The sequence below is a fragment of the Muscardinus avellanarius genome (genome assembly GCF_963383645.1).
Source record: "Muscardinus avellanarius genome assembly, chromosome: X".
NCBI classification, from domain to species: domain Eukaryota; kingdom Metazoa; phylum Chordata; class Mammalia; order Rodentia; family Gliridae; genus Muscardinus; species Muscardinus avellanarius.
This window is the reverse complement of record NC_137792.1, coordinates 103,483,857-103,598,799: the sequence shown is the minus strand read 5'-3', so window position 1 is coordinate 103,598,799 and position 114,943 is coordinate 103,483,857. Positions and strand designations below refer to the sequence as shown.

Sequence of the window (114,943 nt, the reverse complement as noted above, 5' to 3'; positions counted from 1 at the left end):
AAACAGGGGTGAGGTCACAAAGGCTCTGTGACTTTTTAAGTAGTCATTATCAACTACATCATCAGCGACCTGCAGCAATACCTCTCTGGGGATGTATCTATAGCCAGCCAGATAATGGGGCAAAGTACAACTACCTACTTCCTGGTTGCCATGGGAGAACACCAACATCCAATAGGAAAGCCCTAGAATTGGAACATAAGTGGGCAATAATTGAGTTGGTAACTTGGATATAGAGCAGGACAAGTGAGCTTTACAGCAATAACTTGTGTCTCATATGTTGGCTAATGTTGCTGAGCTCCATGTACAAAATCAAAAATCCCATAGGATCACTAGTTCAGAATATATTTTGGGATAACAGCTTTCACCTGGCTTTCTTGCCTCCAGACTCTTTCCCTTCTAGTTTCTCTTTTGGCTTACACTAATTTTTAACTTAGAGTTATTCCTTATCACTAGTTATTCATCAAGTATCAAACATTTGCTATGTGCTAAGTACTATTCTAGGTACTGGGGTATAATAGTGAATAGAACAGAGAAAAACAACTGCCCTCATGTAGCTAGCATTCTAACGGGGTGAGAGTACAATTGTCTCATTCACTGATAATATTTTATGACCCCAATACTTTTTTATGGGGGTCTTGGGATGGAACCCAGGGGCATTCTACCTCCAAGATATACCCCCAACCCTAATTTTTATTCTTTATTTTAAAACAGGGTCTCACTGAGTTGCAGAGGGCCTCACTAAATAGTAGCTGAGGCTGTTCACGAACGATACTCCTGTCTCAGCCTTCCAAATGCTGGGATTATAAGCATGTGTCACCACACCCGGCCCCCAATACTTTCTTCTTCCAGGATTTATCACTCATTTCAAGGCTTTCCTACTCCTATGGAGGTCCTTTTGATTCATGGCTCATGCAACCTTTGGCAACTCACTGTGCCTCAGTTTCTTTTGAAATGGCATCAACTTGTCTTAAAGAGGGAATGTTATGAGGAATGACTGATGTTGGTGGGGGTAAACATGTTAGAAAGCTCTGAAAATTCATTTACTAAGTAAATACTCATTGAGTATCTACTATATGCCAGGTCCATTCTAGACTTTTGAGATATAGGAGTAAACAAAAAGTCCCTGCCTTTATGGTTCTCGCAAACGAGAGGGGAAAATCAATAAAAAATGACAAAATATTCACAATCTATCAAATGGTATTGATAGATATGAAGAGAAAAGGTTAGGAAATTAGAGAATATAGGCGTGGTGGTGATTTTATTTTAAGGTGCTCAGGTAAGAATTCTCTGATTGTTACAATTTAATCAGAGCTGTGACACATATGAGGAAGTGTACATGTAGGAAGAACATTCTAGGTAGTGGGAATAGCAAATGTAAAGGCAATTGAGCTGGTCAATATTACTTGAACAGAAAGAAAAGGGATAGAAGATGCAGTCAGAGAGGTGCTGGGCTTAGATCATATGTAGGACTTCATAAAGTCATAATGAAAGGTTTGGCTTTTACTTTGAGATAGGGAGCCACAGAAGGCTTTTAAAATTCATTTATTTATTTATCTGTGGTACTGGGGACTCCCAGATCAATTTTTTTCTTCTTTATTTTTAAACAGGGTCTCACTAAGTTCCAGAGGGTCTAAGTAGCTGAGGTTGGCCATCCTCCTGTCTCAGTCTCCCAAGTACTGGATTGTATGCTTTCTCTCATATGTGGAAGCCAGACAGGAAATAGGAAAGGAAAGGTACTTAAGATAAATGAAGAGAGTTCTAGTAATATAGCAGAAGGGGATTGGGGGTGTGAGGTGGGGAGGGGTAAAAGAAGTGAAATGGGAAACAGTCCAGATAATGTTATATCCATATATGAAGGTATCACTACCCATCTCACTAACATGTCCTGGAAGGAGAGGGAGTGCAGAGGGAAATATACCAAGTGCTATGTGCATATATGTTAGAATCGCTTTGACTCTCACTATGATGTATAATTACAATGCACTACTAAAAGTCTACAAAATAATAGATTCTATGGGGACAAGGCCAAAATAATGGAGACCAGTGAGGAGATGGTGGCAACAATCCAGGCAAAAGATTAGAGGCTTGTGCCAAATACAGGAGTGATAAATGGTTAGATTTAGAGAATGTTTCAAAGGATGCACTTATATGAATTGATGAGTCGGCTGTGAGATATGTGAGAAAAGGGATATCTGTAAGGCTTTGGGCCTGAAAAATCATGCTATGGTTTGAATATTTGTTTTCTCTCCAAAATTAAATGTTGAATTTTATTCCCCATTTCAACAGTATTAAGAGGTGGGAGCCAGGCGTGGTGGCACATGCTTGTAATCCCAGCATTCGGAAGGCCGAGACTCAGTGAGACCCTGTTTCAAAATAAAGAATAAAAAATAGGGTTGGGGTGGAGCCTGGAGATAGAATTTCCCTGGGTTACACCCCAGTATGAAAAAAAAAATTGGTGGGATTTTTAGGAGCTAAATAGGCCATGAGGGCCCCACACTCATGGATGGAATTACAGTCTTAAGAATGCTTAAGGCCTAACTAGTTAGGCTCTTTTTGTTCTTCCATTATTTCACCATGAGGACTCAGCACTCAAAACACCATCTTGGAAGCAGAAAGAGTGATTCTCACTAGACATGGAATCTGCTGGCATCTCTTTGATCTTGGACTTCTAGCTTCCATAACTATGACAAATAAATTTCTGTTCTTTAAAAATTGCCTAGTGTTTTAGTCTGGTTTTCTCATCACTGTGACCAAAATACCTGCCAAGTACAACTTAGAGGAAGGAAGGTTTGTTGGCTCACTGTTTTAGAGGTTTCAAAGTTTTCTTCAATGGTTGTCCAGCTCTAGGACAGAAGCTGCTCCACAGCAGGGGTTCAGGACATGGTGGAGGAAGAAACTACTCTCACCTCATGGTAACCAAGAAGAAGAAAGAGAGAGAAGGGGGCTACGAACACAGCCCCAGTGATCCACTCTACCAGCCATGTACCACCTTTGAACCCGTTTGAACTAACATATGATATTCTCTGGGGGACATTTTCTATCCTAACTATAACATCCAGTGTTGGGTATTTTGTTAGAGAAGAACAAACAAACTAAAAAAACTGGAAGGAGAGAGTTTCTATTTCCTAAGATGATAAATACCATGCAAATAGCAGATTTGAGGATGCAGGTAGAAATAAAAAGTTCTGTGTTGAACATGTTAAATTTGAGATACCTTTAACATGTCTAAATAAACATGCCAATAGGCTGTTGGATATTATATAGATTTAAACTTCAGAGGAAAGATTAGGACTAGAGAAAATTGGGGGCTTACATAAATATTTAGAGCCATGGGACTGGATAACAGTACTCAATGATAAATGTATATAAAGGATGAACGTCTAAGCCCTGGCAGCATTCCAACATGTAGAGATATGTAAGGTGAGGGGAAAGAGCAAAGGGATTGAGAAACAGAGGTCAGAGAAGTAGGAGAAAGTATTGCCCCAAAGCCAAGTGAAGAAAATGTATCAAAGGGAATGGAGTGATCAAAAACTTTGGAGAAGAAACAAAGAGGTCTGAAGATTGGCAAATGGATCGTTTTCAGTGAGAATATCAGTAATATTGAAGAAAGTAGTTTGGTCAAATGGTGGAGGTAAATCCCAATTAGAGTGGTTTCAAGAGATAATAGGAGGAGAGAAAAAGAAGTGGGAACAGAGAACGATTTGAATAACTCTTTTGAAGAGTTTTGCTGTGAAGTGCAACAGAAAAATAAGAGTATGGAAGGCGGAAGGCCAGGGATGTGGAGCAAGAAAGAACTGTGGTAAAACTGGAAATATTTTAGCATGTTTTTATGCTAATGAAAATGATATGGCATATTGGAAATATTTTGTAATAAAGGAAAGGGACAACTGAGCAGGTGAAGGAGGATGGTACTGAATGGACATGTGGAAGGGTTGCCTTAGGAAGGCTCAGGAACAATTCACTACTTGAAGTCAGATTATGTGTTCACACGCAGGACAGAAAGCAGACATGGTTGTAGGGAGATGTGGAAGTTCCTTCTGATTGATTTTATTTTGTCAGTGAATTAGAAAGTAGCATAATCATCTGAGAGAGAGGCTAACAGAAATGTGAAATTATTGGATTGAGGAAGGGAATGTAAAAAAACAATATTCATTGTACCATTTGTCCCGTTACTGGCCAGTCATATGCATTACTTCTTTGAATACTCACAAGAACTTTATAAGAATGGTTTAAAGAAAATCAAGGCATAGAGAGATTGTATAATTTGTCCAGGGGCATGCATCACTCAGAAATAGCATAGCCAAAATTTCAACCTTGTCTGGCTACAGAGTTCACACACTTTTTTCACTACTCTAAAAGGCACAGAAACAAAATTTTAACTCTGAACAATTGGTTGAATGGTGGTAAGGATTGGGAAAACTGGAGAAAGAAAAAATGGCAGAGGCAGAAGAATGAAGTGGGTAGCTGGCAGGTGTGAAACACGAAGGCATTGGATAACAATGCCTTTAATAAACTAGCAGGAACAGTAAGTGAAACTCTCAGGGAGCAGTTGGGAGTTGGATCTTAAGAGAAAGATCACATGACTTGAAATGTAGAGTTTAGAGTCCCTTTCCAGGGGTAAGAATTTAACTTGTAAAAGAAATCAAGATTACCAAGGGGAAGAAAATAAAAGGAGAATGAGGATAGAAGCTAGATAAATGTTTTAAAAAGGACTAAGAAAGGCTGACAGGAGTGCAGGCAGTGAGCAGCTTTATAGCAAAGGGCAAGAGAAGAAAGAATATCTAAAAGGAAACCAAATCAATGTCAAATGATGCACAAAAATCTGAGAATAAGCACTCAGAAGAGCTTGATTGATTTTGTTACAGATATTGAGAGTGATAAAAAGAACCAACCCTGTCCAGGTGCAGTGGCATACACCTGTAATCCTAGTACTTGGGAGGCTGAGACAGGATGATTCTAAGTCTGAGGCCAGCCTCAGCAATTTAATAAGACCCTCAGCAACTTAGCAAGACCCTATTTCAAACTAAAAAGGGATGGCGGTGTATTTCTGAGGTAGAATGACCCTGGGTTTAATTTCTAGTAACATAACAAAACAAAAAAGAGAGCCAAATAATGGGGTGGCTAGGAAGGAGCAAGTTTATTATGAGTAAGTAGAGATAATGATAAGTAGATGATTCTTTTGAGATGCTGGCATGTTCAAAGAAAAATAAAACGAGGAAAAGGATTTTAGGCTAGAGAAGAAGGGAGTGTGTGTGTGTGTGTGTGTGTGTGTGTGTGTGTGTGTGTGTGTTTGGTGGTACTGGGGTTTCTGGAAGCCCTTTTACCTCCGGGCTACACTCCCAGACCTATTTTATACTTCTTTTTTATTTGGAAACAGGGTCTCTTAATACAGCACGGCTGGCTTCAAACCTGCGCGATCCTCCTGTCTATGCCTCCCAAGAGTGGGATTACAAGCATGCGCCACCATGCCCGGCGAATGTGTATTTTAACTAGCAAGGGTATGGATACTCAAAGAAGAAAGAAATCACTTTGTAAGGAATGTGAGATTGCAAACAATAACACTGTGATAGTAGAGCTAGAACTAACCCTTGAGATAGTGGCCAATTCTCTTGTAATCTTGGTCAAATTAAGACCCATCGAGGTGATATGATTTTCCCAGTGGCACAGGGCAGGTTAGTGTCATTCCTGAAAAAACTAAAATCAAGATATTTCAACTCCCAGACTACTCTATTTGCTGTTAGGAATCTGATTCAGAGCACACCTCTGAGGGCCAACACTAATCTACACGTCATCTAATAGCCACTCCAGTGGGCACTTGTTCCTCTTCCCACATCTTGTAATGGTAAAAGTTATGAGTCTATTGTTGTAGTCCAGATCCTAACTAGATTGATGGAAGTAGAAATGAAGAAGAGGATGGAGAAAAGTATATGCCTTCCCATAATTCAAAAATATTATACATAGCCTGGTGTGGTGGCGCACGCTTTTAATCCCCGCGCTTGGGAGGCAGAGACAGTAGGATCACGCAGTTTCGAAGCCAGCCTTGCTGGCTTAAGAGACCCTGTTTCCAAATAAAAATATAAAATAAGTCTGGGAGTGTAGCCCAGAAGTAGAAGGGTTCCATCCCCAGTACTATATATATATATATATATATATATATATATATATATATATAATTTACAATGACTTGCCCAGGGTCTCATAGAAAATACTTCTGAGATCCAGCTGCCAGCATGCAACAGATTGTGTTATCTCTATATGACGCTGGCATTGTAACATTACAATAGTGGAGTGACATCGGTGTTCAGAGCCCTTAATGTATCAAGGAGTATGGGAAGAAAAGTCCCAGTACTCGAGTCTGGGTCTTAAAAACTGGGCCAAACCCGGATAAGTAACTTCCTAAAGAAAAGGGCATTTGCCAGAAAACAAGATGGCGGCGATGGTTACAGACCAAGTGTCGCGATAGTACCGTTCGGGAGGATCAGGTGACGAGAGTTTGAGCCAGAACTGTGAGGGCGGGGGTAGGAGCCGTTGGGCCGGGAGGCGGCGGAGCGTTGGAGCGGCAGCGGCTGCAACCCGAGTAGCGCTGAGGGAGTCGGCTGGCGCGAACTACTGTCATGGACCATATCACGGTGCCCAAGGTAAGAAGAGTTAGGCGAGTTAGGCGAGGCTCTGAGCCGTGGACACTCTTTCTCTAGGTGTTCGGCTGGGAGCTCAGGCACACCCCCTCAGCCTTCTTAGGGTGCTCTTTGACGCCCCCTTCCCGCACCCGGACCCGTGTTCTGCTTCTCAGTTCACACCCCCTTTCAACCATCCTGAGACCTTCTCCTGGTGACCCACCTGAAGGGCGGCGGGGTTGGAAGGGGTGGTCTATGTCACGTTCTCACCCCGCACCCAGTACATGCTGGCGGGTCCTTTCCTGCTCTGGCCCTCAAACCCCTGCTCTCCCCGCACGCCAGCCGGTACCACTTTCCAGCTTTACTCCAGCTTTCTATACTAGCCACACTGGTTGCCTTTCGGGAATACCCCTCCTGGCATCGCCTCCTAGAGAGTTACTTGCTTTATCCAGCGTTTTCCGACCCTCTTTTGGCTCCCCCTGCCCATAACCTGCCTGATCGGCTGCTCACACCCCCACCCCTCGCTGTCCACAAGCGTGTGTGTGCGGGTTGGGAGGCTGCAGCATCTCTCTAGCCCTAAGCCAGGCAATGGGAACTGAAGGGGAGTGGATCGGGGTGGACCTGGCTGTCCTCAGTCAAGAGGAGAAGAAACCCAAGAGGTGGCATTACCAGACCAGTTGGCACCTGTTTACAGCCAGCCCGCAATTAGAGCTGCTTCTGCTCCTTTTTCTCTCATCTTTCCGAACTCTACTGCCTCCCTCCGCAACACTAAGCTCTTTTAAATCCCAAGTTCACCTCCCTTCTGACAGTTTTCTTTTATCTGGGGCAAAGGGACAGTGAAGAGTTCACAACTAGTCTGTGGTTAATTTTTCTATTGATTGAAACAGACATGGCCCAGGCTAACTGAAGTTCACGTAAATGTCCAACAGGTTGTAATGGGAAAAGTATGGATTTTGAAGCCAGGAGACTATAGTAGTGCTTCTACTTTAAACGCTGATGATTTTGTACAAATTATTTAACTGTCTCCAGGAGAGCTTTGAGTTTCCTCATCTACTAAACAAAGAATGAAACGACTTGCTCACTTCACAGAATGGTTGTGTGAATTAAATAAAATGATGCTTGGGAAAGCTATTTGCTACAAATAGGGTTCTTACCACTTGTTGGTTTCAAATCTTGATGCTGCTGGATGGGCAGAGCAAGAACTCCAGCATCCAAACCTCCTGACTGCCTCTTCTTCGGGGCCTTTCTCTGTGGAAGATAACCACATTCTTTGCACCAGCACAGCCTTACCATTTTTTCTTCCTTACCATTTTCTCTTCCTTTCCAGGTCATATTATTTACACTAGGCTCCCTGGCATGGTATGGACCTTCTGCTATCCAGACTCCTCCTTCTTTCAACCCATCTAAGCCTGGGCCACTCGGCCAGTTCAAAATAAGTTCACCTGAGCAATCTTTTTTTTTTTTTTTTTTAACCTGGGAGAGAGGAAAAGGCTGTCTTTCCCTGAGTGTTAAAACACTAAAATCCACCTGTTGGTGATGTTAAAGCCATAAACTAGGTTGGCTGTGTGGTGACTGGGAAGGGAGACAAACCATTACGTCACCCTTCAAAAAATAATAATAGGTGACATATATTGAGTATTTTACTATGTGGCTGGCACTATGTCAAATGTTTTACATGAAATAGATTTTCAATCCTTAAAAAAACCTTAGAAAGATACTGTTCTTATTCTTATATTACAGATAAGGAAACAGACCCATAGAACTGGAGTGACTTGCCTAATAAAGATAGAAGTGTTTAGTTTCAGGTTGGTGTGGAGATGGGATTCACATTCAAGAAAACTTTAACTAGCATCATGTCCAGAACCCAGTTGTATTGAATTGATGGTGTTGTGTATTCTTGAATTATGAATAAAAGACTAAATGAATACTTAGTTAATTAAACATAATTGATATTTCCTTTTTGAGTACCCAGAGGTGGTATGTTGACATCAGTCTGTTTTTTTCTCTAAGATTCTAGAAAGGATTAGAGTTACATTAATGGCTAGGGATTAAAATGTCCTCCCTCTTGTTAACTGTTTCCACAAAAGGAAGAACCATCTGTCTTGTCCATCTCAGGCCAATGAGACAACTATGAATTTGTCAGCCATTAGTTTGGCATGTTAAGTGTAAAACTGACTTATTTTTGGCTCTTGCTTGAGACATTTTCTCTTCTCAGTCAGACTTTTAAAAAATACACTAAGTGCCATATGTTGATATATGTACACACACATAATATATATATATATATGTAAAATTTTATAGATTGTAAGTTTGTTGTTCAGTGAATGTCTACAGACTGGATATACCCACTAAACTAGCACCTAGATCAATAAACACATGCATATTTCGAGTAATGACCCCATCCAAAAATAACCACTATCTTGATTTCTGAAGGGATGCATTAGTTTGCCATTTTTTATAATTAGTTTAAATGGATTCATAGACTATATACTTTCTTTTCTGACTTTTGCCTAAGATTGTTTTAGAGATTTGTCCATATTATTCACTGAAGTTATAGACCAATTTCATTGCTGTACTGTTTTGTTAATGTGCTGCATGTGATTCATCTATCTTATCTGTTGATAGACAATTTTCAGATCTTGCTATTAAGAATGGAATCTTCTTTTTATTAATATAATTGTGCTTTTTCCCATGCATAGTGGTATACACCTGCAATCCCAGTACTTGGAAGGATGAAGGATCACAGGTTTTTAGCACAGGCTCAGCAACTTAGTGATAACCCCAACAACTCAACAAGACCCTACTTCAAAATTAAAATAAAGGAAAATGGAGGTAGAATGCCTCTAGGTTCAGTCCCTAGTACAAAAAAAGATAAAATATTTATGCATTTTTATTGAGATATACATATGAGTGGAATATCTGGGTCATAGAATATGCATAGGTTCAGCTAGATACTACTGATTTATACTCCCACCAAGTGTGAAAAAGAAAATGTATTTTTAAGTTGTAACTTAGCCGGGCGTGATGGCGCACGTTTGTAATCCCCGCGCTTGGGAGGCGGAGACAGGAGGATCGCGCTGGTTCGGAGCCAGCCTCGCTGGCTTAAGAGACTCTGTTTCCACATAAAAATGTTAAAAAATAAGTCTGGGAGTGTAGCCCGTGGGAGTGTATACCGGAGGTAGAAGGGCATCCAGGAACCCCAGTACCACCAAAAAAAAAAGTTGTAACTTAGAATTTAATGATCATTGTTGAAGCAACCTCAGGCCTACCCTAAAGTTCAGTGACATTCTTGTCTGAATCAAAATTTATTCTTTGTACATTTTCCTACTCCCATTAATTCTGTGTCAAGTAGCACCTAGGATTCTTAGCTATCTCTCTTTTCTGCAATGGAACCCTAAGATTTATTCAGTTAACGTAGAGCTTAAAAAGAAATTTACTATGATTAAGTGTGTATGCTTTGGAGCCACACACCTCTCAGTATCTCACAGGTTCTTCATCTGTAAATATTATCTATCTTACAGGGTTGTTATAAAAATTTTTTTGCAGTATTGGGGATGGAACCAAGGGGTATTATACCTTCGAGCTACACTCCCAGCCTCATTTTTTATTCTTTTATTTTTGAAACAGGGTCTCACTGAGTTGTGAAGGGCCTCCCTAAGTAGCTGAGGCTGTCCATGAACTGCGATCCTCAGGTCTCCGCCTCCCGTTGTTATAATGTTTAAATGAGTTAATAATTGTAAAAGTGCTTAGAACAGTGCCTGGCACATGGTAGATGCTTAATTTAGCTATTAATTATTGTCATTATCATTATTGTTACTATTTTCAAAATACACTGAGTTGTTAAGGATACACAGCTGGCTTAAATATAGCATCTGCCCTCTCAGCTCTCTTAGTCATGTGAGGTGATGAGATGCCAACCATAAGATCTAAGAAAGTGAGAACTTTCATGAGAGGGACAAATGAAATGCTATTGAAATTTAAAGGCATATAAAGTCCAGTTCAAAAGTCCAGTTCAGGTGTGAAGAGTGTGAAAGGAAGAAAGCTTTATGGAGGGAATGGGGATGGCACTTAAGGGAATCTAAATGAGAGGTGAGATTTGACTCTTCAAAGATGGGGGAGGTGAGAAGGACTTCCTTCCAAGAGAACTGCTAGGGCATAAACTCAGAACTCAGGGTAGGTAACTCATTAAGGCAAGGAAGTGAGAGGTACTTAGAAAGGAATTGAGTTGGAGGCATAGGGTTTTTTTTAGTTTGTATAGGACTTGTAGTGTTATGCTAAGGAATTTGAACTTTTTTCTGTAAGTAAGAAAGAGCAGCTAAACCTTTGTAGTTCAGAAGTGTAAAAATTAGAAAGGAATTTTTAAAGGCTTAACTAATTGAAAAATGGGAATGAGGTCTCTTTGGCATGATGGAAATGTTATAAAATTATATTGTGATCTTGTACAACTGTAAATTTACTAAATGTCATTAAATTATATACATAGATAGTGTATTTTAAGATATGTAAATTATACTTCAGTAGAGCTGAAAATACACAAAAATATGTAAAGATCATCTGATAGTCTAAGACCCTCATTTCACAATGTGAAAGCTGAGGCGCAGAGAACTGAAGTTTCTTGTCTAAGGTCAAACAATTAGCTAGTAGCAGAGGAGCATTGTCTTTTAGTTGTATGCATGGCTAGTTCAGACTATAAAAGGTGTGGAGTCAATCATTAGAAACAATAGTCAAAATAATTAGAATGCTGGATGGGTACAGACTGCTATTCTGGATAATCATTTAAAAAGTAATAACACTTTGTAATACCTTACAAAGTGCTTACCTAGTCTCGAGATTACAGTTAAAACCTTCCTAAAGGCAGATCACTTTTGGCTTGACTTCTAGGTGGCAAAGACTGATTTAATGTTCAGTCATATCAACTAAATTAGCTCTTCTTCTTAACATAATTGCTCTCTTCTCTTTTTCGTTGCTTTGATTTTCTATTCAATAACCTAATTGTAGACCTAACTTTTATTACGAAGCACCTCAAATTCATTTAGGAAAGAGAGAAGTCAAAATAAATAAAGATAAATCTAGGTAAAGTCATGTTTTTCATTTTCAAGGAAATGGGATTTCTAGAGATAAGAATTATGCTCTCCTTTCAGTCCTTCAAAGTCTAAATCCATTTGAATTTACTTTAATCCTTTTAGTCTAGGAAGTGATGTAATGTAGAAAAAGAATGAATGGACAGAGCTGGATTTGAATTCAAGATATATTTTTAATTTGACGTTCTTGGGAAAATCACATAAACACACTGAGTCTCATTTTTCTCATTTGTAAAATGAGGATAATATCTATCTCTTGGGACTGTGATAAACATTAACATAAGGTATTATGAGAGACTGACACATATTAAGTGCTCAATAACTATATATTCATTTCTCTTTTCATCAGAGCCAAAGAGTATAAGAGTCTTTAGTGTACAATTCTCCTGGGAAGTCTCAAAGTTCAGCCTGTCTCAGAGGGATATCTGCCCCAACATCCAGAAAGGCTCTTCGTAATGCATTGCAAGAAGAGAAGTTACCTAGGAAGCTTGCAGTGGCAGTGCTCTAAGCATTTTGTTCACTATTTTATAAGCATTAGAATAGTTTTTCTTACCACCAAAACTTCATTTGAAGCCAGGTGTGGTGGTGAATGTAATCTCAGCATTTGGGAGGTTGAGGCAGGAGGATCACAGGTTCGCCGCCAGCATCAGCTACTTAGTGAGCCCCTTTTTAAGAAATAAAGAATAAAAAATGGGGTTGTGTGTGTAGCTCAGAGTTAGAATGCCCCTGAGTTCCATTCTCAGGACCACAAAAAATAAAAAAAGAAAAAAGAAAAAGAAAAGAAAAGAAAAAAACCCTCCTTTGACTTTACTTTGTACTGTGGAAACTCCCAGCTACACAGTTACTTTTAGAAACCACTGGGATTTGTTTTAGAGTTATGTGGTTTAGATATCTTTTATGGTTTTGTGGTATAATGCTTAAGTGCTTTAGAAAGATATTTTGATAAGTTCTAAAGACATTTTTATTGTTTGAGACATCAATATTGGGCAGGGAATCAGGAGATCTGAGTTCTGACCCCAGGTTTGATACTGACATACTGTGTGACCTTAGACTTGGTTTTTTTTTTTTTTTTTCCTTTTCTGGGCTTCACTTTGCTTGTTGGTAAAATACCAATAAAATCTAAATTTTACAGCTTTATTAAATGGTAGATGTTATTTTAAGTGCTTCACATAAATACTACATATTTATATGCTCATTTAATCCTCACAACAATACTATTATCATCCTTATTTTAAGAATTTTTGCTCTACTACTGACCCATATCCCCGGCCCTATCCTCATTTTAAAAATTAAAGATATCACTCATAAGGCTTAAGCAACTTGCCAGGAGCCAAATTAGGCAGTCAGTGACTTGAAAGTATATGCTCTTAACCCCTATACTATACTGCTTTAATAAAATGAGCCAATTAGATTGTACCAGGATTTCCTAAACTATGTTCCTAAGGAACACTAGTCCTATAAAATAATTTACTCAGAAAATAAGAAATTTTCTAAGGTAAAATATGTTGATACCACAAACATGGTAGAGATTCATAATAGATATTCACCTAATTTTTTAGGGGGGATTTAGGATTGAATTTAGGAGCATTATAACTCTGAGCTACATCTCCAGGCTTTTTTGAAACAGGGTTTCACTAAGTTACAGGGGCTGGTCTTGCACCTTTGATCCTCCTGTCTCAGCCCTCCAAGTACTGAGATCATAGGCATGTGACACTGCTCCCAGCTAAAACTTTTTTTATTTTTGTGGTACTGTGGAAATGAACCCAGAGTTTCATACATACTAGGTAAGCATTCTACCACTGAGCTACATGCCCAACCTGAATGTTCATCTATTAAAGGGTCTGAGAAGCCCAGCACAAAAGAAACCTATCTGTATATATTTTTCCTAGTTCTTATTTACCTCAACCACAAGTTTCATTGAGTTGTATGTTTGTGTGTACACATCTTGTAGAACTAGGATTCATATAACATGTTTTGAAAAATGCTAGTGTCAGCCGAGAAAGTTTATTCTAACTTTTGCACTTAATAATGATAGATCTGGAGACTTTGAGGTGCAGAATTCCTTTCCAAGTTTCAAATTTGCTTTAATTGGTGTGGTCTCAAAAGTAACATTTGGGAGGCACAAGTTCAAGGCTAGTCAGGATTGCATTTTAACACTTGCTTAAAATGACCTTGTCCAAATTAACACAAAATACTTGCCTTCTTCCTTTGCCTTTCTTTTCTCCTTCCTGTTATATATTTTCTCTTATATTAAAAGAGACTTAAATTATAGGTGCTTGACATGAAATCAAGACAAAGACTTTTTAACATATGCAAGGCTCAGCAGTTGTTTCTATGACAAATGCTCTCTGCTGTTTGAGGCAATAATGCTAAGGGTAGGGCTTGCTTTGGACATGTGTGCAGCTGATGAATATCATTACACTATTGAAACTCCAGAGCCATATGTCCCATCTTTTATTTATTTTTGCAGTGTATCTGAGTTATTACCAATAATTGTCACAAATCACGATAAACAATGGATTCAGAGACCTCCAGCATATACCTGATTTCCTCTCTTGCTTCCTAGAAAATAAATGAAAAAATATAGTTTATGGTCCATAGATTTTCAAGAGCAAAGAGCATATAAATGTTAGAGTGCTCTGGATACAGCATAGGAGTGCAAAACTAACAATTGGATGGCCTGCCTGGGAATGTGTGTGTGTGTGTGTGTGTGTGTGTGTGTGTGTGTGTGTCCATAGTACCCAGTGGTGGTCAGCCTCAGTTCTCACCCTTTTTCCTTTCCATCTCATCTCTCTCATTCTCTTTACTCTTCTCATTATCTTCCTTTCTTTTCTTTTCCCCTTTTTTCTTTCCCCTTCACTTCTTCTCCCTTAGTTCTCCTTTCTTTCTCCTCCTCTCTTATCTTTTCCTTCTCTTTCTACTCTAATCTCTGTCTTTTGTTCTTCATCTCTCTCCACATGAATATGATAGGATCCTGGTTTCGACTGGCTAGAAGCACACCATATAGAGGGACCCTCTTAACCCCCTATCTCAGTACCAGAGGGGGCTTGATACTAATGAGTAGATGGAGAGGAGGGTCTGAATAATTGCAGCTCTCCTAGAAGGCACTACTGAATAACAGGTATAGGTTCCCTGCTCTATGGGAAGTTTAGCCTAGATATCAACCATTTCTCCCTTTGAGCCTTCCTCAACAAGTGACTTCCAAGTGATGCACAGCACCTTTTGTACTTGGACAGTGTAGCCTATTGGTAGATAGTACACAGTCTTAGCAGTAACTCCTGAGTGGCCAATTTCCCCCTTGTTGAGAATCTCCTATCATACAGGACTGTACAGAGATCTCTAGAACAGGCAGGAAAGAGGTAAATATGCTTTCTCATTTCAATGCCTACTCTGCCCCTTGCTCATTTTTCTCTGAAGTGCAATTTTTCCCCTTAAGTGGGAGAGTGAGCCCCTATCCAGTTGACACTGACTTTTTCCTTTTCTTTTCTTTTTTGTGGTACTGAGGATGGAACCCGGGGGCATTCTACCTCCAAGCTACACCGCCAGCCCTATTTTTTATTTTGTATTTTGAAACAAGGTCTCACTGAGTTGTAAAGGGCCTCACTAAGTATCTGAGTCTGTCCGCGAACCGTGATCTTCCTTTCTCAGCCTCCCAAATGATGGGATTACAAGCGTGCGCCACCATGTCTGGCTTCCACTGATTTGTTTTATTAGCCTAATCACAGTATTTTTTTGTAGTGAAGACAAGCCTCCTTTTCCTTTTTATTTTCAATTGTCTGAACTCAGCATGCTTTTACCAAACTACTCCCATTAGAGTCATATGTCTTTCTTGCATTATGATAAGCACAGTGAATTTGTTAATCAGCTTGTTATTGTGACAAATATCTGAGAATAACAGGAAAAATGCAGCTTATAGTTTCAGAATTTTAGTCAGTGGTCAGCTGGCCCCATTGCTTTGAGCCTGAGGTGAGGCAGAACATCATGGCAGAAGAGCATGGCAGAGGCAAAGCTCTTTAACTCATGGCAGCTGGGAAGCAGAGAGAGGGAGATGAAGGGACCAGGGACAAGTTACAATACAAGGTAATTCCCTCAGTGATCTACTTCCTCCAACCATGCCACACTTGCCTATAATTCCCACCAACTCCCAATGGTACATTCAAATTATCACTTCATCAACTGGATTAATACACTGATGAGGTGAGAGCCCTCATGAATCAGTAATCTCCCGAAAACCCTAACTCTGAATATTGCTGGCATTGAGGACCAAACCTTCAACACATGAAACTTTAGGGAACATTCTAGATGAAAACCATAATAACCTCTCTGTAGTTTTCCCATCAGGAAGGGAAATGTTTTGCATCCATATTTCCTTTGCAGTCCTTCCTTTATAATTAGCTGCTTATTGCTTTCTTCCCCTTCCTTCTTTTTTTTTTTGTGGGTCTGGGGATGGAACTCAGAGGCATTTGACCTCTGAGTTACACCCCTTGCCCAATTTTTTATTCTTTATTTTGAAACAGGGTCTCACTGAGTTGCGGGGGGCCTCACTAAGTAGCCGAGGCTGTCAGCGAACTGTGATCCTCCGGTCTCAGCCTCCCAAATGCTGGGATTACAAGCATGAGCCACCATGCCCAGCGTTCCCCTTCCTTTTTTTATGGAAACCAACCTTTAGCCATTTTCAATGTTGTCAAAAGATAAAACAACAAATATATATCTAATTGGGTTTTTCATGAATAGGATAGCCTCCATTCTACAAAATAGAATGAGAGTTCCCAGTGAGCAATAGATGAGCAGTGGATTTGTATGATAGGAACAAGGAAATGGAACAAAAGGAAAAACACTGATCGTTTAACATCATTTTACTTCAGTTTGCTTTCTTGGAAGGGTTGAAAAAGAGAGGAATTCCTAGCTGTACAAGAAAATAAAACTTCTATTTCTTGGGATTGTAAAACAGTCTTAATAATTATTTTGTAGGACAGATTCCTAGGAGAAAGTGATCAAAAGAGATTTTTTTCTCTCAAGCTAAACTGCACTGAGTTTTAGTAAGTATTAAAATGAAATATACCATGTAAAGCTAGATATTTGGTGCAAAGTAACATCTCTATTTTGTTATTTTAGTTGTTATTCTTGTATTAGGTATGAACCTTGGAGACTAGCTTTGGTATATAAGAGGCTAAATTTGTGTTTCTCTTAAGTCTGTGATTCTCAGTCTTGGTTTGCATACTAGAGTCACCTGAAGAACTTTGTCAAACTCTCAAGATAGAGATCCTGTACATCAGAAACCGTAGTTGTGGGGACCAAGCATAGGGTCATTATTTTAAACTGACATGTAGTAATTGCATATATTTATGTGTATATTATAATAGTTTGATATATGCATATAATATATAATTAATAAATCATTAGCAGTTCATCAGAAAGTTCCCCAGTTGCTTCAGCTAAGCATGAGAGCTATTGCTCTAAAGCTGCATTTTTTAAAATGATTCCAGATTCTATGGATTTTTCTATATCTAGTTTTTCTCATTTCATCTGCAAATTTTATTTAAATGATATTTGAATTAATTTGGTAGTTCCCAAAGATGATTATACATTAAATTTGTCTTTAGTACATTCTGTTTTGTGTGTGTGTGTGTGTGTGTGTGTGTGTGTGTGTGTGTGGTACTGAGGATGGAATCCCGAAGCATTCTACCTCTGAGCTATATCCTCAGCCCTATTTTTTAGTCTTAATTTTGAAACAGGGTCTCACTGAGTTGAAAAGGGCCTCACTAAGTAGTAGCTGAGGCTCTCTGCGAACCTGGATATTCCTGTCTCAGCCTCCCAAATGCTGCGATTACAAGCATGCACCACCATGCCTGGCTGTCTTTAGTATATTCAAATGCCTCACCTCCAACCAATTAAATCAATCTTTGGGGATGGAATCTCAAATCAATCAGTCTTCCTTCCTCCCTCCCTCCCTCCCTTTCTTTCTCTTTCTTTCTTTCTTTCTTTCTTTCTTTCTTTCTTTCTTTCTTTCTTTCTTTCTTTGCAGTACTAGGGATGAAACCCTGGGACATTCTACATCTGAGCTACATCTCCAGCCCTACTTTTTATTCTTTATTTTGAAAAAGGGTCTCACTAAGTTGCAGAGGGTTTCACTAAATTGTGGAGGGCTTCACGCAGTAGCTGAGGCTGGCCACAAACCTGCAATCATTTTTTAAAGCTACCCTGACATATAGTCCAGGGAAGACCTCTGGTTTACCTAAAAGGAGATGGGTGGTTGTAAGGTTAAGCCACTGCAAAATTCAGTTGCTATGTCTGTAACAATTCATTAGTGAAAATTCTGGGTTACACTATTCTGTAATAATCACCTCTTGTAGTTTACAAAATACAGTCAAGATATATATGCATTTGATGTTTGCAATAACCTTATGTGGCAGGCATAATTTCTCCATTTTACTGGCACCAAGTGGTGACATGAGTTCCCTAAGGTGGTATCCCATTGTCAGAGATGGGATTTACACTCAGTCCCACTATGTCAATATTACCATGCACATAGTCATAGAAAAAATATAGTATGAGTACATATTCTCTTTTAGTCTTTCAACCAGAATAAGTAGCCACCCAATTTGCATAAAATTTTTGATTCCACACGCTATTTCTATATTGATTCATTTCTCAACTACCATTGACAATCTGTCTCCTCCAGGGCTCAGAACAGGAAGAACATCGAAAAATAGATTTCAGACTCAGCCCTTCCATTAACTACTTGTGTGACTTTAGATAATTCACCATCTCTTTGGATCTAGTGATATAATCTTACAATTTTTCATCTTAATCTTGTTGATGTGATAGTTTACTTTAATTGATTTTCAAAAGTTGAACCAGCCTTGCACACCTGTAAAAAATCCTACTTGATCTTTGTGTATAATTTTATACATTATTGATTTGCTAAGTGTTACGAGTTGAATTGCATTCATATGTTGAAGTCCTAAGTCCACTTCTTCACAATATAACTTCACTTAGATAGTACTTAGAGAAGTAATCAAGTAAAAGTGGTTAGGTGGGCCTTAACCCAATATTACTGTGGGTGCACTTATTCAAAAGGAAGTTTGGACACATACATGCATACAGGGAAAATGATGTGAGAAGATATAAGAAGGTGTCTACCTCCAAGCCAAGGAAGAGAGGGCTAGAGCACATCCTTTCTTCACAGCCCTCTGAAGGAACTAATCCCGCTTATACTTTGGTTTGGGGCTTGTAGTGGCAGAACTGTGAAATAATAAATTTCTGGTGTTTAAGCCACACAGTTTCTAGTACTTTGCTATGGTAGCTCTAGAAAATGAATGCACTGATAGTTTTTTGAAACTTTTTTATCCATGTTCATGATAAATGTTGGTCTGTGGATTTTTTTTCTGGTTTTAGAAATGGGGTAATGCTGGATTTATATAATAGGGTGCATTTCTTCTGTTTCTCAGAAGAGATTATAGAGAATCACTATAATTTCTTCCTTAAATATTTGGTAGAATTTTCCAGGGAACTCATCTGGTTCTGATGCTTTCAGTATTGTAAGATTATTGATTGTGGATTTGGTATATTAATAAATATAGTGTACTTACTATCTTTTTCTCCTTGCATGAGCTTTGGTATTTTGGGTATATTAGAACTTTTGTATATTTTGTAATTTCCTTTAAATTGTCAAATTTGTGAGAATAGATTTGTTGATATTCTTTTATTGGCTTACACACAGGGAATAAGTGTGTATCTCCTGTTAGTTATTTGTGTTTCCTCACTCATTCTTAGTTAACATGGATAAATTCATCAGTTTCTTGATCTTTTCAATGAACCAGCTTTTAATTTTTTGAAGTTTCTATTAAGTAATTATTATCAATATCATTGATGTCTGCTCTAAATTTTTAGTAATTTTTCTGCTTATCTTGCATTTAATTGGTTTTCTTCTTTTCTTTTGGTTTCCAAAAATGGAAGCTCGACCTTTTCATTTTCTTTTAAATTTAAATTACATTAACTTTTGTGGTAAAATTATTGGGTTTAGATCCATTTTTCTAATATATACATTTTAACTATAAAATTACCCCTAAGTAGTGCTTTTGTTATATCCCACAAACTTTTTTAAGATATAGTGTCATTTTTGGAGGGGTACTGAGTATTGAACCCAGGGGTATTCTACCTCTGAGCTACATCCCCAGACCAATTTTATTTTTTATTTTAAAATAGGGTCTCAGAGAATTCTCTAATGCACATGATATACTTTAACAAATATTATCAGTGTCAATCACTAAGCCAAACATGAGAAGGAAGGAGAGGGAGGGAATGGGGTGAGAATTGGGTAAGGGCTAATTGGGTGATGTGTGCATGTATGCCTCCACCATCTTGTATTCCATTGAGATTTATGACTACAATATATGAATAAAAATTTAAAAAAGAAATAAGGTCTCGCTAAATTGCTGAGTCTTGCTGAGTTATTGAGGCTGGCCTTGAAATGACCATATTCCTGTTTTAGCCTCCCTATAGGCATGGGCCACTATAACTGGCAAGATAAATTATCATTTTGTTTGTAGTATTTCTAATTTTTTCTTTAAATTCTTTGGCCTGTATCTATTTAGAAGTATGTTGCTTAAGCCAGGTATGGTGGCACATGCCCGTAATCCGAGTATTTGGAAGACTGAGACAGGAGGATCTGAGCTTCGGATGTAGCTCAGAGGTAGAATGCCTCTAGTTTTAATTCCGAGAATCCATAACAAAAAGTGTTTTGTTTAATATTTAAATATTTTGTAGTTTTCTAGCTATCATCTGTTAATTATTTCTGGTTAATTTCATTGTATTCTGGGAATATACCCTGTGTTTTGTGCATGCTAGGCAAGCACTCTACTACTAAGTTTTATTCCAAATCTATACTTTGTATGATTTGTACACTTTTAAATTTCTTAAGGTGTCTTTATATTCCAGCACATAGTTTGACTTGTCCCTGTGAGCTTAAGAAGAGTATATATTTACCTGTCATTGGATAAAATATTCTATAGATTTCAACTATAGTCCCTTGGTTGGTGGTGGTTCAACTTTGTCCTTATTGATTTTTTCCCTACCGGATCTGTCAATAGAGGGATAGTAAAGTCTCCAACTATAATAGGGAACTGATCTGTTTCTCCTTGTATTTATAACCTTTTTACCTCACATATTTAAAACATACACTAAGGATGTTTTGTTGTGTTCTTAGAAAACTGACATATCTTTATATCATACCTTTTCTTTTAGTTCATGTGGGTCATTGTAACTAAAATACCATGTGATGATATATGTATTAATACATGGTATTTTATACACACACACTTATATAGATATGTGCATGCATACTCACACACACATATTGGAGGCTGAACCAAGTGACATTCTATCTCTAATCTACACCCCTGGCCATATTTCATTTTTTTTATTGTGAGCCAGGCTCTCCCTAAGTTGCTGAGGGTTTCACTAAGTTGTTGAGACTGGTCTCGAACCTATAATCCTACCATCTCATCCTCCCAAGTACTCGGATTACAGGCCCGTGCCACCATGCCAGTCTTCTAGGTAATTTACAAACAATAAAAATTTATTGTTCAAGAGTTTGGAGATGGGAAGTCCAAGATCAAGGTGTGTGTAAATTTGTTATATGATGAGGGCCCATGTCCTGGTTCATAGAAAGTAGTCTTGCTGCATCCTCACATGGTAAAAGAGGCAAACAGGCAGTATTAAGCCTTTCTATAAGGATACCAATCCCATTCATGAGAGCATAGACTTCATGGTATAATCATCTCCTAAAGACTGTACTTGTTAATTCTCTTAACATGGGGGTTAGGTTTTAATGTATGAATTTTGGGAGGACACCAACATTCAGACCATAGCATCCCTCTCTATACCTGATGTTCTTTAATCTGATGTCTGCTTTGTCTTATATTATTACAGCTACCTCAGCTTTCTTTTGATTGGTATAAGCAATATATACCTTTCTCCATCTCTTTAATTTAATATACTTATATTTAAAGTGGTTTTCTTTGCCAGGTATGGTGGTTTACATTGTAATTTCAGTACTTGGGAGGCCGAGACATGCGGATTGCAGGTTTTAGGACATCCTCCACAATTTAGCAAGATTCTCAGCAATCTAGTGAGACCCTGTTTCAAAATAAAAAATAAAAAAGGGTTAGGGGTAGATCTTGAATGCATAATGCCCTTGGGTTCAATCCTCAATACTACAAAAAATAAAAATTAAAAAATTGCCAGGCGTGGTGGCGCACACTTGTAATCCCCGCACTTGGGAGGCGGAGACAGGAGGATCGCGCAGGTTCGAAGCCAGCAGCGCTGGCTTAAGAGACCCTGTTTCCAAATAAAAAGTATAAATTAGGTCTGGGAGTGTAGCCCGGAGGGGCTTCCAGGAACCCCAGTACCACCAAAAAAAATTAAAAATAGTTTAATTGAAAACATATCATTAGATCGTTGTTTATTCAATGTTCAACAGTCTCTGTCTTTTGTTTGGTGTCCTTAAGGCATTGCCACAGGGATTGTTGCTATATTTGGATTAATGTCACTGTATTTATTACTGTTTTCTGTTCATTGCCCATTTTGTTTGTTTGTTTGCTTTGTGCTCCACTCTTTTTATTTTTTTAACCTTCTCTGGTTTTAATTGAATAGTTCATATGACTCTAGTTTTTTTCTTTTTTAGCATAAGAACTATGCTTTCTTTGTCACATTTTTAGTGGTTATTTTTGCGTTTGTAGTATACATTTAGAAGTAACCCAAGTTCTTCCAAATAACACTCTACTAACTAGAGAGAGTGTAAATTATTTAATAACAGAATATTTCTAATTCTTCCCTCCTGTCCCTTCATTGCTATTCATTGCACTTATCTTTATGCTATAATCACTGAATGCATTGTTCCTATTATAATTTTGAACATACTTAACATATTAAGAGTAAGAAAAACCAAAATATTTACTTCAATTTATTCCTTCTCTAATATTCTTCCTTTCTTAACATAGATCCAATTTTCTGACTTGCATCATTTTCCTTCTCTCTGGAGAACTTATTTTAATATTTCTTCCAAGGCAGTTCTACTGGTGACATATCCTGTCAATTTTTGTTTGTCTGAAACAATCTTTATTTCTTATTCATATCTGAAAGATAATTTTTCTAGATGCAGAATTCTAGGATGGCAGCTTTCCTTTTCAACAGTCTCCCTTGCTTCCATGGCTTTTTTTTTTTCAGTACTGGGGATGGAACCCAGGGTCATTCTACCTCTGAGCTACACCCCCAGCCCAATTTTTTTATTCTTTATTTTTGAAACAGGGTCACACTGAGTTGCAGAGGGCCTCACTAAGTAGCTGAGGCTGTCCACAAACCATGATCCTCCTGTCTCAGCCTCCCAAAACTGGAATTACAAGTGTGTGCCACCACACCCGGTCCATGGTCCAGGGTCTCTTAAACCAGCAGAGGCTGGTGTCAAACCTGCGTGATCCTCCTGACTCCGCCTCCCAAGCACGGGGATTACAAGCATGCGCCCCCACGCCCGGCTCCCATGGCTTTTAAAGAAAAGTCAAATGACTCTGGGCATAGTGGTGCATGCTGGTAATCCCCGCGCTTGGGAGGTGGAGACAGGAGGATCGCGCAGGTTCTAAGCCAGCCACGGTGGCTTAGGTGACCCTGTTTCCAAATAAAAATATAAAATAGGTCTGGGAGTGTAGCCTGGAGGTAGAAGGGTTTCCAGGAACCCCATTACCACTAAAAAAAAAAGAGTCAAATATAAGTTTTTATTATTTTTTTTTATCTCTAAGGTATTTTTTTCTTTCTCTGGTTTCTTTGAAAACATTTATTTTGGTAGGCACGATCTATCTGATTTGTGTGTTTTGATCTTCCTGGAGCTGTGGTTTGATTCTAATATTAAATTTGTGTACATTTTTGGTCATTATTGCTTCAAATACTTCATCTTTTCCTTTCCTTTCTCCTTTTAAAAAATATTCCTATTATGCACATGCTAAATCTTTTGTAATTGTCCCCCAGTGCTTGGATATTTATTTTTCATGTTTTTACTACAGTTCAAGTTTTGGAAGGTTTTTTTCTATGTTTACTGATTATTTCCTTGACTATTTCCAGCCTATTGATGACCCTACAAAAGGTATTCTGTTACAGTATTTTTTTATTTTTAACATTACCCTTTGTTTATTTATTTATTTATTTATTTTTGGTGGTACTGGGGTTCCTGGAAGCCCTTCTGCCTCCGGTATACACTCTCACGGGCTACGCTCCCAGACCAATTTTTCTAACATTTTTATGTGGAAATAGAGTCTCTTAAGCCAGCGAGGCTGGCTCCGAACCAGCGCGATCCTCCTGTCTCCGCCTCCCAAGCGCGGGGATTACAAGCGTGCGCCACCACGCCCGGCCCTTAACATTACCCTTTGAATCTTAAAAGCTACCTCTCTGACTACTTTGCCTATCTTTTCTGGTATATTTTCTACTTTTTTATGAGAGCATTTAAATTATTAATCACATAAGTTTCAAGTTATTGGTCTGAAATTTTTAACTTATCTACCACATCTCAGTGTGATTCTGAGTTTGATATCTGGGTCTGTTCTCTATCCCAATAAGCTATTCTTAAATGTTTAATATGCCCTGTAGTTCTTGTTCGACATGTATAGTGATTAAAACTCAGTCATGGTTCCCATGAAAGTTTCTGTTTCTAGGATTCTGCTCTGGTAAGTTATTATTATTTGTTTCTGTCTGTTTCTCTAGTTTTGTGGACAACAGTTAATCATGAAATCTCTGTTCTAATGAATCTGAGAAGAATTGTTCATTTTTAGTTTTTTTTCAGCTTTTATCTTTATGTATGGTCAAGAGTCATAACTTCTAAGCTTTTTATATGCCAGTCTAGAAACCAGAATTTGTGGTCCCCTTCTCATTTTAACTATCTCCAAGTAGGATTTTATCCCATTCTAATAATGCCATAAGCTGGGGACCAAACTTTCAACACCTGGGCATTTGGGGGACATTTTACATAAAACTATGGCATTCATCCCCTTGCCTCCAAAGGCTCTTGTCCATCCCATAATGCAAAATCCATCCAGTCTATCTATCTCCAAGAGTCCCCCAAACCTTAACTATTCCAACATTGCTCAAAAGTCCAAGTCTAGCTGGGCATGGTGGTACATGCTTGTAATCCCAGCATTTGGGAAGCTGAGATAGGAGGATTGTGGTTCACGGACAACCTCAGCTACTTACTGAGGTTCTTTGCAACTCAGTGAGACGCTGTTTCAAACTAAAGAAGAAAAAGTAGGGCTGGGGGTGTATCTCGGAGGTAGAATGCCCCTGCATTCCATCCCCAGTACCACACAAAAAAGTTCAAGTCTTCTGAGAGTCAGGGCAAAACAACTACGAGACCCTATAGAAATAAGAAAGAAAGCTACATACCTCCAAGATACAGTGGCACAGGTTAAATATTCCTATCCCATATTAATATTAAATAATGTCAGGAATAGGGGCATAGAAAAGATCAGATAAAAGCAAGACTAAACCAAGCAGGGCAAATACTAAATCCTATCATTTTGTGTCAGCATCTAGGGCAATATGAGCTGAAGAGGCCTTGGGCAGCCTCATCTCTTCAACCTTGCTGGTTTCAGCCCAGATTTTCACTAGTGGGGTACTTCTGCTTTCTGTCTTCAGCTCCCCTCAGTATTCTATCTTATTGTCATCTCTGTAGTTCTTGGGGTCTCCATTGCAGCTATAGCTTCATTCTCAAAGCTCCACATATCACTCTGTCAGGGGCTGTTTGCTGGTTTCTAACCCTACCACCCTCTGCCTGGCTTCCCAGGTTTTCCTTTGAAATTTTGATAGAGGCCACCATGATCCTATTACTCTTGAATTTTCCATGCCTACAAAACAAATATGGGACAATACCAGGGTCTGCTTTCAGTGTCAAATTTACCAGGGCCCACTCTTGAACATGAGCCTTTGGAGGAAATTTCATATTCAAACTATAGTGGTGGTCTTGCTAATATTTCCATATTCCTTTCTAAGAGGTATATGACATTGCCATCAGTATTGTACAAGTATGCCAATTTTATCACAGCCATGCCAGCATTGGGTGTTTTAAAAATTTAAGGAGGTTAAAATTGTGGCTCTAAGTCGGGCGTGGTGGCGCACACTTGTAATCCCCGCGCTTGGGAGGCTGAGACAGGAGGATCACACAGGTTCGAAGCCAGCCTCAGCTACTTAGTGAGGCTCTCAGCAACTTAAATGAGACCCTGTTTCCAAATAAAATATAAAATAGGTCTGGGAGTATAGCCCGGAGGTAGAAAGCCTCTGGGTTCCACCTCCAGTACCACCAAAAAAAAAAAAATTGTGGCTCTATGTTGTTTAAAATTTGCATTCATCATTACTAGTCAGATTGAAGTCTTCACATTTTTATTTCCCCTTTTTTGAATTATTTTTCATATTATTTTGTTGTTTTGTATATAGAGATTGTGATGATTTTCTGATAAATGTGAAGAAGCAATATGCATTTTCAATATATAGGAACATTTTATATTAATGATATTCTTTTCATCAAAACACATTTAGAGGGCAAAGAAAACTCATGATCTCAGTATATAAATGGGTATCTAGTTCTTAAATGTTACTAGGAAAAGAAGTGATACCTTCTTTGTCATCCTTTTCGGCCATATGAAGTTTGCCTGCATTGTCATTTGACACACCAGCAGGTTTTGTACTAATGACTCCTGAATGTGAACATATGAATATGTCAAATGGAAAGAGCATTAGGCTGAGGGTTTCATGTTCAGGATGATCTTATACATCTTTCCTATCCCGTCTTTGTAAATGAGTGTCATGAGGCCTAGGAATATATATTAGAAGTCTGAATTTTATCGTGAGTGTGGATGAGTTAACTATGATGAGGCCAAGATCACCTTTTAAATATCTAATATTATGTCCCATATTTTTAAAAGGGAAAGGTGGCTTGTTTGCTTCTGGTTTTTCAATCTCAGCTGTACAGAACTGAGTATATCATATGTTCCTCAATACCTAATACATTATCATCATTGGTCCTTGCAAGATTATCTATTGTTTTATTTACATATTTATTTGGTTAGTACATTTTATTTCATTACCTCCCCATCATAGGCAAGCGTTATAAAATAATTAGTCTTTATATTCGAATGTGCATTTCAAGTCATAGTGGTTATTTGTATGCATGAATTTTTAGTTTATGTAAATAGGGATATCTTCAGCATATTTTTTTTTAACCAAGTCTTACTTATTTTTAGCCATCTATATTGTTATGGGTACCTCTAACCTATTGCTTCTAATATCTGCCTAATATTCCACCACATCTGACCTATTTTCAAAGTGTTAAACCAGGTCATCCTTGTATATATCCTCTATGGACAGTATGAAAATTTCTTCAGAATCATCATCAGGAATAGAATTGTCAGGTCATAGGGTATGCTTTTTTTTTTTTTTTTTTTTGGTACTGGGGATGGAACCAAGGGACATTCTACCTCTGAAATACACTCCAACCCTATTTTTTATTTTTAAACAGGGTCTCACTGAGTTGCAAATGGCCTGACAAAATAGTAGCTAAGGCTGCCCATGGACCATGTTCCTCCTCTCTCAGCCTCCCAAATGCTGGGATTACTAGCGTGCACCACTACATTCGGCTGGGTATATATTTTTTACTTTGGCTAAGTGGCACCATATTTCCCTCATGAATGTCTCCACTGCAGTTGTAGTGGATAAGGTTTCCTATGTTCTCAATCAAAACCATACCAAATTGCAGCATGTTCTAGTTTTTGCCAAATTATAGACTTAAACTATTGTCTCATTTTAATTTTTAATTATTTCATTAGCAAGGTTTGGAGCATTTCTTCATGGTTGTATGCATCTGAGCTTTTTAGGTTTTCTATTAGTGCCTCCTTTTCTTACTGAGTTTCACGAGTTCCTTATATATTCTAGACAAGAGTTCCTTGTTAGTTTTAGAGATTGCACATACTTTCTGCCATTCTTTTATTAACCATTGCAAAGTATTTTCCTGTCCATAAAGCCAAAGTATTTTGCATTTTTTTCTAGTAAATTTATGGTTTTACTACTTATATATAGATACATCTAGAGTACATTTTTATATGTCCTGTTAGTCAGGGATGTGGTTTTATCTTCTTCATGTACTGATAATGTTTTCCATAACACATTTATTTGATAATCATTTTTTCTTCAATTTGTAGTGCTATCATTGTGCCACATTAGACTCCCATTCATATGTGTGTTCGACTTTGAGCTCTGGTCTTTTTCCATTGGTTTTATTTTTCTGTTCTTGCACTAGTACTGTAGGGTTTTTTCCCCCACAGCTTTGAATATGTTTTAATTACTAGTAGAGCAAATCCTCCTGTTTGTTCTCCTTTAAAGTTTGACTTAGTTATTTGTGCGGCTTCTTCTTCTATTTGAATTTATAATAAGTTCGCGAAAATCCACTTTGAAATTTGCTTGAGACTATTTTAATTTATACATTGATTTGAGGGATAATTATCATCTTTGTAATACAAAGTTGGCCCATCTAATAGCATAGATGTCTCTTAATTTCTATCTTAAGCCATTTTCTGTTGCTATAACAAAATATCTAAGACTGGGTGATTTTTAAAGAAAAAATTTCTTCTAGTTCTGAAGGATGGGAAGTTCAAAAACATAGTGCTGGCATCTGCTGAGGGCCTTCCTGCTTGGCCTGCTCAGAGGATATCGTATGATGAAATAGAGCAAGCTAAACAGAAAGAACTTGCTTTGATAACAAGCTGCTCCTTTGATAACTCATTAATCCATTCATGAGAGGAGAGCCCCCATGACATCCCAATAACCTCCTAAATGTCCCACCTCTCAAACTCCATAAATATATAACTTTGGGGATTAATTTTTCAACACATGAACTTAGAGAACAGAATCTCATCATAGTAGTCTCTTTAGATTATCTTTTATGTCCTTTATTAGAGTATTAAAGTTCTTTCTCTAAAGGTCTTGCATAAGCTTAGTTAAATTAATTTCAAGATTTTATATTATTTTCATTACCATTGCAAATGGCATTTTTATTATATTTCTAATTAGTCATTGCTAGAATAGAGAAATGTTACCAACATTTATGGGTCATCTTCCATCTTATATCTTTGCTGAATTATATTCATATTAGTCCTAATAGTTTGTTGAATCTTCTGTTTTTGTTCTGGGTAAGTGGTTATCTTGGTAAATGGTACCAACTTTTTGCATGTAAGTTTCATAAATGAAATGGGCCTAAATTTTCTTATAATTGTCTTTATGTGATTTTATACTCAAGATTACACTACCCTCATGAAATGGACTGAGTAAACTTCATTCTTTTTATAGTGACTGGAATCAATTGGATAAGGTAGTAATTAACTGTTTGGAGGGAGTTTGGTTCAATTTACCTATAAAATCATCTGGGGTAAGGAGATTTTTTTTTTTTTTTGGTTAGGGGAAATCTTTGGCTACCATTACCATTTCATTTTTCTTGGGATTTTAAAATTTCATATAATCATTCAAATTTATTGGCATATAGGTATATATAATACTCATTTAATTTTTATATCGTTTTCCTTTTTGCATCCTGTAAATTATTTGTTTCTCTTTTTTTTCAAATAGCTGTTCTATTAGCCTTTTCAAAGAATCAAGTTCTGATTTGTTAATCTTCTCTCTCTCCTCTCTCTGCGGAAGTAAGGATTCTCTGCTTATTAATTCCTACTTAACATCTTCCTAATGTCTGTTATTTCACTATTCCCATTATATTGAATGCTTAGCTCATTTACTTTTAACCTTTCTCATTTCATAATAGTGTATATACATAAAGCTATGGAGTAATTTCTGAGTTTTTCTTTGTGCCCCACAGATTTTAATTGTTGTCTTGTTATTATCATTCTCTTTAAAATATTTAATGTCTTTTATTATTTATATAATCCATGTTTAATTTAGTAAAGTATCATTTTGCTTTCAAACATATGTTAATTTTGGCTATTATTTATTATTAATTTCTCATGTTATTTCATCCTGATTGGAAAATATAAACTTAGAATATTTTGCCTTTGGAATTTATTGAAGCTTTCCCTACCACCATAATCATGGTCTCCTTTTAGAAATGTTCTGTTTGCTGTCTTGAATGATTATATGTGTTCTATTTGTTGGATGTAGAGGTATATTTATATACCTTATAGCTTGAACTTTTTTTTCCTGCAAGTATGGGGTTGGAACCCAGGGGCATTTGACCTTCGAGCTATAACCCCTGCTCTATTTTTTATTCTTTATTTTGAAACAGGGTCTCACTGAGTTGCAGAGGGGCTCACTAAGTAGCTGAGGCTGTCCATGAACCGCGATCCTCCGGTCTCAGCCTCCTGAATGCTGGGATTACAAGTGTGCGCCACCACGCCCAGCTCAAACTTTTTAGTAATAATGTGAAAGTGTTCCTTATCTCATTGCTAGATTTTTGTTTGCTTGATCTATTCATAAGATGAGTATTAAAATATTCATGTGTACTCGTTCTTTATTTCCTTCCAGTTCTACTAGTTGCTTGATATATTTTGAAACTCTATTATAAGTCACACACATGTTTATAATGAGTATATCTTCTTGTCCTCTTGTTCTTTGTCATTTAAATTCTATTTTGTTAGATACTGAAAACTCTACCTGGATTTATTTTGAATCATATTTGCTTAGTATATCTTCTTCCATCCTATTATTTTCAACTTGTTTGTCTTTTTATTGTTAAGTATATCTCTTCTAGGCTGAATATTATTGAATCTTTTGTTTTAATCCAGTCTGTAAGTGTCCTTTAATCAGTAAAATTTAATTCATGTACATTTAGTACAGTTACTCTTATATTGGGGTTTATTTTTGGCCTTTCATCTATATTTTCTATTCATAGTACTGTGTTTGTTTTTCCTCTTTTTTATTCTATATTTCACCAGTAAATTAAGATGTATCCTCATATTATTTACCCTTCTTGATTTTTTACATATCAAATAACCACACTTTCCCTTCAACCAATACCCCAGCAGGTACTTAGGTTCAGTGTTTTTTCCAGCAACACTTACACCTTCATGTAAATACTATCTAGAATTTTTGTCTTTCCTAAGTTACAAGTTTTCCTCTTACTATTATAGTTTTTGCAAGGCTGATTTAGGAAAGGGAAATAAATATTGTACTAGTTCATCATTTCAGCAGAAAGTAGAAAGCTTCAAAGATGTTTTATAAAAAAATTAACAGTATTGATCTTGTTTTGAATTGTCCTGCTTTCATGAGTGTTGAATTGATAATGTTATTTTCTCCCCAAATAACAGGTAGAAAATGTGAAATTACTGGATCGTTATGTGGGGAAGAAACCAGCTAATGGGATTCTTTACCTTACTGCAACCCACCTGATCTACGTGGAAGCTTCTGGTGCGGCTAGAAAAGAAACATGGGTATGCTCACAAGAAAAAAATATCGAAAGGTCTTAATTGTGTATATATGCCCCCTATATATGGTGGTTTATTGAAATATCAGGTAGCATTATTAGTTTAACTGCTGAAGACCCTTTCTTCAAAAATCTTATTCTTAAGAGTCTTAACAGTCTGAATCATAGGATTCATCTTCCTTCAAGTTATTGGCGCTAGTCATTTTAGGAGTTTTCCTGAGTTTTAGCTCAGTTATTTTTAGGTAGAGTAGTCTCTGCTCATTTTCTGAACCCATTTAGTTGGTAAGAATCCTGAACTAATTTAAAGGCTTTCTATACATAAAATATGGCCCAAGAACTAGCAGCATCAATATCATCTGGGAGCTTGTGAAACATAATCTCAAGCTGAAATTTTTGTATTTCTAAAAAGCTCTTAGATGATACTAAGGGTAATGCTGAGACCCCATTAAATACACCTTGAGCGGCACTAATTTAAACTATCTGTCCTAAAACAGAATTTCGGGGTGTGGGAGGACACCAAGTACTGTGTGAATGATATTCCATTGTCAACATGATCCACATTATGATGTGAGACTATAGTGTGCCAATAAAAAAAAGCGGGATTTCACGTGTGTATATATATATATATATATATATATATATATATGAATGTATGTGTGTATGTGTGTGTTTCTTATTTTACCTTTAGATAATGCTTTCTGATTACTTTAGCACCCTTAGCATTATTTTATGCCTTCCATATCCTAAAGTAACCCTAAATGGAGAAGTTTTCTAACACTGATTTGCTTTCCATGGTTTTACCATTGTTATGCTTTATTTCAGTTTGAGAGAACCCTATTGCATCTCACAAAGGATAGTTGTAGGCTGTCAGTATGATTACATCTCTGGCTGTGCTGTTACCACTACTGGGTTAGGTATACTGAAGGTCATAGAGTGAGTGCACATATATATGCTTATCCTGCTTCTTTTCTGTTTTGCAGATTGCACTCCATCACATTGCCACGGTGGAGAAGTTGCCCAGTACTAGCATGGGCTGTCCTCTGATCCTCCGCTGTAAGAACTTTCGGGTGGCCCACTTTGTTTTAGACTCTGACCTTGTATGCCATGAGGTGTATATTTCACTGCTCAAGCTCTCTCAGCCAGGTACTTATGATTGCACTTTTAACTAAAACCATTTTTTCCCAGAATGATATAATGGAAAGATCATGGGTTGTAGAGTTAGACAGAATTTGTCTTCAGGCTCTACCACTTTTCAGATACATGGCATTTGGGCAAGTTATATCACTTCTGAACTTGGCTTAGTCATCTATAAAAGTAGGGAGAATAAAAGCTCCCCAAGAAAGTTTTTTTTCTTCTTTCCTCAGAATATGTCCTCAGTATTTGCTGATATTTTTTGACAGAGGAACCTACCAGCCAACCCAGCACTTTATAAGGCTCTGATATGCTCCATTCATTTCTGGAAAAGTTGTTGACACATAAATCGGTCAAATGAGTATTGATTGCATTTTGCATCTTTGAAGGGAGGAAGCATAACTGACAGGGAGAAGAAAAGAAATGAGCATTTGTCAGCAAGACGCTGGTGTTGGCCTTACAAAGAGAATGCAGGAACACTGTTAATGTTGCATTTTATACAAGCAGTGAAATTAGGACATGGAATCCCAGTTAGAACTTTTGGCAAGGCCTGCTTTCCTAAAGTGAATGTCTGAATTCTCAGTTCATTCTATTATTCATCATTCTTTTCTGCAGAAAGACAAGTAAAAAGTTCTCAATTTGTTGATGACATGGAAACATTTTATTTTTTTTAATTTTTTATTGGTGCATTATATTCATATATCATATTGGGGTAAAAAATTGTGTGTACATACATGTACACATCACTGATTTATCCCCTACCGAATTCCCACCCCATTCCTTCCCCATCCCTTCTTCCCTTGCTTGGCTTAGTGGTTGACTTCAATATCTTTAAGTACATTGTGTGTTTTAGAAGAATCCAAAGCAATATATCAGTTATTTCTTACATAAAGGCAAACATGTACACAAATCACTGTTGTTTTCTGGGGCTGACAAAAGTTCTTCTTGGGGAAAGGAAATCTTTGTTTACCTTCTTTGATGATCTTCAAGTTTCACTTACACTTAATTTGTTTCCATGCCTCTTTTCTTCAGTATTACCTGAAGATCTTTATGCTTTTTCTTATAATCCCAAATCCTCAAAAGAGATGAGGGAAAATGGATGGAAACTGATTGACCCAATATCAGATTTTGAGCGAATGGGAATACCCAACAGGTATTGGATCATAACAGATGCTAACAGAAACTATGAGGTAATTTTTATTGTTATTATCTTTAGGTGCATTTAACTAAAAAGACAGAGTATCTGCAAACAAGGTTTGGGGAAAAATAGAAAATCTCTCAAAATCTCTTTTTTATTTAACATTGATTGAGTATTTATTGATTACCTACTATACTCAAGGCACTTAAATTCAAAGATCTCATGATCTAAAGGATGCAGTGCTGTGGGAGCATAGATGAGGGATATGGAAATCAGCCTGGGAATACAGAAACAGCCTGATGCTTTGCAAAAATGAATAGCTTTGTGAATGAGCCTCATTCTAATATACACAGGGTGAGAAGGAAGGAGGGCAGAAAGGAAAACCAGATCATGAACAGCTTCATGGCCAAATTAAGAAATTTGAACATTATCTTGAAGACAGTTGGGAACCATGAGAATATTTTAATCTGGAAAAATTATTATATTTGTATTTTAGAAAGATAATTTTGTTATTAGTATGGAGAATAAGCTTGCTAGAGATAAGAATGCAAGTGAGTGATATCTGAAATTCTAAGAATATGAAATAAGGCATTGACTACAGATTGAGATGGATTTAATAGATATTTAAGTTATAGAATTGAAAGAATCTGTTGAAAAATATAGCTGGAGAAAGTAGGAGTTTATAGTGCATCCCTGTTTTCTGATTTCTGGCTTTAGTAAACCAGGTGGATAATGGTTATGTTAACCAAGATGTGGATGACAATAAGAGGGACAGCATCTTCATTTTTTTACTTCCATTCAAGGCTATTCAAAAGATAATCAAGTACTTAGGTCCAGATTTCAAAATAGTGCTCTAGGATGAATATAGAGGTCTAGGATTATGTTAAGGGTTCTCAAGACCATCTCTCAGGTTCTGTGACTCATTAGAAGGGCTCATAGAATTCAACATAAATCGAGCCTATGATTCTAATTTATTATAGTGAAAGGATAAAATTGAAAATCAGGAAAGGGAGAAGGAGCATTAGGTAAAGTCTAGAGAAAACCAGGTATCAGTGTCTAGAGTCCTCTCCCAGTGGAGTCACACAGTACATGTTTAATTCCTCTGACAACACATGTGTAATGTCTACCAGGGAAGCTCAAAACAGTCAGTGCCCAGGGGTTTTATGGAGGCCTGTGTAGGCACCAATTACCTACACAGGTATCAAAATTCCAGATTATCAAAATTCCAGATATATCAAAATTACAAATATATCAAAATTCCAGATTATCAGAAAGAATACGGGTTAGTCAGCATAAATCACATTATTAGTACAGTTTAGGCAGAATTGCCCACTCTTAGCCATTAGGGAATGGTGGAAACTCCTCTGAAATCTGGATTCCCACATACCAGCTAAGAGCCAATATTGCAGGTAGGCCTTTCTAAGGACAGCAGCAGTCTGGCCAGCTATGATGATTTTTCAGAGTTATTAGTATTTAAGTGGTATTCCTAATTTATTGGATCTTTAAATTATTTTCAGCTTTTTATATTATTATAAGAAGACACAAATTATAATGGCTTTTCTGATAACATGACTTTGACTATCCACTAGTTATGAGGATGATGAGCTGTCACTTAGCAAGGTCATCAGTGAGGTTTGTTGGGTCATACTTTTATGGTAATGAATAGAGATGGGGAAAATTCTGTGCAGTTCAATTATGTGTCCTAAGTGTCCTGAATAAGTCCTAAATATCTATGTTGGTCCTTTGTATTTGTGTAGCTCTCTGAGATGAAAGAGCAGATCCATTTATTTTTCTTTTTGTATGACCTGCTTCCCCAAAGTGTGAGTCTAGATAAAGGGATGGGTAGAAAAATTCTTCTTTTTCAAATAGTCTGTATTCTGGAATCTCTGTCATTAATAATGATTTAAGTAGAACATTCTTGATCTGATCTCTTTTGAAACTATTTTTTCCTTTTTAATTTATTTGTTCTTTCATCAAATGTTTGAGGATATTCTTTATTTAAGGAAGTGATAAGAGTTAATTTTGCAATGTCAAGTCTTTGCTGCTATAATATTGTGTTGCTGTCTCCCTGGAAAAATATATTTTGTTAGTTATTAATGTTGATAAATTTGAGAAAATATGTCAGTCTTTTTATAAAGTAAGTCACACATAAAATATCAACACCTCTACCTCGACACTAGTGTTTTAAGTGATATATGTATCACATAAAACATATGCATACGAGGAACTCAGTATGCAGTTTGTGGAAGAAATTTCAGGGTGGACTTCTATGTGTAATTCTGCCTATAATTTTAGATTTTTTTTATGGTACTGGGGGGTGGAACCCAGCGGCTTTATACCTCTGGGCTGTACTCCCAGACCTATTTTATATTTTATTTGGAAACAGGGTCTCACTAAGTTGCTGAGAGCCTCACTAAGTAGCTGAGGCTGGCTTCGAACTAGCGTAATCCTCCTGTCTCAGCCTCCCAATCACTGGGCCTGTGCACCACACCTAGCTTAATTTTAGATATTTTAAAGTTACATTTTGTTCTTATATGTCTTGATACCTTCCTTTCTAGAAAATAATACCTTGCTGGGCGTGGTGGCACATTGGGAGGCGGAGACAGGAGGATCGCGCCAGGTTCGAAGCCAGCCTCAGCTTCTTAGTGAGGCTCTCAGCAACTTAGTGAGACCCTATCTCCAAATGAAAAGTATAAAATAGGTCTGGGAGTATAGCCCGGAGGTAGAAAACCTCTGGGTTCCAACCCCATTACCACCAAAAAAAAAGAAAAAAGAAAGAAAAAATAGCTAATATTATATAATGTCATACTTGAGGAAGCTGCTATGCCAAGGATATTTTGTGTTTCTGAGGAATGATGAATCTGGATGATAAGTACCAGCCAGCTAATACTCAAGTGATTACTTACTCCAGCCTGTTGCTAGCAAATGAAAAAAATGTAAAAAATTTGAGTTTATTTTCTTTTAGATATGCAGTACCTACCCTCCTGAAATAGTGGTTCCTAAATCTGTTACCTTGGGAACGGTGGTTGGAAGTTCAAAGTTCAGAAGTAAAGAACGTGTCCCTGTGCTCTCCTACCTCTACAAAGAAAACAATGTAAGTTAAGCAAAACTTCTCTGATGAGAACTAAACTTGGCTCTAAAAGACCTGCCTATCAGTCTCAGCACAACATTTAGTAGCTGTGTAACAAAGCAAGCTATTTAACTTCTCAGAATTTCAGTGATTCTAGGGGCACTGGGGGATGCACGAAGGAAAAATTATGTGTACTTTGTAAATTTTAAAATGTCACGAAGATGTTAAATGTTTTTTGTTTTGTTTATTTTCTGTGGGTTCCTGCTTGGTGGGGAATTGCAAAATAAAAGGGAATTAGTTATATGAGAGTATATTTGGAGATTGTGGCTTCCCGCTAGAATACAAATATCTTTGATTCCTTCCTGCTGTTTTTCATATAATTTAAGATAGTAGGAAGAAAGCACTTGACGCCTCTGTATTTGAATCCCCTTAAGTAGGAAGTGGTAATATTTCTCACCTCTTAAGGTCACTTTGAAATCTGGGGTGAAACAAATAGTCTAGTTCTCAAATGGAGAACTATTCAAATGCTGAAGAGTATAGTAATACAATTGGGTATCTTTGTATTGAACTCTCAAAGTAAACAGACTCCTTAAAAACCACACCAAAATGTAATGAAGTCCATTAAGTGATTATTACCAGACTTGCTTGTTTAATAGCTATGTTGTTTTATGTTGAAATGCCTTGAAGCATACCAGCCCTCTGATTTAGATTTTACTCCTGAAACTAGTGGATTCTCTTCTCTAAATCTCTAGATCTCTGCTGTTTCTTGAATTTTGCCACTGTAAGTTTCTGGTTCATATAGCTGCTATTACTGGGACTGTAAAAAATGGAGCAGTTTCAGAAAAATAACCAGGCCATTATGAATTGAGAATAGAATTTTATTAAGGAAGCATTCAAGATGTGATTTTGTGTGTGTGTGTTTGTGCATGTGTGTATGTGTGGTCTAATTTTCCAAGACTGGGCTGAGAATCAGTTATATGCTCAGGGTAGGAAAGAGGGTTAGCCCAGTGTCAATAGGATGGTTGGGCTTTATAGCCACATATCTCTCCTCTCCTCTCCCTCTCCCTCTCCCTCTCCCTCTCCCTCTCCCTCTCCCTCTCCCTCTCCCTCTCCTTTCCTCTCCCCTCATCCCTCATCCCTCATCCCTCCCTTCCCTTCCTCCCCTCCCCTCCCCTCCCCCTCTCTCTCTACTTGGGCCACTATTCATTGTTGGCTTATCTTATCCTTCCACTCCCCAAACCCAAAATCTGGGAGGATTTCTGACCACCTGTGGATTTACTGACTGGACTAACACACTTTTTTTTTCCTTATAGGCTGCCATTTGCCGCTGTAGCCAGCCTCTGTCTGGATTTTATACTCGCTGCGTAGATGATGAGCTCTTGCTAGAGGCCATTAGCCAAACAAACCCTGGAAGCCAATTTATGTATGTTGTAGACACAAGACCAAAGGTATCTATCTGTCAGTAACTTCTTTGATATCTTTACCTCTTGCAGTTCCCCTCCCTACATGTTGAGACGTGTAGTTATTTGGAAAGTAAGGTTTGTGTATATGGGTTATTGTGTCAGGCGTTACGAAAAATCATTTGAGTAAGCCATTGGTGCTCATTTTCTAAGCCTGTCACCATCAAAAGAGGCTATTTTGAACTACCAAACTCTACTGCCTCAATGTGACTTCCTGAGTTGAGGACTCATTGACATCTCATCCTTTTCATTTAATCTATTCCTTGGCAGGAACTTTCAGTAGTTTCTTCCTGTGGTCTGAATTTATTGTCAGAGAAAGAGCTTCAACTTAAACACTAGAAACTTACTACTACCCACATATCTTTCTGTATAAAATATATTAAATTGCAGTTGATTAATAATACTTTGGTGTCTCTGAAAGGAACAGGGTTCTCTGACTGCTATATGAATAAAATAAATATTTGGTTCTTGTGGTAATAATTATTTATCACCTAATGCTATGAGTTAAGTCCATTTTTTCCTAACTCAGTGAAGTGCAGTTTAAATCTTGATCCTGGAGAATATGAAAAGATTAGGGACATAAATTTGCCATCGATTTTAGCAGTGGGACATGGACCTAGCAAAATCCTTTGATCTTCCTAAGAGCCTATGAGAGCCTGATTCTGTATGATTTATAGTGGTGTGTTTTCTCAGGCCTCATCTCTTTCAAATGTGAATGATGCTAAACCTCAGATCAACCTAGATATCAGCCTAAATTCTTCTCTGCATTAATTCCTTGCCTTTCAGCATATTGACTAGTTCTATAAAAGGTTATAGAAGAACTCATTGTGTTCTATAAAGGAAGTAAAGGACATATTCTCTTTTTTATAAAGTTGTCCTTTTTACAAAATGCCCTCTGAAAGAAGAAATTTTACTTATAATTTGAAGTATGGAGTGTAGCAGACTAGTAGATTTCATTGCTTACTAGTTATTGCTAAATTGGTGATATAGAGTTGAACCTAAGCCAGGTGGTTGTGCCTTCAGAAGTTGAGCAATTGGATATGCATGAAACCAGATAGTGGCCTTAGACAGCTGTCTGCCCCATTTTTTATAATCTCTCATTGGCTATTCTCCAGAGCCACCTAGGGCTGACTGGACCCAGGAGAGAAAATAATGCCCCTTTCTGCTCAGGCACCATACTTCAGTTTCTCAGTAACTTACCAACTTGCTTTAATCAAACCTGCATCTGATGTTCCAGTATTAGAATCAGTTTAATCAAGTCTGTATCTTTGAACAAGATTATATAATCTTAAGATGGTAGGGAAAAGCACATCAAGCTTTTGAAAAACTGAAGAGTTGGTGCCTTTTGTTCAAGTATAACACACCAAATAGTCCCTTTTAGCACGTCCCATTTTTCCTATCTCAAATTCAAGTAAATTAAGTAATAATCTTTTTTTTTGGGAAAAGCCAAGGATCAGATCTATGACCTTGCACATACTAGGCAAGTGCTCTACCACTAAGATACATTCCCAGTAAATTCAATCAAATTATGACAGGCTTAGAAATATCTGGCAGTTCCCTTCTTCTAAATGTCTAGATCTATACTTTTCATAGAAATAATATCTTGCCATTCAACCCTTGTCCATATAAATATGCAAATAAGTTTACCCATACAAACCTATTTTCTTATGAGGATGATAATAGCACCTACATTGAGGAACTATAATGAGAATTAAGTGAGATAATGTCTATAACAGATCTAGCACAGTGTTTGTTACATACCAGGACTTCATAAACATCACATCTCTTTTCCCCTTGAACATTAATATGAAGCTTTTCTTCAGATTTGCCATATATATTTACAAAGAGTATACACTGTAAGTGTTGCAAGCTACCTGCATTAGATGGCCTACCCATGACTGGGTAAGGACTGCTATAATTGTTGTTTGTTTGTTGAAACAACATTCAGCAAACTTCTTTGATACTAGGTAGCTGTTGTTTTGGCTTCCACAGGTGTTCCTTTGACATTTGTCATTAATTTAATGAAATCTTTGTGACAAAATTGGTGTGATAAAAGATCAAGTTTAGTCAATCATGGTAGCACACACCTGTAATCCCAAAACTTGGGAGACTGGGACAGTGTCAGAAACATAGTCAGACCCTCAGCAACCTAGTGAGAAACTATTTCAAAACAAATAATTAAAAGGGCTGGAGGTGTAGTTCGGGGGTAGAATGTCCTTGGTTCAACCTCCAGTACACCCCATACACACATGCACACACACAAGATCAAATTCATGGTCACATTCTTGCCTTTAGCATATTAACCTTTTTCTTCTATATGTGCCAATATGAATAGTTTGTGCCTTGATGCTTTTCATTTATTTTCATTAGTACAAAAGCTCTACCCTGTTTACATGTGTGCTATAATTGCTTCCTGAAATATTCAATGCTGGAATATGAGAAAAGTGGCTCAAACAATAGGAAATCATTTAATCAGTAATTTGGTCATCATCATAGAATATATCTTGGCTGCCTTCCATTGATGGTCCTAATTAAATATTTGCTTTCTGTAAATCACATATATTCTCTACCCTGCCCAGCATTCTTTATAAAACAAAGATTCTGTAATTATGACAAGCTGAACATAACAGTAAAACAGCTGTTGTGTAGCTCCATTTCACTTTTATCAATGAGTATAAGTCACTTATGTAGTCACATTTAAGGTATCTTTTCCAGAATACCTATTTAAATTTAATTGGCCTTGAAGTTCTTAGATTTTTAAGGTATCTTTTCCAGAATACCTATTTAAATTTAATTGACCTTGAAGTTCTTAGATTTCTTTCTAGAGCTGCTCAGTTGTAAAGAGTTTTGAACCTATGACTGTTTCTCTGTATAAAGTCCATTCAGCTGATAAAACACTTTTTTGTCATAGACAGCTCAAAATTATTATTTTAGTTCTTTAGATGATGGCTGCCATATCCTTCATCTCTTAAGTAGGATTTTAGCAGTAAAACACTAATCTCTCTCTTTCCCTATCTAGCCACCAGTGACATTCTTTCCATTCCAGAATGTGTTCTGTGTGATTTAGCTTCATTTGGAATTTTTAAAAATATTTTCATTGGTGATTTAACTTTTTTAATTTTATACTTCTTGGTGCATTATATTCTCACATTCTAATGTAGTTCAGAGTGATAGTGACACACATGCACACAGCACTTGCTCTCTCATGGCTTCCTCCTCATTGTACCCCTCCCCATTTAGGGTGTTGAGATTGGTATTGGTATCCTCACATATGTACATGATGTCAACTGAAGTGATTCCTTCATTTGATCCCCCTCAGCTGGTCCCCCTTCACTTAGATCTGGCCCCACTGGAGTTTCTGCTCCATTATCTGAAGTCTCTTTGGCATACCAGATTATTTATATATGGTGTGTGTGTGTGTGTGTGTATGTGTGTGTGTGTGTGTGTGTATAATTTTTATTATTGATTGGTGAGTAGAATTTCATTGTGTATATATTCCCCAAATTTTGTAATCTACTGATGGATGCCTAGGTTGGTTTCATAATTTGGCTACTGTGAACTGGGCGTGGATATGCATGTATTACTATAACATTCTGGTTCCAGTCCCTTTGGAAAGATATCCAGGAGTGGTATAGCTGGATCATATGGTGATTCCATTCCCAATTTTCTGAGGAATCTCCACATTGATCTCTATAGCAGCTGCACTAAATTGCAGTCCCACCAACAGTGTGTAGTAGTTCCAGTTTCCCACATCCTTGCAAGCATTTATTGTTATTTGACTTCTTGATTGCTGTTATGATTGGGATTATATGGAATCTCATTGTAATTTTGATTTGCATCTCCCTGATTGAATTGAGATTTTTTGGAGGGGTACTGGAGATTAAGCCCAAAGGTGTTCTACCTCTTAGCTATAACCTGACCTCTTTTTAATATTTTGGAAACAGGGTCTTCCTAGGTTTCTGAGTCTTTCTATGTTGCTGAGGCTGTAATCCTCCTATCTCAATCTACCAAGTACCAGGGTTATAGACAGGTGTACCATGCCAGCTGAGGCACTGAGATTGATGAACCCCTTTCTTTCATCATCTGGTCTGTTTTGTTATGTTCTCTACTATTACAGCTGAATGCTATGGCCAACCGAGCAGCTGGGAAGGGATATGAAAATGAAGACAACTATGCCAATATTCGCTTCAGGTTCATGGGCATTGAGAACATCCATGTGATGCGGAGCAGCCTGCAGAAACTCTTGGAAGGTACAGGGATTTCAGCTTGGATAGGCCAGAGGCCATAGCTTTGCATTACTATGTAAGCAAAAAGCATGCCTGATTAGGGGTGGAACATAAAAGCAAACAGGTGAGAAAAGTCGATAAATGATAAGGTATTTACCAATAATGTGAACCTAGTTTACATAGTATTAAATTATAGCAGTGTTGGTTTAACAGAGGGTCTAAGATATTATTCCCTTACTCAGTCAAATACATTTGGTTCTGGTTGTAGAAATCCTCTCTCTAGAATTACAGAGGCCAGTTTTCAGTGATAGGTAGATCAACATAAGTTGATGATTAATAAGGGATTAATGAATGTGGTGTTCATTTCATAATCTATAGGTAAGAAATTACCTCATCTAGTCTGCTATAAGGAGTCGATTTTATATCATCACTGCATTTCTGAAGATGTTGAATTTAGACCTAAAAGGAAAACAAGCCGATATCATACAATTTTGGTCTTGTCATCGTTGCAAAATGGGGTCAGAATGGGAGCAAGGTGGTATTTAGCATTATGTGATACTTGAGTTTAGAATATTTTTTCTAAAACTACTCAGGATCCCATGATATGATATGCCAAGTCAGGAAAAGATAATGAAGTCTGCCTTCTTTAGTGCTCCCTGATCTTTTCTTCATTTTTATACTGGTGTAGTATGCCAGGACCTCTCCCCTCTACCACCTTTATCAGTTCGCATCCATTGTAAGATACTGAGTGTTCCCTTTCCTTAGGTCTCTTCTTTCTTTCTTTTTACAGAATACTCTGTAGATGGGAACTTTATTTTACAGATTTTTGAGGCAAAAGATTGCCCTCTGCTGGATAACCAGTGCAAATTACCTTTTTTTTTTTTTTAAACGTGTTGAGACAGCACAGGGCCACAGGAGGTGTAGGAGTAGACAGTGATGTTAAGGGACTGCACGATTAGGATGAGTGGGTTGGACTAGAAGTGGGATTAAATGTGTCTTCTAGTAAGAAATGTGAGCGTTCTTCTGTAGGTGTCAATTCAGTCTTTTGGCTCTCTTGAGAGATTTCTGAGAATTTGGAAGTATGTTCTGTAACTTGGTAAAGTGGAAGTCTATGCTGGGAGATCTGGTAGACTTTATCCCTAGGCCTATCCCTGACTTACTTTATGGTTTCCAGCTAACCATTTAACCTTTATGTACCTCAGCTTCCTCATTTATAAAATGGAGATCCACTTTCTTCCCTTTCTTGATGAATAAACCAAGGTGATTGTCAATTTCAATCTCTGCTTCCTTTTCTGCCTTAGTTTGTGAATTGAAAACTCCAACAATGAGTGAATTTCTTAGCGGCCTGGAGAGCTCAGGGTGGTTGAGACACATTAAAGCTATTATGGATGCTGGAATTTTCATTACAAAGGTAATATTCAGGACTTTTAAGAATTTGAACTGACCTTAATTATGGGATTTATCAAGTTAGTAGTGTGCCATGGTGAAAAGAATATTAAAAAGAAACCTAATTTCTAGATCGAACTCTGCCACTAATTTGCTATGTATACTTCAGCAAGTCTGTCTCCCTCACTGGGCTTCACTTTCTCCATCTGGAAAACAAAGTGATTTGACTAGAATCTAATAAGACTTTTGAGGGCCCACAGCACTATGAGTATATTTTAACTTCCCTTGGACAATGCACATATGACTATACAAATGAAAAAGAAACCTCATTTTCGGGTTATTTATTGACCTTAGACCTTAGTTTAAAAAAATTTATGTGATTTCTAATGGTCCTTCCAGCTTAAATGTTCTCTGATGTGTTTTTGTGTTAACTCTAAGATATCAAATGAAAGTAAGAGTGAATATGAAATAAATGCAGAGCTTGTGTATCTATGGGAATTTAGAGCTCTGAGTACAAAGGAGACCTTTTTTACTCTCTGTATAGGTCTGCCTCTGAAGGCTGTCTAGGCAGGCTTTTTCACCCTCTATTTATGCTGACCCACTTATTTTCTGACCTCCAGAGACTTTTTAGGTGTTTTGTTGTTGTTGTTGTAAAAAAAAATTTCACAGTGTACATTTTCTCGTTTTGAAGTTCTGTTTTTATATTTTCCTACATGAGAACTCTCCCTCTTTTCCCCACCTTCTTTTATTTGGCAAAAGTAAAGGAGAGAGTGACTTTAACCACTTTGCTGTCGTTTTCTCAGTTGAAAACAAATACATATGGCTTCTGGCTTGAAAGGTTTGAAGTGTCTGTGTTTAATGAACTGCCTTAAATAACCAACCATAATGCTTTTAACTTTACTAGTCATGTCACCTACATTTTCATTGCAATGTGTCCTCAATATTTACTATGTGACCCTTTTGATTGTAACAGTTCCTCTGTTCTAACCATTTTCTTCCTGTTCCTTTTTCATATATCCTATACCCATACATCTGTATTCCCTGTCTAAAACCAGTTTTGTCAGATCAAAGAGAATGAGAATGGAGAAGAGAACAATTTGATAGTACAACCTTAAAATATTGGTTGAGCTAAAATGAATAGACCCAATAAAAGACTTGGGGTAGCACAATTATTCTGTATTCCCCTTCCTGTCACCACCTACCCAGTATCCCAAGCTTAAAAACCCCAGTCAGCTTTGAGTTTTCCCTTTTTATCTCTTCTGGAAATTGCCAATTCTACTTCTAAAGTGTTTCTTAAATATGTCTTTTCTTCCCAGTTTCTACTGCTTCTTGTCTAGTTATTTCCTGATCCTTCCCTAGTACTATAATAGTTTTGTGTTTCCAAATTGCCAAAAAAATCATTTTTCTTGAAAATATTTGATAATGTCACTTTAAGTTCAGAATCCTTCAGTGGTTCCCTGTTCTGTTGCCTAAAACTCCATCCTTTCATGGTCTCACACCAAATGACCATAGTGGATTTCTTGTTCTCTAACACACTATACTACTTTTTTTCTCTCTATCTTTTCTTTAATTTTCTTTTATTTTTCTTATAACAAAAGCAATACATACACATTGTGAAAGAAATACAAATTTCAAAAATATATAACATAAACTGTAAACATTTTCCATATATTTACCCCATCGCACACATACATCACTATTAATATTTATGCCTCATTATCAGTGCTATTATTTTAAACTTTGTGCAATGATGGAAATATTCTTTGTATATACTATCTAACAGAGTAGCTACTCTCCACACATGACAATTGAACTTTTTAAATGTGTCTAATGAGACTGATAAATTGAATTTTTTATTTTACTGAGTTTTAGCAAATTCAATTTGTGGCTAGTAACATACCATATTGTGCAGCCCAGCTGTAGAGTATTTCAGTGAATATGCTTACATATATAATTACCATTTAAAAAGAGGATGACACTATTCATACTGTTTTGCAGTTTCCTATTCATCCTTAATCTATCGCAAACATTTTTCAAGTCAGTTCAGTCAATACTACCTGTGACTGTATAATATTCCATTGCATGGATTTGCCATAGTCTTCTGTCAATAGAAAAATCAGTTTTCTTATATTTTCACTAATAGAGTGCTATACCAACAACTTTAAACATGTATCTTTATATATGTAGATATTCTTAGAAGTAGATTTTCTGAGTCAAAGACCATGAATATCTCAAATTTTAATAGATAGAGCCAAATTGCCCTACAAAGATCTAGTAGCAGTTTCCATTTCCACCAACCATGCCTATTTTTCCCCATGGCTAGTAATAGTTCTCATCAGTCTTTTTAATTTTTGCCAATGTGATATGTGTTATATTGTGTTCTATATAAACATATTATATTGTTTTAATTTTTTTAGTCATTAGTATAATGAACATATTTTTTCTGACTAATTTCCACTCTATTTGTATCCCTAAACAGAATATATTTGCTACTGTCATGCCTCAGATACCACCTGAGACATCTGCTGAACTGATCTTTTTAGTTCCTTTCTTTCCTGCAACCTAACTTACCTTCTAGGAACACCCATTTCTCTTGCACCATTAATACAAAATAATTTCATTCTTCCATACTACATGAACCATATAGCTGGCCATGAATCTAGATCCTCCAGTCCCAGCCTCCCAAATTCTAGGATTACAGATGTGCACCACCACGCTTGGCTCCCCTTTCTTTCTAAGGTCTATTTCATTTAGTTGTACCATCTTGTACCTTCGTAGTTACTCTCTCTCCTCCATTAAGGACTTTGGGAATGCACTTACTACCTTATTCTCCATTCTTAATTCTTCCCTTCATGCCAGGAGATTTGAAGGTCATGAACAGCCTGTTGAACTCTGTACTTGTCATTCTTTGAGCTTTTATACTCTAGTGCTCATACACCTATTCTAGTTAGCATAGTTTTCCAATTTTGTGGAGATCTCTATACATTAACTCCTCTTTTTCCACCTTCTTACCTATTTTATCAATACCGTGTGGTATAGCAACTCATCCATTCTATCTTGCCCCTTATCCTTCCATCTTCTTTTCCCTGCTAGCCATGGTCATTTTCTGCTCCTCCACCATACTACTGAGCATTGCTACAAATAAATACATCCTGTACACATGTTAATTGGTAATATCACTATAATCTTAGCTGAAGTCCTAGAGTCTTAGAGCTACTTTGCAGTTATTTTATGTATTTCTGGTTAGGTCCCATTTCTTTTTCACTTAATAGGTCTTTTTTGATCTGTACCTCACTTTCAAGTTGAACATACCATTGTTCTGCCTTCTATAAGCATGTATTCAAACAGATCTCCAGATTCATGGGAAAATCAAGGTAATCTCATCCCACTTTTATTATCTGTAAGTTTTTTAATAACTACTTCCTTGCTATCACAGAGAATATGGTGTCCCATCTTCTGTGTAAGACTACTCCTTCTGTATTCTAAATTCCATCCTCTCCTACTTCTTCAAGGAATCAACTTTATCAGTTAATCTCTATTTCCCATACATTTTCTTTTTGCAAATGTATGGTACTACCTCCAAGCTACAACCCCAGACCTGTTTTATTTTTAATCTTGTAATGGGGTCTCACTGAGTTACTGCACAGTGACCTTGAAGTTCCTACTGTCTCAGCCTCCCAAGTACTGGGATTACAGGCTGAAACCACCATACCTGGCTTACATTTTCAATATATTCCTTTTAACTAGCTTCTTCCTACAGAAATATGTACAAATTTTTCTTATCTCTTAAGAAAAAGAACCTTTTTTATCCTCTTCTAGCTATTACTCTGTGTTAGCTTTCTTTCAATGTGACAAAACACCTGATATACTCAACTTTTCAGGAGAAAAAACAGTTTATTTTGACTCACTTTCAGAGGCTTCAGTGTATAGTACTTATCCATGTTGCTTTTTGTCCTGTGGTAAGTCATTATATCATAGTGAAAATGCATAGCAGAACAAGATGCTTACCTCAGAGTGCCTAGGAAGCAAAGAAATAGGTAGCAAAGGTTCAGGGTCCCTATACCTCCTTTTGGAGTATGCCTCAAATGACCTAGATTCTTTCCATTGGGCCCCACCTTCCAGTAATACTACAGACCAGGGACCAAGCCTTCAAAAAAGGTCCTTTCAGAGACACTTCAGATCCAAACTATGGCTTCCTTTTTCCTCTTAGAGCCTTCCCTATTAGCACTTCCTCACTTTCCTACGTCTTTTACCTCACTGATCCCATTTCTATACCATTATTGTTACTATTGATGGGACACTAATGACCTCTGACTTATCAAATTTGACTTCTTTGTTACATAAGGTGCTGTTAAACCATTTTTTCAGTCCTAACTTTAATTCAACCATTTCTTCTAGGCTTTCTTCCCACCACACAGGTAACTTCCATACAGACTGACTCCTACAAATAGCTCCTTTTATTCTACTTACATTTTAAAAGGTAACTGCTTTTTAAAGTAGCTGTTCTTTTTTTTTCACCTTTGGTCTCTATGTAGAAAGTTGCAGCTATGCGCATAGTTTCTACAACTATTTCTATTGAGATAGTGGCTAAAGCTATACTCTGGCTCAGATCTTTCCTTTCCCTAAACTCTAAGCCCATATATCCAACTTTCTCCTTGACTTGTCACCAGATCTCAGCTACATCAGACGCACTAGGTCCAAGACTAAAATCTTCCAGCCTACCCCCATTCATATCTAAAAATTTCCTCTAACTGTGTTTACTTTTCAGAATTATTGTTCTTCCATCCACCCAGTTACTAAGCTACATATTTCAGAGTCATCTTTTACTCTTCCTTTTTTATCCTATATCCATTTTCTTACTATATCCTATCAGATTTTTGCACTTACCATTCTTCTTTTCCTTTTAATCCCTATTGCTGCTTCTTTATTTCCGGTTATTTATGGCTGTTTATAATTCAAGTAGCTTCTTGACTGCTCTTCTAATATTCAAACTCGTGTCCTAACAATCCATTCTCCTCACTGCCATCACCATAATCTTTAAAATATGTACATCTGCAGGTGTAGTGGTGCATGCCTCTAATCTTAGTACTTGAGAGGCTGAGTCAGGAGGATCATAGGTTCATGATCAACCTCTGCAACTTAGCAAGGCTCTCACAACTTAGTGAGACGACCCTGTTTCAAAATAAAAAATAGATTTGGGTGTGTAGCTTAGAGGTAGAACACCCCTACGTTCAATCCCCAGAACAACAACAAAAAAGTGTACAGCTCATCATGGCACTCCTCTGCTTCTAACACCTTTGTGGCTCCCTTTTGCCACCAGATAAAATTGGCATTTGTTGGTGTGACCTTTCCCCTCCTGGCTAGCTTTTCAATACCAGCCCAACCTCAACCATAACCAAGCTACTTAAGAGTTCCTTCCCTAACCCCATGTATATGTTGACATTTGTTCCTTGGCAGAATGTCTTTTCTTCCTGGTTCATTTGGCAAATGTCTATTCATCTGACAAGACCCATTTTATTGTCTCTTCATTACTGGTTGTCTTTTGTACCTTCTTTGTACCTGTCGTTGAATTTTATTGTTTTGTTTATTATTGGTTTTCAGTCATTTTAAGTGTTTGTATGCTTCATATTCCTAGTGCACACCAGAGTGCTTTTTATAGTTGGTGAGGAATTATTAGCCAGTTATGCCAATGAATGAATGAGTGAATTAATTAGTGTCATTCTCCTTTAACAACTGAGGATATCCTATTCTTTTTTCAATATTCAGGTTTCCTTGACTTTTGCAAAAGGGTATGCTTACTACACATTACTCTTCAGCCATAGTTTCCCACTACATTATAATTATTCATTTAGCTTTGTTTACCCTGACTAGTTTGTGGGCTCATCAGAGGCAGAAACTGATTCGCATATTTGTATCTCTGATATCAAACACATACCTGGCACATAGGTGTACACAAGTGTTAAATTTACTAAGTGAATAATCAATATCTACCAAAACTAAAATTACCTTGGTTTAATAACTGCTCAGATATTTACATTATTCTGATTGTATAAAAACCAACCTAAGATGGGCAAGTCCCTCCATTTTAGGTTGGAAGGATTTGTGTTAGTAAGACTATATGGCTAGAGGAAATCCTTATCCAATCTAGGACTAGAATACAGAACTAGCCTATGTTTTTGAGCATGGATTTTTTTTCCTCCTGGCCACCCCTTCTTCTGAGAATTGATCCATGTCTACTTTACAAGTTTTGTGAATTTAGAACTCCCCCTTGTTTTTTTTATTTTCATTTTACCCCGCATAATGGATTTATTTTGATCTTCTTTTCTTATTAGGTAAGCTCTCCTTCTTCTTTACACTCTATTTTTTAATCCCCATAGAGGATTCTAATGTTTAAGAAGAAATTAATATACCCCAGTAAGATGAGGTTGTCTTTGAGGTAGGGGCAGTGTTTGGCAGCTCTATTAAGTTAGGATGCTATGGCTATGCAAATATGTCTTACAGTACTTTTTGCCTGTTGTTTTCACAGGCAGTGAAAGTAGAAAAGGCCAGTGTCTTAGTCCATTGTTCTGATGGGTGGGACCGCACAGCACAAGTCTGCTCAGTGGCCAGCATACTTCTAGATCCATTTTATAGGACATTCAAAGGACTCATGGTAAGAGAGCAAGTGATTATATTTTATTTTGGGTGAGTGACAGATTGTGAATGAATAAAAATGAGCTCTCTATTGTCTTTTTTGTACTAGTCGTTTTTCAATTTAGCTACTTTCCACTGAATAAGGCATGTACAATCTGTATACTTACAGTTGCACATTTAATATACTTTATTACCGATCAAAAGTTATATATAATAAGTTGTTATAAGGGGTAGGAAAGGCTCAAGAATTTGTAAACCAGAATGGATGACAGTTAAATAGGTTTATGAGCCAGGCGTGGTGGCGCACGCTTATAATTCCAGCATTTGGGAGGCTGAGACAGGAGGATCGTGGTTTGTGGACAGCCTCAGCTACTTAGTGAGGCCCTTTGCAACTCAGTGAGACCCTGTTTCAAAATAAGGAATAATAAAAATAGGGCTGTGGTTATAACTCAAAGGTAGGATACCTCTAGGTTCCTGCAAAGAAATTACAAAATATAAAAGTTTACAGATTGGCTTATCATCTGTAATGTGTCATCTTTGTGAATATCAAACTCATGATTTTTTTCAGGTACTGAATTCAATACTTCTTAGTTGATCTTTCTAAGAAGCAGACCTCACAATTATGGTTTAATCCTTATTTTTATGGAATTTTCTTTCAGTGGTTGAAATGGTTTCATTCTTTTTTAAAATTTTATATTGGTACCTTGTATTCATACATCTTAATGGGGTACAAGATGGTAGAGGCATGCATGCACACATTACTCATTTAGCCCTTACCCAGTTCCCTCTCTATTCCTTCCCCCTTCCCTCCTTCTTAGGTTTGGCTTACTGATTAACTTTGATATGTTTGTATCATGTACATCATATACATTAGGGTTTCATTTTTATATGCACTCAGATGCTACTTATAGAATCTGTTTTTCAGAGGTTGCATTTAATACTATGCTTATTATAATTTTGTTTGGTTATGACTCTATGAATTGTTAGGCATCATGTTAAAATTGAGAGAGAGTGAGACAGAGACAGAATGAGACAGACAGACAAACTGAATACAAATCCAGAATAATTTCTCCTGAGAGCAAGGCAACCTGTATAGGCCTATAATTGAAATCCAAGTTCCTTACTTAGTTACCACTTAGGAAATTAACTTTATTTTATTAGCAATTCAACCATTTTGACAAAGTATTTTGATATTCCTGTATTACTAATTCATTTTATGCTCTTCCTAATGCAAATTCTTTTTTTTGTATAAATGAAGATCCTAATCGAGAAGGAATGGATATCTATGGGCCACAAGTTCTCCCAAAGGTAAAAATATCCTTATTTTGATGGAAGGGGCTGAAAAGAGTTCATTTGGGTAATGTTTATCAAAACTCTAGCATGATCATGTGTAGGAAGGAACATGAAGTTAAGCATGACTCTAGAACTTTTTACATTAAGAAAAAAGTATTCCAGAGCACTAAGGCTACAAAAGTGACCAGAATATATTTCTGTTTTAAAGGAGTGCAACCAATTATATAAAATTTTTAAAGTATTTTAGGGAAAAATAAGGCATCAGGGCCACAGGAAGAATAGTGCCTAATTGTGAATGAAGAGATCAGGGTAGGCTTCCAAGAGTAGGTAGCATTTAAGGGGGGATTTTTAGAAATGAATAGGAGTTTGATTGGCAAAACAAGAGGATGGGGATGGAAAGGCATTCAGGCAGAGGTACTAGTATCTAAGATGATGTACCTTATAAACTTTTGTAGATACCTATTTTTGTACTTTAATAAGGAGGAGGGTTAGTAAAGTCTTACTATGTATTGTTTAGTATAAACAAAACAACCTCATTATTGCTTCACCTATGTTATCAAATCAATAAATATTTACTAAATACCTAACTATGAGATATATACCAAATCAGATACTAAGCCAGTCCCAAAGGCAAATAAAATGTAAGTTTTACTCTCAAGGAATTAAGGTTTTATTCTTTCCCATTGATATGCATCCCTTTAATCTTATTTGATTGACACTCAAGTAGTCATTTGGGTTCATTCATTCATATATGTTTTATCAACAAACATTGGGCTAGTCAGTATATCAGGTATTGAGAAGACTGAGTTGAATCAGATAATGCCTCCTGTCTCTTTTAAAGAACAAAGAATCAGTGATGATAGCATAGTATGGTAAGTGCTAACACAGAGGACAACACAAAGGAATTGCATATTCATTCTGGGGCAAAGATGGATTCCTAGAATAGGTCACATTTTAATTGAGCTTTAAAATATGAGTAGGTATTATTTAGAAAGAGAAAAGTATTTCAGTATTGATGTGTATGAAGCCATAAAAGCATTAAACAGGATGATATATTAACTATAAGCAATTCAGTGTGGCTGAATCATGAATATGTAGAAAGAATACAGGAAATTAATCCAGGAAAGGGAGGCCAACAAGATCATTCAAGTCCCTAGTTTTTTCTTTCAGTTTTATACTAAAAGGTTTGAACTTTTTTCTGAGCTTAGAAAAGATTTATCAGAAGACTTTAAAAGGGCAGTGACATGATAATCAGATCTATATTATCAGAATATCCCTATAGCAAGAGTGGAAGATTAAAATTGAAAACAAATGGATGATTTATGAGGGTACCAATTTATGAGTGCCTAAAAGTGACAGAGGCAATAGGACAGATACAAGTGTATTTGGGAGGTAAAACTGACAGAACCAGTAGTTGAGAGAAAAAGTGTAGTAGAACTTGATGGTTTTGCTTATGGCTATTGGTTTTACTGAGAATATAGAATGACACAGGACAGATATAAAATGGGGAAAGATGGTTTAAGTGTGGGACTTAATTGACAGGCATCCATGAAATTTTTAGTTCTGGATTACACAAAGGGGTTTGGAGGTTGGAGAGTTGAATCTGCATACAAGTGGCAGTTTATGTCATCGATTTGGACAAAATCACTCAAAACCTTGTAAATAAGGGTCAAAGGATAGGACAGAGCCTTGGATAATACTAACCTGAAAGTTTAGTGAAGAAGTGAGTCCAAGAAGATGGCTATAAATGAGTTGTTAAAGAAGAATAAATCCAAGGAAATTAAAGGAAAAAAATAAGATACGAATCTAAAGTAAGAGCCAGCATTGCTATATATCACAGAATAACCCAATAATCAGTTTCGTCAATATGCATATTTGAATGATTCCTAGTGTTGTGTATGTGGGTTGTCAGGATGTGGAAGCAGAGAACATAGCTTTTTAGGCTGACCTATGGTTGGAGGTTGAAGTTGAATAATGACAAACATCAGAAAATTGAAAAAATTGGGGAGAAAGTAGATAATGAGACAGATTATGAAGTTGAGCCTAGATAAGAAAGGGAAGCCAGTGAGAATCAAGCAGATGGAGAAGTCCTGTGATAAGGGCTAGAGGATGTAAGAAAATGAGCAGCCTTTAGAAAGAAAATATTTATGTTTAGAGTTAGATAAATGAGTTAAAATTTCAAAGATAGAGTAAGAACTTGTAGATAGTGACAATAACTAGTCTATGGCCATTGGTTCAGGAGGTCAATTTAGAGTAAGAGGTAAAGGTAAATGATAGAATAGAGGTAAAGATAAATTAAGAGAATTGGGTTTGAGTTATTTTAAAAACTTGTTAGTTTAGCCATTGCAGGTCATCTGCATTAGCACCAAATACATATTCTTAAAGCAGGACTCAGAATCTTCAAATAATGTGTGGAAGTGACCCAGAGGTTAGTATAAGATAGCATTTAGGAAGGGGAAGATACACTAAACAACATGACTTATAATGGAAGTATTTTTCAGAATTTGAAAAGAAGCAGCAGTATGAGCAAACAAATATAATAAAACATAAAAGTCCGGTTTTAGGAATATGATAGGTGGAAAGTGAAATGATCAGCACTGTGTATTTCATTTTGGCCTCAAGAGGAGGTAGTATTCTTGAGGAGCCAGGTTTCAGTTATATTCAGAAGGTAGAGAACAGTCAGCATAGAGGTCATGTTAGTTTCCTGTGGAGTAGGATTTTCTATGTATGCTAGAGTTGGTAAAGAGGTTATTATGGTCATAGGAGAAACTCTAGATAAAGCAGAGAAACTATAGATAAGCAAATGAGAAGGTCTAACTGAGAGGGATGGGAGGGAAGAGTGAAATTCCCTATTGTACATGATGTACATTCACAAACACATCAAAGTCAATCACTAGGCCAAACATGAGAAGGAGGGAGTGGGAAGGGGTGGGAAGTGAGGAAGGGCTAAATGAGTGTGATGTGTGCATGTATGCCTCTACCATCTTATATCCCATTAAGATGTCTGACTACCGTGCACCAATAAAAAATTTAACGAATAAAAAGATTATGATGGGGGAGGAAACATTTAGTTCAAGGATGAAGTTTTGTTCAAACATTTAATAAAGTTTCCTACTTATTTTCACTGTGCAGTCAACAATTTGTGTATCATCTTTGCTCATTGAGTTAAATTTGGCTATTTAAATTTAAAATAATTAAAATTAAATACAATTAAAATTCAGTTCCTCAGTCACACTAGCCACACTTCAAGTACTTAACAGTTAGTGACTGCTGTATTGACATATAACAATAGAACATTTTCATCATTGTGGAAAGTTCTGTTGGAAAGAAGGTAAAAGAGAAAGTAGACTAACTGACCAAAGGGCCTATAGTCTAAATGATAGGGAAGGATACCAACAACTAAGAGGCCCACCGAGAATATAAAGAACTTTGAGAGTCGAGTTGACATTTCAGCATAAAGTATCTCATCGCCAATGCCAGCAAAGAGGAATGGTGACCTTTTTGTAGTCTACTACAAACAATATAATCCCTGATATGAACCAGTGTCTTTTACCTTCATTTGCATTTCTCAGGTGTGGCCACCTGGATGGGGACGCTAAAGAAGTGTCTCCTATCTTCACCCAGTTTCTAGACTGTATTTGGCAATTAATGGAACAGTTTCCCTGTGCCTTCGAGTTTAATGAAAACTTCCTGCTGGAGATCCACGATCATGTTTTCTCTTGCCAATTCGGAAACTTCCTTGGAAATTGCCAAAAGGATCGGGAAGATCTAAGGTAAATTCAGTTTGTAAGAAAACACTGAAAGAAAACATTAAATAGGGAGAAGTTTGTCAGTGCAAAAAGAATGCACCCACCACTCTGAATTTGGTATAGTAGTAATGAGAGGAGATAAGCATAATGGAAAGAACTTTTTCGTAGCATAAAGCACTCAGTGTTTACATAGAGATCTTTTGAAACCTCAGATTCTCAGTACCCTTCCAGAAGAACTAGAGTGCTACATCAATACTTGCTACCCGTGTTTACAGCAGCACAGTTCACAGTAGCCAAATTATGGGACCAACATAGGTATCCATCAATGGATAAATGAAGAAAATGTGGTACATACACACAATGGCGCTTTAGTCAGCATAAGAAAAGCAAAATGGATGAAACTTGAGTACATTATGCTAAGTGAGATCAGCCAGTCTCAGAAAGTCAAGGGTCATATAATTTTTCTCAAATGTGGAAGCTGGAGAGAACATAGGAAACAAAAGGCACTTCAGATAAAAAAGGAGAGAGACCAGCCTGGCATGGTGGCACATGCTTGTTATCCCAGCATTCGGGAGGCTGAGACCAGAGGATCGTGTTTTGCGGACAGCCTCAGCTACCTAGTGAAGCCCTCTGCAACTCAGTGAGACCCCGTTTCAAAATAAAGAATAAAAAATAGGGCAGGGGGTGTAGCTCGGAGGTCAAATTCCCCTGGGTTCCACCCCAGACCCGCAAAAGAGAGAGAGAGAGAGAGAGAGAGAGAGAGAGAGAGAGAGACAGACAGACAGACAGACCGACCGACCAATAGAATACTAGAAAGGGATGGGAGTTGGGGGGAGGGGAAGAAGGCTTGAAAAAAGAAACAAATCACCAAATCACTACCAATAATCACTACCAATATCACTACCATGTATAGGGAGGAAGGAGGAATGGAGCAGGGTAGGATCTCGAGGGAAGTACACCAAGCAATTTGTTAATATATAAATAAACATAATACTCAGCCATAAAGAAAAACACAATTACATTATTTACAGGAAAATGGATGGAAGTGGAGGACATTATGCTAAGTGAGATTAGTCAGTCACAAAAAAAGAAGAAATCGGATGCTTTCCCTAATATGCAAAAGCTAGGGAGAAATGGGTAACAGGAGGAACTCTAGATGAAGAAGGAGATCCTATAGAGGAGCAAATAAGGTGACTTAAGTGACGGGATGGAAGGGGAAGAAGAGGGAAACTCTCTAAAGTACAGGATGTACTTAAACATATCAAAGTTAATCACTAAGCCAAGTATAGGTAGGAGAGATGGGGAGGGAATGGGGTGGGGATCGGTTAAGGGCTAATTGGATGATGTGTGCATGTAGTCTCCACAAGTCTTTTATCCCATTAAGATGTACGACTACAGTGCATCAATAAAAAATTAAAAAGCATAATAGAAATAAATATATATACACATACATATATACATATATAATCACATTGACTCTCACTTGTATAATTATAATATACCAATAAAATTATTCAAATCAGTTTTAAGTTAAAAATAGAGATAATGTCTACTGTTCAGAACAATCATGAAGAGCCAGTCAAACAGGGTATGTGTAAGGCTTTGTAAAGAATCAGTTGTTGTGGTATAGTCGTTATCTATAGTCCTTTTCATTTGTATCAGATAGTACAAACTGGCAACTCATAGACCCATCCTGGCCCAACAGTCATGGTTAGCTTAATCTGCAGAGTATGAATTAGGTTGCTAACATTTAAATATTAGAATATTTCACATATAGACCAGTTAATTTAGGATTTTTACCCCTAAGTAGATATTTTGAAAAATCAGGGGCTCTGGCAACATTGGACCTGCATTCTCTCATGGCAATCACCAGCAAGAGCTGAAAAGCAGCTGCTGCATCGGATGAAGCAAACTCACTCAATAGGTTGGGCCACAGTTCTTGCCCCAACCTATTGTTTATTCTCAGCCCATTTCTTATGTCATCTTGCCCAGTTTCTATAGGTTCTTGAGTTTGTACCCCTGACTGAAACTAATATCCTAATAATATACAAAATATAAAATCATTTTGAGAACGACAAGATAGAGGACCTATGAGCACTATTCTCCTTATTTTAGAGGCATAAAAAAGGAAATAGGGAAGTAGGTGTTTCACAGCTGTTGGCTATGTTAATAGCTCAAGTTCTCTGGTCCTTTTATGATGGAGCATAGATGACATAACTATGGTTCTGTTTTCTTATCAACACAGATAAGAATGATCAATCTTTCTACTTTAACATTGTATTCACTTGGTTGCTTTAATGCACATTTCTTTCTTTTCATGACTAAACATATGTCACTCCCTCCCCAAATATTTTAGACATATTCATTCTGTTACTTAGTAGGCATTAAAACGCAATGTCTTTTTCATAATATTTCCCCCTCTTAGAAGGAGATGAATGCATCTAGGCCTATTTCCCACACAAACCTGTCTTTCTGTACTGAAATACAAAAGTTGAGCATTTTAACATTTTAACACATGTCAAAATAGTAATTACTTAAAACAAGCAAAAGTATCATTTGTTCTTGAAAGAAAAAGGATAGGCTTTAGAATCAGGTAGTACTACATCCAAACTTTGACTATCACCTATTATCTCTATGTAACTTTTAGCAAATTAATTTTTGTTCCATTTTATTATTTGTAATTTTGGGCTAAAACACCTCATATGGTTTTATTATGATAATGTACGGAGAAATTTAAGTCTGAAATAGTGTTTGACATATAGTAAATACTCAATAAATATTAGTTACTTTTAGAATTTTTTATGTTTTTAACTGATAGATGAGAAGGATGAATATAAAAGGGTCTTTGGCCTTGGTGAAATGGTGTAAGGATAATAAAAGCCACTAAGCCACAATGTTATATCTTATACCCAATGCCAGTCCTCCTCATTTTCCTCCTTCAGCTTTCTTTCATTGTGTGTTGTGCAAATGACTTTCCCATGTGTGGTTATATACAGCTTTTATTGGGAAATGGTAGATGCCATACATTTTGAGGTGTTAACTAAGGAATTTCCTTGCTAATTTCTCATGGTTTTAACTAAATTGTACGAATTAGTCTTGCAATATACTTACTACAATCTTTGGTTGCCCACTTGGGATCCCTCACGAATATTTGTTAATATTGTTAATTGTCTTTCACTGTGTTAAAACTTCTGAAGAAAGAAGCTGACTTTATTTAAAAAGAAATATAGGAGACAAAGATTCCCTCAAGAATTTCTATTTCATAACTTGCCAGACTTTTAAAAGTTTTGAAATGGTTTTCAGAATTTTAAACTGAACTTGCCCTCATTTTATAGAATCTTAGATTTGGAAGGGACTTTAGAGGTCACATTGTATAGATGAGGAAATAGGCCCAGAAAGAGCTAGAAATCTTATAAGATCATACAGTTACTTCCATAGCAGAGACTAGATTTGTAATCTCTTGCTCTCTAATATGGAACTCTTTCTGACATGTTATTCATGTTATAGATTGATAAATCAAGGCCCAGATAATTTATGTCTCTACGAATAGTCATTAGTTACTTCTTTTAATTTTACTTCTTTCATGTCCTGTTATTCTCTCTTGAGTTGGATTACTTATTAGTGAAATTTTACTCAATATCAAGTTCACCAGTACTGTTGAGATTAAGAACTTGCTGCTTTTAATTTCTTGGCTTTTTTTTTTTCTTCTAACAGAGTCTACGAGAAAACACATTCAGTGTGGCCTTTCTTGGTTCAGAGGAAACCAGACTTCAGGAACCCTCTCTATAAAGGTTTCACTGTATATGGAGTGCTAAATCCTAGTACCGTGCCCTACAACATTCAGTAAGTTTCTAAGCTGTTCACTCTATTCTTGTAGCAGGCAGCAGGGACTTGGCTGCCTTGCCTTACCTTGGATAGCTACTATCATCTACACAAACCTGGTTATGGAGTATGACATTCTATTCTTACATTATCATTCCTTGCCACTTCTGAAAATAAGAATTCATTTTGTTCTTTAGGGCTTTGCTATTAGTTGCTATGTTAGTCATCTTTCTGTTTTAATAGTGATATACCTGAGGCAATTTATAAAGTGAAGAGATATATATTGGCAATGGTTCTGGAAGTTCCAATTCCAAATCAAGTCCCCCATTGCTTTGAGCCTCTGGCAAGGGCCAAACATCACAACAGATATACAAAGCAGAGCAAAATGCTCATTCATTAACCAGAAAACAAAGAGGAAGATAAGATGGTCCCACAATCCCCATCAAGGGCACACTTCTAGTGACCTAAGGACTTCTCACTAAACCTCACCTCTTTTATTTTTAACCACTTCCCAGTAACACCACCCTGTGATGGACCTTTGAGAGACACTTATTCAAACTATAATATTTACTTAGGGAAATAAAGAATAAATAATTATTGATTTATAGAAATGCAACCACTTGGAGAGATAAATTGTTTCATTCCTTTAGGTTTATTTTGTATCTTCCACTTCTCCTTTTCCATCTCTTTCTCCAACAAAGAAAAGAAAAATGAGTAAAACAGAGCATGCTGGTACTGTTTGCCAGGTTTTTCTAAAGCTTCTGTAGGCTGAATGTTCACTGATAGGAACTGAGAAAGTATAAGACAAAGCTAAATACTTTTATTAACTTTACTATATTGGGAAAATTCTTTAGCATTTTGCATATAAAAGATTGTATCATATTAGAGGTAGTTTTACTTCTTTCTTTGAAATTAATTAACTAATTTATTTATTTATTTATTTATTCACTTACTTACTTACTTACTTTGCTTACTCTGGTACTGCAGATTGAACCCTGGAGTGATCTACCACCAAGCTAAACTCCTAATAGCACTTTTTATTTTTGTTTTGAAACAGGGTCTTGCAAGGTTGCTGAAACTATGCTCAAACCTGTGATCCTCCTGTCTCATCCTCCCAAGCACTGGGATTATAGGCATGTGCCACACACCTGGTTCTTCTTTGAACTTTGGATGCCTTTCATTTTTTGGCCTAAGTGTTCTGGTTTGAAATACAGTACATATTGCATAAAAGTAATAAAAGTGGAAACCCTTTTCCTGTTTCTTATCTTAGGGGGCATTATTTTTAATCTTTCTCCATTGAGTCATGTTTAGCTACAGTTTTTTCAGAAATGTCTCTTTCTCATGTTTAGCACATTTGCTTTTATACCTAGTTTGTTGAGTGCTTTTATGATGAAAGGATGTTGGATTTTGTCAAATAATTTTCCTGCATCAATTAAATGATTATGTGCTTTTCCCCTTAATGCTATAAATGTGATATATTATGTTGCTTGATTTTCATGAGTTGAACTGCCTTTGCTTTCCTAAAGTAAATCCCACTTGGTTATGTTCTATAATCCTCTTAATATGTGGCTACATATAGTTAGCTAGTATATTTTTGAGAATTTTTAAATATACATTATCATAAGGGACATTGATCTGTAGTTGCATTTACTTGTAATATCTTAGAATGAGTCAGGAAGTCTTCCCTTCTATTTTATGGAAGAGTTTGAAAAGAACTCATGTTAATTATTCTTTAAATGTTTGATAGAATTCACCAGTGAATTTTTAGGGGGGAAGTTTTTTTAGTACTAATTAATTACTTCTAAGTCTGCTCAGATTTTCTATTTATTTTTTCAAAAGAAAATTTGGGGGTGTCATTTTAGAAATTTGTTCATCTAATTTGTTGGCATAAAGTATTCATAGTATTTTATTATAATTTGTTCTGAAAACTGATCATAAAGCCAATACATTTGCAAATCTCTGGTATTTTAAAAGATTTGTAATTACCTTTATCTTTTCAAAGAACCAATTTCAGTTTTGTTGATACTCTGTTTTTTCTCAATCACTATTTCATTATATCTGTTCTAATCCTTATGTTCTCCCTTCTAGATTTTGCTCTTCTTTTTCTGGTTCCTTAAAGTGTAATATTCCATTATTGATCTGAGACCTCCAATTTGTTGTTTGATTTTCACATATTTGAACTTTTCAATCTTCTTCATTACTGGTTTCTAATTTCATTTTGTTGTCAGAAAATACATTTTGTATAATTACAGAAGTTTTTCAAAAATTTATTAGACTGTGACCTACTCTCATTTCTGATCTGTAGAATGATATGTAGTCTGAGAATGATGTATATCATTTGAGAAAAATATGTATTCTCTTATTTTTGGATGGAGTAGTCTATGTGTCTTTAGGTATGCTTTGTTGTTAGGATTTTTCAAATTCTCTATATTATTGATTAATCTGTCTAATTCTCTCATTTATAGAAAATAACATATTGAAATCTCCCGCTACTATGGTAACATATTTTCCTTCAATTCTGACATATTTTGCTTCATTTATTTTAGTCTGTTGTTATATATATTCTTTATAATTATAAATTCCTCATTTATTGACCCTTTTGTGGATATGTGATATCCTTTTTTGTCTCTTATTTTTATAACATTTATTTTTGGTACTGAGATTAAACCCAGGAGCATTCTATCTCTGAGCTATATTCCCAGTCCTTTTTATTTATTTATTTTTATTTTGAAGCTGGTTCTCACTAAGCTTCTGAGGGTCTCACCAAGTGGCTGAATCTGGCCTGAATCCTCCTTGTTTCAGCCTCTCAAGTACCGGGATTAAAAATGTGTGTCAACATACCTACCTTTCTGTAACATTTTTCTACTTAGTTTCATTTTTATTTATCATTACAGTCACAAGAGCTCTGATTTGATTACTATTGTCATTGCATATCCTTTGTCATTCATTCACTTTTATCAATGTTTTTTTTAATTTTAATTTTAATTTTTTTTAATTTTTATTTTTTAATTGGTGCATTGTAGTCATATATCACATTGGAGTACAAGACTTGAGAGGATATACAAGCACACATCATCCAGTTAGCCCTCATCCAGCCCCCATCCCATTCCCTCCCCCTCCCTTGATCCCATGCTTGTTTGGTGACTAACTTTGATACATTTGTTTATGTACCTCCTGCATTTTCAAGAGGCTCCATCCTCCCCTATTTCATGCCCTTTGATTGGTCACCTTAGTTGCTTCACTATAGGGCCCTTTCTATAGCTCGACCTCTTCCTGTTGCCCCTTTCCTCCTAGTTTTTGCTGATTAGGGGAAGCATCTGATTTTTATTTTCTGCGATATTTCTCTGTGCATGCCGTGTTGCAAGTACCGATCCCACTCTTGAAGGCCCCAGTAGTGACCTGGCTAACCGGGGGACTGATCCAGACCTTGCTGGCTCAAGCAGCAGCCTTGCCTCATGGGAGGCCTCGATTCTGGTCTCGCTGGCCCCGACACCAGCCTAACCCAAAAGCTGGCTCCGATCCTGGCCTCAGAGGCCACAGTAGTGGCCTTGCCTCACGGCAGGCTCCGATGCTGGCCATTGGCCCCGGAACCGGCCTAATCCCTCAGCTGGCTCTTATCCGGGCCTCGGAGGCCCCAGCACCAGCCTTGCCTCACGGCAGGCTTTGCTGCTAGCCACTGGCCCCAGCATCAGCCTAACCCCTTGGCAGGCTCAGATCCCAGCCTCAGAGGCCCCAGTAGCGACCTTGCCTCACGGCAGGCTTCGATGCCGGCCATTGGCCCCAGCACTGGCCCAACCCCTCATCAGGCTCTTATCCTGGCCTCGGAGGCCCCAGCAACAGCCTTGCCTTATGGAAAACTCCAATGCCGGCCTCGCTGGCCCCAGCACTGGCCTAACCCCTCGGCAGGCTCCAATCTCAGCCTCGGAGGCCCCAGTAGTGGCCTTGCCTCACGGCAGGCTCCGATCCTGGCCTCATTGACCCCAGCACTGGCCTAACCCCTCGGCAGGCTCCGATCCCGGCCTCGGAGGCTATAGCACCGGCCTTGCCTCACGGCAGGCTCCAATCCCAGCTTTGCTGTGTCCGTCTGTGTCTGCAGGCTCCAATCCGAGCACCCTCTTCGCCCAACCAGTTGTCCCACTTTCTCGAGGGTGCGTGGTGGTAACATTCTGCCTCTGGGGTTATTATTTCCAAGGTTCCAGGTGTAATGCATCAGATCTCTGCCTCCCCTGAGTACTGGCCACTGCCATTGCCACTGCCTCCACCATTTCAAATCCTTCCCAAGCTCTTTTAACACTCTGAATGTTGTCCAGTGTTCCTAAGCATGCGTGACGGTGGCATTCGACATTTGGTGTGATTTCTCCAAAAAGTAAGGTTGGTAGGATCCGATTTCTGCTTCTCCTGAATACAAGTCTCCACCGCCATTGCGGAGACCGCTTTCAACACCGCCTTTCTCCTTGGTCTCCGTTATACTCTTTCCTTACAGGTGATGTCCAAGATTCTTAACAATATAGAGAAACAGCAGTCTTCCTTCACGGGGAATTTTTCCATAAGTTCCAGTGCATTTGGATAAGTTTTGTCTGTATCTCCAGTGTCCTGGCATCCACCACGGCTTTCTTAACCCCTCTCGGATATTTTTCCTTTTTCTTTTTTTCTTTTTATTTTCCTTTTTTTTTAATAAGAGAAGACAGTATATGTGGTTTGAGGAGGTAGTGGGATCAGGCACTCAGTAGCACTGTGACCCGGTCGGTTTCCCCATGGATCCAGCGTGCTCCGCACTACTCCGCATGGGGCCCAGAGTCCTGCGACCCGGGCCCCGGCTGGCGTGCCCCGCCTGACCACCGCCCGGGACCCAGGGTACTGGGCCCAGTTTCTCCAGGGGTCTGGCATGCTACGCGCGGTCCAGCCTGGGGCCCAGACTCCACTTTTATCACTTTGACTAAAAAATGAGTTTCATGAAGATAACATCTAGTTGGATTGCGTTTTTTAATTGGACATTTGGGTTATTTTTTATTTAAAGTATTTACTGGTAAGAACTTATGCCCGTTTTCTATTTATTTTCTACATATCTTATGCCTTTTTTTCCTTTGATGTCCTTATTACTAATTTCTTTTTGTTAAATAATTTTTCTTACTGTGTCATTTTGATTCCCTTATTTTTTCTCTTCCATTTAATTTTTTAGTTATTTTATTAGTGGTTACCACAAGGTTACAATTGACATCTTAAATTTATAGAAATTTAGTTTGAAATACCGATTTTGCTTCAGTAGTATACAAAACTATTCTTATGGTTCTAATACTCTCCACTTGGTGTGACTGTCGTCACACTTTATATCTACATTATGTGTTCATTAACATTGGCCTAAAATTACCGGAGTACACATTTGTCTTTTAAACGTTTTTAAAAATGTGTATTGGTGCATTGTAGTCATACATCTCAATGGGGTACAAGATGGCAGGGACATACATGCACACGTCGCTCATTTAGCCCTTCCCCAATTCCCACTTCATTCCTGCCCCCCTCACCTTTTCATGTTTGGCTTAGTGATTGCCTTTGATATGATTATGAATTAATGTCATGTACATTAGGGGATTTTCCACTTCCCCCTCCCATTCCCCTCAGCTAGATAACCTTATTTGCTCATCTATGGTTTTTCCTTCCACATCTAGAGTTCCTCCCATCACCCATTTTTCTTCTAGCTTCTGCATTATTAGGGAGAGCATCCTTAGCATGAACATTTTTAAGGAAAGAAAGAAATAGCAAAAATAATAATATTGACTTGTATATTACCTGAGTAGTCAGTGTTACTGTTGCTTTTTTTTCTTTGTCTGACTTCATTTGCTTTCTTATCAACCCTTCATTTCAGCCTGAGAGACTTCTTTTAGTCTTTCTTTTAGGGCAGCTCTTGTTTACTTGGAAATGTCTGAATTTCTCCTACAACTTTGAAAGATACTTCTTGCAGATATGTAATTCTTGGGTGACACATTTTTTCTTTTAACACTTTAAATATATATTATACCACTGCCTTTTTGCCTCCATGTATCTAATTAAAAAAATTGATGTTAGCCTTCTTAAGGATCCATTTTATCAGATGAGTCACTTATTTCTTATTACTTTCAAAATTCTCTGGTCTTTTGACTATTTGACTATACCATGTATTGTTGTGGACCTCTGAATTTATTCTATTTTGGGCTAATTGAAAATTTTAAGTATAGATTCATCTTTCATCAAATTTGGGGTATTTTCAGCCATTTTGTCTTGAAATATTGTTTCTGTCCTTTTCTATCACTCTTATACTTCTAGATTTCCATTTATGTATGCCTTGATATTCTTGTTACTCCTCTATAGACCCCTTAGGGTCTTTCCATCATTTATTTTCTTTCTGCCACACAGAGTGGATAATCTCAGGGATGAACCTGTATGCAGATTTGTTATTTTGTTTCTCTACCTGCTCAAATCTATTTTTGAATCTCTGTAATTTTCTATTTTAATTGTACTTTACATCTCTAGAATTTCTGTTTGGCACTTTCTAATAATTTTCTTTATTGATACTATTTGGTAAGATCCTGTTCTACTGGTTTCCTTTACTTATTTACCCATGTTTTCTTCCAATTGAGTATATTTAAAAGTCTATTTAAATTTTCTTTCTTAGTAAGACCAATATCTGGGCTTCCTCGTGTAAAGTTTCTGTTAATTTGTTCACAATGAATGGGCCATACATTGTATTTCTTTCTAATGCCTCTTAAGTTTTTGTAAAAACCTAGACAATTTTAATATTGTAATGTGGCAATTCTAGAAATAGGATTCTCATACTTCCCTAGAGTCTTTTTGCTATTTGTTTTTTGTTTTAGGTTGTGATTGTTGGTTTTGAAGATTTGATAAACTAATTTTAAAGATTGTATTCTTTGTCATATGTAGTTAATGAATTCTCTTTTGTCAAATAGTGATTTGACAGAAGTGTTCTTTTTTGTGTGTGTGTGGTACTGGGGTTCCTGGAAGCCCTTCTACCTCCGAGCTACACCCCCAGACCTATTTTATACTTTTTTATTTGGAAACAGGGTCTCTTAAGCCAGCGAGTCTGGCTTCGAATCTGCGCGATCCTCCTGTCTCCACCTCCCAAGTGTGGGGATTACAAGCGTGCACCACCACGCCTGGCAGAAGTTTTCTTAAATGGCCCTAAAAATATTCTTCTGGCCTTTTCAGATTGGCTCTATATTGATATACATCTTCATTGCTTAGCTACACCATTTATAACTCTGCCTTTGTCCTCTTATCCTACCTGCGTAGAGCCTAAAAATCAGCCATAGGTCACAGCTTAGTGTCTTCTTAAACCAATTTTGAGCATGTGTCCAGCCCTGGGCAAGTACTTAGCCTTCTATATTCCCAGGTTTTTTGAAGAGCTTTTCAAAGCCCTCCTTATTATCCTATTCATCTCTTCCAGCCTCTTTCTTCCCAGATTTTTTATTCATTGTATTGATTGTACCATCAGTCATCGCTTGCATTAGGCAGCTGTAGCTAATACTTTTAAATACTTTCAACTAATATTACATAGGAGGCCATTTTAAGAAAGTTCTGAGGTGGGCAACAAAAAGCGAGCCCCTGAACCCATCCCTCAGGGAACCACTAGGCTTGTGAGAAAATATAACCAGTGTTTGAATAGATGAAGGTATAATTGCCCATCTGGTTGCAGAAATACTCATCAGTACTATACATCAGCATCTCCAAGGCTGCTACTAAGCTGAGGGTTTGGGAATGGGAGGGAGATAAATCAAATTGTTGTAACACCCTCTAACAAAAATTTAGTGGCCTATTTTTTTCATTAAGCATTCCTTTGGTTGTTATAAATTTTTGTTGGATTCCAGAGTTTGAAAAATGTGATTCTTACTTGTTTTACTCAATCATTGTTATATTTGAAGGATGAACTTTTGGAGTTGCCTACTTACCACTTTCAGTGATATTTTTAATGAAAGGTACTTTTTGTTGTAGCAACTATTATTCTTAGCTTTAAGTATTCTAAATAAGAATTTCTTAGTGAAGTGATATAGTTTACAATGTGCTTATTGGCTAAAGAGCCTAGCAAACCAGAAATTCCAAGAGCATTAAAAATCCAAAATAGTACTTTTGTGTCTAGCCAAAGAACTAAGAAAGGGAGAGTCTAGTAAGACAGAGATCTTTATTTTTTTATTGGGTATATTGTATTTAAACATTATATTGGGGTACAGAGTGTTAGAAAAATACATGGACACAGCTCTTATTGCCCTCCCTACAGGGTTCCCTCCCACCCTTATTCCACAAGTCTTTGAGATTGGAATTACCATTTTTTTAATGTTCATGGCATTATTTCTACTGTGCATTCTTTATTGTTGTGTTTTGATGGTACTGGGGTTCGTGGAAACCCTTCTACCTTTGGGCTACACTCCCAGTCCTATTTTTATACTTTTTTTATTTAGAAACTGGGTCTCTTAAGCCAGTGCAGCTGGCTTTGAACCTGTGTGATACTCCTGTCTCTGCCTCCCAAGCGCGGGGATTACAAGCGTGCACCACCACGCTCAGCCTACTGTGCATTCTTCATTACTTCATTTCCTTCCCTCCCTTCCCTAATTGCCCTCAGTCCTTCCCCTGCAGTCTTTACTCATCTATCTGATGTTGCCCTTATTTCCAATTAATTATCTTTATAACTTCCATATATAAGAGAGAACACATATCTACTCGTTCTTTGGGACAGGGTATACTCCGTAAAAAATTCTCGAGTTTTATCTATTTTCCTGTGAATGGTATAATTGTGTTCTTCTTTATGTCTGATTAAAATGCCATTGTGTAGACATACAAAAGTTTTGTGATCTATTCATCCATTGATGGATATCTTGGCTGATTCAATAGTTTGGCTGTTGCGAATTGTGCTAGTGTAAACACGGCTATTGCAAGTTTGCTTATAATATTTTATTTCATTTCTTTTGGGAAGATGCCCAGAAGTGCTATTGCTGATTCACTTGATAGTTCCATTCCCAATCTTCCGAGAAGTCTCCATATTGTTCCAAAGTGACTTTACTACTTTGCAGTCCCACAAACAGTGTGACAGGGTTCCTATTTCCCCAAATCTTTGCTAGCATTTATTTTTTGTGTTCTTGATCATTGCCATCCTAACTGGAGTGAGTCTGATTGCTAAAGATGATGAACATAGTTTCATATATTTGTTGGGCATATGTATTTCTTCTTTTGAAAAGTGTCATTCAATTCAGTTGCCAATTTTTATTGGGTGTTTTTTAAAGCTTTTTTAAGCTCTATATATTCTAAATATTAGACTTTTGTCAGATAGGTGAGTGGTGAAGATTTTCTTCCATTCTGTAGGCGCTCTCTGTAGAATATTGCTGTGTTTTTTTTTCTGCACAGAAACTTTTTAATTTAATGTATCCTATTCATTGATCCTTATTTTAATTTTCTGGACCTTCGGTATCTTATTGAGGAAGTTTATACCTGAACCTATATGTCAGAGTATTGGTTTTATGCCCCCTTCCAGTAGTTTCAAATTTTCTAGTTTAATTTTTAGGTCTTCGAACCATCTTTTGTTGACTTTTGTGCAGGGTAAGAGGTTAGAATGTAGTTCCATTTTTCTATATATGGATAGCCAGTTTTCCCAACAGCATTTGTTAAAAAGGCTGTCCTTTCTCCAGAATATGTCCATGGCAACTTATCAATGATTAACTGGCTATAGATATGGGGCTTTGTTTCTGGGTCTTCTATTCTGTTCCATTGGTCTGTGTGTCTGCTTTTGTGCCAATGCCATGCTGTCTTTGTTACTGTTACTTTATAGTATAAAGTCTGGTATTGTGATACTGTGGCATGGTACTTATTACTGTGATTGGCTTTGGCTATTCTGGGTGATTTGTTTTTCCATATGAATTTTATAATTGATTTTTCTAGGTCTATGAAAAATGGGAATATTTTTATAAGGATTGTATTGTGTTTAATGTGTAGATAGCTTTTGATAGAATGGCCACTTCTGCTTATCCATGAGCATGAGCGGTATTTCCATTTTTTAAAATCTTCAAATTTTTTCTCTGATAATTTATGATTTTCCTTATAGAGATCTTTTACCTCTTTGGTTAAATTTATTCCTATGTATTTTATCCCCTTTGAATTATTGTAACTCAAATTGTTTTGTATTTTTTTTCAGTGGATGCGTGACTGGTTGTAAAGGAATAGTAATGCTTTTTTGTAGGTTGATTTTGTATCCTGCTACTTTGCTGAAACTATTACCTCTAGAAATCTTCTAGATGAGTTTATTGGATCTTCTCTGCAAATGATCATGTCATCCTCAAACAAAGATAGTTTTAATTGTTTTTTTTTCCATATTTGTACTTGTTTAATTCCTCCTTTCTTATTGCTGAGTCTAGGATTTCGAGTACTATGTTGAATAGGTGTGGTGACAGCAGACATTCTTTTCTTGTTCCTGACCTTAAGAGAAATTCTGTCAATTTTTCCTCATTCATAATGATGTTGCGTTTGAGTTTCTTGTATATAGACATTATTTATTTTTATTGGAGCATTGTAGTCATATATCTTAATGGGGTACAAGATGGTAAAGGCATACATGCACACGTCACTAATTTAGCCCTTTCCCAATTCCTACCTCACTTCCCTCCCCCTCCCTACTTCTAATGTTTGGCTTAGTGATTGATTTGTGGATGTACATGCTATTCTTAGGGAAATTCTCTTTTCCCCCTTCCCATCCACCCCAGTTAGGTCACCTTCTTTGCTCATCTATGGTTTTTCTTTCTTCATCTAGAGTTCTTCCTATGACCCCTTTTTTTCTAGCTTTTGCATATTAGGGAGAGCATCAGAATTTTTTACTTTGGGGACTGACTAATCTCATTTAGTATAATATTCTCCAGTTCCATCCATTTCCCCTCAGATGATATAATTTTGTTCTTCTTTATGGCTTAGTAAAATTCCATTGTGTACATATCCCATAGTTTTATAATCCATTCATCTGTTGATAGACATCTTGCCTGGTTCCATAGTTTGCCTATGGTGAATTGTGCAGCTATGAACATAGATATGCATACATTAGTTTGGTAGTTTGGTTTCCATTCTTTTGGGTAGATACCCAGAAGTAGTATTGCTGGATCATATGGTAGAATCATTCCCATTCTTCTGAGAATCTTTCATAATGTTTTCCAAAGTGATTGCACTAATTTTCAATCCCACCAACAATGTATTAGAATTCCTACTTACCCACACCCTCAACAACATATGTTGTTTTGTTTTGAATGATTGCCATTCTAATTGGAGTTAGGTGAAATCTCAGGGTACTTTTGATTCACATCTCTCTGATTGCTAATGATGTTGAACTTTTTAAAATACATTTATTTCCCATTTGAATTTCTTTTATTGTGAAGTGTCTATTTACATCTCTTTTTTGATTGGGTTATTTGTTTTTGTAGTGCTGAGTTTCTTGAGTTATCTTTATATTCTAGATATAAGTCCTCTATCAGAAGAGTAGTTGGCAAAAATTTTCTCTCATTCTGTCAGCTCTCTGTTGAGGTTCTTGATAGTTTCCCTTTGCTGTACAGAAGCTCTTCAGTTTCATGCAATCCCATATATTGACCCTCCTTTTAATTTCTTGTTCCTTTGGGGTCTTGTTGAAAAAGTTGAGAAAGTGTTGAAGAGTAGAACCTATGCCTTCTTCAAGGAGCTGCAAGTCTAATTTCAAAGTCTTTGATCCATCTTAAAATGACTCTTGTGTAGGGTGAGAAAGTGGGATTTATTTCCATTTTCTGCATATGGTTATCCAGTTTGGCCAACATCATTTGTTGAAGATGCTATCTTTTTCCCAGTGTATGTTTTTGGCTTCTTTGTAAAAAGTCAATTGGCTGTAAGTGTACGGATTTGTTTCTGAGTCTTCTGTTCTGCCCATTGATCTATGTGTATGTTTTGTACAAGTATCATGCTGTTTTTATTACTGTGGTTTTGTAGTATAGTTTGAAGTCAGATATTGTGATGCTTCCTGTATGTTTTTGTTACTGAGAACTACTTTTTCTATTCTGGGTTTTTTGTTCTTCCAAATGAATTTAAGGACTGATTTTTCTATGTCTGTGAGGAATGATCTTGGTAATTTAGTGGGTATTATATTGAATCTGTAGAACACTTTTGGAAGAATGGCCATTTTGATGATATTTATTCTGCCTATCCAAGAGTATGGAAGATGTTTCTATATCCTAAGGTCTCCTTCAATTTCTTTTTTCAATGTTTTATAATTTTCTTTATAGAGGTCTTTTACCTCCTTGGTTAGGTTTATTCTTAAGTGTTTTATTGATTTGTTGGATATCCTGATTAGAAGTGTTTTCTAGATTACTTTTTAATGGATTTATGATTGTCATACAGGAATGTTTTTGGTTTTGTTTTAGATGGATTTTTTTTTTTTATCCAGACAGTTTGTTGAATTTGTTGATTAGTTCTGTAAGCTTTTTGGTTGAGTTTGTTGATTCTCCTAAATTATCTGCAAATAGGGATAGTTTTAGTTTTTCCCCAATTTGTACTCATTTGATTTCTAAAAGGGAAATTCAAGTAGAATAACCAGCAACTTTAAATATATATGCACTAAGCAACACAGATACAAGACATGTGAAACTAACAGTGATAGTATGAAAAGCAGCTATGAACAAGTCTACAGAATTGGAGATTTCAACACTCCTTTCTCTAAAATTAATAGAACAATTACACAAAAAATTAGGACATAGAAGAACACAACAATACAAGCATTCAGATCTAATCCACATTTGTCTAATAGTCCACCAAACAATAGAGGAATGACGATTGTTTTCAAGCAGTCATGGAACCCATAACAAGATAGATCATGTCCTAAGCCATTAAATTACTCAACAAACTTTAAAATTTCAAATCATATAAATATTTTTCTGACCACAATAGAAACAAACCATAAATCAGTAACAGAAAAATCGACAAGCACTTAGAAACTAAATGTGCTTAAAAATTATCCATGTATCTAATTAAGTCTCAAGAGAGAACATAATGAAGTAATGAAAATACAATATAACCAAAATTTGTGGGACACAGCTAAAGCAGTAACATGAAAATTTTATTGTACCAAATGCTTACATTTAGAAAGAAATATCAATGGTTCTAAGCTAGCATATCAATAACCTATAAAAAGTGCAGAGTCTGGTGGCACATATCTGTAATCCTAGTATTTGAGAGACGAGACAGGTTCAAAGCCATCTTCACCAATTTAGCGAGGTTCCTCAGTAACTTAGTGAGACCCTGTTTCAAAATATAAAAATAGGGAGCTGGCCGTGGTAGCGTATGCTTGTAATACCAGTACTTAGGAGGCTGAGACAGGAGGATCAGGGTTCGCAGCCAGGCTCATCTCTTAGTTAGACCCTCTGCAAATTAGTGAGACCCTGTTTTAAAATAAAAAGAATAAAAAATATGTCTGGGCATATAGTTTGGAGGTAGAATGCCCCTGGGTTCAATCCCCAGTACTTTAAATAAATAAATAAATAAATAAATAAATAAATAAATAAATAATAGGGTTGGCGGTGCAGCTCAGAGATAGAATGCCCCCGAGTTCAATCTAAGTACCAAAAAATAACCTATAAAAAGAAAATTCAAAAGCAAGAAGAAATAAATAATAAAGAGAAGAAAGTCTCACAAAAATGAGAGAAGACATAAAATACGCCCTATATATGGAATGAAGCATAGATTATCACTGTATACCCTATAGTCATCAAAACAATAACAAAAGAATACTATAAACAACTCCAGACAGTCCCAAACTGATGAAGTTGACTATGGTTCAACTTATAATTTTACAAATTATGGTGTGAAATGTATAGGTATTCAGTATAAATAATACTGCTAAGTTTTAATTTTGATCTTTTCCTGGGTTAGCAATATTTAATACAATACTCTTAGGATGCTGGACATCAGCAGTACACCAGAGCTTCCAGTCAGCCAAAGTAATCATGAAAATAAATAATACTTTACAGTATACTGGGTTAACATAACATAATATATACATATGTAAGGTTGGCAAAATGTATTAAATGGATTTTAATTATTGACATTCTCAACTTGGTATGAATTTATGAGAACATTAGGTCATTAGAACCATTTGTCTATGCCACATGAATTTCTTTAAATGAAGTGAACCTATTCTTCCAAGAGCACAAGCTACTACAACTCACCCAGTATGAAAAGTGTAATTAGAGTAGCTCTATAACTATTAGTGGGATTTAATTCATAATTGTTAAATCTCAAGGAAGAAATCCTTATGCCCCGTTGATTTCACTGGAAAACTATATATTTTCTAGAAAATAGAAAATTAATACTCCTAAGTTTTTTTTGAACCTATTACCATGAGTCCAAGAACAGTTAAAAATAGTAGCACAGAAGAGAAACTCAAACCAGTATCAATCATGCATAAGATATAAATAGAACTTAGCAATATAAATTGCATAATTTTATACCATGATCAGGTGGAGTTTATTGCAATGATGAAAATGTAATTCAACATGCAAACATCAGTAGATATCAAAATTTAAAAAAAAATAGGGCTGGGAGGGTAGCTCAGAGGTAGAATGCCCCAGGGTTCAATCCCCAGGACAACAACAACAAAACAATCTCATGATAATATCAACTGGTTCAGAAAAAGCATTTGACAAAATTTAATACCCACTCATGATAAATGTTCTCAGACTAGTAATAGGAGGGCACCTCCTAACCTTGACAAAGAGCTATCAAAAACACTTACAATAAACATTATATACTCATTCCTTGATATTTAGGGGGAGTTTTTCCAAGTCACCTGCCCCTAAAGACACCAAAACCTGTGGATATTCAAATATCTCATATAAAATGGCATAATATTTGCATATAACCTACACACCTCCCTTGTGCATTATTTTTACTTAATTTTTCATGGTGCTAGGAATCAAACATGAGACCTTGAACATACTAGACAGAACTCTACCACTTTCTATGCTCCCAGACCCCTGATGTTTACCTCTTAAATACTTTTTTATTTATTTTTTTTTTGTTCTCAAAGTATAATTGTTAGCTTTTGTATCTTGTTTTGTTACTTTATTCTTGTTTGTTTTCTCCTCCCCCCATTCCTTTTACAAACTCCCTCACACTAGCCTATCTACTCTCTTCTCTCAAAACTTTATTTATCCTTACTGTATCTCAGTGTTAAGAGGAAAGTTTATAGCATTGAGTGCCCACATAAGAACAGAGAGTTGCCAAGTAAACAACCTAATGACACATCTCAAGGAAATAGAAAGACTGCAACAGTGTAATCCCAAAGCCAGCAGAAGGAAGTAAATTATTAAAATCAGAGCAGAAATAGAGAACAAAATAATTCAAAGAATCAACAAAACAAAAATCTAGTTTTTGAAAAGATTAATAAGATTGACAAACCTCTGGCCAACCTTACCAAAAGAAGGAGAGAATCAACTCAAATTATTAAAATCAGAAATGAAAAAGGAGACATCACCACAGACAGTGAGGAAAGTCAAAGGATTATCAGAAACTATTTTGAAAAATTAGACTCCAATAGATTGGAAAACATGGAAGAAATGGACAGATTTCTAAACACATATAACCTACCTAAACTGAACCAAGAGGAAATAGCAAACCTAAACCAACCAATAGCAAGCAAAGAAATAGAAACAGCAATAAAATTCTAGAATACTTTTAATACCCAATATCATGTAAGTACTAGGCAAATGTTTGTTATATTATATTGTTTATTGAATACCAATAGGAATAATAACTCTGTATAAGTTCAGTACAGATGCAGTTTTTCTTCAAATATTTTGATCCACAGTTGTAACATGTAAAAATTATGGATACAGAGAGCCAACTACACTTTGTGAAAAAAGGTTTCAGTTTTTACATTTAAGATTGAGAACATAGCAAGGATATTCACTTCTACCATTTTATTCATCATAGTATTTAGATTTTTCCACAGTACTGTGGGATTGAACACAGGGCCTCACATATGATAGGAAAGTACTCTATCACTGACTGAGCTAAATCTAAAGTCCTTTTAAATTTTGAGACAAGATTATAATAAGTTTTCCAGGCTTGCCTTGAACTTGAATATGTCTCCTTCAGCCTCTTGCAAAAATAATATTACAGGCATGTACCACTATTCCCAAAAGTTCAGCATAGTATTGGAGGTTATAGCCAGAACATTAAGATTGGAAAAATAAATATAAGACATTCAGATGACAAAGGAGGAAATAAAACTATGTGTAGATGATAGATGTTATTTTGCATAGAAAAATTCTAACAAGAATTGGTTTTCTGCAACTTTTAGAACTTAAATGTCAGTTGAACTCAGTCACAGGATACAAAGGCAACATCCAAAAGTCAAATCTGTTTGTATATAATGTACGTACCCACAATGTTGTTTCAGTCAACATCCTACCACATATATGATGGTGATCTCATAAGATTATAATGGAGCTGGACAATCCTATTGCCTAATGCTAACATTGTAGCACAATACATTATTCATTTATTTGTGGTAATGGTCATACTGGTGTAAAGAAAAAAGCATTGCTAGTTATATAAACATTTAGCATATACAGCTATGCAGTATAGAATATTTGATAGTAGGTGACCATGTTACTAGTTTATTTACTATATTCTACCCTTTATTGTTATTTTAGGGTATACCTCTTCTGTTTATAAGAGAAAATTTCACTGTCAAATATTATGCTATGTTAAGCATGCAGCAACCTTTTATAGCTTGTGCTTACTGTGTCTTTTGATTGCATCAAGAGGCCAGTTCATGTAATTGACCTCTTCAAGAGGCCAGTTCATGTAATTGACCTCTTCCATCTATAACTCTACTCTGTGATGTTCACACAATAGTATAATTGACTTATTATTTATTTCTAAAATATATTAAGCATCACTAAGCAACACAAGTGTCTACTAGAAATGAATAGACACCAAAATAAAAAAATGCATTTTCATTAAAAAGTCACTCAAAACAATGAAATATATAAGTGGAATAGTATATTGTTGAGTTTGGAGACTCAGCATAATAAAGTTGTCAATTAGGTCTAGATTGGCATTCAAGTATAAGGTATATTCTACCAAAATCATAGCAAGAGTTTTTGGAGATATAGTAAATACTGTCCTAAAATGTGTATGTAAAGATAAAGGAACTAGAATAGTTAAGACAATTTTGTGAAAAAACTGTACAAAGTGGAAGGAAACATTATACCCAATTTCAAGACATTCTTATAGCAATAGTTATCAAATCCGTGTGGCACTGATAAAGGGGCTAAGACATATAGCTCAAAACAACAAGTAGGAGAACCCAAAAGTAGAGCCATAAAAATAATGTCTAATTGATAACAGTAGCAATTCAGTGGAAGAATGATAGCTTTTTCAGCAAATGCTATGACAATTCATCAGCCTCTTCCACACAATTAACCTTAACTTGTATTTCATACTTTATAGAAAATTTTACACAAAATGGAATATAGGTTTAAGAAGACCCATTTAAAATTATAAATCTTTTAGAGGAAAGCATAGAAAGTTTCAGGACTCAGTACAAAGTAACTAATATTAAATGCATGAACCATAAAATCAAAGATTTATAGAATAGGCCTCAACAAAATTAAAAACTTTTGCTCTTTGAAAGTATATGTGAGGTTTTAATTTCTTTGAGTACTATCGATCAATTAAAATTTTCTATATCTTCTTGATTCAATTTAGGAAGGTTTTATGTGTCTAGAAATTTGTCAATTTCTTCTAGGTTATCTATTTTGTTGGAGTATAGTTTTTCAAGGTAGTTTCTGATGATCCTCTGGATTTCCATGCCATCTATGTTAATATTACCTTTTTATCTCTTATTTTAGTATTTTGGGTTAATTCTCTATTTTGTTTAGATTGGCTAATGATTTATCTATCTTGTTTATTTTTTTGAGAAACCAGCTTCTGGTTTTATTGATTTTTTTTTTTTTTTTGCTTTTTTGTTTTGTTCTCTACTTCATTGATTTTTGTCTGATTTAATGATTCCTGTCTTTTACTGGCTTTGGGATTAGACTGTTACTGCTTTTCAAGGGCTTTGAGGTATGTTTGTTCTTCTTATGTTCTTTGAGGTGATGTTTTGTTCTTATGTGAGCACTCAGTGCTATGAATTTTCCTTTTAATACTGCTTTCAAAGTATCCCAGATATTTCAATATGTTGTATCTCTATTTTCATGACATTAAGGATAGTTTCATGTCTGATCAAGGACTGTGAATTGGCATTAGCACACAAGGAGCTTTGTTTAGTGCTTTGACAGAAAATTACTCACAGCCTACAAACATTGAGACTTTTCAATGTAGAGTAGGAATACCATGGAGGAAGGCTAGTGAACTCATAATTGACACAGGGCTGACATGTTTAGATGAAGTCTCTAGGCAGTACAGTGGAAATTCTCTGGGTCAGAGAAATCTGAAAGCTAGTAACAATTTAAGGTTTTATTACCCTGCCGTTTACCTTTTCTATGGTTAACAGATATTTGGTAGTTTTGCAGGATATGTTAAGTTGGAAGGCTCTGCGGGCTAAAGTATAGTTATTGTTGGCTAGGTTTTAAACAGTTGTATAAATTTTTGAGATTAGTACCACTAGGATTTTCAGCTAAAGGAGTTCCAGCCTTTAATGAAGAAGTAAATAGCAGACAGGTTGTGGTGGCACAGACCTTTAATACACAGTACTTGAGAGGTTGTGACAGGAGGTTCTGTTCTAAGTACCAATAAATAAATAGCATAGAGCCAATATATAGATGTCATCTTTGGCTCAGTTATATAATAATCCATTCCCCTCCCCCAATCCATAGTATGTATGTATGTATGTATTTAATGTGGTACTGGTGATTGAACCCAGGGGCATTCTACATCCAAGATATACCCCCAGCCCTAATTTTTATTCTCTATTTTAAAGCAGGGTCTCACTAAGTTATGGAGGGCCTCACTAAGTAACTGTGGCTGTGAACCTGGATCTTTCTGTCTCAGCCTCCTGAGTATTGGGATTACAAGCATACACTACCACGCCTGGCTTATACTTTTTTTAATAAACATATAAAATTTACCATTTTCATTATACAATTTGATATCATTCACAGTGTTTTGCATATATCACAACTATCCATTTTCACAACTTTTTCATTATTCCAGACAGAAACTCCATACTTATAACTAATTCCCCATTTCCTGTTCCCTGAAGCTCTTGGCAATCTTAATTTTATTTATCTTTGTGAATTTTTCTATTCTATGTATTTGGAATCTTGCAATATTTATCCTTTGTTTTAAGGCTGAATAATAATTTCATCCCATGTAAATATCATATTTTGTTCATTCATTCATCCATTTTTGGAAAGTTGGATTTTTTTCCATGTCTTTACTATTTTGAATAATGCTGCTGTGAACATTTGTATACAAATATCTGTTTAAGTCCCTGCCTTTACTTTTTGTTGAATATATCTAGAAGCAGAATTGGTAGATCATATGGTGAATTTATGTTTAACTTTTTAAAAGACTGCTGAACTGTTTTCCACAGTGGCTGCACCATTTTATCTTCCTACCAGTAATGCACAAAGGTTTCCAGTTTTTTGCACACTTGCTGATTTTTTTGCCTATTTTTTAGACAGTAGCAGTTCTGAAGCTGGGCATGGTGGTGAGTGCCTGTAATCCTAATACTTGGGAGGATAAAAAAGGATCGCAGGTTCAAAGCCAGCCTCAGCAACTTAGCAAGGCCCTCAGCAACTTAGTGAGACCCTGTTTTAAAATAAAATTAAAAAGGCTTGGGGGTGTAGTGCAGAGGTTGAATGCCCTTGGGTTTGATCCCCAGTACCAAGACCAAACAAAACCAAGAGTACACAGTAGCATCAAGCCTAACAGATTGTGGTATATCATTGTGATTTTGATTTGAATTTTCCTAATCCGTAGTCACTTTGGATCTTTTTATCAGTTTATTTTCCATTTGTTTATCCTCTTTGAGGAAATGTCTATTCAAGTATTTTGCTCAATTTTAAAAAGTTATTAATGCATTATAGTCATACATCTTAATTGAGTACAAGATGGTAGAGGCATACATACACACATCGCTCTTTTGCTCATTTTTTAGTTGTGGTATTTCATGCTTGAGTTTTACGAGTTTTTTCTACATCCCAGTTATTAATTCCTTATCATATTTTGCAAATATTATCTTCCATTTTCTATGTGCTCTTCTCATTCTCATTGTGTACTTTGATATACAACAGTTTTAAATTTTGATAAAGTACAGTTTATAAGTTTTTGTCATTTTTGCCAGTGCTTTTGCTGTCATATCCAATAAATTATTGCCAAAGCCAATGTCATGAAGATTTCCCCCTGTATTCTCCTGTAAGAATCATATGGTTTTAGCTCTTACATTTGTGTTTAACTGTTAATTTGGTTAAGAGTTTCCAGAAGCAAATTATAGTTTGTCAGAAACTCCTCATTAAATTTTGTTCTCAGAGGCACTAATGGGAAAGGCAAAGTGGTAGACTCCTTTAATTAGTGCTTCTTATTGCTTAGGTTCTCACTTGAAAAGTAAAAGACATAGAGGTGGCTCAATAGAAAATATTGGAGGTAGTGAATTGTTTTAGGGACAGTACCCAAACATTCTTAGAAGATGATGGGGCTTTTGTACCCATTGTTGAAAGTTCGAGCCCTAGGAGCTTATGTTTTACTATAATGGGAATAGTTACACTTCTGAATTTCATAGTTTTCCCCAAAATTTAATGTACTGTATGTGGTACATTTTTCCTCTGCTCTAGACTGAATGTTTGCGTTCCCTAAATTCATATGTTAAAATCCTAACTCCCAGTAGAGTGTGGTGGCAAATGCCTATAATCCTAGTACTTGGGAGGATGAGAAAGTAGGCTTGCAGGTTTAAGGAAAGCCCCAGCAATTTATTGAGGTTTTCTGCAACTTTAGTGAGACCTTGTTTCAAAATAATAAAATAAGATAGGTTTGAGGGTGTAGCTCAGAGGCAGAATACCCCTGGGTTTAGCCCCCAGTACCTCAAAAAATGAAACAAAAATCCTAATCCCCAACATGATGGCATTAGGAGGTAGGCCCTAGGCATTATGAGGTGGGTGATTAATAGTTCATGTCCTCCTGAATGGAATTGGTGTCTTTTATAGCACCAAAAAGCAAAAGATAGCTTTCCTTCTTTCCATGGACCAGAAAGAAGCTGTTGATCATACACTGAATATGCTTCCACCTTAATCTTAGACTTTTCTAGCCTCCAGAAAATAAAGGAATAAGATTCTGCTGTTTATAAATAACCCAGTCTGTCATATTTTATTATACAAATCCAGATGGACTAAGACACTGTCTCTTTCCATTGAGATGTTTATCCACAGTTGTGATGTCCTATGAGGCCCAATCTTGGTTAGATACAGTGAGAAGGATATTATCAGAAATATATCAGTGTTAGATTTTTGGTGGGAATGTGGGACAGGCATCTAGATCATGTGTACAAAGCACATATGAAATCATAGGGATATTTAAATATCCCATAGCATCTGGGAAAAAGGGATCAAGAAATCGTTAATCCTCAAATCAATGACTCCACATTATGTGCCTATGTTGTTTTGAATTGTCATCCATGAATCTGATGATATCTGGCAAAGGTGCTTTAATAAAGGGCATAGCCTTGCTTATGTCTCTGTGATCAGCCTTATTAGTAGTAGCTTTAATCACAGCCCATATCAGCATATTGAAAGGTGAGATGGCAGGAATAAGTACCCCATGAATAACAATTTCAACTTGAACAGATTATAATCCTTCAGTGCCTTACCTTAGTATAGTGCCATATATACCAACCACACTGATAAGGAAAGGTCAACTGGTTCCTGCCAGGCAACACCCACTAACATCATAAAAAGTCATAGGTCTATTTTATGAAATTATATGCATACTAAATAAGTTCATTCATATAATGGGGGAAAGAGTCTCACAAAGTTCAACTAGAGTAAAAGCTTCTTTCTGAAGAACTTTGACAATTTTATTATTTAAGTAGGCTTCTTTAAATAATTCTGCCAAGCTAATAATCTCTTCGGATGAGAAGAGTTTTCCTTTAAATGATACATGATTTCTGAGATTAGGACGATATAGACACCCATGTCCAACAGAGGCAGCCAATATTTAGTTTTTGAAGCCAAAATACTATTAAGGGTTATTGTCTGATGAAAGAAGGAAACTGCCAGATCCCATGTGGGAGCAGGTCCCTGCCATTGGACAAGGTTTGGGGCAGGTTTCAAAGGCAGGTCTATCTTTTTTAATATCTGCTACAAATTGTAATCTAACACTAGTTATTGTCATTGCTTCACCAGTTTACCATATATCATCTAATTTGGGCGCATGTTGTCATTAAGGATGCAATATAATCTATTTTATTTATCTTAGTGTTCATATTCAAACAGGACTGTAGGTAGTTTGCTCTCCTAGAAGAGGGTGGCATCACTATTGATAGCATTTTTATTTAGGCCAGATGGAGTATTGTTTGTAGAAGTAGAAGGTGATACTTGAGTTCATCTTCCATGAGCTTCCTTTAGATCCAGAGAAGCTGTGACCTATTAAATTATTTCTGTTATTGCCCAGAAAGAATAGTTATACTTGTCAGAAGCCCTCTGAGAAACAACCAGGTAGACTCAGAACTCAGTTCATCCCCTCTGGCTTTGCCAAGTTATCATGCTTCACACCATCTGTTGCTTGATAAACCCATTTCCAAAATTTCCAAATGATAGAAGAGATCTTTGGCTTTCACTAACATTTTCCATTGACAGTCCGCCCAGGCCTTTACAAGGCCTAATATAGGATGAGCATCCTTCCAAGCCATAAAAATTCACATCAATAAGATGTATGTGGGTTGAGGTCCAAAGTCCTTTGAGGGTTATTTCTACCTCACATATGTATTATACAGGACCTGTTAGCAGTGGCACCACTTTCGTGTACTATTAAAACCATTGTTTAATTCCCCTGTTAGGTAAAGTTTGCTCCCTGCCAGATTCATTCTATATAGTCAGGCATCCCCTTTTTAATTCGGTGCCAGAGCCAGCTCCTGTCACAGTACATTTTGCCCTTTTATAACAGAATACCACAGACAGGGTGATTTATAATGAACAGAAATTTATTTGGCTCTGTTCTAGAAGCCAGAAAGTCCAAGAGCATGGTGCTGGCATCTGACAAAGGCATTTATGCTGTGTCATCCCACAATAGAAGGGTAAGAGGAGGCGACAGTGACAGCCAGAGGAGACTGAACTCATTTTATAACAAACTCACTTGATAACTAACCCCCTCTCAAAATAGCAACATTAATCCATTTATTCTCATGAGTAATCACTTCTTATGAGACCTACCTCATGACACTGTTACCTTGAGAATTAAGTTTCCAACACATGAACTTGGGGAAACATATTCAAATTGGACCTCAGGGCAAGAGAGAAGATTTGTTTTCTCCTCCAAATGACAACATGTTCCGCCTTCTGGATACTTCTCTTTTGCTGCAATTACTTTGTTTATTACTTTAGCAAAACAGAGTCTGAATTATCCCAATCCTTGTCATGGTGGCAACACATTCCATTTTTCTTTGAGGACACCAGTGCTCTTTTTCTAGGGTTTTCCCTTCTCATTAATCTCCCCAAGACGTTTGAGCTCCTACCTCCTCTCTGGGCAGGTCCTGGTGGAAAGCATCACCAGTAAGGCCCAACATGCACATCATATATTGGGGTGCCTCTTTAGTATAGTCCTTTTCTTCATAGTCCCAAGAAGGAGAAGGATATAAACTTGACTTTAGTCACCTTAAGTAATTCTTTAGCTACCTTAGCCAGAGGAAGGGATTCTCAGTATCCTTTCAGTAAGGACTAGAATGATGGCAACATAATTGAGTATCATGATAGCAGAGGCATTCTAGCTGCTTACAAAAGCATCTCTCCCAGTTGTGCTTGTGCAACTAGCCTCATCCTGGCCTTTTTCTACCTTACTGGGTTTTTTTGCCTGCTTTACCATTTCTCAGGGACAAGAATATTCTCTCATCTCAGAGTACCCCCAATTACAGCTCAGCCACAGTGAATTCTCCTACTGTGGCCCATTATGTGGTCAGAGGTAACCCATGTAAATGTATGAACTATTCCTCTTTTTCTATTCAAGCCCACAGGTCCTCAAATATCTAGTACCTGCCTAGTTGAAGAATCCAGGTAGGTAAGCTGATCTTCCCCGAGCAACTTGGTACCTCTAATCCCAAAAAGTCAGTTCAGTGACATAAGTTATTTACTTACAGTACTATTTATTAAGGCTCACAAAGCACAAGAGGAGAGTACAAAAATGCATATGACACAGAATGATGTGATTCCAAACTTAATGCAGAGGTATTCCAAACTTTGAATCATAAATACTTAAGGCCATTTGCAGTTCTTTTGCCAATTGATCATTACTTTCAGTGGCAATGATTCGATAGAACTCATTTTGATTTCTTAGTCATCACCAAAATCTAACCTAGTTGCCACTTAAAATTAGTTAAAGGGATCTCAGGTTTTATAAAGGAAAAATATATAACTTCCAGCTTTCCATAGTTTATAATATTAGCTGTGTGGGATATTTTCTTGTCTTTGTTTTGTTGTTGTTTTGTTTTGGTACTGGGGGTTGAACCCTTGGACATTCTATACCCCTAGCCCTTTTTATTTTTTATTCATTTTGAAACACTCTCACTAAGTCACTGAATCTGACTTTAAACCTATTCTCCTTGTGATCTAGCCTCCCAAGCACTGGGATTGTAGGCAAGCATGCACTACCATGCCCAGCTACAAGTAACTATTTATGTGTGCAAGGGGGCTTACTTTTCTAGCTCACTAAATAACATGATGTAGAATCTTTGAATCAGAGAACTCGGAAAGGCAGCTCCAATGAAGGGTCTTTATTACCCTGGAGTTTATCTTATCTATGACTGGTAGATTTTGGGTACAGTTTCAGAGGGTATGCATGGCAAACAGTCTCTAAGTGGCTAAAGAAATACTTAGGCTCTCTAACACAATCAAATGCATAAAAATTGAATGTGGAGCTAATGGGCTTTTTAGCTAATAGATTATCTGTCTTATGAAGTAAACAATATAGGACCAATACACAGAAGCCATTTACATAATCAGAATGAAAATGGTATAACCACTCTAGAAAACAGTTTTGTCAGTTTTCTAAAAGACTAAAAGTGCAAATATAATATGCCAAGCAACTTTGCTAACTTATAGGCATATATCCCAGTAAAATGAAACATTTTGTTCACAAATAAACCTATATATGAATATTCACAGCAGTTTTATTCATAATAGCTCCAACCTGAAAGCAATCCTGATGTCTTTGAACATGTAAATGGATACTTAAACAAGGTATGGTACATCTGTATCATAGAATACTGTACAGCACTAAAAAAAAGCAAACTGGGTATGTGCAACACTTTAAAAATAAAAATCCAATCTCATTGCGCATGGTGATACACACTTGTAATCAAAGTACTTGGGAGGCTAAGACAAGAGGATGGCAGGTTCATGGCCAGCCTCCGCAACTTAACGAGGCCTTCCTTAACTTAGTGAGACCCAATTTAAAATAAAGAATAAAATAGGGCTGAGTATATAGCTTGGAGATTGAATGCCCCTGGGTTTTATCCTCAGTATTTCTTTCTCTCTCTCTCTCTCTCTCTCTCTCTCTCTCTCTCTCTCTCTCTCTCTCTCACTCACACACACACACACACACACACACACACACAGTCTCAAACTGTTTTATAGTTCCATTTACATAAACTTCTTGAAAAGACAAAATTAAGTGGAAAACAGGTTAATGGTTAGGAAGTAATAAGGACAGAGTAGAGTATAGAGGGTAGAGAGATGGGAATAGCTAGTAAAGGACAACAACACAAGTGTGTGTTATGGTAATGAAATTGTTAGTATCATGAGTGTCAGTGTATAGTACCAGTTATTCATTGGGGAAATGGAATAAAGGATACATGGAACACTCTATTTTAATTTCTTTTTCAATTACTTTTAATTGTAGTAAAATATGCTTAATATAAAATTACCATCGTGACCATTTTTAAGTGTATGTTTCAGTAGTGCTAAGTATATTAATATTGTTGAACAACCAATATCTAGAGCTTTTTCATCCTAAAAACTGAAGCTTTATACTCTAAACAGTAATTCCACATTCCCCTTCTTCAATCGCTGGAAAAACATCATTCTACTTTCCTTCTCTATAAATTTGACTTCCCTTATCAATGGAATCATACACTATTTGTGCTTTTTGTATCTGGTTTATTTGACCTAATGTAAGTACTCAAGTGTTATCTGTATTATAGCATGTTTCAAAATTCCCTTCCTTTTTAAAGCTAAATAATATTTAATTCATAATATATGCCACATTTTGTTCGTCCATATGTCAGTGGGCACTTGGGTTCCAGCCTCTTTTTCTTTTAATTTTTAATTTTTGAAGGAAAAACTAGTGTTTTTTTCATAATGGCTCTCCATTTAACATTCCCAACAACACTGTATAGTTTTTAACTTTTCTACATTCTCACCAACATTTGTGATTCTTTATTCTTTATTTTCTTTCACTGTAGCCATTCTAATAGATATGAAGTGATTGTGGTCTTGATTTGTATTTTCCTAATGATCAGTGATGTGCAACATCTTTTTATCTTATTTCTTACTTGATTTTCTTTAGAGAAATATCTATTAAAGTGTTCCCAGTGAGCATGATGTACATTCACAAACATATTAAAGTCAGTCATTAAGTCAAACATGAAAAGAAGGGAAGAGGAAGGGAATGGGGTGGGAATTGGGGAAGGGCCAAGTTAATGATATGTACATTACGACCATCACTACCATCTTTTTCTACATTAAGATATATGACTACAGTGTGCCAATAAAATTTTTTTAAATAGGGAGAGCATCCATTTTTTTATTTTTTGTGACTGACTAATCTCAATTAGCAGAATGTCCTCCTGTTTCATCCATTTCCCTGTAAGCGATGTAATTGTGTTTTTCTTTATGAAAAATTCCATTGTGTATATGTCCCATAGTTTTGTAATTTATTCATATAGTTCCGTAGTTTGGCAATGGTGAACTGTGCAGCTTTCAATATAGATATACATTCATTATTTTGATATAAAGTGCTTTGCACATTTAAATTGGGTTATTTTTATTATATATTTAATATATTTTGATTAATTTTTTATTATATTAGTGGTTTGCAAACATTTTCTCCCATTCCATTGGTTGCCCTTTTACTGTCCTGAAGTGCCCTTTGATACAGCTATAGTTCAAATATCTCCTCCAAAATTTTGTAAGCGTTGAGGTAATTAAATGATTCAATCATGAGGATTACTGATGTCATTATTGAAAGAGTGGGTTAGTTGTCTCAACAGTGGGTTCCTTATAAAAACATTGAGTTGCAACCAGTTTTCCTCTGTCTCTCATGTGTTCTCTTACTCTTTTGCCATGGTTTTGCCATGCTTTTGGACTTCCTCACTTCCAGAACTGTGAGCCAAATAAACTTTTTTCCTTCTTTAATACACTTATTGGTGCATTATAGTCTTACATCATAATGCAGTTAATAGTGATAGTGACATGCATGCATAGGACTCTTGGTGGACTTGCCCATGGCTCTCTCCCCCTCCCCCTTTCCCATATAGAATATTGAGATTGACATTGGTATTCTCACCTGTGTATATAATGTCAATAGAGGTGATTCCTTAATTGATTTTTCTTTCCCCGCTCCTCTTCCCCTAGACTTTCCTGGCTCCACTGGAGTTTTTCCTCTGTTATTTAAAATCCCTCTGGTATCCTGATTACTCACTAGCTTCCATGTATGAGAGAAAACATATGACCATTCACTTTCTTTGAGTGGCTAATCTCACTTAACATAATCTCCAGGTCCACCCATTTTCTTGAAAATGCCATTATTTTGTTCTTTTTATTGCTGATTAGAATTCCATTGTGTATATATTCCATAATTTTGTAATTCATTTATCTGTTGATGGACACCTGAGTTGCTTCCATAATTTGACTACTGTGAATTGTGGTGCTGTATAAAACGATATGCAAGCCGGGTGTGGAGGAGCAGGTTTGTGATCCCAGTACTAGGGAGGCTGAGACAGAAGGATTGAGGTTTGTGGTCAGCCTCTGCTACTTAATGAAGCCTTCTTCAACTTATTGAACATAAAAAATAAAAATCAGACTGGGGGTATAGATCGAAGGTTAGAATGTCCCTGGGTTCAATCCCCAGCACCACAAAAAAATGGATATGCATGTAACACCATAATATTCTGACTCCAGTCTCTTTGGAAAGATACCCAGGAGTATATAGTTGGATCATATGGTGGATTCATTCACAGTTTTTTAAATAGTATCCACACCAATCTCCATAGCAGCTATACGAATTTACAATCCCACCAACAATGTAGAAGAATTCCTATTTCCCCATATCCTCATCAGAACTTATTGCTGTTTGACTTCTGGATGATTTCCATTCTACCTTGAGTTAGATAGAATCTCAGTGTAGTTTTGATTTGCATCTCAGTGATTGCTAATGGTGTTAAACTTATTATATATTTATCGGTAATTTTTATCTCTTTGGTGAAGTATCTATTTAGTTCAGTGGCCCGTTTATTAATGTAGTTATTTTCTAATGTAAAGTCTTGTAAGTTCTTTGTTTATATTCTAAATATCACCTTTGTCAAAAAGCAATTCCCTATAGATTTGTGCATTTGTTTCTGTATCTTCTGTTCTATTGGTCTGTGTGCCTGCTTTTGTAACAACGTCATGATGTTTTAATTACTGTAGCTCTGTAGTATAATTTGAAACAGGAATTGTGATGCCTTATGCATGGATCTTATTTCTGAGAATTGTTTTTGCTATTCTTGGTCTTTAGTTTCTCCATATGAAATTTAGGATTGATTTTTCTAGATCTGTGAAGAATAACATTGGTATTTTGATAGGGATCGCATTGACTTTGTAAATTACTTTTGGAAGAACTTATTTATTTTTTGAGGGTCTTGGGATGGAACCCAGAGGCATTTGACCTCCAAGCCACACCCCCTGCCCAATTTTTTTTAATTCTTTATTTTGAAACAGGGTCTCACTGAGTTGCAGAGAGCCTCACTAAGTAGCTGAGGCTGTCCACAAACCCCGATCCTCTGGTCTCAGCCTCCTAAATGCTGGGATTACAAACGTGCACTACCACACCCAGCTGGAAGAATTTTTATAATACTTATTATCAAATATTGCAAATCAATATTTATCTTGATAATATTTATCAAAGTTTTTGATAATATTTATTGTGCCTATCCAAGAGCAAAGAGATCTTTCCAGCTTCTAAGATCTTCAATTTCTTTCTTTAGTGTTTTATAGTGTCTTTTGCCTCCTTGCTTAGATTTATTCTTAGGTATTTTATTGTTTTTGAGGTTATTGTGAATACAGTTGTTTTCTGGATATCTTTTTCAGTGGATTCATGGTTGGCATATAGAAAAGCTACTTTTTTTTTTAGATTTATTTTTTTATCCCACTATATTGTTGAATCTGTCAATCAGCTCTTAAAAGTTTTCTTTTGTGTGTGTGTATGTGCTACTGGGGATGGAATCCAGGAGCATTCTACCTCTGAGATACACCCCCAGCCCCATTTTTTATTCTTTATTTTGAAACAAAATCTCTCTGAGTTGCATAGGGCCTCACTGAGTAGCTGAGGCTGTCCTCGAAACACTATCCTCCTGTCAGCCTCCCGAATGCTGGGATTTCAAGCATGTGCCACCATGCTAGACTTACTAAAAGTCTTTTGATTGAGTATTTGGGAATTTCTATATATAGGATCATGTCATCTGTAAATGGATATAATTTTAATTCTTTTTTCCTATTTGAATTCCTTTGCTATCCTTTTCTTACCTTATAACTCTATCAAGAGTCTCAAGGACTATGTTGAAAAAGGGTGGTGATAGTGGGAATCCGTGTCTTGTTCCTGAATTTAAAGGGAATTCCCACAGGTTTTCCTTATTCAATATGATGTTGGATTTAGGCTTATTGTATACTGCCTTAATGATGTTGAAATGAATTCCTTTTATTCCAATTTTCTGCAGTGTTTTCTTTAGTATGGATGGGTATTGGATTTTGTCACATGATTTTTCAATATTTATTGAAATGATCATGTGGTTTTTGTCCTTAGTTCTATTTATGTGGTGAATAACATGTATTTATTTATGTATGATTAACTATCCTCGCATTTCTAGAATGAAACCAACTTGATCATGGTATACAATTTTTTCATGTGGCTTTGAATTTGTATACTAATATTTTATTTAGAATTTTTACATCTATCTTTATCAGTGATATTGGCCTATAATTTTCTTTTCTCAAAGGATCTTTATTCAATTTTTTGTATTAAGGTGATACTTACCTCATAGAAGGATTTTACAAGGGCTCCATCTTTTTTGATTCCATGAAATAACTTGTGAAATATTTGGTTTAGTTCTTCTGTAAAGATTTTGTAGAATTCAGCTGGGAATTCATCTTGACCTGAGCTTTTCTTTGATGGAAGGCTTTTCACTGCTGTTTCTATTTGCCCACTATTGATTGATTTAGGTTTCTGTATTTTCTTGGTTCAATTTAGGCAGCTTTTATGTGTATAGAATTCTGTCAATTTCTTCTTTGTTTTCCACTTTCTTGGACTATATATTTTCAAAATAGTTTCTGATGATCCTCTGAATTTCCCCACTGTGGTGATATCTTCTATTTCATTTTTATTTTAGTAATATATATTTATTTACTCTCTTTTTGTTAAGTTGTCTTAAGGCTTATCAATATTTTTAATCTTTTCCAAAAACCAGCTTTTTGTTTTCTTGATATTTTGTATTTTGTTTTGTATTTCATTGATTTCTGCTCTGATTTTAATTATCTCCTGACTTCTACTGGCTTTGGAATTAGTCTGTTTTTGTGGGCCTTGAGGTATGTCATTAGGTTGTTCATTTGGTAACTTTCTGTTTTTCTTATGTGGGCACTCACTGCTATAAATTTTCCTCTTAAGACTGCCTTTAAAGTGTCCCATAGATTTTGATATATTGTGTCTTTATTTTCATTTAATTAAGGAATTTTTTAAAAAATTTCTCCCCTTAATTATTCTATGATCCAGTCATCATTCAAAGGTGTATCATTTAGTCTCCAGGTATTTGTGTAATTTCTTTTGGTCTTCCTGTTGTGGATTTCTATTTTCATTCTATTATGATCTGAACATATACAGGGAATTATATTACAAAAATAAACTCTCACTGTTTATAACTTAGCCAGTCTTTGTGATATTCTGTTATACAACAGAAATCAGACTAAGATAGATATGCAAAAGTTTTAACTTTGATAAAGACCTGTTTGACTGTATTTGGGTTTTTTTTTTTTTTTTCCTCTGCTTTTTGTGTCATACCCATGAAATCCTTGACAATTCAGTTTTGGTTTTTGTTAAGTTTTATGGTTTGGACACTTACATGTAGATACATTTTGAGTTAATTTTTACTTATGGTATAACGTAAGGTTCCAACTTCATTCTTTTGCCTTTTGATGCCAAATTTTCCCAGCACCATTTATTTACAAAACTGTCCTTTCTCCATTGAATTGTTTTGGCCATCCTCATCAAAAATCATTTCACTACAGTGATTAAGTTCTCCTTCCTTTATGCCAGTACCACATTTTTTTTGTATTACTATAACTTAAGTTTTTAATTTAAGGTATGTAAATCCTTCAACTTTGTCTTCTTTTTCAAGATTTTTTTCACTATGAGAGTCCCTTGAGATTCCATATGAATTTTAGGATATATTTTTTATGTTTTACAAAAAGACAACATAGGAATGTTTATGGAGATTACATAAGTCTGTAGATCACTTTGGTATAGTATTAACAAGCTTAACAGTAATGTCTTCCTGTTAACTCATATCATCTTAATTTCCGCAGTGTTTTGTAGTTTTTTGTATAATACTTTTCCCTCCAGAGTTCCTGATTTGATCATGTTATTTTTAATTCTTCATTTTATTAATGTGTTGAATCACATTAATCAATTGAATCACAGTGATAAATTCTAGTGGATTGTGTTTTATGGTCTGTTCAAGTGCCTTTGAATTCAGTTTGCTAATATTTTTGCAGTTATTTTGGCATGGATGTTCATCAGCATTTGCATTTGTCTCAGTCAACATTCTCAGTGCTATATTCAAAATAACTGGCCACACAACTTAGAGGAAGGTGGCAGATTTATTTGCTCATAGTTTCTTGGAGATTTCAAGTTCAGTCCATGTAAGGCTGAGGTTTATGGATCTCAGTAAATGCCAGCAGGAAGCAGAGAAAGGAAGATAGTAAGGTTCTGCTCTCACATCATGGAGGCTGGAAACTAGAGAGCAAGGGCAAGAGAGATCTTGATATAATCCCAAGGCCACATACCCCCAGGGACAAATCCTTAGCAACCCAGCCCTGCTTGCAGCTTTGCTACCTTGTTTTTGTGAGGCCGCCTAGAACAATTTAAATCCAAACCATTGCAGTGTTCTGTAGTTTTCATTTTCTTGTGGTGTCATCTGACTTGATATGAAGGTAATGCTAGCCTTGTAAAATGAGGATTCAGAGTTTTGAGGTGAAAGAATTTTTGATGAATTAGTTTAAATTCTTTAAATGTTTGAGAGAATTCTCCAATGAATTCTTTGGTCCTGGCTTGTGTTAGTTGAGAAGATTTTGATACCTGACTCAATATCTTTACTCAATATTAGTATGCTCAGTTTTTCCCTTTTTTATGATTTAGTCTTGGTAAGCTGTATGTTTCTAGAAATTTAATTTCTTTTAGATTATCTAATATATTGGGATATATTTGTTAATACAGGTGAAATATCTTTTATCTGAAATATTTAGGACCAGAAGTGTTTCAGATTATTGTTTTTGTTTTTGTTGTTGTTGTTGTTGTTTTAGATTTGGGAAACTGGTTGAGCATCCCTAAATCAAAAATTCAAAATAACCTATTCATTTTTCTATGATTCATTTTCAATTGCTATAGCATCAGTTGTACTCTACTTTTTCATTTATGAGTTTTATTTGTTTGACTCTTCTTTTTGTCTTAGTATACCTTAAATGTTTTTCAGGCTTTTATAATTTTAAAAAATACTCCCTAGTCTTTGATTTTTTTATCTATTGATTCTTTTACTCACTATTATTTCTTCTCTAATTTTTAATATTTCTTTCTAATACTAACTTTTAGCCAGTTTATTTTTTCTAGTTCCTTGAGATGTAGAATTAGGTTACTGATTTGAAGTCTTTTCAATGTATGTGTTTATTACTTTACTTTATAAATTTTACTTTTTATTAATATATTCAATTTTAAAATCATAAATGTATATATTTATGGGGTTCAATGTGATGTTTTGATATATATATATATGCAATACAAAATGAGTAAGTCAACCTAATTAACATATATATCACCTCATTTACCCATCATTTTTGTGTGGAGAAATTTTTTAACTTTAATCTCTGAAGATTTGAAATATACAGAACATTATTATTAGCTATGGTCATCATGCTATGCAGTGGATCTCAATATAATGGATTACATTCTTAAAAATACAGAAATCCTGTTATTTTGGCAATGTGTACAAAATGGAATACTATTCAACTTTTAAAAATGTGTAAATTCTGTCATTTGTTAAAATGTGGATGGAACTACGGTACATACACACACACATACACACACACACACACACACACACACACATATATATGTTTTGTTTATATATGTACATACCATTTATCATGGATACAATGAACATGGAAGTACAGATATTTATTTGGCATATTGATTTCAGCTACTTTGGATATATATTCAAAAGTGGAATCCCAGAGCATATGGTAGTTTTATTTTTCATTTTTATGGAACTTTCATACTGTTTTCCATATTGGCTGTACTAATATTTTTTCTCTTGTTTTTGTACATCCTTTAAATTCTGTTATGTTTTTATTTGCTTAAACGCATTTTCTCTCTCTCTCTGTGTGTGTGTGTGTGTGTGTGTGTGTGTGTGTGTGTGTATCTGGGGATGGAACCCAGGGGCATTCGACCTCCAAGCTATACCCCCTGCTCTATTTTTTATTATTTATTTTGAAACAGGGTCTCACTAAGTTGTGGAGGGCTTCACTAAGTAGCTGAGGCTATCCTCAAACCACGATCCTCTTGTCTCAGCCTCTCGAATGCTGGGATTACAAGCTTGTACCACCATGCCTGGTTTAAATGTATTTTCCAATCTCTCTTTTTATGTCTTCTTTGACCCATTGGTTGGTTAAAAATGTACCTTTTGGCTGGTTCCATAGTTTGGCTGGTTCCATAGTTTGGGGGTGTGCAGCTATTAGCATAGATACTTGTGTATTGGTTTGGTAGTTTGGTTTTCATTCTTTGGGGTAGATATCAATAGGCAATATTGCTGAGTCATATGGTAACTTTGTTTTCATTCTTCTGAGGATCTTCCATACTGTTTTTCAAATTTGTTACATTAATTTGCAACCCCACCAATAATATATTCGAGTTTCAACTTCTCCACACTCGATCAATTACAATTTTTCTCTTCTTTGGAAGTCCATCAACAGATGAGTGGATTACAAAACTATGGGATATGTACACAATGGGATTTTACCCAGCCATAAAGGAGAACAAAATTATTGCATCTACAGGGAAATGTCACAAAAAAATAAGAAATCAGATGCTTTCCCTATTATGCGAAAACTAGGGAGAAATGGATAATAGGAACTCTAGTTGAAGAAAGGGCCCTATAGAGGAGCAATTAAGGTGACCTAACTGAGGGGATGGAAGGGGGAAAGATGGAAACTCTTTACAGCACATGATGTACTTAAACATATCAAAGTCAATCACTAAATCAATCATGGGAAGAAAGGAGGGGGAGGAAATGGGATGGGGATTGGATACAGGCTAATTGGGTGATGTGTACATGTATATCTCCACAAATTTTTTTATTCCATTAAGATGTTTGACTAAATGCACCAATAAAATATATTAAAAATAAAAAAGAATGTACCTTTTCATTTCTACATATTTATGATTTTTCCAGTTTTCCTTTTGCTATTGACTTCTAGTTTCGTTCCCTTTGTAGTCAGAAAAGATACTTGATATGATTCCAGTCCTCTAATATTTGTTATAATCTATTTTGCTACCTAATGTGATTTTTTTGGTGGTGGTACTGGGGATGGAACCCTTCTACCTCCAGGCTACACTCCCAGACCTATTTTATATTTTTATTTGGAAACAGGGTCTTTTAAGCCAGCGAGGCACTTCGAACCTGTGTGATCTTCCTGTCTCCCCCTCCCAATCTGAGATTTTAAAGGATACTAATACTAGCCTTTTACTACTCTGAAATGAGATTGGACATTTCAAGTTATTCTCTATTGCTCCAAATGATCTTTCAGAGAAATACTAAAAATTATAAATAGTTACGGTATTCCTCCTTCATGGCACCTGTTGCCTAGAATGGGAGAGTTGTCTTTCAACTTGCCTCACATTAAATAAACTGAGGTGTGAAGAGCAAGCCTCCCTCATAAAGAGGTAGGCAAATTAAGATATAATGCACATGCCCAGTGCTGTAAGCATCAAAATTCAGTTCCTGTACTTTTTTCAAATTTGGATTTAGAAACCTATGCCTAGCCTATAAAGAACAAAAAGATGGTTTTAAAATATTGTTTGTGGAATATGTTTAAAGGATTGATTCTAGAACCTTTGTATATTTGATAGTATTTCTAACTTTCTTTACTATTTGCAGTTAATGTTCATGTTCTGCTATGCAATCATTTATATGCACATTTCTTTAATTGTTTTAGATTTTCCTGGATGCATAGTTTAAACAACATAAAGTATTTAAAACTGTAGCAGTAGTTTGCAGTTCTAGCAAAGAGGAAATTTGTGGGGTTAAACTTTGTATTTTATTTCTTATAGAAGCGTCTAAACACGTATTTTATATGTTCTTTTTTAACAAATATTGTGTACAACTTTTAAACATCAATGTTTGGATCAAAACAAGACCCAGCTTATTTTCTGCTTGCTTTAAATTAAGCAAACATGCTATAATAAAAACAAAATGAAGAAAAACAATTCAGTAGCCTTTCCCCAGTTCTTCTATCCATTATTGAAAGTGTGCTATTGAAGCTTTCTACTATTATTATATTACTGTATGTTTTTCTTTTGAGATCTGTAAAATGTGCTGTACATACTTAAGTGTTTTTATCTCTGATGGGGGGAGTGTGTGTGTGTGTGTGTGTGTGTGTGTGTGTGTGTACTTGTTATGTCTTCCTGGTGGATTGATTCTTTTTTCATTACATAGCATTCTTCTTTATCTCTTGGAACAGGTTTTTATTTTTGTTGGTTTTGCAGTACTGGGACTCAAACCCAGGTCCTAAAACACTGTGGACAGTGCTTTACCACTGAGCTACATCCCTGGCCTTCTTGTGATAGATTTTGATTAAAAGTTTATTTTATCTGCTATTAATATAACCACCCTGGTTTTTTAGTTATCATTTGACTTGTGTCTAGAGTATCCCAAGTTTCATCAGTGCTCCTCAATAGGGGACACAGATGCTATTTCTTTGATAATTCCTGGAGAAGTTGGAATGCTGGATGCATGGTCCTACTCTTTTCTTCCATGTGGGTAAAGATAGGATCCAGGACTGTCAACCACTCCCTCTTTGTTGAGCTTTGGGCAGGAGCTGTGGTGCATGTGTATATGCTAATACAAACTTCCACCTTATTTTTGTAGTTCCTCAAAGTATCCTATGCTAGAGCCTGACAGTTCTATGAAACAGAAGAGAAAGAAGCCAGTTTCTCAAGTGGCACTTGGAGATGATGGAGTTTTAGATGTGCAGGACCATTCTTTCCTCGGGTAGAAGCTGAGACTTTGGATTCCCTCTGGGTTTTATGGCACTGTGTTCTGGGTGGGAATTATGATGAGTCTGATGTTTCTACTTTTCCTACTGGTTTCATTGTGGCTAGTTTTATATTCGCCTCAGGTACAAGATTTCTCACAAAGGGAGCTGATCCTTGTGATGCTGTTTGATAGGAGTGTTCATAGAAAGGAAGGAGTCTAGGGCTTCCTATCCTGCCATCATCCTGATGTCGTTTGATTTCTTTCTTGCTTGCTTGCTTGCTTGCTTGCTTTCCTAGCATTCTACCCCTAAGATATAACCATAGCCCTTTATTTATGTATTTATTTATTTTATTTTGTAACAGGGCCTCACTAAGTTGCTGGGGGTCTCTCTTAAATTGTTGAGGCTGGCCTTGAATCTATGATCCTCCTACTTCATCCTGCCAAGTACTGTTATTATAGGTATACACCACCATGCTTGGTTTACCTTATTATTTCTTAAAGCCATATGTTAATCTATAATTATCAAAAATTAAATTTTCATTTTAATTTTTTAAATAACCCCAAATTTGCTTAATTTCAAAGTGTTTTTTTTTTTTTTTTTTCTGGTGGCACTGGGGGTAGAACCCAGGGGCTTTTATACCTCCAGGCTATACTCCCAGACCTATTTTTATATTTTATTTGGAAACAGGGTCTCACTAAGTTGCTGAGAGCCTCACTAAGTAGCTGAGGCTGGCTTTGAACCTGCGCGATCCTCCTGTCTCAGCCTTCCAAGTGCGGTGATTACAAGCATGCGCCACCATACCTGACTAAAGAGTCTCACTAAGTTGCTGAAGGTCTTCGCTGGCCTCAATCCTCCTGTCTCAGCCTCCCAAGCACTAGGATTACAGGCGTGTGCCACCACACCAAGCCCCAAAGTGTTTTCTTCCACAGAGATCTTGCTGCTAGGAAAGAGATCTTTTACGGACTTTATACTTCAGTCATTGGCATGTCCTAACTTTAATGTCATCAAATTTTTTTTTGAGATCTTCCCACCTACATTTACTTGGCAAAAGAAAAATATTGGTAATCCATTCCAGTTTAAACAATCCACTAACCCACTTTTTTGTTATTTTTGTCTATTAAAGGTTCTGGTGTGGTATGTATAACCGCTTCGACAAAGGGCTGCAGCCCAAACAGAGCATGCTAGAGAGCCTCCTAGAAATTAAGAAGCAAAGAGCAATGCTAGAGGCAGATGTGCATGAACTTGAAAAGGTAAGGACATAGGTCCCAAAAGAAGATTCTCTTACCTCTTTGGGTAGCCCCCAACCTTGGTATTTGCAGAAAGCTTCCTGGCTAGCTTTTTATACTCTTTGGCTTTTAAGTGTCTTTTGTCTGCCAAGCTCAGGGGGCATAACTCTTTCCCTTCCCATAGTGTAGTAAATATTTCACCAAGCTATTTAAACAAATGGATTGGTTCTAATTTTTAGATCTGGGTGGGATGATTACATGAAAGAAGAGGGAATGACAAAGAAATCTATGTGACGGGCACTTTTAAATACAGTATCCCCGCCAGGCTTGGTGGCACACGCTTGTAATCTCAGCATTCAGGAGACAGAAACTAGAGGATCGTGGTTCATGTATAGCCTCAGCTACTTCGGGAGGCCCTCTGCAACTCAGTGAGACCATGTTTCAAAATAAAAAGAATAAAAAATAGGGCTGGGGGTGGAGATCAGAGATAGAATGTCCCTGGGTTCCATCCCCGGTAACACACACACACACACACACACACACACACACACACACACACACACACACACACAAATACAGTATCCCCTTGCAAGCAATCTGTTAGGTACTAGCTGTAGTTTACAGATAAGGAATCAGAGCCTCAGAGAAATTAGTAAGTCACTCAAATTCACACATGTAGGAAATGTAGAGTTGGAACCTGACCCTACATCTTCTTGATGCCAAAATATATGACCTACTATTTTCAGGTATAATACATTAATTCACTTATACATTAATACAGTGATTCGTTAATAACAATAGCCTCTTTTAAAATATGAAGAAAATGACGGATCTCTTTCTCAGAAAATATAGGCATATACATATGTTGCACATAACTACATGAACAGCTTTCAGGTATAATTTAAGGAGTCCACAGATCCTATAAGCCCATCTGTGGCCACCTGCGAGTTCCTAAGCTCCAAAATAAGAGCTATTGATTTATTGTATGGGAACGTCATTTTTATTTTTCTGAAAATCCTAGTGATTTGTGATAAAAATGGTGATTATCCTTGGAGAGAGATACCAAACATGCACTAGGCAGGTAGCTGGCTGAGGGTATCTTTTCAAATTTCATGTTGTATTTTATTTTGTTATTTTCTAACTTTACAGTTGCATTGCCTTTTTCAAAATATCAATAGCAGAGACATGTAGGTGATATTATGGGCTATTTTTAATTTCTTTGTATTAAAAAGACATTTAATAACAAATATGCATACATATATAAAAGATATATACGTGTGTGTGTGTGTGTGTGTGTGTGTGTGTGTCCATGTCCCTTTAAGGGGAAACACTGGGGAATAATCTATCTGCAATTAATTTGTTTCTCTCTCAGGAATCAGAGAAATGAGGCAGGTATAAGTAAAAGATCTTGTTTTGAGGAGAGGACCTATTCTGAGGGCACTGTGAAAAAGTCTGCTGATATCTAAAAGGAAGACAAGTATCTCAACAAGTTTCCCTACTTTTCATTCCTGCTTAAGGCTGATTATTTTATATGATTTTAAATCATTCTTTAGTGTTCCCTGGGTTTTTCTGGGGGGAGGCAGGGGACTAAGTAATTTTCTGTTGCCTCCCAAGTACATTCAGAAGTTTGGGATTTGATAGAATACCACGTGTTTGTCTTTACAATAAATAGATGTTTATTTATTTATAGAGAGCAAAAAAGCTGTCTTATCTGACCTAAAGTAGTTTGACACCTGGTCCCTAAATAACACACCATTTCCCAGAATTATTTTCCAAGAAATATCCCTCTCCTGTCCTTTAGATAAATGCTTAGGGATCCCTATGTTTCAAGAACCGCTAGCATTTTTAATATTTTCAAAGAAATCCTTGTTGACTTGTTTAACTTATAATTATAAACAACTGTTCAAGCCAGATGCAGTGGCTCAGGTCTGTAATCTTAGGAACTCAGGAGGCTGAAGCAGTAAGATCACAAATTCCAGGCCAGCCTTGGTAACACAGTGAGGTCCTGTCTTGAAATAAAAGTACAAAAGGGCTGGGGGTATAGCTCACTGGTAGAACACCCTGGGTTCAAATTGCCAGTACTGGGAGCTGGGAGTTGGGAACAGTGTCCAACTTTTCTTTGCTATTATTATAAAATAAGACTAACAAACATATTATGGCTACTTAGTGAGCAAAGTTGACAATCTACATGGACAGAGATATGAATATTTTTTGATAAAGTATTCTTATTTGGAAATATACCAATTTCATTATTCTTATCAATATGCTTAAGGTATTCTACTTATTTTGTTCCACTTAATCATGCTACCCACATCCAGATGAAAATCCCAGCTTTTTATTTCCTAAACACACGAATTTGAGTGCCATACTTAACTTCTCTGAGCCTCAGTTTTCTTATCTATAAAAAAAGCTAATGCCTAACTAGTAGGTTTGTTATAAGGATAAAAGAAAATACTTACATAAAGTTCCCAGCATATAGAGGTATTAAAAAGGTGTTGGGAGTCCTTTCCCTTGCCCTGCTCAATCTCAGAATAAAATCACAGTTATAAGAAAAGAAGACTTTTATAGATATAAGATCTCTGACATTCGTTAATTGTAGAACATTTAATATACTTGGCAAGGGATAAGGAAAAATTGGGGGGAGGTATGGGGACAAAAGGTAATGTTCTACCATGTATGTGGCTGCAGCAGGATCCTTTCAGGTCAATGTGATAATTACCCAGTTTTTATTCCTGTGTCTAATTCTTTTTCAACTATTCCTTGCTCCTGAGACAGAAACTTAAAGCCCGCGATGAGCCACCAAAAGACATCTGTACTTGTTCTCAGTTAGGGAATTTATTATCCCAACATCTGAGAAGTCCTTTGACCAATCCTCTTGGCTTTATGGGTATCGATGGAGACCTAAATACCTTGATGGAGAACGGCACCCTGTCCAGAGAAGGAGGCCTCCGAGCTCAGATGGATCAAGCCAAAACCCAACATACAGACTTCCACCATGACTGTTGTGGTATCATGGGAAACCTTAGGGCCATAAATATCTCTGGGGATGTAGACATCTCTGGAGCAATGGGCATCTCTGGTGATACAGTCATCTCTGGAGACATGGGCATCTTTGGGGCTGTGGGCTTCTCTGGAGGCTTGGGCATCTCTGAGGTCACTGGCATCCCGGGAAACATTGATATTTCCAAGGCTAGGGGCTTGCCTGAAGACTTAGGTATCTCTGGAGACACAGGTATCTCTGAATCCAGGGGCCATTCTGGAGACTCAGATACCTCTGAGGCCAGAGGCATCTCTGGAGACATAGGTATCTCTGAAGCCAGGGGTTTCTCTGGAGACATGGGTTTCTCTGATGGTGTAGGCATCATGGGAGACTTGGGAATTTCTGAAGACACAGGAACCTCCAAAGCCAGCATCAAGGAGTCAGGCTGCTCTAAGTAACGGTGAGGTAGCTACTCATCTGCTTCTGTGTTACTGTACCTATAGCAGCCATGATGATTCTTGCCCTAAACAGGGCTGTGCTGCTTTTCCAGTTGGTTTAAATGTGGTGAGACCAGGGAATCTCTCCCCAACTTAAGGGTCTGGAAGGGGATTTAGGGCATTTACTCCTGAAGTAATCAGTATATACATGTTAAGCAGTCCAGAATATAGGCAAGAGAATGAATATGTTATTGTTCTATAATGGGATTTAGCTTTGGAAACATTGCCTTTCAGCTGAGATGCTGGTTCCACCATTTTCCTTAACAGTCAACCTCCCCTACTTTTCTACCTTTACTGCTCTAGCCTGAAAGCAAAGTGGAAATATTGTCAAGGTAGAAAATCACTAACCTGGTAAAGGGATGAGAGATAGTATACAGCAGGTGTGAGTTATAGAATGCTGCGAAAGAAAATGTACTTCTAGATAGTTTTCAGTTATGTTATGTTAGCTAATATTGCCAGTAGGAGACTCCATCATATGCCTGAGAAAGAAATGAAATGATCCTTAATTGTTAGCATAAGTACACAGGTGCTTGGATGTTTAGAACATGCAAGAAAAACTTTCTTAAACTAGAATTGCTCTCTCCAACCCACACCCTAGCTCAGTCATATTCTAATGCTCATTTAGCCATTCCTTTTTTGTGTACCTAGCCCATAGTTAAATTCAAAACCACTCTGGCCTAAAATGACCAATGACAAATTTGCAAGGTCTGATGTAATATTTAATAGCATTCTTAGTATCAGTTCAAGAAGCTACTGAAAGTCTCAATGCCCTCCCCCCATACATAGTGTATGTGATTATCAGTTTCTTTTATATTTTGTAAAACCAGCCCCTACTTAGGACTTTTTTATATGATCCATAGTTTTGCTTATCTAGACATCACATGAAATTTGTGGATTTTTAGATGAAGCTGGCAGTACTTTACAAATCTGGTAGGTTTGTCACTTTGTGCTAATGTTTACTTTTTTTAAAAAGTCTATTATAACAGGTCCAGCTTCACCTGGAGGAAAGGGTATGTTCCTGTTTAGACACTAGATTTTCCCATTTAGATTGGTATATTTGCTGGCTTTTTCATATTTCCTGTCAAATATTTGCTCACCCACAGAGTCTATTCCTAATACTCTAGATCTGGTTTAAGCTCAAAATTTAAAATGGCTTACAAAGTCATTTTTGTTACCTCTCACATCCAGTGAACACAGAAATATTCAAATTAATATGATTACCTTATTAGGTACTTTTCTCTGAAAGAAGGAAATGCCCTTTAATTTGGTGTATAATTTAACTGTAGGAGAGGAGAGCCAGGATATCCCCTTGATTTTTTTACCCATAGCTGAATGAAGAAGCCAGAACAACCTCCCTCTTTAGAGAAAGAATTCTAAATCATTTGGTTGTCTTTTTCATATGTAAATAGGATCCATTTTTCTTTTTGCCCCCTCTTGGTATCTATTTTTAATTGTTTTTAAAGAACTCTAATTTATTTAATGCTTTTTCATTCATAAACAGGGACCATATTTCTACTTATCCCTTTTTGATAGTTGCCTTGATCCTATAATTTTAAAACATCAAGACAATCTACTGTTGTATCTTCTTTGATCCTCCTCATTCCACTAGTCCTGGCTTTGTATACCATAAGTCAAAAGATGTTATCAATTGTCATTTGGCTTCTTCTGAAAAAAGAAGTGTATAGTTATGTACATTGTTTTGATCTGGAGGCTATATCTATCCCTGCCTTTGTAAAGGAAGTTGTCAAAAAGAATGACAGTACCAGTCTATCACAAGTGAGCCTATTTCAGGTCTTGCTTTATACCCAGGGCTTTTTCTCATATCTGAGTCTGAACTTTTCAGTACATCGACTAGCATGACTCCAGATATAGTGTGTTGAGGTTTATTGATGGAGGACAAAGGGGTAAGAAATAAGGAAAATGGCAAAATGAAGTTTTGCAAATCCATTTAAAATCTAGTGTAAGACCTCAGATTTTTCCCCAAAGACTTGTATAAGGACAGTATATAGAACCCAGCCTTATCTCTTAGATCTAAAACAAAATTTAATCAAAAGTAAAAATGGTTTTCAATACAACTCTAAATTCAGAAGAGGTAAAGAGCAACTCTGGTATTTCCAAAAGCCAAAAAGGAGGAGTAGAAGGAGAAGGAGGCAAATTATTTTAAAAACAGTATCTTATTTTATTGAGTATCTAAGGCCATGGAATCAACTCCAGACTTAATATCTTTATTGCCCATTTGTTTGGTCTTTCTTTTCTTTCATGATGGCTATCATTATTGCTTGTGTATAAGGAAAACCTTGTGGAAATCCTGTATTTATTCTCATCAGTGATTACCTCTCTTGTTTTTATGGTTGTATTCAAAATCTGAGCGAAGAAAAAGGTTCAGTGCAATCTAAATATTTACTCTCTGTAAAAGCCCAGTAGCTATCTCTAGTCAGGATCCCAGCAATAGAGAAGAAATCCCCAAAGATAGTTGCCAGGAGTACTAGAAAAGATTATCTATTAATGGCTTTCATTTAACACTCTTATATAGCACCCAGACTGAAAAAGAAATGTGACCTCTTCCCCCACTGGCCTACCCTTCCAATTCCCCAAGTAGAAATTCCATTCTCATATGACTGCCCTACTGAAATAAGAAGGCATTTAACCACCTGCCACTGTCTCATCCACTAATTTGACCTCTGCTTCTTTCTCATGCAAGCTTCACTGGCTTAATGGCACTGTTTATCTTTTCTAAAAGTTAGTCAGCCTCTGTTCCTGTGCTGGTGGCCATGCTCAGGTTCTGCATGAGCACATTATAAACAGTGCAGTAAAACTTTATTATTTGCTTAGTTGATGGAGTGATAGATTTATCACAGAATAAATAAAATGATTCTAAGTAACAAACATAAGTAAATTCTAACAGGCTTATTAAAGAAGAAATTCAGGAATAAGGTTCACTGTGTTAAAGAAAACCTGAAACTATATCTAGACGCATGTGTCTTTGTAAAGTCACCTTAAAATTGCATTCACTTACCACCAAGTCAATGGTCATTGCTGGCTGACATTCATGGAACACCTTTTGTCTGAGACACATGTCACATTTAACAGGAAGCAAGACTTTTCCCAGAGTATTTTCATCCAGACAGAATCCAAGCGTTTTTAAAAGGTGCTTTTCAAAACAAATTCATAAGTAGTTAAAATTGGCTCGAATTTAACAAAAAGAGATGTTTAATTACTAAGAATACTCATCTCAAATTTTTGCTACATAGTGGTTTTTATTGAATACACAACACTTTTTCTTGTTATGCTTTCATATGCCACTTGGAAATCTTTCTATAAGAATATTTTATTAAGTAGCATTTTTTCCAACAGCTATATAAGAAACTATAAGTTACCTTTAAGAAAAATACTTCCCCATAGAAGTTTATCATGCTCTACATAGGTTTATCCCTAGAAAGATTGTTGTGACTATCTCTCTTATTTCCCAATGATTTACTCTCTCTACCAAAACTTTCCCCCACCCTTGGGCCTCTCCCTCACATAATTATGTTTGATATAGGCAGATATAATTCAAACAAAATTTAGTTGCATTGCATTCTTCTAAGTGCCAAATGTAGAACTCATTTTTGATATAGACATTTAAAAACAAAAAGGTATGGCCTAAGCCTTAAAATTTTTCCTATGGAGTTATTTTTATACAATATGAACATATACTTGGCCTGTCAGATAGCACCAAACAGACAAAGGATAAAGGGAAAGATTTGGGATCATAAAAGTCTCTTGTTTTGTTACTCTTTTAAAGGCAGATCTGTTTTCAAAGCATTTTATAGCAGCATAGAAGCTTTTTCAAGGCAAAAAAAAAAAACCCTACTTTTTGAGCCCTATAGAATATGTCTCTGATTCTCTGGCAGTGGAACTGATAGTCTGTGCCTTCCCCTTAAATAGCAAGTATTGGTATTGTTATCAGTCATGGCAGCCCACATCTCCTTTAGAGGTCAATGCAAGTAAAACATGTTACATGCTCTGTGATTTGTGATTTGACATCACAAAAAGACAGGCATGCTTTGAAAGCAGCTAATTTAGGCCTGAGTGTCTTGCAAGGGCAAAGAAAACATATTCAGAGTTTGCCTGTGTGAAACCAATGGCTTCTATGTTGTTTGGTGCCCTGTTCCTTCGTGTTTTCTAAAGCTTTGGGAGTGAATTAAAAGCTTCTTTCTTTTCCAGAGCTTTGTTGCCTTTCAACCACTTTCATGGCTTTGTACTCTGACATTTTAGAGGATCCAACACCAGCCCTCATATAATCTCAGTTGTGTGGAAAGTTATGGGAGGCAGAGAGGGTGATACAGAAATACACGGGGCCAGTTAAGATGCCATGTGCTCCTTCACATTAAATTGTTCACAATAAGGTCCAAATAAGGTCTTCTCTAGAAAATAATGTGATTGACATATTTTAAGTAGAAACTTTCCTCAAGAACGCTATGAGTTATATATTTTCTTTGCCAATACTTTTATCTGCTACATGATATGGTCCTGGATTTTGTTTTGCTTCTGTAGCTGAAACACCATTGGAATCACCAGTCAGGGAATATTGTATACAAAATCACTAGATGATCACTGATCAAAGACCCATGTCTCTAATCCCGCTTCACATGTAATTGACCATACCAGTTCAGAAAAAGTCTGTCTAAATCCCCACGTCATATTTCCAGACAGAGTACTCTCTGTAGTTTATGAGTGCCAATGGGAATGCAGGATACATATCTTAGTTCTGAAACAGAGCATGTTCTGTATTCGAGCTTAACAGTGCCTCAGGCTTAAGAACAGCTAACAAGTTCAGTCCTTTTGGAATGTAATCCATAGAGTATTTGTATATTTATGTGTTTACTGTAACTTTAGTAGCATTTGGTCTCATAGGTCATTTGGACATTCAGATGAAGAGAATTTGTTCAAGAATGAAAATAAACTTAGTGCTAAACCTCTAACTTTGATATTGTCAAGCAAAGTGCCATGAGGACTTTGGGACATGCCAAGCCAGAGATAGAAACCAAAGTTAAGCAATTGGCCTTTTCTCTGGGATGTATATAGATCAGGCAGCTATAGAAGTAGGATTCAAATATCACCAGTGTTATCTGTAGTGTGTCAATGTCAGCCATGTACCTGCATGGATATGATGCAAGTGATGTATAAGTCAAAATCCTAACTGTGTAGGTTCTTTGAAAACCTGACTTTTTATTAACCCCAGGTTTATAGTATGAAACTATCACAGGAGATCAAGTTTGAATGTGCCATGGTATAGTAGTGTGAATGATTTATTTTAAACTTCTTGTGTATTTTCTTGAGCCTGTCATACCATACCACTGAGGTATGGATGTGTGACCCAGTCAGAATGTTCACTGCCAACTGTTTTGTCCAGTGCCACAGAGCTCATTGATCCCCTTGTCCCCCTTCTGCAGTTGTGTTCAAGTTTCAAAGTGTTGAGTTTGTTGATATTTTTGTCTAAAAATTAAAAGCCTTCAATCATTTTTTGTGTGTGTGAGGTTGCTGTATATTAGCTACAAATAAAAGAAAAAGTAGCAAATCTCCCTCATGGTACCCTGACCCAACCTAAACAGATGAACAACCTTACAAAGAGAATCTATAGATCGGTTAAAATATGCCAAGAGAGTACCTAGCTTGCTCTTTCTTTCTTTCTTTCTTTCTTTCTTTCTTTCTTTCTTTCTTTTTTTCTTTCTCTTTCTTATGTGATACTGGGAATCAAACACAGGGCCATTCTATCTCTGAGTGAAAGACACAGCCACATTTTACTTATTTTTTTAACATGGTCTCAGTAAGTTGCTCAGCATCTCACTAAGTTACCAAGGTTCACATTGACCCTTTTATCATCTGGTCTCAGCCTCCCAACTACCGAGATTGCAAATGGGTGCCACCATCAAAGCTATGAGGGGACCTATTCCTAAACAGCACTGGGGAGTGCAGGTCTCATTGGTAACCAGCTGTGAGGTCAATACCAACACTAATTTAATTCACAAAAACAATGGAATGCTTTGTTTTTCATTTATAATGTTGGGACAGACCTGTTTAATGATCAGGATATTTATTCCTTCCCAGGACCCCTTTCCAACCCCTGCTTTTAGCAAGAGTTCTCACACATGGATTCTCATAAACTCAGGTTATTTCCTCCCTTTCTCAAAAGAGGCCCTACAGCAAAATTTCCTCTCTGGGAACCACATGCCCAGAGCCTTCAGTGCATGGGATACAGAGAGACCTGAGCTCTAGTCCTGTCTCTGCCATTTACTGGCTATATGGCACTGTGCAAGCCAATTCTCATCTATAAGCCTCAAACACCTCAAATGTCAGATGAGAGTAATAATTGTACCTACTGCCCAGAGTCTTTGTACAGGTTAACTGAGCTAGCATGTAAAGTCACCTTGTATGTTTCCTGGTACATAAAAAAGTCAAAAAGTATTACTCAGCCTCTTCCTATTTCCCAGCCCTTGATGGACAAATTCTTATTCTTCAGTTTCCTTTTCCCTCAGCTCCATTTAGCACCCTTCTCACTCTTGACACATTGACTGTAAACAATCAAGTTATGATACATTATGGCCACAATATAATGGATTATACTAAGCCTTTCTTTTATAACTAATCAAGATAGCTTGATTCACTTTAGAATATCTTTAATATGTAATAAACTCCAAAGAGACACCATAATTCCTTTGTGCTATGCATGCACATATAGAGAACAAAAATAGTATCATACTATATACTTCTCTGTTAATAGTCTCAATTTTGAAAATACATTTTAGTACATATAGGTCTATTCTTTTTAATTACCACATAGCATTTCACTATAAGAGCTACAGTTTATTCAACCACCTTTTATTTCTGACTAGACTACAGCTGTCTTCTATATCAAATTTCATTCTTGCCTTTATTAATTATATCCTGTTTCTCTTGATGGGAATTCAGCAATTCCTTTCCTTTTTTGAGTGCTGCTGGTAATTAAACCCAGAAGTGTTCTACCTCTGAGCTACAGCCCCGGCTCTATTTTATTTATTTTTTTATTTGGAAACAGTGTCTCACCAAGTTGATGTGAGCCTCACTGAGTTGGTGAAGCTGGCTTCAAACCTGTGATCCTCCTGTCTCAGCCTCCCAAGTACTGGAATTATAGGCGTGTGCCACTATACCTGGCTAGCAAATTCCTTTCTGATTTGAGATATTCCCTTGCCTGAGGTGACCCTCTATCAAAGAATAATTTCATCTATTCTGAGAGTTTTATTTTACCAAAAACCTCAATAATTTGAGATCCAAGTTTTTATTATGCTCTATACAGACTATAAGCCTAAATTTTGAATCCATTCACTCTAACATCTCAAGGTAATCCACTGTTTTAAATATGGCCAAGAGCGTGGCAAGCTGAGAACCCTCAATTCAACTATGTTTCCTGTCACTGGCGAAGGCCTAGTTTCATGGGGAAAGGTGTAAAGATAATGCTCTGAATGAGTAGTCATTTCTGCTTGAGTCTCAGAACCTCAACCTAGTACATTTTCTTATTGAAAAATGGGGAATAATTTATCCTGCTAGTTTCATGCTGTGATTCTGAACCCCACGGAATTCATAACTGCAAAAGTACTTTGTAAATTTGGAGGCCCTTTTCAAATATAAATTGGTGTTATTGGTTTCAGTCCTCAAATTTTTTCAACTGAACTGAAGCTACTATGCAGAAGCAAGGAACCAAATAATCAAGAATCAATAGTGTGCTTTGGTACTCTTGGGGGAAAATGTCAATTAGGTATATGTGAGTCACAGCACATTTGTAAGGCTCAGTCATTTCTCTAGGCCTTTGTTGCCTTATGTTTAAAACAAGTGGTTTTGAAGTAGGTGATTTTTAGAAAAAAATATATCAAAATATTGAGTTACTCATCTGTAACAGGCTATGAGCCAGGAGCCATACATTTCTCATGGCTACGATAGCTGAAGTCCTATGGCAAAGTCACTAATCTAATGTGTAGGCTATAGGAACACAGGACTGACTAGAATATTGTCTCTTCAGAATTTCATACTAAAAAAATTCCACTGATTAAACTTCCAGTCCAGACAAGATGGAATAGGTTAACTTCTTACTGTTGCTTCTCCACTACATACAATTATAAACAATGGAAATTCAAGAGTCAACTAAAAGAAAACTCTTCAAATTGGCATAGAGAACTGGGTTGGAACTCTAGGACCGGAGTCACAAAGCAGCAGGGTGTCTTGTGTCCCTTCACTCAAAAGAAGAAGGCAATTAAAGATGAGTATTTCCTGACCTCCAAACCTCACAACAGAAGGCTTCCCTCCCCTAGATCAAACAGGAGGTTCTCAAATGAGAAATGGGCCCAGCAGCATCAGCAAAGGGAATCAGTCAAAACCTCTCCCACTCCTCACTAATAATAAGTAATAAGGTGAAGGGGGTTTCTGTCTTTATCCTTCCCCACCAGAGACATGGGCAGCCAGGAGATCTCAGCAAAAGAGGCTCTACCACAATAAGCACTCATCCAGGACTCCCCTCCATCTCCACACTCTGTTAAGACAAGGGAACCTTTTTGCCCCTGAATGACTGAGAATCCCATCCCTAACAGAGAGATATTGAAATAGGGAAAGCCCTTCCTCTTCCTCAGTCAGCACAAGCAGAAAACAGGAAGAATCACAGTGTGACCACATTGAATCAGATCAACACAGCACAAAAAATTCTAAAATCTAAAGAAAATTCGGCTGACAAAAGTAGTTTTTTATAAGTCGCATATAATAATTGAAACATAAATTGTAACAGAATCTTACATTCAAAATAGTGGTATTTAAAAAGTGGGGAGGATAACCAGGCATGGCGGCTCACACCTATAATCTCAATACTTGGGAGGCTGAGGCAGGGAGATTGTAGGTCTAGAACAGCCTCAGCAAGTAGTGACACTAAACAACCTGGTGAGATCCTGTTTCAAAATAAAATAGAGTTGGGGATGTTACTCAGGGATAGAATCTCCCTGGCTTCAATCAACAGCACCACAGAAAAAGGTGGGCAGGATAAAGGAACCTTAATAAGTATATTGTTTTCACAAACCAGTAACAAGTAATGAGAATGAAACAGCAATAAAAGTTTTCCAAAATAAAGAAAGCCTATGTCCCAGTGGGTTCCAAGCTTAATTTCTATAAAATGTTTAAAGAAGAACTAAGGCCAATTCTCCTCAAATTATGCAATGAAATAAAAAGAGATGGAATATTCTCAAACTTATTCCACATTTTAAAGAATGGAAAAATGTTAATATTCATAGACTAAGTCATATACACATATTTTAATATTATTTGCAACTTTAAAAAATGATACAAAAACATGCACTTCAGAAAACACTGTAAATCAAAATGTTCAATAGATAGGACAGAAAGAACAAGAACCCATCAAATGCTATCTGAAATGTAGATGTTTTACATACACCAAAAGAAATTGTAGATTAAAAATACAACCCTACTATATATTTTATATAAGAAACTCTTTAAATTTAATAACATATTAAATTAAGAGTAAAATTTGTTATTAGAGCAATGAAAATTACTACAAATAGGGACATAACGTACTGACTACAAGATTGGCCCATAAGAAAGATGTAATGATCCTAAATAATAACAAACTCAGAAACAGAAACTCAAAATCTACAAAACAAAAACATGTAACTAAGCCCCTTTTAAATTAAAGGCACCTTCCAACTACCTGATAATAGCTTTTCTGCATCCAAAATTTCTCATGCTGAGAATGGAAACTGAGGCCTCCTGGCCCAGGATGATACCAAGGAAACTAAAACTACAACAAATATTTAACAAGCACATCCTAGCCAAACCTACCCATGTATCATGTGTATTTCCTGCATTTTGTCCTACTCTACTCCCTCTTCTCTTTTGAATGCTTTTCACAAGCTAGTATGGTGGTGCATAATTATAATCCCAGTACTTGGGAGGCTGAAACATGGGGATAATAGGTTCAAGGACAGCAGCCATGACTTAGAAATACTCTGTTTCAAAATAACAAACAGAATAGGAATGGCATCTAGATAGAATACCCCTGGGTTTAATTCATAGTGCCACAAAAAAAAAGCTCTACACTATCCCGGATACCCTGAAGATGATGATTTGAGAAAGAAATAGTCTGCTCTATCTTCCTCAAGTTGGCTTTTAATAAACATCTTTTCTTTCTCAACTTCTATGTTCCAAATTTCAATAGAGTGACAAGTGGTAGAACATTCAGAAATTCCCAATAGCAAACCAATAGAAATGAAATGAGAAATAGATGAATCTACATTACAGTTGGGGATTTCTAGAAACAAAAATAGAGATACAACATTTCAAAACCTCTGGGACACTTTGAAGGCAGTATTAAAAGGAAAATCATACCACTGAGTGCTCACATAAGAAGAACAGAAAATCACCAAATAAATAACCTAATGACACCTCAAAACCCTTGAAAAACAGGAGCACTATAACCCCAAATCCAGTAGAAGACAGGAAATCATTAAAATAAGAGAAGAAATCAATGAAGTAGAGAATAAAATAACAATTCAGAAAATCAACAAAATCAAAAGCTGGTTTCTCAAAAAACATTAAGAAAATAAACCACTAGCCAACTTAGCAAAAAAATAGAATCAACTTAAATTACAAAGAGAGGAAAGTGATATTTCTACAGAAAGTGTAGAAATCCAAAGGTGTATCAGAAACTACTTTGAAAAACTATACTCCAAGAAAATGAAAAATCTGGAGGAAATTAACAGCTTTCTAGATAAATACAACCTGCTTAAACTGAGTCAAGAAGATAAAGAAAAATTAAACCAATCAATACTAGTTAAAGAGATTGAAGCATTAATAAAGAGCCTACCATCAAAGAAAGCTCAGAACCAGATGGTTTCCCAAGTGAATTTTATAAAACCTTTATAGAAGAGCTAATCCTGATACTCCTCAATCTATTTCATGAAATATAAAAAAGAGACTCTCCCAAATACACTCTATGAAGCCAACATCACATTAATACCAAAACCAAATAAAGACAGCTCAAGAGAGGAAAAGTACAGGCCTATATATTGGATGAACTTGGATGCAAAACTGCTAAACAAAATACTAACAACACGCATTCAAAACCACATCAAGAAAATCATACACCATGACCAGGTAGGGTTCATTCCAGGGATGCAAGGCTGGTTCAACATTATGAAAACAATCCATGTAATTCATCACACAAAGAGAACCAGAGACAAAAATCATATTATCATTTCAATAAATGCTGAAAAAGCAAGATGTCCATCAACAGATGAATGGATTACAAAACTATAGGATACGTACACAATGAAATTTTACTCAGCCATAACGAAAAACACATTTATGTAGTTTACAGGGAAATGGATGGAACTGGATGACATGTTAAATGAAAATAGTCAGTCACAAAAAATAAGTAATTGGATGCTCTCCCTAATATTCAGAAGCTAGGGAGAAAATGGATCATAGGAGGAACTCTAGACAAAGAAGGAGATACTATAGATGAGCAAATAAGGTGACCTAACTGAGGGGATGGAAGAGGAGAAGAGGGAAATTCTCTAATGCACATGATGTACTTTAACAAACATATCAATATCAATTACTAAGCTAAATATGAGAAGGAGAGAGGGGGTGGGAATGGGGTGGGAATTGGGTGAGGGCTAACTGGGTGATATGTGCATGTATGTCTCCACGTCTTGTATCCCATTAAGATGTATGTCTACAATGCACCAATAAAATTAAAAAAATAAAATAAAAAGATAAGAAAATTCTCGAAGCATTTTGATATTAAACAAGATACTACTATAAAATCCATGAGTTCTCAAAAAAATTTAAAAACATATCAAGGCCTGTCAGGACCAGTGGCTCTCAGAGACCAACTCCAGCAAAGAAGCAGCAGAATTTTGTCAAGCTAGTAACTAGAGACCATCCTCAAAAGCAGTTTCATTCTTCTCTCCATGCTTGACAAAGACCCAACTCCCCAGACTGCCCAGCTAGATCATGCAGTGAAAATCCTATGTCTGCCCCTGAACTCATCTCTGCCTGCAGGAACCCAAGTGACTCTCAAGACCAGCCATAACGAAAAATATAGAAAAAACTTGGACATCCACGTACAGGAGACATTCAGAACACCATCAAGAAAAGAGCAAAGAAAGACTTCACCACATCATATAATAATGCCATTGTCAACATGATCCACACTATGATGTGAGATAATAATGTACCAATAAAATAAATAAATAAATAAATTCAAAAAAGTCTCAAGGTGGGGGGGATTAGAATGGAAGCAAGGAGACCAGTGGAGATAAGACAAGACATAGACTCTGGGGGTTAGTGGAGACAGTGGCAATAAAAAATAGGTTTGATTTGGCCTCCAGAGCATAGATCTTTAACATTTTTTTTGGTGGTACTTGTATTGGGGATGGAACACTTCTACCTCCGGGTTACACTCCCGGAAACAGGGTCTATTGAGACAGGCATGGTGACGCAAGCTTGTAATCCCAGCGCTTGGGAGGTTGAGACAGGAGGATTGCACAGGTTCAAAGCCAGCCTCAGCTACTTAATGAGGCTCTCAGCAACTTAGTGACACCCTGTTTCCAAATGAAGTATAAAATAGGTCTGGAAGTATATCCCACAGGTAAAAAAAAAAAAAGCCCTTGGTTCCACCCCCAGTACCACAAAAAATACAATACAATAAAATAAAATGATTGGGAGAAATTATAAACTTCTAGCTAGGTTAAGAATAAATACCACAAAGAAAAAAAGTACGACAAATTACTATTGTCAGATATACAAAGTCAGGCATGGTACACATGCTGTAATCCCACTACTTGGAAAGTTGAGATGGGAGAATCGCAGGTTCAAAACCAGCCTGAGCACCTTAATGAGACCCTGTTTCAAAATAAAACACAAAATAGTGCTGGAGGGCGCAACTCAAAGGTATAAGTCCCCAGGGTTTTACTCAGAGATAGAACTCCTCAATATTAAAATAAACAAATAAATGAGAATGAAAGAACACCCATCACTACTGATCCTGCAGATAATGAAAGATCATAAAGAAATATTATGAAAAACTGTGCTTTCACATATGATAGCCTAAATGAAATGCATCATTCCCTAGAAAGACCCAATATATCAAAATTTTCAAATATCAGATAATCTTAGTAGGCCTACGTATATTAAAGAAACTGAATGAATAATTACTTTCTAAAGAATAAAAATCACTAGTTTCAGATCCATTCACTAGTGCAATATACCAAATATATGAGAAAATTATACTAATATTCTACAATCTCTCCTCAAAAACTGAGGCAGAGAAGACATTTCCTAATTCATTCTAAAAGGACAGAATTATATACTTTAATACCTCAAACTGACTATGGCACTAAAAGAAAACAAAACTATAGAAAATATTTGTCATATACATAGATGCAGAAATCCTCAGCATAATATTATATGCCATGACCAAATGGGATATTTTCAAGTATATAGGTCAGGTTCAGCATTCAAAAATCAATTTATGTAATCCATCACATTGACAGGCTAAAGAAGAAAAGCCATAGAATTATATTAGTAGATACAGAAAAAAAAACATTTGATAAAATCTAACATCCATTTATGATAACACTATAAAACTATGAATAGAGGGAAACTTCAACAATTTGATAATGAACATCTAAAAATTACAGTTAACTTAATATTCAGAAATGAATATGAATATCCTTTTCTGTTAAGATCTGGAACAAGGCAGGAATGTTTAATCACCACATGAATTCAAAACCAGACTGGAAGTGTTAGCTTATGCAATGAAACAAGAAAAGGAAGTCAAAGATGTGCAAATTTGGAAAGGGAATATGAAATTTTCTTTGAATGTAAATGATTTGATTTTCTGAGTAGAAAAGCCCAAAGAATAAAACTATCTTTTTGCCTTACTTAGCATTACAGCAAGTTTGCAGAATAAATACTTAGTATACAAAAGTCAATTGCTTTCAGTGTATTAAATAATACAAATACAATGTATTAAATAATACAAATAATACAAATAATTAAAAATACAAAACTATTTATATTCACACCCCTAGAAAAAGGTTTTGATATGAATTAATTTCCAAAATATATTAAGCAAAAAATGACAAAATTAAAAATAGTCCTCTCTACAAAAATACTTGGAGATATCAATACAACCTGTT

At 36.4% G+C, this 114,943-nt stretch overlaps 1 protein-coding gene across 1 annotated transcript; it reads left to right on the top strand.

Moving 5' to 3' along the window:
* Positions 1–6,614: 6,614 nt before the first annotated feature.
* Positions 6,615–100,685, top strand: MTMR8 (myotubularin related protein 8; the record flags this gene model as incomplete). The annotated part of the gene is made up of 14 exons (XM_080718977.1): positions 6,615–6,638; positions 31,036–31,158; positions 32,132–32,294; positions 33,315–33,472; positions 36,386–36,514; positions 37,804–37,938; positions 42,068–42,200; positions 43,478–43,587; positions 50,089–50,214; positions 51,454–51,503; positions 55,061–55,261; positions 58,952–59,080; positions 97,145–97,271; positions 100,023–100,685. 14 exons carry the CDS (start codon positions 6,615–6,617, stop codon positions 100,683–100,685), a joined length of 2,271 nt encoding a protein of 756 aa, XP_080575103.1.
* Positions 100,686–114,943: the final 14,258 nt, after the last annotated feature.